Genomic DNA, 144,179 nt, shown 5'->3' on the forward strand with positions numbered 1-144,179 from the left:
GTAAAAACTAACTCATCAAGTTATCAGTAATTCTAATATATATATATACACACACACACACAATGACTCAAAAAGTTTGTCCCTACTTCTCTTTGTCGACATGTCAAATCGTGAACAATTTCTACCAAGATCTAGATAAGTTTGAATTTTTCATGAAGCTGAATTTAGAATTTTGAAATGGTCACTATTGAGTAGTATTTTTTTTTTTTTTTATTAGAAAATTCATTGTATATCAAAAGGAGGAAAAATGGAAATAATAATTTTTTTTCTTTTTCTTTTTTTTTTCAGAAAAGGGAAATAATCGCAGTTATGTCATAAAAGAAAAAAGATGGATTCACATATAGTCATATTTAGTTGATTTACAAGGAAAAGGAAAATTAATGATACTGTGCAAATAATTGAAAAGAAGTTTCTCCAAGACTCATATGGTATTTTAAAGATCTTTTGTTAAATAAGCCTAAAATGTTACGAATGTTCACTTAAACTTATAATTTTTTCAAGGATAAAAAAGAGTAAGTTAGTGCTTATTCACCATATCAATTCATTTCCTTTCTTTTTATTTTTTTAAAAAAATATTTTCATAATCTTATAATAAATACAGTATAATATAAATGCGTGTTTGGTTCAATTTTTTAAGATTAATTTTTTGTTTTCTAATAACAAAAAATTAAAAAATTATACTAAAATTTGGAAATTGTCGTACAAAATTTTAATTAAAAATATATGTATTTAGAGAAAGTCTTTTATGATTTTCTTAAAATAATTTTTTATTTTTTGAATTTTTTTAAAAAAATTGAACTTAAATAATCCAAATTACCCTTTCATTTTTTTATTTTATATATATATATATATATTTTTCCTCATTTCTACTACTTCCACTGCGGCTTTAAGACAAAGGTCAAATATTTGAAGTTTGACTTTGGCATTCATAGTCAGCATCGCCGGCCGTTCAAAAACATTAACTCTGACAATTCGCTAAATCGTTGTCTAAAGTGAAATTGTCGTCACCACAAATATAAACACACATAGTCACACACCCGACACACGCACACCCCTTCCTCTCTCTCTCTATATTATCTTTCTTTCTCTCTCTACAACTGCACACCATCACATTTTTTCATGGCGCCGGATCCAAAAAATGGTTTCTGCTCACAGACCAAGACGTTCCACAGCCTCCGCCCACCTGTCCCTCTCCCTCCACCCACCCAACCCATCTCCATCACCGACTACACACTCTCTCTCCTCGTCTCTCCCACCGTTCCGCCGCCGCAATCTACCGCATTCCTCATCGACGCCGCCACCGGCCGGCGCCTCATCTACGCCGACTTCCTCCACCAAACCCAGACCCTCTCTTCCTCTCTCAAGACCCATTTCCCCTCTCTCTCTAAAGGCCAGGTCGCCTTCATTCTCTCTCCTCCCTCTCTCCACCTTCCGGTTCTCTACTTCTCTCTCCTCTCTCTGGGAGTTGTCATCTCTCCCGCCAATCCACTCGCTACCGAGTCCGAGTTGGCCCACATGGTCGGACTCAGTAAATCAACCATCGCCTTTGCAACTTCGTCTGCTGCACATAAGCTCCCGTCTCTCCCCCTCGGCACCGTCCTGGTCGACTCGGCCGAGTTCCACTCAATGATGACGATTCCAACCAAAGACAGGTATTGTTATTAATTGATACATTAATAGCCTCAGCTATTAATGCAGATGAGCATATAATAAGCAAATTTTTTTTTAGTGCATGTAATATTCTGTAATACATATTTTCTTTTCTTTTCTTTTTTTTTTTTCTTCTTCTAATTTTGGATTGAATAAATATTTTCTTTTTATAAATAGTTTTAAATTTTATTTTCAAATCTTTTTGGGTAGACATGAAAGGTTGATTGTCTAGGATGTTTTAAAAGGCTGAATATCACTGTTTTTATAAATAATAGTAATGATAATAATGATGTCATAAAGTTTATTTTGTCCAATTTTAAAATGGAGGTGATAAATGGCTTCAGTTTTTCATATATTGTGAAATGACATTATTGTTGATTTAATTAATGATAATCAAGTATAAGAACCATTTATGTCATTTATTTTAATACTATTATTATTTGGAGATAAGGGTTATAATTTAAAAATAAAATAGTTTTATTATTTTATTTTAATACTATTATTATTTGGAGAGGGTATAATTTATTTCTGACATGTGGTGTTAGTGTTGTCAGATTTAGAATTATACTTCTGTTGGTAAGGTGTCAAGTTCTAATAATGTTGTAAATTAATCCTATTTATTATATTTCTAACAGATATAATCAAGACCGAGTCAAGGTGAATCAGTCTGATTCAGCGGCGATTCTTTACTCGTCTGGCACAACCGGCCGAGTCAAGGGCGTGGAGTTGACTCACCGGAACTTGATTGCTCTGATCGCCGGTTTTTACCATAACCGAACAGATCGTGATGACAGTGTGCCGGTGTCATTGTTTACGCTGCCATTGTTTCATGTGTTCGGATTCTTTATGATGATCAGGGCAACGGCATTGGGAGAGACACTGGTTCTGATGGAGAGGTTTGATTTCGAAGGGATGTTGAGGGCGGTGGAGAAGTACAAGATCACATACATGCCCGTGTCGCCACCACTTGTGGTGGCAATGGCGAAGTTAGAGGTGGTGAAGAAGTACGACCTCAGCTCGCTTGTGCTGCTTGGGTGCGGTGGTGCACCACTAGGGAAGGAGGTTTCGGAGCGGTTCAATGCTAGATTCCCCAATGTTGAGATATCTCAGGTACTAAAATGGTTGAATTAATTTATATGATACACTGGCATTTCAGTAGATTTGATTTTGAATTAGAAGTACGGGTATGGATGTGTTCGACACTTTTGATTGGACATTGTAACGGGGTAGGCGCTTGTCCATTTATAAAAAAACTCAAGATGTTGGGTACTGCTACATACCAACCCATTTATACCCATTCTCTTTTCTATCGAGATGCAATGTGGGACAAATGACTCTTGTTACAGACATCTACTTAAAAAACACATCTTATCATTCAATTTTATTGTTGCTTCAAAATCAATGAAATATATATATTAGAAGCCATGTTCCATAAAAATAACATTGAATTTACCCTAGAAAATAAAATAAAAATATGAAATAATATGATTACTTAGCAGTGTCCATGTGTCTTTCTATTTGAAAATTTTACACCTCTGACGGGTGGATATATATCGGTCATAGGTGTTATTACCTAATTGATGCTCCAAGCAGATTAAAATAACATTGAAGTTGTCTCTTTGCATTTGAAGCAGACATTTTTTTGTCATCCTCTTTGTGGCGGTATTAATGTTAGTATAAAGTAGAAAATGCTTTTATTCTAAGAAAACATACTAAACTAGAAAATTCTTTTATTCTAAGAAAATCTTTAATCTGATTCCGTTGTCTTATTTTTGGAAAGTGACTTGAATATTATGTTAGGAAGTAATATTATTTTATTAACGTCAATAATGCATAGTGTTGTGAATTAAGTTGGTCAATTGGCATTATCATGTCTTCTTAAGATTTGGAATCACGCACTTTGATGTGGGGATATAAAATTGTTTTAGAGGGTGGATAATTACATCTTGTCTCAATCTATATGTAAGTTCCTATGCTTACACTTTTAAGGGTAGTTGTTATGAGATTCACCACTATTTGGTTGAATCAAATAAAATAATATTATTTCATTAATCAAGTTTCATAGACGAAGGCTTCGGGAGAGTTTTTGTCTGGATAGATGCATAGTGTTCATAATTTCTGTGGTTCTTTATGCTTCTATATTTGTTAACTGAATACCCTAATACCTATATGTTATATTGCAAATGAACTGAAAATATATAAAATGGATATTAAATAATATGACCGAAATTTATTTGCATGGGTGCATAATTGCAGATACAGCATGATATACATATATATATAAATATATTCCGGTAAATAGCATGGTATATGTTCGTGATGCTTTTTTATTTGATAATGTTCATAATAGCAATGGCAGTTGGTTAATACAATGATTCCAAAGTGATGTTAATTTACGTTGTCGTTCTTCGTCTTAGGGATATGGTTTGACTGAGAGCGCGGGAGGGGCAACTAGGATGATAGGGCCTGAAGAGACTAAGAAGCAAGGATCTGTTGGCTGCCTTGCTGAGAACATGGAAGCCAAGATAGTTGATCCTGTAACCAGAGAGGCCTTGTATCCTGGACAGAGAGGGGAACTATGGTTACGAGGGCCTACAATCATGAAAGGTGATGCATATATGAGCATGATTTGATCATTTGAGTTTGTGTTACATTGGCTCGGCTTGTTCTTAGGGTAGATTTTTTTTCTCTGGAATAGAGTCCCACGACTCTTGAAATGCAGATTGCCATTTGTATCATTTCTCATAGTGACAATAGGTAAAAGCATGATTGTTGAAGATTGTAAGAGGGATAATTTTTCACTATTATCTGCTGCATTTCAAGAATAGCACTAGCCTTGAATAGCCTTTTTTCTTGAAGTTTGACATTGTTTTGTACCTTGACTCTCACCCTGACCTTATTCTGCTTATATGGTCCACTATTCAAACGTATAAATTCTTATGTACCTACACAGATATAAATTTCATATCTCATATTACCGACTTTTAGCTTTACCAATAAATGTTGTATTGCTTATTGTGATATCCTGGCATGTTAGAACCGTAGTCAATAAGTAGAAGAATCAAGAATGTTGCTCGGTGGCCAAATTGAAGTTCATTTCTAGCTATTTGATGGAATTTATCTTGGATAGAGTTTTAAATTGAATGAGGGGGGGAGAGAGAGAGAGCCCAAACTGAAAAATTAAGGCATCTAATCTTATGGAAAACATATTTACTTGGTCTTTAGTTCCTAATTATTGCTGCTTCTAATTTATTGAGGTTTTAATTTTGCCTTTGTGATACCGTTGTAACTATTCTTATTTTGACAAACGGAGAACGTGGTGAAAATTACAGGTTATGTTGGAGATGATGAAGCAACTGCTGCAACATTGGATTCGGAAGGCTGGTTAAAGACTGGTGATCTCTGTTATTTCGACTCGGATGGGTTCCTGTACATTGTTGATAGGTTAAAGGAATTGATAAAGTATAAGGCTTATCAGGTGATAAACTATGCCGAACTTTTATGTCGTTTGTCAACTCGCAACAAACATGTGGTTGAAGTTGTCATTTACTTGCCATTTATATATATTTGTCATCTGATAAAATATGAATCAAACTGCAGGTTCCCCCGGTTGAGTTGGAACATTTACTTCTATCGAATCGGGAAATTGCTGATGCAGCTGTGATTCCGTATGTAATGTCAAATTTTATTTATTTATATGTGGAAATTTATATCTAATATGTGCACATGGTAGACTGTTGTGTAACGGTAAGAAAGAGTTTGTAAGAATGCAGGCTCAAGTCTTAGTGCCGTCAGTTTCACTCTAAACCTGCCCGGTTTATTTTTAAAATTAATATACATAGATATTTTATTATTTTTTGTTCTTGTTTTTTCCGTTATTTTTCATGATTTTTTGGTAACTTAATCATTGAGTTAACAAAATTTATGATTATATTTGTTCAATATTTACTATATTTACTATTTTTTTTTAAAAAAAAAAGGTGTCTATATCGAATCGTTGAGGATTGTGTTAGCTATTTGCAATTCTTTCGGTTCGTTTCCCAAAGACTGCCAATAAAGACCGGTAATATTTATATTTTGTTCAATAACATGATCTATGGCTTCAATATTAGCCACAGTTTCTAAGTTTGTGATTGTTTTGGATCCTTGTCATGGATGATGATGATGATGATGATGATGATGATGATAGAAGATTGAATGGTAAAACAAAATTTAGGAATATAACCATTTATGATTTCAGTCAAAAATTAGAAATTCAAGCATATATGATTTGAGTCGAGTGGTTTAGGAGCTTAATTGAGATGGGGAGTATTCATGTCATAGTTTGTCATGTGTAATTAGCCCTGCATCATAAGACAAAGGAAGGAAAATGAAAAACTTGCCTTTGGAATTTAATTTAATTTTCTTTGAAGCTACTTTTGTTCCCTTTGTGTACCTGCTCTCTAATCTCACATTATTTTGTGTCATTTGAAAGCAGATATCCAGATGAGGAAGCAGGGGAGATTCCCATGGCCTTTATAGTGAGAAAACCTGGGAGCAGTATCACTGAGGCTCAAGTTATCGATTACATTGCAAAACAGGCATGTTTACTTCTGAGTATTTACAGTCGCATTTTATTGATTTTGTTAAACTTTAACTAAGTGATACATGAAGTTGGCACTTCATCTATAATGCCTTCAGAATACGTGCACATATCTTAGCTTTAATATCACACAAAAAGGAGGAGATAATACATTTAATGCTCTTACAAATTAGCACTTCTTGATAGAAATATAATTCCCTTCCCAAGATCTCAAACAGCAATAACAACAAAAACAGATGAAAGCACACACACAAACAAGACAAGATTTACGTGGTTCTACGAATTTCTTACCTCCACGGACGAAGAACGAAAAACTTCGTTTCAATAAAGATTACACACACACTCTCTCAACTCTCTCTCTCTCACAACTTTCTCAATTCTCTCTCTCTCTTCACCCCTCTCCAAACAACTCCCTCTCCAATTTATTTTTTTGCTAAGTAACTCCCTCTCCTAGTTATAAAGTCTATATTACAAATACTTCTTGAACAAGGATTCCTATACCTTGTTTAACAAGAAGTACCAAATCGATCACCTCTCTAAAATAGATGCCTACCGAGACACAACTTCCTACACAAGTCTTCAGCCCATAGGAAAGAACATCTTCTAATTAAGTAAGCAAATTCTGCAACTCATCAGGCAAAGTGCAATCGGTCCGACTCAGCAACGTGCTACAATAACCGGTATGGACCTGTCGGACTTCTTCAGCATTCCACAATCTTCAAGAATTTGAGACACAAACCCAACACTTCTCACAAAAACCTTCGAATACACATATTATACACGAGGTCCATGTTGAAAAAAAATATAGATTTCACATGATAAACTGATGTTGTAAAATTTTGGGGCTGCCCATCTTCGTAAACTTTTATTACTTGCCTCAAGTTAGTTAGTTTGCTCTATGTAGATTCTTTTTCTTTGTTTTTTTTTTTTTTCTTTTTTTCTTTGGACAGGTTATCACTGTGGAATTGATTCCACCCTTAAATATCTGATATTCTGATTAGAAAGTGGAACCAATCAAACACTTTGACATTGACATGGATATGTGAATACCAAAATCTATATTCTCTACCAAATCAACCCGTGAAATCATAATTTGACGAAATCAACCCTTATCGGTTGAGACTTAAAGAAAGTGGTTATGGAATTTGAAGTGCCTCTCAAAAGCTGAGGGGATTTGCTTGCCTAGCTTACACATGGCTATAAATAATAGGTGGAACTGCTTTAGAGGCTTCAAAGGAGACACCTTGCACGTTCTGGTGGTGGAGTTCACTGGTCTCTCATTTTCTCGAACATTGTTTGGAACAATGGGGAACACTTCTGTTTCAAGGGCATTAAAGAACCAGAATTTCCGAACGTCTATGTAGGTGCTTTCAAGGTGTAAAGCTCAAAAATCAGATTCAGAACTTCTGCATGATCTCTTAGTCTTTTCCTCCATGATCTTCTAGCTGATTATTGATGATGGACTCATCTCTTGCTCTGCAACCATTTCCTTCTTGGAAAGTGCTTTAAATCCTCCATATTGCCAAGGTGAAAAAGGAAGTCACATTGAGATACGGAATGAGGCTACGATTTGGCCCAACGGAGATACATGGGAACATGCATTGGTAAGTGATAATTGGAGGTATATAGATCTGGAGAACCTCTAAAATAAGAGGGTTAAGATAGGTAGAATAAGAACAAAATATATGGAATACTAATTTAGTAAAACTAGAAATTCTAGTTGAGGGAGAGATTTGGAGATGTTTATATTAGGATATATTAAATGGAGATGTTCTTGGGTTGTAGTGTGTGTCAAAGTGTCATGAGTCATTTGTCTAGAGTCATGGAAGATGGTGGAGATTAAGACATCGAAGAACACGACGCAAAGCTCTCAAGCTCAGTCACATATGTAGACTAAGGTAAGTTGAGACCAATTATGACCTATGTTTGATCTTTAGATGGTTCAAAATATTGTTTTTATCCTGTTTATTAAAATTGATATTTTTGATAAAATTATTTTCAAAACAGAGGATTTTACAAAACAGTAAACCTTGATCAAATGGTTGATTGATTGAGATTGTTTGCATAAGAAATGTTTTGAAATTCAGAATGTCTCGATCGATGTATCGAGCAACTGAAACTTGTCCAGTGGTGCTTCGATTGCGATCGAACCCTGCCGGCACACTTTTATGTAAACTCTCTCAAATCAAAATTCTAAAAGGATTTTCCTTACCATACTACACGTGTCTCCTGTATTGGTTATAAATATGGGATTATTGTCCGTTTAGGGTATCTCTCATGGGAGATTTCAACTCTTTACTTATTATTAAGAGAATTTATAGATTTAGAGAGAGCTTTGAGAATCAATCTAGGGGAAAATCAAAGCAATGGGAAGAATTGAAATGATATGTTAAAGCATCAACCCTGAGTGGTTTGCAAAGAACAAGTTGATTGGACATCACTAGCCATGGAGATTTGAAGTCCATGGAGAAGTAGATTGCATGAGGAGCGAGTCACGTCATGGATCAGCAGCTGCAGGATCTGTGGAGATCGATCTTGAGTAAGTCTAAGTCGGGAGGGACTAGATGATTCTTTTGTTAGAGTCAGTAACCTCTTTCTTGTAGTGGATGTTGATCCTCTTAAACTAGTTCCCGTGATTTTTCCTCGTTTAGGGTTTTCCACCTAAAAGATATATTTTTCTCTGCTTCATTTTATGTATTACTTGTATGTTTATATGACTGCAATTGAAACATGTAGTCACTTAATTAATTGAATTTTAAATAAGATTTGATGGTAATTCAAAAAGCTAGTTGTAAATTAATATCCACAAGACTTATTTACTTTCCCTCAAGGTCCAAGTCATCACTCACTCACTGACAATTAGTATCAAAGCATATTGATCATAGACTTAAAAGAGCTACAAATGATTAAATTTTTTTAAACCGTTTAAAAGATCACTTGAAATGTTGATCATCATATGTCACGTTCAAATTCTGGTGCTAGGAATATAAAATATTCAACCTTTTCAAACAACAATGTTATTCTTATCTTAAAGAGGAAATGAGCTGTTGAATCAGCATTCATATCGACATTGAGAACCTCAGTCACAATCTTGTGGATTGAATACACATTCTATAGCATTCTGTGCCGTCATGTTAAAACATTGCAGACCATGGCATGCATATTCCCGCTTGTATTTTTGGCAGTAGTTTTTATGGTAGCATTGGTACATTACATCTTGCAGGTTGCACCATACAAGAAGATTCGACGCGTTGCATTTATCAACTCTATTCCAAAATCTCCGGCGGGAAAGATCTTGAGAAGGGAGCTGGTCAATCATGCTTCTGGAGCTTCAGCAAGATTATGATCCAAGGTATATCAGCGAAAAAAAACTTGGTAATTGCATAGAATGAGAATTCCATAACGTCCAATGTTAGAAATGCCTTTGTCATCGATGTGTGCAAAAATCATATGAAGTTCAGATCACAAGGTGGCCTAAAAAGTCTTCAAATGAAATTTTAAGACAATGGTTAGGTCTGCGACTGCTGTTCCGAATTCCCTCCCTTCAGATTCTTAGGTACACCCTTCCTGTATTTATAGATCTGTCATATGTTTTGTAAATCATTTATATGATGGCACATTTGTGGACTGATTGTAAATTTTCAACACCCAGCTTGGTTTTTTATTTACCAAGTTAAATGAAGACTTTTGAGTTTTGACTTCTCGTTTCGAATTTTTGCAGTTTGATTGAGTTGTTCTTTTTCTAGGTTTCATTTGCGGTAATTAGGACTTCGACTTTATGGGATATGGTTCCTTTTAATTTGAAGAGAAAATTAGATTTGAGTGACTAGGTTAAACAAAATTGTTTTGAACAATTTTGTTTAGAATTGGCCATTAATAAAAAAACATTTCTAATTTTCTAATGTGCATATAGAACTTCTATTCTACAAAATATCTTCAAGACTTCAAATTGTCTTTAAGTATTTTGATTTCGTTAATTTGAATCTTAGCTACGCAATTACAAATTTGTCGCTTCTGAACTTATTATTTTTTCAATTCCAATTTTAAGTCACTAATTTTGTACTACCAAATAAATACAACTAGAGGATGTGCATTCATGTTGAGATATATTAAACGGGAATGTGACACGGTGATATACTTTGTTCAAATAGGAAAACAAAATATGAGTATATTTTTTGATTCTGCAAGGGTCCAAGATAAGTTTATTTTATTTTATTTCAATTTTTTTCTGCTAGCCAAATTGAACAAAAAAAAAAAACACGGAGTACAACAAAGATCACATCAAAGATTCTTGAAGAAATTAGGATCCGTTTGTTTAGATACAAAATATTTTTTTATTTTTTTGTGTATGATTGTCGTAAAATATTTACGAAGAAAAAAATATTAAAATTTAACAAAAATAATTTATCCGTTAATTTTTGACAAGTTATTTTAGTAATGAATTTAACCTCAACCTTGACGTAAACTTTTACTAAATATTGAAAAAATAAAAATATTTTTTTAAAAATATATTTTACGGGAGCCATAATGTGTAACCACCAATTCCAAACTGTCTAGTCCTTGCACCAACAGTTATTGTTTTGATGTCTTACCAATTATTAGTTCAATTTGTCGTCAAAGTGTGCCTCGTAGTCCATTTGTATATTTTTGACCTTTCAAATAGATGGCGAGATATTGAATCTTCAAATGCTCAATGTGTGAGGTGGTCAGTAAACTTTTTTCTTGCTTTTTTAAGGGGAACAATTCGACATTTTTCAAATTAATTACACAAACAACTTTCATGTTCACAAAATTCTTTTGTTATATATCTCCGTCTCACAACAACTCTCTCTCTTTCTCTAGCTCTGAAACCCAGAGATCCATTCAACAGCGACCAATATTTTGGTGAGAGGAACTCAACCACTCTGGTGAGACCTTGAACTCTCACTCTAGCGGGACCTCCAAACATACCCAATTCGTGAGGATATGTACGATCGGTAGGGGTATAATTTGGGTTGGGTAATCCAAGCTCAGTCTAATTTTTAAAGAGTTTGAACAATTATTTTTATAATTAGAACTGGGATTATGTTGAAAATTTTCAACCCAAATTTAATTAGGGTTAGGCTTGGGTTGAAGTGCTAGTAACTTGAGCTAACTCGAATTTGAATTCCAATATTATTTTCATATATATTTTTACTTTTAAATACATTATATATAATATTTTAAAGTATGATTTTTTTTTTTTTTTCAAATTTCTTTAGTTAAATCTTAACTTATTGTATGTTAATATTTAGGAGAATTAATTTTCTAAAAAATTATTTGTAATTTATTAAAAATTTACAAAAAAAACTTTTTCTTATTTAAGAGTAATTTAATCTAAAATTAATTCAAGATCATATTAAATTTTCGGTGTAAAGATTAGTCATATAAGTAATTCGAATTAATCCGAAAATTTTACCTGAAATCTAAGCCTCTATTGCAAGTCCAAATTTAAAACTAGAAGGATGGATTGGGCTTGACTTGAGTAGTTAAGGTTAAGGGGTTAAGGATAAGGTTAGGGTTAAGATTGGACTTGAGTTTAATATTTCATATGGTAAATTAGACCCAAGTTATACTTCAAACTCGCTCGAATTACAACCCTAATTACCAAGAACAGAACCAACATAGACCCAAAAATATAACAAAGCTAGCATGGACCGGGGGCGATGTGCCCGGGACGGGCCAACATGGGCCTAGGAGGGCAATAGAGCCAGCACCGGGGCGAGGGATATGTAGTGTCATTGCATTGGATTTTATTCTTTCCCTCTCCATGCTGTATAGGAATGTGTTTAATTATGATTATAAATGCTTATTTTATGTATTGGGAAATGAATTCCTATGTTATATTGTATTTAATTACTTCTTTATAGAACACGTTAATAATTGTATTTAAAAGAGATTTATTATCGTAGTAGTCGTATTGTGGGAATCTGGAGTGGTATTCTAATCACCGGCCAGTGAGATTGCCGGCCAGTCACACCAAGTATTGTCGTCACTACAAAGTACAACTACACACATTACCCCTTCCGCTCTCTCTTTACAACCACAACATCACATTTCATGGCGGATCCAAGAAATGGTTTCTGCTCACAGACCAAGACATTCCACAGCCTCCGCCCACCTGCCCCTCTCCCTCCCCCCACCCAACCCCTCTCCATCACCGACTACACTCTCTCTCTCCTCCGCTCCCCCAACGCTCCACCGCTGCAAACCACCGCATTCCTCATCGATGCTTCCACCGGCCACCGCCTCTTTTACGTCGACTTTCTCCATCAAATCCAGACCCTCTCTTCCTCTCTCCAGACCCGTTTCCCCTCTCTCTCTAGAGGACAGGTTGCCTTCATTCTCTCCCCTCCCTCTCTCCACCTTCCAGTCCTCTACTTCTCTCTCCTCTCCCTCGGAGTCACCATCTCTCCCGCCAACCCACTCGCCACCGGGTCCGAGTTAACCCACATGGTCCGACTCAGTAAACCATCCATCGCCTTTGCGACCTCCTCAACTGCTCACAAGCTCCCACCACTCCCACTCGGCAACGTCCTGGTCGACTCGTCCGAGTTCCACTCAATGATTACGATTCCAACAAAAGACAAGTAAGCTATCATTTGCAACATGAGCATATAATAAGTTTTTTATTTTTTATTTTCTTTTATGTTAAAGGTTGTTAAAAGAAACTAATTTCAACGTTAGCAAAAAAGAATCAAGAGGAGGGTTTTAATCACTTATTCTGTTTAGTTGATTAATAAATGATAAAAAAAAATGATATTAATTATGATTTCAAAAATAAAAATGATTTTAATAAAGCAACACTTTTAATAGATTTTATCTTTTATAATAAATAAGGATAAATTTGATATTAACAAAATTTTCTTTAGTTCTTAATTTTTTTTTTATAGGAAAACAAAACCAACTCGTTAATGTAATAATGCATTCTTTAAAAAACCTTCCATTCCTTTTTTTTTTTTTCTTCAAAATTTTATATCAACCAAAAAAACTACATCACTCCAATTTCCTTCATTTTCTTTATTTTTTTCCTTCCATTTCTTTGCAACCAAACCGGACCTAAATGCCATAGTGTCATTCAAGAATTTGCCATAAATATTACCTTTTCATAAAGACTTTGAAATTAATTTTTGAAAAAATAAAAATAAAAAAATTGTACAAAGTTAAAATCTTTGACACTGTGGACTAAAAATGTTGTGTTTGGGATGTTTTAAATGGCATATCACTATCGTTTTTTTATTAAAAAAAAAATAAAAATTGCCATTTTAAAGATAAATTTTGTCATTAAATATAACCTAAAATAGAATTTTTGGAGAGAGGTGACACTTTGTTTTTTAAAAATTGTGAAATATTATTATTATTTTATTTAATTAATGAGAATTAACTCGACATTTATCAGTCAAGTTCTAATATTGCCAAAAAAAAAAAAAAAAAAGTCAAGTTCTAATAGTGGTGTAAATTAATTTATATTTATATATCTAACAGATATAATGAAGACCGAGTCAAGGTGAACCAGTCCGACTCAGTGGCGATTCTTTACTCGTCCGGCACAACCGGCCGAGTCAAGGGCGTAGAGTTGACTCACCGGAACTTGATTGCTGTGATCTCCGGTTCTTACCATAACCGACTAGATAAGAATCCGCCATTTCCGGTGTCGCTGTTTGCGCTGCCATTGTTTCACGTGTTCGGGTTCTTTATGATGATCAGGGCCGCCGCAATCGGAGAGACTCTGGTTCTGATGGAGAGATTCGATTTCGAAGGGATGTTGAGGACGGTGGAGAAGTACAAGATCACTTACATGCCGGTGTCGCCGCCCCTCGTGGTGGCAATGGCGAAGTCGGAGTTGGTGAAGAAGTACAACCTCAGCTCACTTCAGCGGCTTGGCTGCGGTGGTGCGCCGCTCGGGAAGGAGGTTTCCGAGCGGTTCAATGCTCGCTTCCCCAATGTTGAGATTGTTCAGGTAATTTTTTTGAATTAATAATTTAGTAAAGTGACGCTATCATGACAAAAGTATATGATAAATATTTAACCATTTTTTGAGATGTTTGAAAAGTTGAATAAATTATTTAATAATATCTAGAGCAAATTCAAGAGTTGGAGTGTCAAAAAAGTAAATTTAACTCTCACCAAGTGGGAATGGGAGTGAAACTTGCATAGATACTCAGCATTTGATAGTTAGAGCGTCAAAGAAGCAAAATTTAACTTTACACAATGTGGGAATAAGAGCGTAAGCGTGCGGTGATACGCAACAAAAGCCGCAAAATTTAAGTCACGGAAATGGGAGTGACAGTGCGTAGATTGTGAGAGTGGAACGCGCTCGGTGTGTGAGAGCAACATTATTAAGAATAATTGTGTAACTTAGAATAATATCTTTCAATCAGGTGCTTAAATGTGGAGAATTCAGGACTCAAGGGAGGCCCATTCCGAGTGGTAGGTTCAATGCTCGCTTCCCGAAATGTTGGGATAGATTAGGTATTAAAACGGTTCAATTACTCTATGATATAGTGGTATTTGGATTAGTAATTTAGTATTAGCTGATTGATGATGCTGAATGCAGATTAAAATAACATTGAAGTTGTCTCTTTATGTTTGGAGCACTGACATTTTGTTGCCATCCTCTTTGTAGTGGTATTTGTGTTAGTATAAAGTGTAAAATCTATAAGAATTCTAAAAAACTCTTTCAGAATCCTAAAAAAATCTTTAAGTCGTTGTCTTATTTTATTTTCGAGGAGTGACTTGAATTATTTATGTTATGAGGTAATATTATTTTATTAACATCAATAATGCATACTTGTCTTGTGAATTATGTTGGTCAATTGGCATTATCATATATGCCTACTTAAGTTTTGGAATCAGACGCTTTGATGTGGTGATATACAATTGTTTTAGAGGCTGGACAATTACATGTTGGCTTAGGCACGTAGGCCCATTTGGCATGCGATGTGTTTTAAGCGTTATATTTTTGGTCAATATTAGAACAATCCTTTTGTTTTAAGCATTATGTTTTTAGTCAATATTAGAACAATCGTTTTGTTGTAAGAGTGTTTTAGGTAGAAATTGGAACCATGTATGGTAACGAAAATTTGTTTTTAAAAATTCAAAAATTTGTTTTAATTCCCGTATCAAAACACACAATATCACCAATTTTGGTGATATGGGTTTTGGCAAAAAAAAAATCTGATATGTTATGAACTATTTCAAACTAATATCAGCTGTCCCAAATATGATATGGGCCCAATTTTGGATATCAATATCAGAAAAACAATATCATAACACTTCCCAAACATGCCCTTAATCCATATATAATTTAAGTTCCTATTCTTATAATAAGTTTGGTTGTAGATAACATGCCCACTATGTGCTTGAGTTTTTGTTAACTGAATTCCCCTAACACCAGTATGTTATGTTGTAATATAAGTTCCTATGCTTACAACTTTAAGTTTGGTTGTATATCACATGCCCACTGTGTGCTTGAGTTTTTGTTAACTGAATTCCCCTAACACCAGTATGTTATGTTGCAAATGAACTGAAAGTATATGCATATGAATATTAACTAATATGACGGAAACTATTGATTTTCGTGTTAATGAAAGATATATATATATACACACGCATTTTTTTTCCCGAGTGCATAATTGCATGTACAGCATGTTATATGTACGTGATAATGTTCATAACAGCGATGGCAGTTGGTTGATACTATGATGCTAATTTACGTTGTCGTTCTTCATCTTAGGGATATGGTTTGACTGAGAGCGGGGGAGGGGCAACGAGGATGTTGGGGCCAGATGAGACTAAGAAGCAAGGATCTGTTGGCCGGCTTTCTGAGAACTTGGAAGCCAAGATAGTTGATCCTGTAACTGGAGAGCCCTTTGCTCCTGGACAGCGAGGGGAACTATGGATACGAGGGCCTACAATCATGAAAGGTGATGCATATATGGGCATGATTTAACTATTTGAGTTTGTGTGACAGCCGAACTCTACCATTCTCTTCCTTTGGGATAGACAACCCTCAGTCATGAAGCATTGCACGGCTGACATTATAGAACTTTGTGGCATTGCAGAAAATGTGCCTCATTCTTATGACATGTTTGAAGCTTACATTGGCTTGGCTTGTTCTTAGGGTATAACTTTTTCTCTCTAGAATAGAATCCCATCACTCTTGAAATGCAGATTGCCATTTGCCTCATTGCTCGTAGTGACAATAGGTAAAGGGATGATTGTTGAAGATGGTAAGAGAGGGATAACATTTCACTATTTGAGCTTGCTCCACTGAGAGATACCTTTGTGAAATATGATACATTATCTGCTGCATTTCAAGAAGAGCACTAGCCTTGAATAGCACTTTTTCTTGAAGTTTGACTTTGTTTTGTACCGTGACTCTCATGTGGCGACCTTGTGGGAGGTGTGCATGGGCAAGTGCAAAGCACTGGCAGGCTACGGCCCACGGGTACACGATCTCACATTGGCTAGCTAAGGTGAAGGTGAAGTGCTTATATGTGCTAGTGTTGTCTCCAAATGGTACGAGGCCTTTTGGGGTAACCTAAGAACAAAATCGTGCGGCCTTGAGCCCAAAGCGGACTATAGTATGCCATGTGGTAGAGTGGATCGTTATAAATGGTATCAGAGCTGAAACCCAGCTGAAAGGCCCGAAAGTGTGATCAAGGAAGACGTTGGGCCCCTAGGGGGTGATTGTGGCAACCTTGTGGGCCATATCTCATATTACTAACTTTGAGCTTTAGGAATAAATGTTGTATTACTTACTGAATCTGAGAGTCATAGACAATAAGTAGAAGATTCAAGAATGTTGCTCAAATGCTCATCTTTGCCATAAAAGTGGAGACCAAATTGAAGTTCATTTCTATTTGATGAAATTTATCTTTGATAGAGTTGTAAATTGAATGTGTGAGAGAGAGAGCCCAAACTGAAAAATTAAGGCATCTAATCTTATGGAAAAACTCATTTACTTGGTCTTTAGTTCCTAATTATTGCTGCTTCTAATTTCTTGAGGTTTTAATTTTGCCTTTGCGATACCATTGTAACTATTCTTATCTTGACAAATGTAGAACTTGGTGGTATGTTACAGGTTATGTTGGAGATGATGAAGCAACTGCTGCAACATTGGATTCGGAAGGCTGGTTAAAGACTGGTGATCTCTGTTATTTCGACTCGGATGGGTTCCTGTACATTGTTGATAGGTTAAAGGAACTGATAAAGTATAAGGCTTATCAGGTGATAAATTACGCCGAACTTTTACGCCGTTTGTCAACTTGTAACAAACATGTGGTTGATGTTATCATTTACCAGCCATTTATATACCTTTGTCATCTGATAAAATATGGATCAAATTGCAGGTTCCCCCAGCTGAGTTGGAACATTTACTTCTATCGAATCGAGAAATTGCTGATGCAGCTGTGATTCCGTATGTAATGTCAAATTTTATCGATATGCAGAAATTTATATCTAACATGTGCACATGGTAGACTGTTGTGTAGTAGTAAGAATGAGTTCGTCCGAATGCAGCCTCAAGTCTTAGTGCTGTCATTTTGTGCAAATAATGACAAAGGTCAGGTCTACGTAGTCCGTCCATCCAAAAAATCAGGGAACACATTGGTAGGGATGTTAATTTAATCCGTTGTGACGGGGATCCGCCCCACCTCTAATGGATCGGGTTTGGCTTTATTATAATCTGGTTAGGAGTTGGTTTGAAAAGGAGAGTCATAACTTGTTTCACTCTAAACCCACCCGGTATAATTTTTAAGATAAATATAAATGAATTTTTTTTTTTTCTTTTGTTTTTTTCATGATTTTTTGGATTCGTAATCATTGAGTTAAAAATATTTATGATTGTAGTTGTTAAATATTTTACTATATTTAAATTTTTTATTTCAAACAAATTCTATCTTAAATTGTTTGGGACTGCAAACAAAGATTGGTATTATTCATATTTTGTTCAATGACATGATCTATGGCTTCAATATTAGCCACAATTTCCAAGTTTGTGGTTGTTTTGGATCCTCATCATGGACGATGATGATGATAGATAGATAGATTGAATGGTGAAACAAAATTTAGGAATATAACCATTTATGATTTCACTCAAAATTCAGAAATTCAAGCATGTATGATTTGAGTCAACTGGTTGATGAGCTTATAGGATGGGGTGTAATTCATGTCATAGTTCGTCACGTGTGTTAGCTTTTTATCAGAAGACAAAGGAAGGAAAACCAAAAACCTTCATTTGGAATTTTATTCCAAACTACTTTTGTTTCTTTGTTGTACCAGCTCTCTTATTTCTCATTCTTTTGTGTCAATTGAAAGCAGATATCCTGATGAGGAAGCAGGGCAGATTCCCATGGCCTTTATAGTGAGAAAACCTGGAAGCAGTATTACCGGGGCTCAAGTTATGAATTTCATTGCAAAACAGGCATGTTTACTTCTGAATATTTTCGGACATATTTTGTTGATTTTATTAAAGTTAAATTTTACGCAAGTGGTACATGATGTTGGTGCTTCATCTATAATGCCTTCGAATGTTTACACATATCTTCAGTTTAATATCACACAAAAAGGAAGAAATAAGACATTAGATGCTCTTACAAATTAGCACTTTTCACAAAAAACTTTTGTATGCACATAATATACACGTACACCATATGAAAAAATATAGATTTCACGTGATAAACTGAGTTTTGTAAAATTTTGGGGCTGTCCATCTTCTTAAAATTTTATTATTTTGTTGCTGCTCTATGTCGTCTTTTTCTTTTTCTTTTTTTTTTTTCTTTTTTCTTTTCCCTTTTTTTTTCTTTGGACAGGTTATTACGAAGGAATTGATTTCACCATTAAATATCTGATATTCTGATTAGAAAGTGGACCTAATCAAGCACATTAACATTGACATGGATATGTGAATACCGAGGTCTATATTCTCTATCAAATCAACCCGTAAAACCACAATTCAACAAAGTCAACCCTTAACGGTCGAGACTTGAACCAATGGTCATTTGCTTAGATGGTATGAGCTCTCCTCCCCAAAGGAAAGGTTGAGTGTTCAAGCTTGTTAGGGGAAATATTTATGAATTGTGGGTGGGAGGGTGTTTTCTTGAACTTTTGGGAAGAAAAAACAAAACAAAAAAAGGACTTGAAAGAAGTCGTTATGGAATTTGGAGTGCCCCCTCAAAAGCTGGAAGGGGTTTGCTTGGCTAGCTTACTAAATGGCTATCATAACACGACCACTCCAGCAATAACTTGCCTATATGAAAGTAATTTATTTAATAACTTTGTTTTTTAACTTTGACATCGAGGACTAGAACTGAGTTCTATATTTAGAGGCTTCAAAGAAGACACCTTGCACATTCTGATGGAGAACACTGTTTGGATACTTTGAACAACGGGGAACACCTCTGTTTCGAGGGCATTAAAGGATCAGTTCTTCCGCATGTATATGCAGGTGCTTTCAAGGTTTGAATCTCAAGAATCAGAGCCAGGAACTTCTGCATGATCTCTTGGACTTTTCCTCCATGTTCTTCTTACTGATTATTGATGGTAGTCATCTCTTGGTCTGCAACTATTTCGTTCTTAGAACGTGCGTTAAATCCTCCATATTGTCAAGGTGAAAAAGGAAGTCCCATCAATACGGAACGAGGCTACCATTTGGTCTATGGGAGATACATGGGAACATGCATTGGTAGCTGTTAAATTAGAGGCATAGACAGAACCTCTAAAATAAGAGAGTTATAGGTAGAATTAGAACTAAATGTATGGAATACTAATTTAATAAAACTAGAAATTCAAGTTGAGGGAAAGATTTGGAGACTTTGTTGCTTATATTAGGATATTTTAAATGGAGTTCTTGGGTTGTAGTTTGTGTCAAAGTGTCATGAGTCATTCGTCCACAATCATTAAAGATGGTGGAGATAAAGTTCAGCGAAGAACGCACCTCAAATCTCTCAAGCTCAATCACATATCTAGATTAAGGTAAGTTGAGACCATAGAGATCAACTATAACCTAACTTTGGTATTAAGAAGGATCATAATATTGTTTTAATCCTGTATATCAAAACTGGGATTTTTTATAAAATTATTTTCAAAACAGTAAACCTCGATTGAATGGTCGATTGACAGAGATTCTTTGTATAAAAAAAATGTTTTGGAATCCAGAATGCCTCGATCGATGTGTTGATCAAATGAAGCTTGTCTTGTTCGATCTCGATTGAACCCTGTAGATACACTTGTATGTAAACCCTCTCAAATCAGAATCCTAAAAGGATTTTACTTACATACTACATGTGTCTCTTATATTGGCTATAAATATGGGATTATATGTTAGTCTAGGGTATCTCTCATAGCAGCTTTCAACTCTTTACTTATTTGAGAGAAGTTTGTTTTTAGAGAGAGCTTTGAGAAACAATCTAGGGTTCTGATTAAGAGAATCCAAATAAAGGGAGGAATTGAAATGATCAATTACAGCATCAATCCGAGTGGTTCACAAAGAACAAGTTGATTGGACGTCAGTAGAAGCCATGGAGAAGCAGATTGTGTTAGGAGCAACTCCGTCATGGATCAGCTGCTGAAGGATCTGGGAAGATCTTGCGTAAGTTCAAGTCGGGAGGAACTAGGTGATTCTTGGGTTAGACTCTGGTAACCTAGTCTGTAACCTCTTCATTGTAGTGGATTTTGATCTGCCTAAATCAAGTCATGTTGATTTTCCATGTTTGGGGTTTTTCGCGTAAAAGATATATTTTCTCTGCTTCATTTTATTTAGTACTTCAGATTTTTATATGATTGCAACTGAAACATGTAATCAATTAGTTAATTGAATTTCAAACAAGAACTAACTGTAATTCAAAAAGTTAGTTATTAGGTCTAAGTCATCACTCACACCCTGACACATAAGAACGTTGGGTAACAATCTTAAGATTTAACAATTAGTATCAAAGCGTATTGCTCGTAGAATTAACGTAACTAAAAATGATTAATTTTTGTGAAAACAGTCGAAATGATTACTGGAAATGTTGATCACCATATGGCAAGTTCAAATTGTCTAGTGATAGGATTATAAAGTTTATAATATTTTCAAACAACAACGATATTCTTATCTCAAGATTAAATGAGCTGTTGAATCAGCATTTCATGTTGACATTGAGAACCTCAGTCACAATCTTTCCAAGTAAAATCCTTGTATGAAGCGCCATGTAATGGATTTCTGCGTCATAAATTCGTCATTTTAAAACATTGCATACCATGGCATACCTATTCCAGCTAGTATTTTTGCAGTAGTTTTTATGATAGCATCGGAGCGTTTCATCTTGCTTGCAGGTTGCACCATACAAGAAGATTCGACGCGTTGCATTTATCAACTCTATTCCGAAATCTCCGGCAGGAAAGATCTTGAGAAGGGAGCTGGTCAATCATGCTTCTGGAGGAGCTTCAGCAAGATTATGATCCAAGGTATATCAGCGAAAATCTTGGGTAATTTCCTATAGTGAGAACTCCATACCGTCTGATCACAAGGTGTAAAAATTATTCCCCTTTTATTTGTGTGTAAAAATCATATGCCAAGTTCAGATCACAAGTTGGCCTAATAAGTCTTCAAATGAAATTTATACACCCTTCTTGTAATTTATAGATTATGTCATGGAACATTTATGGACTGATTGTAAATTTCCAACACCCAGCTTGCTGATTTATTTGCCAATTTAAATGAATAGACTTGTAAATCTAGAAACGATATTTTTGTGTGTTACTTACGAGTTTTGACCTAAATCACACAATCTTTCTTAACGGGTGTCATTCTCATGTTCTGAGCATCCGTTCTGGCTCAAATTCTTACTATTTATGACTTAATTAGGTCGCTCTCACGCTCCCGTTCTTGAATTTGCTTTAACTCATGCTTTATGTGACTTAGGTTTTAACTTCACTTCTTGAGTTCTGATTTGAATTTTTTGCGATTTGATTCAGTTCCATTTATGGTAATCATGGGGCTTGACTTTGTAGGATCACGTTGCTCTTAAATTGTAAAGTAATTTGATTTCCTTAATTTGAATCTTACCTTGGTCATTACAAACTTGTTACTGCTATCCCACTTGGTATGATCTCTCATCTCTAAAGAGGAGGTAGAGTGTTTTATCAGAGATGAGTTGTTGCGAGTGTTTACTCTTTTGTTTTTTCAACTATTTAAAAAAAATAAAAAAAACCTTAACTTTATTAAAACATTAATATATGAGAATGTATTAACAGAAAAAAGAAAAGAAATCATTGCTTTATTAAGGCTGGGCACTTCATATATAATTTGCCGAAACTAAGGCCAGCTTGGTTTGTAACAAAATAGATCTCAAGAATTAATATAAAATTATTTTTAAATAATTATAAAAAAAACAGTTATATAAAAATAGGTCTTTTTACCGTTGAGTTTTCAAAAATTGAACCAAATTTGTATTGAGAACAGTTTTCTTCTAAAACTTAAAACTATTTAAAAAAATACAAATCGAGACATAAAATTATTTTTAAAGTTACAAACGTTTCTAAGCCAAATTGCCAAAACTAAAAAATAGTCAAAGACATCAATGAGACACGCATTTTGAATGATTGATACGAGTGTTTGGTAGTGAAGAACTTAACGTCGAACCAACCACGTCTCTTTCGAATCTGATTTGTCAGTCCTTGCAACGACAGTCAGTTGATATCTTACCAACCTTCAATGCCCTTCCTTACCACCACAATCCTCATTCATTCTGCTGTCAGAGTGGACGTCACTTTCGGTTCTACATTTCTTTTTTTGCTTTTAAGACTGTGTTTGGAAAGACAAAAAGTAGTTATGAAAAAAATAAGATGACTAGTTGGTGACAATTTTTTCAAACTAAATTAGAAGACAAACAACTATTCTTCATCAAAATTGTCCTTAGTACTTTTTTATTCGATTACCAAATCACCCTCCACCTCACCCAAAACACAAAAATCCATTCTAACCTTACTAACGAAGCTTAAAATAAAAAGGTCCAAAATACAAGGGGTGGATTAGAAAATTATTTGATTGGGAGCGCCTTTAATAATAACAAGATAAAAAATATTTTTTTTTTGGGAGGGTAATAGTGAATCTTTTATAATTCCAGTTGGGACAATTCTATAATTATATAATATAAAAAAGAAAATTTGTATATAATAATGAAATATAAAAATTCAGTGGGAATAATTGCCCACACTGAACTATGTATGGGTTTGTCCAGCAAAATACCCTTACCCACATACTAATCAAACCAAAAGCCTTCCATTCTCTCTTTTTCTTCAAAAATTATTAAATAATTCAAGACGTATCCAATCGTAAGCTATTATATAACCAAACAGTTAAATAATGACACATTTATTAGTTGTTTACTTACTCAAAATCATTTTTGAGTGAACGAAAAATTAGATCAAAAGATAACACATTTAGTTGTTTACTTACCCAAAATTATTTTTAGGTGAACAAGAAATTAGATTCAAAGTATCTCATTTGATCATGGTTTAAAGAGGTAAAAAGGGGTTTGTCGCATATTGAAAGATTGAGAATAACATGCTGACATTATATTTGCCAAGCTTGCACTTGGGTTAGGCCCCAAGGAGCATTCAAGTTTTGTGGAGGTGTAGGACCTTGCTAAAGTTGGGTTTAACCTATCTAACATCGCCGGTCAATTCAGTCTTGGGCTTGGCTTGTTAAACTCGGCTAACACCCAACCGGTGCACCCAACACATGTTCAGGTCAAAAGGGTGCACCGGTTAATAGTTCGGGACAACCAAACTAGCGTAATACTAGCTCGGAGCCAACACCTAAATTTTGTAAATACCTCTAGCTACTATTATCTGGTTTAAAGTGCTACCAGTAAAAAGAAGATTGTTGTATCTAGAGAGACAATCGCTAATTGAATCCGATCAGCACCAAGAAGAGTGAATATTGTCTTTTTAAGGATATAGAACTCAGTTCTAGTCTCGACCTGTATATATGTCTTTACTATTTGGTTCAATAATGTAATTTGCATATGTATACTTATACTAGCTTGATCAAACAAGTTTCCCACATACAAACGACACTGTTGTCCATATATTAATTTGCATCTGAGCAATGAATTTATCAGGGAATGAAAAGGCCAGGAATACACATCAATGTACAAAACTTGCTCCGGCCTTGTAACCGTACTGCCTCACTCTATCCCGTTTATTAAATAATATTAGAGCGAAAATAAGGATACTTATTCTAAACGAAAATGAGAATGATAAAGGCATTCTCGTTCCAAACCGCTTCATTGCCATTCCTATCAATCAGAACTACTACACCATTAAGTCTTTAGATGGGATTCCAACATTTTTTACGACTTGTGCTACAATGATTTGGATGATTCTTTTCTTGAATCAATTTACATAGTTTGTCTTTGAAAAGCAGTATATAGTTGCTTGTTATTGCGCTCATCATTTTGAACTTCAAAAGTTAAAATTTTGCCCTTAAAAATATGTGCAAATTTATCATATATATATATATAGAGAGAGAGAGAGAGATTGGTTAACGGGTTGTTTCTATCCAAATATATCTTTATTGATATGAATTTTAAGCTATAAATAAAATATTTATGAATTTGTCCACCCTATCTTAATGACCTATAAATCAATATAATATTTATGAATTTATCCACCACATCTTAATTATTGGACAGATGTGCCTACTTAATAATTGTTATAATATGTCACCAATAATTATGAATTTGGTGAGATTAATAGTCACCCTTTCTTAATTATAAATTTGTAGCTTAATATAGCAATAAAGAGATGGCATGCCACACAGGCAACGCATGACCTTTGTATCATAAGGTGAATTTGTTGAGAATAATGCATCACCAAATAATTAAGGGTACAAGGACACCTTATGATCCTTCTTAATTATTGGATGGATAATATATCTTCATGGTGGTCGAGATATATATATATATATATATATTTGCAGCCATTATTTACGAATTTGTCCTTAACGATGTATGCCATGTTGTTATGGGCGTGGCATGCCGTTGTTATCCCCTGGAGAGAGATATATATATATATAAATATATATTTGCAAATATGTCTTCATTGATGTGAATTGGTTTCTGGTTCTATCCATATTTATGATCATTGATGTGAATTGGTTTCTGGTTTTATCCATATTTATAACATATATGGCTCATATATTCATTCATATTATATATTTGTTGGTAGTTTTGTTACCTTGAAATGATCACATATAGGAGGAGTATAGATTTTTTAGTTAAAGAAGAAAAAAATTATTGTAAAATAATATGTGTAAGGATATATAAAAAAGATATATACATACATATATATATATATAGTACTGTTTAATTGCTCAATGGGAGCAAGAAATTATACCTTAGGATTGAGCAATTAGTTAATTAATTTTTCTTTTCTTTATTTTAAGTAACTTACATTTTCTTTCCATACCATTAAGATTCGGTTTGTTTCGACCTAAAATATCATTTTTGAAAAATATTTTTATTTTCAGGTGTTTAGTAAAGGTTTACGTCGAGATTGAAGTCAAATCCATCGGACGAGACATGTAAAATAACTTACCGTTATCGCCAAATTCACAAGCAGCCACAAGACGAAGTAAAATTAATCTAAAATTAAAAGTTATCATTTTTAGTTTCTTTCCACAATTTATCAATTCTATTGATTAATTAAATAAATAGAGAACATAATTCTCTATTAGAATACTATAATACATATGGCATGCTTTTACAAGATCAACACTTTGAACATTTAATTTACTCAAAAAAAACAAAGAAACACTGAGAACATTTAGATGGATATATAATAATAATAATATACTAAAAGTTGTTTTTCAGGACCTTTCTAAAAAATTTATGAAGCCAATAGTAGTCTTCTCCTAATTCAAAATTAGTTGCTAAACAAATTCAAAATATTTTATTAAGCTGAGTGTAAAACATGGATCAAATCTTGAAATTTGAGTTTTGATTATAATCAATACTTCTTAAGCAATCTTTATTTATTGTTAATTTTATATATCACTTTTGATTAATTTTATTTGGTTTCGGTGCTACTTGTAAATTTGTTGAATAAATAATCGGTAGTGATAGAGAAGGGTTTTTTTATTGGATAGAGAAACCAAGGAAAAAAATTAGCCAAATTATTTTATTCTTGTTTCCTTTAATAAATTACCTAGTTCTGTCATTTTTCTTTAATGATATTTTATGATATGGAAAAAAAATGTAAGTTTCTTAAAATAAAGAAAAGAAAAGTTAATTAACTTATTGCTGTAGGATTAGATCTTAAGACTGCAATTAAAAATGAGCATATAATTTCTTGCTCACAGGGAGCAATTGAACACTACTATATATATATATATATATGAAAGATAGTAAATAATTGACAAAAATAAGAAAAAGGAGAGAAAAATAAGAAAACTTTGAAAAAAAAAAAAAAAAAAGGAGTTTAACTAAAAAAAATACAAATTTAATTTTTTTAAAGGAAATTAAACAATTTAAAGATTAAAAGAGAAAAGAAATACAAAGTTAAAAGAGATAAAAATTTTAAGGGTGCATTATATAATATATTTTTTCATGTATAAATGTAACAAAACATAAAATTACGTACTCTATATGTGTGTGTGTGTGTGTGTGTGTTATAGGGACGGGCTAGGCCAGGGGGCATGTGCTCCCTCCAGGCAAGAAAGTTTACAATACTTGGGAGTACGTTGATACATGATACCCCTCCCAATGAATGGTATCTATTTATCTTGAAAACTCTCATTTCTCTATTATCAATATTTTTGAGGTACGTTGACACGTGATACATCTCCCAATAAATGCTCTATTTATCTTGAAAACTCTCATCTCTTTATTATCAATGGAAATAGAGAGCATTCATTGGGAAGGGTACAACGTGTCAACATACCCTCAGAAAATTATAGACTTTCTCCTTGAGCATACATTGGCTCCGCCCCTAGTGCCCAGTGTGTTCTGGAGTGAATTTAGATTTACTCTAGAATGATCTTGCACCAGTGCAATTCACTGGATTTGATAATCTGACTAAAATTTCATGGAAATTTTTTTCAAAAAAAACACAATACAAACCCATGCATCGGTTAAGTTTGGAGGTCTTGCCGGAGTGGAGTGTTCCGAGTCTTGCTGGAGTGGTCGTGTTCCGATCAACAAAATATTGGCAGCACGGGAATGAAACTGGGCGGATAAAGTGTATTTTAGACTTATTATGGGTGGTTAAGAAAGAAGGGTTAGAATGAGTTTTCTTGTTTTGGATGGGTTAGGGGTATTTGATGAATTGAGAGGTGGAGAGAGTGGTTGGATAATTTTCTAAAAAAATGGGGAGGGACAATTTTGACTAAGAATTTTTATCCGTTCCTAAATAAGTAATATACTATTTTTATAATATTACCAATTTAACCTTATTGCATTGAGCTTATAAAAAGTAAGCCATCACATTAGTACATCACTGTATATTTATTAGTGATAAATTTGAGAATTCATTAACTACTACAATTAAAAAAGTCATTATCTTAAAAAGTTAGGTAAAAAAAAAAAAAAAAAAATACTTATTCTGAGAAAATTTTGTCAATTAACTTGATTATTTTTTTTTTAGCTTTGCTACATTTGTAGTTTCAAAAATTATGTAGTCATTTTCTAAACTTTTGGCAGTGTTATGTTTGATCGATTGATTGAAAAAAAAAGAAGAGAGTATTATTAATCTTAAATTTTGTTTGAAAACAATGGTAGAGAGAAGAAATGAAAGAATTGTTCTATTTTGTAACCAAATAAGAAAGCGGAATGATCATCAATTCTCATTCATTTTATTTCTCCTATCAAACTAAGGCTAAGTGTGTAACTTTTTAACTAAAAAAAAGAAAGTCTAAGTGTATAACTGCCATTCACTAGTTAGTAGTTATTTGTCCTATCAAACTACGGTCCAAGTGTATAAAGGATCTGGATAAAACGGGTAATAATTTACAGTTTATCATTTCTTTCCCTTTCCGTCCACTCAGGTTTTATTTCCTCCTGCAAATCACCTTAAATAAGCGTGAAAACCATGTTGCGTCCTCCTTTTATAAAGATGAAAGTGAGATTACCAAAAAGGGTATAAAACCAAACAGTCCCACCAAACATTCTATGCACCCAAAAGATTACACCACCATCTTTAGAAGCTCTTTCTACATGTTGCGGTCAACAAGCTTTAGCTCCCTTTGATGCTTCTTTACTTAAAGCCACCTTGTATCAAATTGAGGCTTGTTGTTCCTCTATTAAAGGTAATAAAACCTATTCCGAGCGAGAAAAATTTTACTGCACCCGTTGCACCGTGCAACGGGTGTATTCAGACCATTTGTATAATATATATGTTTATGCGTGTATTACACATACTGTGTATAAACAGTTAAATGCACCTGTTGCACAGTGCAACAGACGCAATGATGTTTTTCTCCAAGTTGTACGTCACCGAAGGACTTTTAATTCAATGACATAATCTTTCCAATTCCAACCTTTAAAGAGAAGAGGGAGGAATAAGTCCAGTGTAGGCAAAATGTGCGTGAGTACTTGATAAAAATTATCATAAATTTTGTAAAAAAAAAAATTCTGTTGTACGGTCAAATATTTGACAATCATAATAACAAAAATGTCATTAAAATTTAAAATTATCGTAAGAAATAAATAAATAAAAAAATTATAAATAATAAAATAATACTTATTTATCTATTAATTATTAATCAAGACTTTACGAATTTTAACCTCTTCCTCCAAACTCTTCCCATGTCCATTAAGTTGATTCCAAACTGTTAAAATATATATATATATTGATTCGCTAGCTAGTCATCGAGTGAATGGGGAGTCGTTGGGCTCCCATTTCAAATGTCCTCTTCTACCTATTATAAAGTGAAAACTACGCTTGATTCGATGTCCTTTTCAATGTTATCAGTCTTTGTGCCCTAAAACCTTGCACGGGTTTAATAATTTAATAACATAGACGTACAATCAAACGGATACAATTAGCAATTATTTATTTATTTTTTGATCAAATTATACAATAAGCATTTTGGTAATAAACAAATTAAACCTGCATGCATGTTTACGTCTTTGCATGAATTATTTTATATTAAGTAGATCAACTAGATCGGATCATATTACATAATATGGGCTTGACTTCACGTATTTAACTTAGTAAATGTGATCTATCCTCAGTTCCTCACATGGTGTAAGATTTCTTATTAATCTACTTTATCTTTTAAGTATCATATAATTAGTTAAATAATATTAATAAACCTTATTTAGATTAATTTGTTTATACTTAATTGGCTTGGATATACCTATAAATTACGCTTACATAAAGAGTTTGAAGATTAAGATGGAAATATATGCAGTTAGCATGAAGTGTTCACAATCTTACACCATAAATCAAAGTATATATAGTTTATTGATCAATACCATATTATTAAGACAATACCAATTACATAAAATAAAAGTAAAAATAAAAGGAAATATACTAACATTTGAACGACCATTCATATTACTTCTTGTCTCAAAATAAATGTCATTTTCTTCTAGTTTAATTTTTTAAGAGAATAATTTTTATTATATTAATAGTGGAATGAATTATCAAATTTATTCTTAGAGGATCCAGTGATGTGAGGTTTAATTTTTATAAATTTAATATAAAAAAAATTAAATTAATAATATTATTAAAAATAATACATTGGAATTTCAAATGAGACAGTAATTTTAGGATGGAGGAATACTTGTCTGGCAATTCATGAACTTCATTGCGAGATTTTATAATGTTTTTGATATGATACCACGTAAATATTTAAAGTTAGAATTGATATCATCGTACCTATCATTAAATGTTTTTGGTCAATTCATAAACTTTATTGCAAGATCCTATAATATTTTTGATAAAATAAATATTTAAAGTTAGAAATGATATCATCGTACCTATCATTTTATGTTTTTGGTCACGTCAAAGGCACTATCATGATCGATCACAATTTACACATACTAAAAAATTAAATAAGATAGACACATTTACCTATATATTGAATTATCTTTGACCGAAGACCATATAATATTTTTCTCAAATATTTTGCTTAGTAAGCCTATAAAGTTGATCTTAAAACGTTTGAACTCATACTGGTCTTTTAACTTGGACGTGAACATTTTAAAAATAATAATAATAATAATAATAAATTCTCTCTGTCCTAAAAAAAATATTTTTATTTTTATTTTATTCATTTCATAATAAGTGTTTGATTTATAATAAGTGTCTCTAGATTTATAGAAAGAGAGATTTATTTTGAACCCGATGGATGAATTAAATTAGAACTAAGAGAGAGTTGCATGTTTTTATTGTGTCTGCAACACATTTGCTTTCCTTACGCTGGAGGCTTTCTTATTCTTTCGGTGGAAAGTGGAAACATGATCTGAATCCGTCCGTTGGATTAACTTTGAAGGATTGCAAGTTTTGCAACTATACAAAATTTCCAAAACAATAAAATAAAATAAAATAATTGAAGGATGGCCCACCTTGGGTCCCTTTTACATCAACACCGTACGATTCGATCATACTTTGAAGTCAAACTTCTACGCTATGTTTTTCTCAATCTCACGTCATATTAATGTACCTTTCCACTTTTTAAACATATCATTCAATGTTTTAAGCTTATATATTACATCAGACGGTTCAGGTTCCGCGATTTTTCTGATCTTTCAACGCGTGTGAAATAACTGTGAATCCAGGTGGGCCAGGTCTAAATGGCAATCCTCTCCTCTTTTCCAAGTCTTCGACAGTGACAAATACGTCTGCAACTTGTGTTGGCCAATCCAATTCAGTTTCAACCAACCTCAACTCAAATCAAATTGGATTGAACCAATCCGAATTGTACTCAATATGAGTTATGATTATAACCCGAATGGAGTATTTCGGACGAATTGAGTCAGATTGGCGGGTTGAATTTTTTTATTTTTATTTTTTTTCCCGAAAATATATATATAATAAATATATTATTTTATATGTATTATATATATTTGATTATATTATTATAAAAAAAAAATATATTTTTAGGGCAAAACATTTCAGCCTCCCCTATCGCCTCATCTCTTTTCTCTCTGAACTTGTCCTCTGACAATTATATTTTTTGTGCTCTAACCTCTCTCTCCATACACAGACACATACATATTTGTATATATATATAATTGTCGATCCACGTTTCTCTCTTTCCCCTTACGAATCTCTGTTTATATAAATATGTATAGATATTTGTATGTGGATTGTCTACAAAATTAGTAATATATTAATTTTTAGATAGATTTTACGAATTGGTAATATATGAATTTTCAGATCTGTATATATATATATATGTATTTGTAAGTATGAGACGAAATTAAGGTTTTCTCAAACACGCAGACGCCCATTCCCACCAGGCCAAGCAGCAGGGGCTTGTGATGATGTCGATACCTTTGGAATCTTTATACGCCCGTATATTTCAGTTTTATCTATCTGTCAGCAAGAATCAAAAGTTCAAAACCCAGATCGGCATATAATTTCAGATTGTTTAAAAAATCAAAACCCAGAACTCTCAGTTTCTCTTCTTCTCTATTATGCCTTTCTCTGTTTCGCCGGCCATTTTTTTTTCCCGAGAAAGTGTAGGAAAATCCGAAATTACATCCTCTGAGCTTCATGGGGATTTTGTTGAATTTTGTTTCAACTCAATGCAACATGGAAAACTCGTAAGTTTTTTGTGTTCTTCATTCAAAATCTACAACTTTACTAGATTTTCCTGAGAAATTATTCTAGAAATTGACTTCCTGACAAAAATCAACCATCTGGGTATTTGAAATTTTGTTTCAACTCAATGCAACGTGTGGAACTCGTAAGATTTTTTGTGTTGATCGTTCAAAATATCCAACTTTACTAGATTTTCATGTAAGAGGGGCGGCGGAGGTCGGGGGACGGCGGAGAGAGAAAGAAAAAGAAGAGAGAGAGAGAGAGAGAGAGAGAAGAGAGGAAAAAAAAAAGGGGGGGGGGGGGAGGGGGGCGTGGTTTTGGGTTAGGTTCGGGTTGAGCCCGAGACCAACCCAAATATATATGGGTTTTGACAAAATCCAACCCAAACATGAACCCGATTTGTGAATTTAAAGTCCAATTTTCAAAACTTCGGGTTGGACTGGGTTAACCTGCCCAAGTTGCAGCCTTAGTGACAAACAAACGGACAGAAAAAGAAAGGGAAACGGAAGACGGAAAGGGAAATAAAAAAGGGATGTTTGTTTCTGCCTCCAACAATTATCCTCGTTTTCAATGCTAAAAGTTATTTTCAGTTGTTAAATTTATATTTTGACAAGTATTACAATGTCAAAATATTACATTTTAGTAATTCTGCTTTAATTAGGGCTGTAACTTGGGCGGGTTAATCTAACCCAACTCAAATTTTTGAAATTTGGGCTTTAGATTCACAAATTGGGTTCATATTCGGGTTGGGTTTTGTTCAAAACTCAGACATATTAGGGTTGGGCTCAGGCTCAACCCGAACCCAACCCGAAACCCTTTTTTTTTTTTTTTTCTCCTTTCTCTCTCCTCTCTCTTCTTTCTCTCTCTCTCTCCGCCGTCCCCTATTGTCGTCGCCGCCGCAACCGCCGCTCATACATACAAGTTAGATAAAGCTGAAATATATGGGTTTGAGAGTTGAGAGACAGTGGCTGAAGCTTGAGAGTTGCACAGAGAGAGAGATAAAATTGGAACAAAACCCATACATACAAGTTAGCAGTTGCATAGAGAGAGGGGGGCAAGCTTGAGAGTTAATAGACAGTGGCTGAAGCTTGCGAACGACGAAACCGAACTGAAACAGCAGGTGATGGAAACTAAAAGACCTGGGTTTTGATTTTTTGAACAATCTGAAATGATATGCTGATATGGGTTTTGAACTTTTGATTCTTGCAGACAGATAGAAAAAACTGAAATATATGGGTTTTGAACTTCTGATTCTTGTAGATTTTGTAGTTTGCAGTTGGAGAGAGAAAGAAAGAAAAGGCAAGCTCAGAGGAGAATGGAGATGGAGGCGATAGGGGAGGCTAAAATGATTTGCCCTAAAACTTTTTATTTTATTTTATAATAATATAATCAAATATATATAATACATATAAAACAATATTTTATATATATATATATATATATATATATATATATATATATATATATATAAATTTCAGGAAAAAAACATTTATTAAAAAAAAAAAAATCAACCCGTCAACCCGACTCAACTCGTCCGAAAATATTCAGTTCGGGTTATAACCATAACCCATTTTGAGTACAATTCGGGTTGGTCTAACTCAACCCGATTCGGTTGAGATTGGGTTGGGACTGGGCTGGGTTGGGCCAGCCCAAGTTGCAGCCCTAACTTCAATAATACATTTCATGCAAAATGCTATTTTTTGACACAATCACCATTCTTTTTTAATTTAGGCACATTCCAAGTCAAGTTGTAGACATTAGAAGGAAACTAAAATTAAACCTAATTAAAAAGAAACAAAAATCTAAAATATCTGGTCAAAAAAGGACCAATATATATATATATATACGTGTGTGTGTGTGTGTGTATAAATTTATATATTTGATTATATTGTTATATAATTTTTTTTATATACTTTTTTTTTTCTTTTTCGAAAATTTATATATATTATATATATATGTATATTATATATATTTGAGTATATTATTATTATAAATATATATTTTTAGGGCAAATCATTCCAGCCTCCCCAATCGCCTTCATCTCTATTCTCGTTCTCAACTCTGAACTCCCCTTCTCTCTCTATCTCTCTTTTTCTGCAACTGCAAACTAGAAAATCTACAAGAATCAGAAGTTGAAAACCCATTTATTTTCAGTTTATTTATCTGTCTGCAAGAATCAAAAGATCAAAACCCATATCGGCATATCATTTCAGATTGTTCAAAAATCCATATCTTTCAGTTTACATCGCCTGCTGTTCCAGTTCGGGTTCGCCGTTCGCAAGCTTCAGCTGCTTTCTCAACTCTCAAGCTTGGCCTCTCTTTCTTTGCAACTGCTAAATTGTATGTATGGGTTTTGTTTTGTTTTTTTTTTTTTTCTTTTTCTTTTTCCTCTAAATCAACTAATCAAGGTTTGTAATTCTTGTTTTGCAAACTAAATCCTATTTGGTGAAATTTTTTATGATCTTTTTTAAATATATATATATAGACGAATTTGGGTTGAAATTATAGTGTGTGGGGGAGGGGAAAGGGGGGTTGAAATTATATATATGTGTGTGTGGGGTCGGTGTTAGAGAGTTGCCAAAAAAATTTGGCAGCTCTTATATTTGAGATAAATTTTGAGATTTTTAAATTTTGAGAGGCCAAATGAAAGGCCATTAGAGTGGGTTTTTTTTACCCATATCTCAAATTATAAGTTTGAGAGCTCAAAATGAAAGAGCATTGGAGATGCTCTATAAGCATCTCTAGACCATTCTCTCCTTTCAATCATCCGGATGGCAATATTTCATGCCACACGTTTGACGTTACTACCATTTAGGCGTGGTGATTCGTGTTCGTGGATCATAATCGTGTCGTGTTGACGTAAGGGTATTATACTAAACAGATAAATTCAAACTCATTCTATTTAATAATCGTGTCAAGAACCTTCAACACTAACCCAATCCGTTTATTAAACGGGTAAACTTATTAACCCGTTTAATGATATGTTTATCAAAACGAGATATTTAATATTTATTCAAATAATAAATAATAATAATAAATTGTCACAATTAACTTAAATATTCAAAACAAGAAGAAAAATAACATTGGCAAGGTTTATATTGAAATGACTTAATAATCCTTAATAATTGGGTTTAAACAAGTAACATATTACTTATGTTATATTCACGATTATAACATGTTTAGTTAAATGAGTCATAAATAGGTTATACGGGTTGAACCCATCAACTCTAACCTGATGCGGTTAAGTAAACGAGTTAATCGTGTCAATCCGTTTATGACCCGAACCCGTTTAAAGTTAACCCAAATTCGCTTATCTCGTGTCGTGTTGACGGGTCGTGTCGTAATTTGCCACCTCTATTACCATTCGATGCAAGTAAATTTAAATTTGATTTAACAGTGTTTGTATCGAGTCGAATTAATTCTTTAATAAATCATATTGTATTTATAATTGATTTATTAATTTGTTTATAATTTAATTAAATATGTTTAACTAAATATATCGTATTTATATTAAAAATAATACGATTTAAATAAACTCCTGTAAGACACAAACACTTAAAACAATACACTAGAACAAATTGTCACCTTCTAGTATTGACCATCAATACGTCAGGTCATCATTTTTACAATTATGTTATAATATATGTTATAATACCGTCATTAGTCCGAATGCCTAATTTGATTCGGTACCAACATATTGGGAAATTTTGAATTCGCCACTAATTCGTGAAATAATGGGCCGAATTCATAAAAATAATGAATTGAAAGACCTATCACTTCTCTTTCTCAAATAGTTCAATATTTTTATTTTTAATCATAACGTAATAAATAAAATTTTAATTCATTAATTAATATATTTTTAGAGACTATTAAATAATTATTAACTAATACATCTTAAAGAATATATCATGGTAAAATTGATAATTCAATCGGATCGAATTGACCGATTAATACACGGCACATGGTTCTCTTATTAAAAACATATTAAAAAGAAAAGTAATTAAAATAACTTACTTTTAGGTGGGTCGAAAATTTCATATCAGCCTGTAATGAAAAATAATTTTTTATTCCCTTCATTTTCTCGATGTCCAAACGCACCGTAAAATCTTTCCTCTCTTTAAACCCTATTGTACCCCAAACTTTACTAACTTTTGTAAAGCTCTCTCGTCCCAGCAATCTCTTCCCCTCTCTCTCTCTACTTTGTTTTCTACTATATATAACCAGAGATTAGACTCGCTCTTAAACTCTCATTCGCAACTCACTGTCTCTATCTTCCAATCACTTTCTGTTGCCTTATAGTGAGAGCTCCATACTTTTTATTCTCTCTCTAGAACTTTCTCTCTCTAGAACCATGGCCTCATTTTTTTATTAGTTTCTCTCTCTAAAACTCAGTCTGTGTCCTGTTGTTGAGCCATAAACAGGGGAGGCTCTGAACTTTTTCCCTCTCTCTCTACAACTTTCTCTCTCTAAAACCATGGCCGCGCCTCAAGCACGAAGAACGGAGGACTCAACGTCGATTCGAGTCGCCCTGATCGACGAAGCGGACACTCAACTCGACAAGTCCTTGCACAGATTGGAATCGTTCCTCCGATTCTTCGGCTTCTGCCAGTACTCTCCGGTGAGCACCATTCTCTCGTGGCTCGCCTACGCCGTCATCGGCGTCGCCCTGCCGGTGATCGCCATCCGGTTCTCCTACTGCTCTAACTGCGAGAAGTATCAGATCAGGGTGTTCGAGCTCGAGATTCTGACCTCCCAATTGATTCTCGCTGCGATTTCGCTTCTCTGCATTTCGCACAATCTTCGCAAGTACGGCTTGAGGAACACCCTCTTCGTGGATCGGTATCACGGTCACACGATCCAGTTTCGCGACGAGTACATCAAGAAGATCAATGTGAGCAATTATCACTAGTCGCTACTCTTTCAATTCTGTTTTTGGTAACTAATTTACTATTTTTGCTTTCAAAAGCAAAAATTCCTTGCATTTCTGTGCTGATAGCTAGTTTAAGTACTTCCAAAAAAGCACTTTACAAATTACACTGTTTTATTAAACAGATTGTATGCTTAGTGTTTGAGTACTATTTTCTTGCATAGTTTGAGCTAAATCAAAGTAAAATATGCTTTCTGAAGCATTCAGGGAACTTCCAATTAATTTATTTGAAATTAATTTATTTTATTTTTTGGCAAGTAAAATTGAAGATCTGCGTTCTTCTTAGTAAAAGGTTGTTCTTTTTCCCTTAGAAATTAGTGCCGAAGAATGAATGAGGATTAATTTATTGATAATATTGTATGATGAAGCAAGCCAATAGATGAAATCCGTAAACTACCACTGAAAATCATAGGGAAATTTTTTTTATAGAAAATAATGTTTTGATCCAAACAGAGGGACATACACCACTTTCTAGCCTGCCAAAAAAGGAACACTTGAATACCCCATATGAATTTTGGAATTCAATTGTCATATCGGGTAAAACAGTATCTGATTGGGTGTTTTTGCATATCTTACGAAAATAGGAGCTGATGATTTATGAAGCTTGTTGAGTTTCTATAATGATGACAGCTCTTTATGAGTTTGCAGCATGAATAAGTTGGCTGTTGCAGCTGTTATACTCAAAAATTTTGTTGAGCAAACTCCATATGGGCTTAATCATATAATTGATATATATACATAAAAGTAATTAATTTTACTTATGTTGTTTAGGGTTTTTTCCGGGTGCTGATTGTGTGGATCCTACCGTGCTTTCTATTGAAGACTGCCCGTGAGGTCGTCCGTGTTATCTACTTGCGTCATGATTTGTGGTGGCATTCCGTCATTCTTGTGTTGGCTTTACTCGTATCATGGACTTATTCGATTATAATCTATCTATCAGGAACTGCTCTGTTCAATTTGGCTTGTAATATGCAAGCGATACACTTTGAAAACTATGGGAAGCTATTAGAGAGGGATTTGGATGTTTCAGTTTACATCGAAGAGCACACTCGTCTAACACATTACTTGTCTAAAATAAGCCACAGATTCCGAATATTTCTTCTTCTGGAGTTCTTGGTTGTAACAGCTAGTCAGTTTATTTCTCTATTGCAGACAACCGGAAATGTTGGAATCCTCAACATCATCAACGCTGGTGATTTCGTTGTAAGTGTGGAATATATGTTGCACTTATCTTGTTGCACTTATCTTGTGTCTATTTGTGTGTTTGTGTTGATTCATAAGTGGTCTCTTCATGAGCCATGAAGAACTTTTGACAGACGGTAATGGGCTGATAACCAGATAGGCTGGTACCATTGGCAAGAATGGTTTTGTAAACTTCATCTATGGAATTCACTTTTTAAAAGTTTTCCTTGTCTGCATTCCACTATTACCTTTAAGCTTATTATATTGTGACTTCTTATTAAATTATCAAAATCCTCCTTGGCAGTTATTAACCCTTGGCAGATGATCTTCTGTAGCAAAGTATAACTATTATTTGAGAGGCCCTCCCTGTAGCAAGGTCTGACCTACCAAACAATAGTCCAATCTAGGAACCTCTTACTCGTTATATCATTCAAGTAAGAATGGTTACTGCAACCATCCAATTTTCAGATTCTTTTGGCACTTAGTATTGTTCTTTCGGTTTTAGTTTGTGTGGAGAAATGGCATATCATTTTGAAACAACAGATTCATTAGGAGCGTATTAAAATCCATATTTTTCTTTTTCCCAGTATTTTACTCCTAAAATTTTATAGAGTTGATTACCTAGGGTTTGACTTGATATCAATGATGGCAGGTCTGCTCAATTGTTGAAGTTGTTGGAATAATTCTTTGTCTGCATGCGGCTGCAAAGATTTCACATAGAGCTCAAGGTGTCGGATCAGTTGCTAGCAGATGGCATGCTTTTGTCACATCCTTTTCTAATGATGCTTCTCAGATGGGAACTCCAACTAATGGTGGAAACTTGGAACCTGCCTATCCAACATGCGCATTACCAATAAGCTACTCAGAAAGTGATTTGGAATCGGTTGATTATGTGCCCATGCCCACAAATACCCAGTTGGCTTCTCATGCGTCTTCGTACCACAAGAGACAAGCCTTTGGTACGTCTGCATTATAATCAACAAAATTTTGCATTGATTTCCTGTTTTCTTCTAAGATTTCTTCTTATTGCTGTTCAAAATAAAGAGATCATTCTCGATATGAAGTGGTTTAAACCTAAGGTCTTATTTATTTACCCTTTTTTTTTTTTTTTTTTCCACATAGAAAATGTTATATAATTTCTGTTTTATATGAAAGAGCAAAGGCTTTGAGGCTAACATAAGGTTTCTTATAACATGCTGATAATTCATCAGCTATAATAGAATTTTATTGAATCTCAAATTAAGGTCCTAGTTAGGAAGTGTTCAACTACCATTTCTTCTAGTAAGACAAGCACAAGCATGAACACTCTTGACAACGGATATAGGTAAAACTCAGCTTAGAAACTGTTTAGGGTTAGGTGCAAAATTCTGTTTTACAATGTTGCTTTAAATCCATATCATCAGCTTGTTCATTTTCCAATTCTTGTACAAATCCCTTTACATCTTTCCGACATCTTCGGTGTACCATGAGTAGCTTTATCGATAATTCAATGGATGCATTCAGCAGCTCTCAGAGTCCATTAATTAGGATGAATCACAGGGAGTGTAATTTTCCCTTTTTTTATTTCTTGATGAATTTTTGCCTTTCGCCCTGCCCCGTGATCATATGTGTGCTGTTAAATGCCTTAACATCATGTATTCTTATATAGTTCTTGGTTGGACAATTGTTCATGTTATCGATGTGGTTAAAATTGACTTATAGTTTTGTATTTACATGTAAAGCATACTCAGGTTTACTTGGTTTTGCAGTTTCCTATGTGCAGTCCAACCTTGGAGGGTTCAGTGTCTTTGGGTGGACCATTGATCGGATGCTTGTTAACACGATCTTCTTCATTGAGCTCTCTCTGGTCTTTTTTGTCCTCGGGAAGACTATAACTATCACTACCAAATGACATCTACAAAAAACCGTCCGGAGGTTTGTCCACAGCAGCAGCTTGCCTCCACCTCGTTTTGTAAGCAGCCCCAACGTTTGCTTGGGTTTTTCTTCTCTTTGGTAATCTACCAGTTAGTCTCCACATTTTGGCGATTTGTCTATTGGACAATTTGTATTCTATTTGCATTAGGATCCCGATTCATGGATATCCATATTTTCATATGATATCTACAAGTAGAAGTGGCAGCCATTTTTATTGTGATGTTGCTAGTAGGAAAGAATCATATGACAGTTTGATTTAATACCAACCAATCAATTACTCGAGCTTCCGACATTCCAGATCATTTCGCTAGTGGACCGAGAAATGTTGGTGGCCTTCGGTTTTGTTCGTCCCACCAAAGGACTTTGAAGTTAATTTTTTTGCATTTTCTGGTTGGTTTTTGTATCCTTATTGTTCTTCATTTTGGTAGTTTAAACTACCAAGTTTATTTCTCCATGCAAGATCATTAATAGAATCATAGGAACATCCAGTGTTTCAACGAGTCTCTTTCGAGTTGGATTGTTGTAATCAGTCGAGATCTTTTATGCTTGTGAAGAAGAAAGTGAGAACATGTATTCTGCGTTTGCAATATTCATGTAATAGATTTACACATTTTGTTGCTTGCAATTGTGGTTCTTTTTTATCTGAAGTATTTTCAGTGATTGATAAATGCAATTGATGTATATGTGTGTGTGTATATATATATATATATATATTTTTTGTGTGGTCGAATTACATTGAAAATGCTAACTTTGGCGGGTATGAAATTGGAGTTTTGGAATTGGAATTAATAGAATTGGAGAAAATCAACTCAGAAAATTCAACTAAAATTTTCTTCAATTTCACAAATTCTAATTCCAATAATCCAAACACAACCTAATATTATTGTCAAATGCCCTATCCGTATGTATTGTGATGACGGAAAGACACAAACTTGTCACGTATGATGACCTGAGGCCAACTCCAATGGGGCTCGCGTAACCCAGTTTCCGTGAGCCCAATCCAACTCTAGCGACCCAATTTGCTCCAATGCAGTTGCCATTTTGTGGGTCCAGTAATTGGGTCGGGGAATGGGTCCGTCTAATCCGACGACCCAATTGGCATTGTGTTAAGGGCCTGTTTGGGTCAGAAAATAGCCAAAAATCGGTTTTTCTGCCTTTATTTATTTATCTATCCCCTGGTGACTTTTGAAAATGCTGACATGAATCTTAGAAAATGCTAACGTGGAAAATTTGGAGAGCCAAATTTGAAAGATGTCATTGAAGTTGCTTCGAATAGTTTGGTAACTATCAGATGGGTAACTGGTTTATTGAAATTTAAAAAACAAGTCATTTTAAAAAAAAGAACACTACTTGGTTCCTGCCCACCAACTTGGGCAGGAAAAATTTGCTTGCGTGTTAACTATTGATTAGCCCGGGACCATATAATAATTTTTTCCATCTTGATCCTGATAGGTGACCCAGCTCAAGAGCATTATGTGTTCAAAATGAAAAAATTGAATCAAATCCATTCTAAACAAGTTAACTAGATTTAAAACTCATATTATATGATCCAAAACTATGTAGTCTTGACCAATCACAAAGTATCACATAATTAAATGTGTCAACTTTATTCAATTTTTTAATTATGTTACAATTTGTAATTAATCTAGATTACATGGTCCCATACCATACCGTAGTACAAATAGGATAAAGGATCAATCAATTATGGCTATGGTTATTTAATTAGTGAAGTTCAAGAGCATCTGGCTTGTTTGAGTAATAACTTATGTTTGACAGCATATAATTGGTGAGCTTTATTTTGAATTAAATTTTTTCGAATTTTAATTCTAAAATGTCCTATGCTACTTTTCTTTATAAAATGTTGGAACTCCTTAAATCGGCTTAGGCTGCCGATTCAGAAATTGGCCCTTAAATCGGTTAAGCCTGTCGATTCAGAAATTGGCCAACACAAGCGTATCAGAACCAATGGGTTTGGTTCAAACCGTAAAGATTTGGTCAAACTCAGTCTTTTTTGTGAAAAATGATGAACAAACGATGTGTGAGAGAAAACATAAACTCTCAGCTGGGTTCCATTTGCCTTGATGAAAAATAGGACTTCAAATAATAACTAACAATTAATAAAAAAAAACCTGTTAATTAGAACTAGAATAATTAACTAATTCAAAGCTGAACTATTCTAAGGAATCAAAGAACTAAGATTTGAAAAGAATGAATCGAATTGACGGGGTTGATTTGTGAGGTGCTGGACCTCTTACATCGATTATTCCTCTACTGTTTAAAGTAAAAATAAAGAGTCCTAATACAACTTTAAAATAATAAGATAAAACTACCCTATTATTAGAAATTATTGACGAATCAATAAAAAGTAAAATCTATGTTTTCAATCCTATGGACACAGTTATCAATTTTGCATAAATAACTATATAGGATGTATTTTTGAATTAGAAAATTCCATTTTTATATTATTATCAAACACAGATTAAAATGAAGTGAGACGAGAACACACACTCCATTAATTCGTAACTCAATCAAGCTTGATTTAATATAAAAAAGGATCATAACCTAATGTGGTTTGGCCAGGCTAGTTGTTTGGTATCAACTATCCAAACAAACACTCAATATTTAGGCATTTCATATAGCAAGAACTTTTGATACAACAATTTAACTACAGATTATTGTACAAAGCTAGGGAGATATGCTGGGCTAACTTAGTTGCGAGCCACGAGTCAACTCCCACAATGCCCTAGAAAAAAATTTAGAATACCCGAGAGTAACGCATCCCTAATTCCCTTAACCATTGAATGTGGTGGTGAAATTCACGTAAGACCCTGAATAGGTATGGGTTAGTCTTTGAAACTGTGGGTGGCTTAAAATATTGGCATTGATCCCATCACCATTCTTGTGAACAATTTGTCATTGCTTTTTTCATTGTTGTTTTAAGTTAAATGATTAAAATATAATTGCTTGACCATGTGGCTCAGTTGGTTAAAGCGTCATGCTAATAACTCGAAGGTCGAGATTTGAAACCTGCATGGGCCAAAAAAAATTAATTTTATTATTCTTTATTTCCATTCCGCTCTATTTTTTTTTTTTTTTTCTCAAGTTTCTTTTCGATTTTTCGTTGTACCAAGCTTTTCCCCATTTTTTTTGTTATCTATTTCCATTCCACTCTACCTTTTTCTTCTTGAGTTTCTTTTCGATTTTTTGTTGTACCAAACTTTTTCCCAATTACAAGAATTCAACAGTAATCTAATAAATAATCCAACGACTGAGAGACACGGATAGCCTTTGATATTGTGGATGCTTAAAATATTGGCATTAATCCATCACCTGATTGCTCTAGCCTGTTTCGTTGTTGTTTTAATTTAAATAATTTAAATACGAACCACCGAAGCATGTGGCCTATTAGCTCAGTTGGTTAGAGCGTCGTGCTAATAACGCGAAGGTCGCAGGTTCGAGACCTGCATGGGCCAAAATGTATATTTTTAAAAAAAAAAAATTTGTTCTCTATTTCCATTCCACTCTACGTTTTTTCCTCCGAGTATTTTTTAGATTTTTTTTTGTTATCTATTTCCATTCCATTCTACCATTTTGTTATCGGGTATCTTTTCAATTTTCTGCTATACCAATTTTTTTTCCAATTATAAGATCTATTTCCATTCTGCTCTACCCTTTTTCTTTTTGATTTTTTATTGTACCAAGCTCTTTGTGAATCATTGTTTATAATTCTGTTCCTTGCAAAAGATAACAAATGCAATAATTGTATTGTTCTTGTCTTACGATAGATTAATTAATTTGAACGATACTGATGAATGCAGAACATGTACATAACCTGTGACTTATTAGGGGTTTGTATGCATGAGAAAACCAACCCCAATTGGCACCATTTTAGACTAACTACTTTTTTTTTTTTTGATAATCGTGGGTGTCCGGGCAGCTTGCGCACACCTCGACTAATCCCACAAAGACATGAAGTTAACTACTGGATAAGCCTCCAGTGGCCCTGCGGAGACTCGAACTGATAATCATTAGGGAACAAACCCAGACCAACTGAGCTATCCCGCAGGTGGGCTATGTTGGGGATTAAACAAACTCCAATCATTTGTCACTGAAAAGTATATATCTGTTTGTTATAGTTCCACAAAAGTTGCCTCATAAAAAATACTAGGAAGAATTTAACACTTATGAAGATGATACATATGTGTCCATTATAGTGTTACATAAACCAAAATTATTAATTATAGAAGAAAAGGAATCCATTGATTTATTATATATAGTTAGTTTACTTTAGTGGATATGAAAGTAACCAGATGGAAGATGATAGAAAATCAGCAAAATGGAAGATGATAGAAAATATTTGGGAAGACGGATGGCTCGGTTTTGTGATAATAATTTTCTATTTTTTGAGAACTGAAAATATAAAAAATTGTACAAAAATTTACTTTATTAATAATTTCAAAATTGTTTTCTGAAAACTCAATTTAAAAAAACTTACTTGGTTTTGTTCTCTCAAAATTGTTTTGAAGAACAATTTTTAGAGAATGAAAACAAAGAACAATTTTCATTTTTTTCAGTTTAAAAATCTACTTGGTTGGTAAAATTACAAAACAATTTTCAGAGAACAAAAATTCAAAAAACTATTTGGTTGTCTAAAAAATAGTTTTATGAATTTAGAAGAATTTTTTTTAAAAAAAATTTGTTATTGTGTCTCATATTTCACACCATTGAATTTTGCACTAGTTTGTATGCTATATACATCCATATATTTTAAATCTTAGCTGATTATGTCATAACTATTAAAAAAAGGAAAAAAAAGAAAAAAAAAAAAAGAGTTAAATAAAGTTATAATATTAAATATAATTCTTTACAAAATATGATGGAATAAAGTTTAAACATGAGAACCTATAATATTACAGCATTAAACCAATAGTCCACTTGGACAAATATTAATTACAAGGGGTTTTTTTTTTTTTTTTTTTTTTTTTCACACAATAAATAAAGATGTTTCTTGTAAATAAAAAATAAAATTAAAATAAAGATGTTTCTGGACAACTGAATTGGGAATTTATTGGGAATATGACTTTAAATCTATTTTAGAGGAAGATGGAAAATTATCATAGAATCTTTTTTTATATATGGAAAGAGAAAGGAGTTATATACAGAGAAAGAAGACCGAAGAGATCTCTTCTTCAAGCGTTGATTTTTCTTATTTTTGTACGAATATTTTAGAGAGAGATTGCGTCTGTAAGAGTTAGAGATAAAACATGGTGGGCAAAGGCATCAGTTTGGAATGAATCGGAAATAAGAACGTCAATCTTATACGATCCACTATCCTTTTTCTTTTAATTCTCTGTTGTTCACTGCAATCTTTGATTATATTTCTTCTCATACCTCAAGCGCACATACTAATATTTGTTTTTAGTTCGATCGATCAACAAGAACAAGCATAAAGGAACCCGATCTGCGATCCGAAGAAACTTATTGAGGAGATTTGCAAAACAGAAGAGAGAGGGAGGGGGAGTGGTGTACGACTGAGAGAAAGAGGAGATAAAAGATAAGGATGACTTATAAACGAGAGAGACGAAAACGACATTTAAGTGAGTGAGAGGGTTCTTCGTGTTTTCACCAAAGTGAGAACAATTTTTCAAAAACCCACAAAACACTTTTTTTTTGAATTATTGTAACTCTCAAACCAGAAAACTGTTTTGAGAGTAGCAATCCAAGCAGAATTTTCGGATAACTTTTTATTTTACTATTTGGTTTGTCACTCAAAAAGCTATTTTCAAAAACTCATAAAACATAAAACTATTTTCAGATAACTTTTTATTTTAATGTTTGATGTCACTCAAAAGGCAGTTTTGAAGAACTCAGAAAACATAAAACTATTTTCAAAAAACTTTTTATTTTACTGTTTGGTTTGTCACTCAAATAACAGTTTTCAAAAACTCATAAATCAGAAAAGGAGAACCATAAAAAAACAGTTTTCCAGAACTTATAAAACAATACTGTTTTCAGATAATTATAAAATACAATTCTCTGAGAACAAACCCTTTTTAATTCTTTCAACCAAGTAGGTTTTTCTACTTTGGCCATTATAGTATTCTGAAAACAGTTTTCAATTTTATGAATTATTGAAAACGATTTTCAGGAAGTCCTTGGAAACTCCTTTTTATATGGTGAATGGATCAATAATCTATCTTCGTCCTAAAATAATCTATCCTCGTCCTGAATCTGCATCCTTCGACGTGAAAGGCAGAGGACCCTATGTAGGTTTTGTAAATTTTTCCTTTACTGCGCTATATAGAGTGATTTTAACACGGAAAAAATATCATCCATATAAGCTTTCTTTCACACGCAATAACGAATATTGATATTAACAACCACCTACTCTAAAAACTTAAACTCTTTATCCCTTTTTATTTTTATTTTTTTTAAATCGATACTAGGCATCACATAAATGCTATGCATTTGGACCATTCTACCTGTTTATTTCCTTTTTAACTCCGTTTCAGGAACAAACAATTGTCAGATGGCCTTTGGCTTCTACACTATATCAGGTGAGCTCTACATTGTTGATGCCTTATTTCGGACTCCTGGTGGTAGGACCTAAAGGAGCTTGCTACCGGGGCAGAAGGCGTGCCTTTCAAATTCGCCGATGGTGTGGATGTTGACCAACGGACCGTGATCGTTTATTTCTCAGATGCTAGTGAAACATTCGAGCTAAGGTACTTATCTCAAATCCAAGAAATAATCGTACACAAATGAGTGGGATCAATAAGGTACTTGAACTAGTAAAATCTATATGTGCAGAAATGTCACTCGAGCCAAATTTAAGAGGTGACTCAACCGGAAGTTAATTGAAATATGATCCGAGGACTAAACAAGTCACGGTGTTGCTAAGAGGGCTTCATATGATCCGAGGACTAAACAAGTCGCGGTGTTGCTAAGAGGGCTTGCCGGGGCAGGAGGACCAGCAGTTAGTGTATATAGCACATTTGTGCTCATCTCAGAGTACATAGCCAAAAGAATTCAGAAGTTCTGGCTTGCAGGTTTGAAAGCTAATACGGCTGAGATTTTCGTAAACCTTACTGGAAATCCGAATAAAATTAGGAGGGGCGGATCGGGAGAGTTTTTGGGTGGCAGTGCAAGTTGTAAATCAACAGCCTGCGCGGCCTACTTTGCCTGAAGGGTTAAGGATCAATGCTTGGCCACAATATAACAATGTGTGAATCAGTGTGGTTCAAGAGCATAACGGGGCATTGTATGTAGGGTATAAAACCACTAGCAGCTACCTACCTCAAAACTAGGAGCCCTTAAATATGAGGAAAAAGTTAAATGCAATGACAGGCCTGACATATATAGTAGCATTCACAGTTGCAGAGCTAAGTGATTAAAATTAGGAGCCAAAAAACAAGATCATAAATCACTTTTCTGAGAACAATCCATTATCCAATGTTATTACCAATGTCCAATGCCGACTTCTGATGCTCTTTTGTTAGTAATATTATAGGGTCAAGTACAGAAAACACCCTTAAAATATGCTTACAATGCATATCATACCTCACGCATAAAAAGACACCCCTAAAATTTCTATTTGGTGCCAATACCCAATAGGTCCCTCTGACAAATTTAAACTCTAAGTGAACTAAATTACTCTTACTTAACTATTTTATTAAATATCTAAAAATAAATAATTTTGTAAAATAACCAAAAATGAAACAATTGGAGGTCACCAGTAATGGACAAGTACAGATAAAAATAAAAAATAAAAATAAAAATAAAAAAAGCATAAAAGAAAAGTAAAGATAAAAAACGAAAATAAAAAATGAAAATGAAGTGCAAGCTAAATAAAACAAATCTGTTCCAAATTCCAAAAACCAGTGCACACTAATATTGGAATTTTATTTCTTTTTCATTTTTTTTTTAAAGTGTTGGTACGAAAAAAATATATATATATAGAAAACAGTAAACTGAAATCTAAAAATATTCAAATCCTTGTTCTACAAAATTTCAAAGTTTTGAAAAAAAAAAATTTAGAGATATATATAGAGAAAAAAGTTTTAAAAATAAAAATAAAAATAAAAATAAGGTAATGTGCACATAATACCCTTATACTATGAGATTGGTAGGCATATATACCCCCTTGGGTATTTTCGGAAGAGTATAAGGGCAAAACGGGTATTACAACACTAATTTATGTCTGATTTTATATTGAGGGGTATTTTTGCACAATGTGAAAAGATTAAGGGTATTTTTTACACATTTTTTCAAATAAGGAATAAAAGTGCTACGCAGAGTATTCTTTAAAAGTGTTTTCTGCACTTGTCCCAATATTATAACTACTTTAGAAGAATAATGCTACTCTAACCGATAAGTTAGACCTAAAACACTAACTGAACGGCTTTTATCCCTTCAATATGTTTTAAGTGATGAACATAGATCCCATTTGAAACATATATAAAGGTACTAGGTAGATAAGCCTTCGCTAATGTTTTAGGTCTAACTTATCGGCTAAAATATCATTCTCCATTTTAGAATGAAGTGGAACAATGCTTTCTATGAAATATTTCTTTCTCTGCTAACTTTTTTATTTTGTAGGGTAAATTCCAGCTAAAATTAGGTGAAGTTTCTTAACCAAGGTGCCGGTATCTAGGGAAGAGAGATTATAAATGGAAAAGAAAAATGAGGCTGAACAAAAGGGTATTTTCAGCGTTAAATAAACACAAAAGATAAAATTACTCCAAAAAAGCCTATAAACCGATAGTAATTAAGTCAACTTCAAGAGAGAGTGGAGAAATTTACCCACAAATCCTTTTGTTGTTCGACCTAATTACTATACACTGTACTTTCTATTCCATAATTAGAAGCCATTCTGGCAACTTTTATTTTTCATAATCGATCCATCAACTATTAATATCTTCATTTTTAAGACTAAACTCCTCTTCTATGCTATCCATTGTCAAATTTTTAATGGTTCAAAGAATTTTATAGGATTTAGCCTGCTTAGAAGAAGAAGAAGCAGAATATATATATATATATATAGATAGATATACCGGTATGCTGCGTTTTAAAATTATATTTTTATTCTTTTTTGCTTTTCTAACTCCTTTGGATCGACAGAAAGCTATGAATTATATACCAACACAATACTAGTCAATAACCTTTACACTTCAATTACTATATTGAAGTATAGAAAACAGTATCTAAAAGAGGCATCATTTAGAAAAACTTTTTTTATTCCCTCACTTTTGGCTTTATACATAATCTGTCAAAAAATACATAAAAGTGAGAGCAATTACACATACCAAAGGCCAACAAGCACCAGCGTATTCCACTTATCCACCACCCACTCAAAGCCAAATAGAACTTGCTTTAGTTACTTCCTGGGTTGCTCATCTCGACTCTTCACTCTTCTACATAGAATACCCAATGCTCAGATTAACAAAATTTTGAACTCAGTCAATGGAGCTTGAATGAATTGAGTGTGAATTTATTTCCAGGTTCTGTGACTCTGTATTCTCGGGTTAAGATACCTGTCCGCAATATGCTGAGGAGGAAATGTAGGCATAAATTCTCTAGATTTGGGAAGAGGGACCTCATGGAACCAGCCGTGCCCTAGAGCAGCTTCTGCTGTTATTCGCTGCATAGGCAATAAAAATCTGTTATAACTATAGCACCATTGAATCTTACACAAGGTAATAAAAAGTTTCTAAGTCGGACCTTTGTACGAAGTGAAATTTACCTTCTCAGGGTCATAAGTTAGAAGCTTGTTCAACAAATCAAGTCCCAGATCCGAGAGAACTGGAGATCCCGTGAAACTTACGGCAGGAAATCTCTTACGCAACAGATTATACCTGAGAGAAACACAGCAATTAGAGACCAAGAGAGCAAAGAAAAGTCTTAGTGAAAGATTGAAAATGCATTAAAATTCTACTTACTGTTGCTTAACAAAATTGGCTTTGGCACCTGGCAGTTCGGAGAACCCTGGCCAAACAGTCTCATTTGGTACGCCAAGAATTCTGAAAATCTGCAATTATTTCAAGTAAATAAAAGCATCAATGAAAAGGCTAACTGTAAAATATAAAAAGGATCTGCAATAATGGTAAACAATATATAGTTACCTTGTCAAGCTGATCCAATTCAGTTTTCCCATTGAATAGTGGTTCCTTGGCTAAGAGTTCAGCCATTATACAACCCACTGACCACATGTCAATAGCAGTTGAATATTCTTTTGTTCCAAGAAGTACTTCGGGTGCCCTGCAAAGTAAACATCACACAAATTCCTGAGTTCACTAAAATAATTTATATCAATCCCAACAATAAAATAAAAAATATATATATATTGAATTAAGAAAAGCACTTATACCTACTTACCAAAAAGAAGAAGAAGAAAAGCACTTATATCAGATTGGTAATACATTACACAAGACTATTAATGCCAACAACAAAACCTATGAATAATTGGTAATAACGTTTATTGATAATAAAGATGATCGTTCTAGCATATGTTGAAAATTTTACCATAGCCAACAACAAACTGTGTCAAAAAATGGATAAGCGAGAGAGTGCAGATAAGGCCTAGGCTGAGGCAGCAATGATAGCTTTGATCATCAAATCTGTGTGATTGAAAGAGGACAAAGTAGTTGGTCATACCCATAGCTAAAACTATGAGCAACACAATGCTACTTTTGTACATTAGAAAGATTATAATGAAAACTCACAGCACCCAATTCAGTATAAACGACAAAGTAAAAGGATTTCGTTAAATTTAAACAATACCATTGCCTACAAGGCTCATACTCAATTGTTTGATACAAAGAGTACTGAACTAACAAGAAGAGCCTAAAATGTGTTTAGCTCAAGCATATTGAAGCCTAACCAACAAAAAATGGTGTCACTACTTCAAAATACTAGTTATCAGAAAATAAAAAGAAAACCACAAAAACAACAACAATAACCATAACAACAACAATAATAAAGGTAAAAACAACAACACAACAGCAGCAGCAACAACAATAGTATTTTAAAAAGTACTGGAAATTAAGGAAGATATAAGCGATTAGCCTTCTGCAAGTGAGGATAAGTTTGCAACCAACCTGTACCAGAGGGTGACAACCAAAGGAGTATACGGTCTCAAAGGGCTCCCATATCGTCGAGCCATTCCAAAGTCACAGATTTTCAACTCACCCCTGTTATTCACAAGAAGATTTGCTGTCTTCAAATCCCTGTGGATGACCCAATTATCATGAAGATGCTTGACACCCTCTAATAGCTGTAGCATCAGGCATTTAACTTCACTCTGACTAAAAGGCTGCTTCATCACCTGCATCAGCTCCTTGAGATCATGGTCCATGTACTCCAAAACCATAAAAACATTGTCAAGGTCACCCATAACAACTTCTTGAACATTTACAATTGATGGGTGCTGGAAAGACGAAAGAATGTTAATTTCCCTCAAAGCTGACAAAGGAAACCCGCCATTTCCTTCCACCCCCATCTTTACCTTCTTTAATGCCACAATGTCCCCAGTCTTCTTATCCTTAGCTCTATACACGATACCATAAGTGCCTTCATTTATTTTGTTAAGTTTCTCGTACTCAAACAAGCTTCTACAACCTTGAAGCATGTTTATGCTTCGATTATTAGGAACTGCATGCCCTTGGATCCTACAGGAAGAACTATCATCCTCAGAGTCTGAGTCCTTAACCCCAGCAGCTTCATCATGCTTCCCATCAACTTCCATAAAATCATGATCGTTCAGATCATTCTCAGTAAATTCATCTCCATTGGCAGGCCCCAAAAAGTGACCTCCTCCAGACTGGGATGATTTTTCACTGCTGCCATCAGAGCCTTCCCTCCAAAACTCCCCACTCTCAGGACTAGACATGTCCCTGGCTGATACTGTTTTTAATGAATTCACATGATGAACTACTTCCCTCCTAGAAGGCATGTCTTCCTCGTTATTGGAACATATATCCCCAGGGGAATTTTCGTCGTATGCCCACCGTGATGCTGAGATGTTCCGTGCCTTGAGGTACTCTTCCTCTTCCGTGAGCCCTGGTTCCAGATCATTGTTCTTACTCTGCTCTGGATGCAACAAATTAGGCGAATCTGCCACAGACTGAGATCCACCCACTGATCCAATTGCCACGGCAGGCTTAACTGGGGAAATCTGCAAGCAAAGAAGCTGAGTAGCAGTGACAGGATACATAGTAACATCCCCATCTGAAGGAACATTTTGCACCTTCTCAAGAGAACTCACCAACGATGGTGGGGAATGAAGGGGAGCACTTGTTGGTACAATTCTGTTCTTCGAAACAATTCTTACTTCCTTACCATCCCTGTCCCACACAATAGGCGAAAACTTTCTCTTCTTCTCCAAATGCATCAGCCTTCCATCTTCAAACTTTGAAAGGTCATTATTCCCAAACCCGGACTGAAAAGAATGGGCATCACTGGACCTGCCTGAGCACGATAATTCACCCCCATCTCGATCTCCCATCCTACCAACATATCCTCTGCCTTGCCTAAGACCACCATCAGTCCGGCCACGCAAACTACTCCTGCTTGTATAAGAACCATACTCAATTTTATGCCCACCATGCCGACCACGACTTCTACTCAATTCTAAGTCACGGTAATCTTTTCTATCGTGATGAATTTCTTTTCTAGAGCAGTGAAAATCTCTATTCCTTGGAATATCGCATCTTCCTGCTGCCATAATGATTATCAACCAACAACTCTTCTTGAGCAACCAATTAAACCCAAAAACAAAGATACAGAATTGAATTTGACCCTAAGTCAAACCTAATCGGACAGCGTATAAACCCTATCCTAGAACCCACAATTCAATTTTTTTTTCTTTATAAAAGGGAAAAAACCCTAGATTTGGGACACAATCTAAAACTCCAGAATATGCATACACAACCACAAATTTAATTGATCATGATATAAGGAAATACATATATGATAGTTATATAGCAGAATTGATCGAAAAAAGAAGCATGAATATGAGAGATGAATAGTGATACGAAGGAACAAAACAATCGTTTGCTGTTGTCTTTCTCTCTCTTCTTCGACAATGATTTGCTGCCGAAAATCACATGTAGTGAAAGGTCTTACCGTAATCGGAGGATTTTTCCGCCGACAACGATCACCGGAGAAGCGATCACCACAGGAGCTTCGTAACTTCTTCAACGCGCTTTCATTGACTTCTTTCTTCTTTCTTAAGTATTATGCACATAGTAGTTATATATATAGGACTTGTGAGTCGGTGTATGTGTGGACGCTCCAAATCATCATTATCTATAAATAATTAATTAAAATTAAATCCCAAAATAAGTAGGAGTATCCTCTGTCCCAAAATAATCATGATTTATACAAATACTGACCATTATTAAAATATAAGTTACTAATTTTTTTTTTTAAAAATATTATTATCTATATTATTATTATATTATTATTACGGTACAAGGGATATCAAATATTTTAAATCATTAATTGATAAATAAAATAATAAAAAAATTGACTTTCTTATTGAGTTTTTTTATACAATTTGAGATTCATACCATAAATAAAATAATAATAAAAGAATTCCTATACCAAATCGGGATTCATATTATAATTCCTATACCAAAGTTTCCTCTAAAAAAATAGAATAATTAAAAATAATTAAAAAAAGAATAATAAAAAAAATGTCTTTCTAATTAGATTCCTATACTATTAGGGGGTTCATATTATAATTCATGTACCAAAAGTTCTCTCTAAAAAAACAGAAAAGACTTTATTATATATATATATATATATATATATATTAAAAATAAGTTTCTACTCCTCTTTCACCCTTTAGATTTCCTTTTCTAAAAAAGGAAATCTAAAGTTTTTTTCCCTGTTTGAATCCTTGTATTGAAACCGAGTATCTCGTTCTCGACACTGAACTTGCCCTCCCTCCCTCTCTATGCAACTACAAACTACAAAATATACAAGAATCAAAAGTTCAAAACCCATATATTTCCGTTTATCTATCGGTCTGCAAGAATCAAAATTTCAAAACCCATATCGGCATATCATTTCAAATTGTTCAAAATATCAAACTCGTATCTTTCAGTTTCCATCGCCCGTTGTTCCAGTTCGGGTTCGCGCGCCGTTCGCAAGCTTCACCCGTTGGCCCGCTGTCTCTCAACTCTCACGCTTGCCCCCTCTCTCTGCAACTGCTAACTTGGTTAGGCACCACCGGAGCGATGGAAGTTTGAGGAGAGAGAGAAGAGAAGAGAGGGAGGAAGAGAAGAGAGAGAAAGGAAAAGGAAAGAAAGCGTGGGCGAGAGGGGAAGAGAAAGCATTGGACAGAAGCAGAAGCAGATAATGATGAGTCTTGCAGGACGATTGGCCCTGAGATGCCATCTGTTGAGTTACTTGCTGCTACAGCCAAATTAACAGAAGCTGAAGCTGATCTTAGGGAGGCTAGTTAGAAGAAGACACTGGAGTATTATTAATTAAAGAGTAATTTAGACTCGTACATAATTGATAATTAATGCACATATACTTTTGAGAATTCTTTATCGCCCTTTGAGAGATCTGAAAATAAAGTGCTGGGGGGACAGCTTCTCTACAAACAAACATACCTAAGTTTCCCTTCTTATCATGGAAACTTATATATTAATGGTTATAATTAAATCACACCAAATAAGTTGGAAAACCATAATCCAATGGTATAAAACTATACTCCCAATTAGATCACCAAATTGGAAAGTACAACCCAATCTATCAAATATCAATAATCACATTGCAATCCTATTTTAGAAAGCGTAGTGCATAGGACCATAAAATAATTTTTATTATTTAAATATATATATATATATATAAATTCCAACAATCTCCCACTTGGTCCATGCACTTTAAGTTTTATAAAATGACACTATGGATTGCAACACACTTTATAAAAGTCGAGTGGCAATTCATTTTTATTTAGAAAACACAATTATCGAAATTGATGGATTGAAACTTTAGAACACTCTCCTCCATAAATTTCCTCAATAGTGGATCATGAATGCGCAGACAAGTAATATATTAGTCTAAACAGTTCCATGGTCTCAAAACTGATTCCATCTAGAATTCAAGCAAATATAGTGGTTTTACTGTATTTCATGAGATGTGCAAACTGCATGGGATCTAAATGCACACCTCACTATCCGTCCTTCTTCATACCATCGCGGTATGTCACCTGAACATATTACAGCAAACCGCCAACCTTCTGTTCAGTGTAAGGATTTACCGATATGGAGCCAATCACATATCTAGCCCAAGCTATCCATCCTACTTCATACCATCGCGGTATGTCACCTGAACATATTACAGCAAACCGCCAACCTTCTGTTCAGTGTGAGGGTTTATTGATATGGAGCCAATCCCATATCTAGCCCAATGTCACACCCCGCTACTAAGAGGCTATGCCACGCAGGCGCCACGCAGACGCCCAGCAGGCGATGACATGGAGCCTGCATGGACTGGAGCTTTCTAGACTTCTCTACACAAGTATGGAACTTTCCGGAATTCTCTAGATTAGTGTGGAGTTGTCTAGCCTTTTCTAGACTTGTCTAGAGTTGTATAAAATTCTCTAGAATTCTCCAGACTTGTCTTGTACATAGTAGATAGTTCTAGAATTGTGTAGATATTTCTGGAGGATTCTAGATACTAAATCTAGGCCACACATTTGTACACATCTAGAATGTTCTTGTAAGGCCAAAGGCCTATAAATAGGAGGTGGGAGTTCATTTGCTCTTCACCAAGCAACCAAGTTGTAATCTCTCCTCTCAAGTAATACAAGTTCTATATATTCCCAAACTCTCTTGCTCATTTGCCTAACCTCTTCCTACACACCCAAGTAAGCAAAACACTTGTCTAGCCTTAGTCTTCACTAAGCTAGCACACTCGGGTAGGCTGACTTAGCGCTTCAAGGGGTCTTGAAAGTGTCTAAGGCCGCACGGGAGCTTGAAAAGGTTTAAGTCCGTGACAGTTGGTATCAGAGCTAAGGTCGTGAGGAGTCACACCTTGTGTGGAGGAAGTTATGGCGGAGCTATCAGACGTGACTGGCACCCAAGAGGAGACTCTACGTGGAAGGGAAACAAATCCCCCTCCAGGCGGAGTGAGGACGAGGGCTAGGTCGAAGGACATTATGGCGGGCTTAGAGGCACGTATGGCAAACATGGAGGGGTCCATAGCCAACGTGTTGGAGCAGCTTGAGGATGCTCACCAGCGCATGGATGGGCTGGAGTCGGAGGATGCTGAGGTCCAAAACGCTGTCAAAGGGTCACTCAATGCCCTAAGTGGTGACTTTCGGCAGGAGCTCCAAGCACTTCGAGAACTTATGTTGGGGGAGTTTGCCACCCTACGTGGTTATGTTGATCAGGAGCTTGGCACTTTCCGCGAGCAAATGGAGGAAATGCGAGCGAACTGGACATTGTGCAAACGGGCGGTGGCGTCCGGCACAGCTATTACGGGGGTAGTAGCACCCCGGGTTGATATTTCCAAGCCTAAGTGCTATGGTGGGAACCGGGTAGCGAGGGAGTTGGAGAACTTCCTCTTCAGCATGGAACAATACTTTGAGGCTACGGGCATGACCGATGAGACCATCAAGATACGCACGGCGACCCACTACCTTACCGACCATGCCATGCTTTGGTAGAGGAAAAAGTATGGTGACATAGGCAAAGGTACGGTCTCTATTGATACTTGGGCTGATTTCACTATGGAAATTAAGAAGCATTTCTATCCTGAGAATGCCGAGGATGAAGCTAGGGGCAGACTCCAAAGGCTAAAACAGGTTGGGTCGATTCGGGACTATGTGAAGGAATTCACTAACTTGACTCTTGAGATCCCGGATCTATCCGACAAGGACTCTCTTTTCTTCTTAATGGATGTATTGCAGTTGTGGGCTAAGACGGAGTTGAGGCGGCGCAACGTGCAAGACCTTGCCACAGCTATTGCAGAGGCGGAGTCCTTTATTGATTTCAGCTCCAAGAAGGAACCCTCGTCCAAGCCAAAAGACAAAGACAAGGATAAGGGGAGGTATGCCGGCAAAGGTGGGGGAGACAAGGGCGCTGCACCCCACAAGGATTGGTCCCGTAAGCCAGGTGGTGGCCATGGAGGCAAAGAGGGAAGGGAGAACAAGGAAGGAGCACCCAAGCCTAAGGGTTCTTGCTTCATATGTGACGGACCACATTGGGTACGAGATTGCCCAAAGCGAAAGACCCTCAATGCCATGACGAGCCGCTATGAAGAGCAACAACAGGAGGAGGCGCAGATGGGTTCACTGCAAATCCTTAATGCCATCAAGGCTAAAACTGAAGTCCCTAAAGCGGCGGCTAAAAGGCTAATGTTCATGGAGGCGAGCATCAATGGGACACCCACACGTGCTTTGGTGGACACGGGTGCATCCCACAACTTTGTGAGCCTTGACGAGGCCAAGAGTTTGGGCCTCAAGTATAGCAAAGAAGGGGGCTCCATGAAGGCAGTTAACTCGGCGGCAAAGGCTATACATGGCATGGCACACGGCGTCCAAGCATGCATTGGCGAATGGGGTGGCCACATAGATCTATCGGTGGTACCCATGGACGACTTCAAACTAGTCCTTAGGTTGGAGTTCTTAGACAAGATGAGAGCCTTCCCCATTCCTTTTGCTAACACTATGTGTATTATGGAAGGCAACACAGCATGCATGGTGTCGGTGGAGCGAGGCGCCAAGTTGGAAGCCCAAGCTTTGTCAGCTATGCAGTTCAAGAAGGGCTTCAAGAAGGGAGAGACTAGCTACCTTGCTACGTTATTGGAGACACCCAAAGATGAGCTAGTCCCTTCCCCACAAGAAGAGGTGCCTAAGGAGATACGAGCCGTGCTAGACGAGTACATAGACGTGATGCCTAAGGAGCTGCCCAAGAAGCTTCCACCTAGGAGGGAGGTGGATCATAAGATTGAGCTGGAACCGGGTTCTAAACCCCCTGCTTTGGTGCCCTACCGGATGGCACCCCCAGAGTTGGAGGAGTTGCGGAGGCAACTTAAGGAACTGTTAGATGCGGGCTATATTCGACCATCAAAGGCCCCATATGGTGCACCGGTGTTGTTCCAGAGGAAGAAGGATGGGTCCTTGCGCATGTGCATCGACTACCGGGCGCTCAACAAGGTGACTATAAAAAATAAGTACCCCATTCCTCTCATTGCCGATCTCTTTGATCAGCTTGGTGGAGCACGCTACTTCACTAAGCTTGACTTACGCTCGGGGTACTACCAGGTGCGGATAGCGGACGGGGATGAGCCTAAGACTACGTGTGTAACGAGGTATGGCTCTTATGAGTTTCTTGTTATGCCGTTTGGCCTCACCAATGCACCTGCTACTCTCTGTACTTTGATGAACAAGCTCTTCCATCCCTACTTGGATCGCTTTGTGGTGGTGTACTTGGATGATATTGTTGTGTATAGCACCACTTTAGAAGAGCACGTGCAGCACTTGAGGGCGGTCTTCCAAGTCCTACAGGAGAACGACCTATATGTGAAGACGGAGAAATGCTCATTTGCCCAAGAGGAGGTGTTATTCCTAGGGCATAAGATACAGGATGGCAAGCTGATGATGGATGAGGCAAAGGTGAGGGCCATTCAAGAGTGGAAGCCGCCCACTAAGGTGACAGAGCTACGCTCATTCCTTGGGCTTGTCAACTACTACCGCTGCTTTATCAAGGGTTACTCGGCGAGAGCAGCCCCATTGACAGACCTTCTCAAGAAGGCGCGTGCTTGGAGTTGGACAGAGTCGTGCCAGGGGACATTTGATGACTTGAAAAGGGCAGTTACGGAAGAGCCGGTACTTAGCTTGCCCGACCACTCCAAGCCATATGAGGTGCACATGGATGCATCAGACTTCGCTATTGGGGGCGTGTTGATGCAGGAAGAACACCCCATAGCTTATGAGAGCCGCAAGCTTAATGACACTGAGCGGCGCTATACTGTCCAAGAGAAAGAAATGACGGCGGTCATCCATTGCCTACGTACTTGGAGGCACTACTTGCTCGGGGCACAATTTGTGATCAAGAAGGATAATTTTGCCAACAGCTACTTCCAGACACAGAAGAAGCTTAGCCCCAAGCAAGCTCATTGGCAGGACTTCCTAGCGGAGTTCACTTACCATTTCGAATATAAGCCGGGCAAGGCCAATGTGGTGGCAGATGCGCTTAGTCGCAAGGCCGAGCTCGCAGCTATAAGTCGGCCCCAGCACCCTCTTATGGAGCGGATCAAGGAGGGGTTACAGCATGACCCTCTAGCCAAAAGCCTTATTCAGCTGGCTAAAGAAGGGAAGACTCGGCGCTTTTGGCTAAGGGATGATTTACTTCTCACTACAGGGGACCGACTATTTGTGACCAGGTGGGGCAACTTGCGAAAGGAGTTGATACGGGAGTGCCATGACACCAAATGGGCTGGTCACCCAGGTATGCGGCGCACACTAGCACTCCTAGAAGATTCTTACTATTGGCCTCGGATGCGTGATGATGTGAAGACATATGTGAGGACTTGCCTTGTGTGCCAACAAGACAAGATTGAGCAACAGCATCCTGCAGGCCTATTGGAGCCATTGCCTATTCCAGAGAGACCATGGGAAAGTGTCTCTATGGATTTCATTACTTGCTTGCCCAAGTCAGAAGGTTGTGGGAGCATTATAGTGGTGGTAGATCGGTTCAGCAAGTATGCCACCTTCATACCCGCACCAGCAGACTGCACAGCAGAGAGGGCAGCAGAGTTATTTGTTGACCATGTGGTCAAGCTTTGGGGAGTTCCGCAGAATATTGTCAGTGATAGAGACCCGCGTTTCACGGGTAGATTTTGGACGGGACTCTTCAAGAAGATGGGGACGGATCTCAACTTCTCTACGAGTTTCCACCCCCAATCAGATGGGCAGACGGAGCAAATCAACGCTCTCCTCGAGCTTTATTTAAGGCACTATGTGAGTGCCAACCAGCGAGATTGGGCCAAATTCCTTGGAGTGGCACAATTTTCTTACAACTTGCAGCGGAGTGAGGCTACCAATCACAGTCCATTTGAGGTTGTTACCGGACAGCAGCCTATGACACCCAACGCCATTGCTTCGACTTGCGATGGTAACAGTCCGGCAGCCTACAAATTTGCCAAGAGGTGGCATGAGCAGTCCGACTTGGCTAGGGCGTACCTTGACAAGGCGGCAAAGAAGATGAAGAAGTGGGCCAACACCAAGCGAAGGCGGGTGGAGTACATAGTGGGAGACCAGGTGATGGTTAAGCTACTACCCCAACAGTTTAAGTCCTTTCGGAGCGTGCATAAGGGGCTAGTAAGGAGGTACGAGGGCCCGTTCCCCATCGTTAAGCGGGTGGGCAAGGTCTCCTACATGGTGGAGCTTCCACCCAAGTTGAAGATACATCCAGTCTTCCATGTCAGCATGTTCAAGCCTTATCATGAAGACACGAAAGACCTTACTTGGGGCATATCGCATAGGGCACCCACGGCCGTTGTCACATCCTTTGACAAGGAAGTTGATTGCATCCTTGTAGATCGTGTGATGAGCAGGAGAGGCGTGCCCAAATATACAGAGTATTTAGTGAAGTGGAAGAACCTGCCAGATAGCGAGGCGAGCTGGGAGCATGATGATACACTATGGCAGTTCGTGGAGCATATCCAGCGGTTCAAGCAAGAAGACGCGACGAGGGCGTCGCGAGCTTAGGTGGGGGAGAATGTCACACCCCGCTACCAAGAGGCTATGCCACGCAGGCGCCACGCAGACGCCCAGCAGACGATGACATGGAGCCTGCATGGACTGGAGCTTTCTAGACTTCTCTACACAAGTATGGAACTTTCCGAAATTCTCTAGATTAGTGTGGAGTTGTCTAGCCTTTTCTAGACTTGTCTAGAGTTGTATAGAATTCTCTAGAATTCTCTAGACTTGTCTTGTACATAATAGATAGTTCTAGAGTTGTGTAGATATTTCTGGAGGATTCTAGATACTAAATCTAAGCCACACATTTGTACACATCTAGAATGTTCTTGTAAGGCCAAAGGCCTATAAATAGGAGGTGGGAGTTCATTTGCTCCTCACCAAGCAACCAAGTTGTAATCTCTCCTCTCAAGTAATACAAGTTCTATATATTCCCAAACTCTCTTGCTCACTTGCCTAACCTCTTCCTACACACCCAAGTAAGCAGAACACTTGTCTAGCCTTAGTCTTCACTAAGCTAGCACACTCGGGTAGGCTGACTTGGCGCTTCAAGGGGGCTTGAAAGTGTCTAAGGCCGCACGGGAGCTTGAAAAGGTTCAAGTCCATGACACCAAGCTATCCTCATGGAATGTGAAAAAATTCCCACAGGCAAAATTTAATATTTATGTTTGGATTTACCAATGTGGTATCAATCTCACATCTAATCCAAACAACCTCATGAGTAAAATACCACTCCCAGACAAATCTTATATTTGGATTTACCGATATGGCGTCAATCTCATATCTAACCCAAACAACCGTATGAGTGAATTATCACTCTCAGACAACCTTTAATAATTATTTTAGTTTTATCGATGTAGTGTCAATCTCAAATCTAACCCAAACAACCTCATGAGTGAAATATCACTCCAGGTAAACATAATAGCACGGGCATAAACCATATATATCAAGATAATAATAATTATGCATCATAACTTTATTTTGGATGCAAATAACTGTCACCATAAAGCGTAAACTGGAGGAAAAATAACTGTCACCACAAGGTGTAAAGAAACTAACTGCAATGTAGCATATATAAAAGAAATACCGAACATCATAACATAATGACTCTCGAACACCTATCCGAATCATGTGCTTTATAAATACTTTATTATCTTTGGCTGAAGACCTTTAGTGAGAGGACATGTAACAATCTTTCTGTAACCATATAGAGAAATCTTAAAGGCACTTAAACCTTAACTTTCTCATGCTTGAAATGAACTTTATGTTAATGGGCTTACTACGCTTAGTCAACGTTAAAATTTTTCATATACTTAATTAATATGAGCCTTTTGAGAAAGTCCAAATATTTCAGTAGCATGATCTATGTGGATTCTAAAGCTAAGGACATACTTTGCATACTCATGTCCTTCATGTCAAAACTTTACATAAAATTCTTAATATCATGTATCACATGAATGTCATTGCTACCTTACAAAATATCATCAACATATAGGACAAGGAAAATAAAATGACTCCCACTGAACTTGAGGTATATACATTTATTCATAACATTCTCTTTGAACTTACAATTAGTAACCACTGTATCAAAATTTTAGATACTACTGCTTTAAAACTTACTTAATTCATAAATGAGTGATAATGAAAGAATGACTCTTAAAAAGTTATTCAATTAAGCTGGAGAAAATCTCAAAAAAATCAAAACTTAACTTTTGCTTAAGCACTTGGCCATCAATTTTTGTCTTATATCCACCAGACATCTCAAAATTACCAACTATAGCATACTTCCAAGCTATAGAAAATCTCCTAAGCTAAACTGGCTTAGGAATTAGATTGGAAACTAAAAGAAAAGTCTGTAAAGGAGAAATAACTGAAAGAGTAGGAATATGAGTTTTAACTGAAACCACTAAAGAAAGTGAAATGAAGCCTGGAATAAATAGAATAGATGCTGAAAATACCCTTCTACAAAAAGAAACTACAATATCTTAAACTCCCACTAGATTCGCCACTCTCATTAAATATGCATGACATATTCCAATAATCTCCATAAGTCTACAGGACAGTAAAATCTCGAATTCTTTAATCTTTCAAGATGTCTAATAAAATAATCATTGGTAATATGAGTATTAAGCTCCTTCATATCTGCATTATATAACTATGTCTCTATAAGATATCCCTACACTTTCTATTTTCTGCAACTTTATTCTGTTTAGGAAAACTAAGAGTGGTGTGTTGAGGCACAATGCACTACTCTTTAAGCATGTACTGAAAGTACTACGATTTACACCCTCTTTACCATTCTCCCATTAAACTCACCACCTTAGTCTGATTTTAAAACCATAATCTTTATACCAATTACTTTCGACTTTAGTCTAGTAAATTTTACACACATCAAGTGTTTCAGACTTCTGGTAGATTAAGTACACAATCATACCTTGAGAACCCATCAATGAAGATAATGAAATACCTTTATTGCAAACAAGCTACAATAAGAAATGGACCACAAAATCGGTATAAATATAGTCTAAAAGACCAAATGACCGACTAACCTCAAAATTGTGTTTCTCTGCATCTATCCTTTGATACAACCAACACATAAAATTCGTGGCCCAATAATCTCATCATTGACCAAGCGTTCAAATTTCTTTTAAGAGACATTCCCCAATATACTATGCATAACATAGATGAATCCTCTCTAACAAAAACACTATTTTATTCGGACGGTATCGAGTCTATTGAAAAACAAGAAACATGTAGAATCACATCCGGATCCATCTACCATGTCTATACCTATACTTTTACCAAGTTTGGCTTAAATATTAACATGGCAATTTTCTTTCATGCTTTGTTTTTTTTTTTTTTTTTCACCACAATAACCTGTTCTTTTGATGTCCTTTTATTTCTACAGAACAAACATTTATCATTCCATGATCAATGTCTTTTCATGTATTGTTCTGTCTTTCTTTATTCTGTTTAGCCTTATACACTTTCTTGCCGCCTAGTTTATTCATGAAATGATTCTTGCTGTCACGGCAAGATGAGCTGACTCAGTTTTAACATCCTTGAGTCACTCCTCTTCAATCACACAAAATGTTAACAACTGGTTAATTCCACATTTAACTTCTTGTGAATTATAATTCACCTTGAAAAGCTGAAAAAACCTAAGCAGAGAATAGATCACCATGTGGACTAATAACTTATAATCAAATATGATTCCCTACTACCTCAGATTATTAACCAACTTGCACATCTTATAGATGCACTTCCTCACTGAACCTTTACCATCATATCTGACTAACAAAACCATGTCAGATAATAGTATTGTAGTTGCTTCTTAATACCTATTAACTCTTTCTTAATAAAATCAAAAAGTTCATTGGCAGTATCAAAACCAGAATACCACCCTGATTAGTATCACCAATAGAAACATAAATTAACCTAATGGCATGGTAGTTCCTTTAGTCTACCTAAAAATGCAACAATTTGTCTACCTAAGAAGACTCCGCACTGGGTATATGGGTTTCTTCCTAAAAAAAAAAAAATAGACTTGTGATCTAAGAAACTCAATATAATATCAAAACATGTCTTCTAGGTAATAAAATTTTAACCATTCAATGGTTCAATCTCTATCTTTAAAATTGCGGAAGCGTCTGTAACCTGAATAAATATTATATTGAATAACATCATAAAACCAATATATAAAATAATATGTCACAACTTTAGGGATTATTACTTTAATTCGCGCTTGAGGTTTTTAAGCCGAATTTCTCAGGGTATTTTACTATGTGCAAAAACCATCCACCCTGCAGGAACAAATAAAATACCATCTAAAATCACCTTTTGGCAGAATTTTAGATTTTACTTTATCTCCCAAACCTGCGATAAAATCTCACATAGACCTATTTGATTATACTTGAATTATTGCCAAACACTTCCACTACCTTTTGGCAAGAGAATTATTTAGTTATAATCCAAACACTCTCAAATATTCTACTCACTTATCCCACACTAAGACATTGATCACCTTTTAGCAGAACAAACGCCCTCATGTAGGTAAGTGCACTGTGAGACCTCAATAAGACCAATGTCTTAAAATTTAATAAAATAATAACCTCCATGAGGGTGTCACCTTTTGGCAGGCAGTACCCACTTTAGCTATTACCTTCGAAACGATCGTTTTACCGGTTTTCCTAAACCCTAAGGAAAAACCTAAACTGTAGATGTTCCATTTTATTTATGTTCATATTTATTTAGTGCACATAAGTCAAACCTAAAATTATGGAACATTTAATTTCACTGTAATATAAATGACTTTAATACAAATAAAATAAAGCCTCCTCATACATCTTAAGAAAGTATAGTAAACAATATAATAATAACATGCACTTCAATCGAGATTTAAAATTTCAATTCTTTATATACTTTAATTAAAATAAAATAACAAAACTTGATGCATGTATATTATATATCCAATATATAATTTAAAGTACTTTGAATCTTTAAATCAATTAGGTTAATACTGCTTGCTTATGACACGCAAGCCCCATAGGTTTTCAACCTAAAATTAAACAATTAAAACTTGAATATTTAAATAAATCAAATTAATAATACTCGCTTATGGAACACAAGCCCCATAAGTCATTCAATTTAAAATTGAACAAGTATGGCTAAACCACCACGTAACTTCAAATTAAAATAAAAATCACTTGAGCATGTAATTTAAGATATATACCTCATATTGATACACAAAAAACATTAAATTTTAATAAATAATACTAAAAATATTAATCAATCAATTCTCCTCCTCCTCCAAACCGTAGGAGTACAATCTCAAATATATTACATGTATCACAACATACTTTAGATTGAATATTATATTAATTAAAAATCAATCAAACTTAACACTTGTAATCTTCTCAAATAAGTCATTAATGAACATATGTAATCCTCTCTATATATAAATAGACATGCTGGAAAAAGTAATGCTCCAAAGTATATGTATACTATGCTCGTGAATCGAGAATTACAATTTAATGAAATTTGATTTGCAAAAACTCATATCATATTTAATATGTGCATGAACTTGGAAAGTTGGTTGACCATGATGCTATTACTCAGAATGTCCAAGGTTTGAATTTATGCTACACCAACAAAACTTTAAAATATATATATATATATATATATATATATATATATATATATATATATCTCGTTCGGCGTGCATGCACATAATATGTAAGAGATACCAATTGCTTTTGCTTAAAACATACCAATTGCTTTTGCTTAAAACAAGGGTTCTCGTTCCACGTGCAAAATATATTATAGCAATTTAAAACAGAACCTTGCACACACACACACACACACACACACACACACACATATATATATATATATATGAGTCAATTATATATCCATGTATCAGTACAAACACACAATTTTCAGACTTTATATGTAATTAATCACTCATGAAAATTTAGGACACAAAGGTAATCAGTGCGATTTCAAATACATCGGTTCAAATATACTAGATCATAAATTAATCTTTACTACTTTGATTTCTACAAATCCTAACCTGGCTCTGATACCAATTGTTGGGTCTTATTTAAATAATTCGTATAGAAATCAAATATACAGTAATTAATTAAAGAGTAATTTAGACTCGTACCTGATTGATGATTAATGCACATATACTTTTGAGAATTCCTTATCACCCTTTGAGAGATCTGAAAATAGAGCGCTTTACCCCTTTCTGAAAGTTGTCGATACGATAGGTCTGAATAAGGGTTTTAAAACCCTTATATATTGTTGGTAAATATATATGTTTCACGTGACATTTAAGATATAACTAACCCTATACTAATATAATATGAGATATTTGTAATATGCTAAAAATAATTAATTAAATATTTAACTAGATATTTAATTGAACATGCAAATTAAAACAATAAAATAATAATAATAAATAAAGAACCTGAACCGAGGCTAGTATTGGATACTATGTCCTTAAGACAGATTCGCCCCGCGATGGTGCTAACGGACTCAGTGGCGTCTATCTCCCAGGATACAACGGTCTACATCCACCAGTAGCAGCACTACAAACTCGTGGATACGGCAAACCTCCTCTGTGTAATACTCTCTCTGACTCAAAAATGCATCTATACAATATAAAAGTGAAATTGGGTACAATCCGAACCAAAATGGTTTGAACCAATCTTAATATGGCTCGATGAAATTGGATTATGATCTAAGTGGCTCGGACCACTTAGCCTATGGTTTGAACCCATATGGGTTGGGTTCAAGTCTAGAGAGGGAGATAGAAGAAAATGAAAATGAACAACTTGCAAATGATTCAAAGGGGGGTATTTATAGAAACAGAAATGCCTTTTCGGATTGGGTGCGTCTCTTCATCATTAGACACAACCATTGCAATAGGTTGCAATGGTTCACATGGTGTCTATTCACCACTAGACACATCCATTCCAATAGGTTGCAATGGTTCACATGGTGTCTGTTCACCAATAGACACATCCATTCCAATAGGTTGCAATGGTTCACATTATATATGTTCACCAATAGACACATTCATTCCAATAGGTTGCAATGGTTCACATGAATAGTTATGTCTATTGGTTTTGAGTTGCAACCCTTTAGAAACAGATGCAACTCTTTGAAAAATAGATACAACCCTTTAGAAATAGATGCAACCCTTTGGAAAAAAACTAACTTTTAATTTAAATTCAAAAACCAACCACCCATTTAAATAAGCCCAGCCCAAAATTAAAGGCCCAATCTAAGATTCCTTTTAGTAAAAAGAATAATTGGACTTTACAATTAGACGCAAGCCCAAGCCTAAGCCCAAGCCCAAGCCCAAGTTTGGCTTATTTAAATTTCAATTGGTTTCAACATTTTTTTTTTTCATGTGGGACAAACACTTCCTACATTTTGCATACCCATTTAGGCTTATCAAAACATCACACTTTGGAGCTAATTTCTCATTCACCCGGAAATGAATTTGAGAAAGTAAATATACCATGTTCATCTCCTTATGGAGAGAAACGCACTCGTCTAGAGATCCACAAAAAATTCTTAGCAGAATTTATTCCAAATCTCATCCAAAATTTATGCTTTTAATGCCTCTGTTTCCAACAATCCCCCACATGAATGGAAATTTGCATAAAATGCAAAAGATGATCATGCAGACACTAGAGAGAGTATAGTCGGAAAGTTACTGCATCAGGATAGGTGGCTTTTGGCTTTGAACCTTCCCTAGTGTATTGCTATCGGATTTACTAGCTAACCAGTGAACGCGATGTCTTGAACTGTTCAGCCGTTTGTGTAAACCAAGACAATAACAAACACACAGTAGCTTTCCTCACAAAGTTGGTTCTCATTGTTGTGTTCATTTTGGCCCTGAACAAGTCCTGGTATTCAATGAGTGCTCTAGAAAATTTAGCCTTTATAGTTCTCATAGAAGCGGCCCCACTTCACACTCATATAGGTGACTTCTTATTAAGAGTATCCTACCAAACCCCACTTGAATTTTCAAGGTATAAGAGTCATTAAAAGCGTAGCTTATCCTGATCATCGCTGTAGGTAGCACTGTCTCATCATAGAAATGGGTAGAAGATTTATATATTCCCAGTGCTTCTGGTGAGTCACTTAGAATTTCTGTTGTCCCTTTGAACCTAGATCTTGGGATCTCCAGTCAGCTAGGTTGGGTTTCCATTAAGGTGACTCGTTAGCTTTCGGCTTTAAATCCCATTCCCCTCGATGAACTGTACAATTGCTCTCTAGTACAACCTTCAATTTTATATGTGGCCACAAAGTTGTGTTTAGAAATATTACACTCTGCAGAGATTTCTCCAGGTGAGAGCAACTGTATATTTTGTGCCCTAAAATTGCTTATTGTTAGCAATATCATTTTCTTTAGTGGCACAGGTGTAGACTTACTTTGAATTTTCCTCTAGGTGAAGTCTATTGACTTCCCTATTTGATTTATTCAAAGTTTCTAACTTTGAGTTATATTAAAAACATAGAACTACACTTTTAATATAAAAGACATATCCACTATTGGATTTGAAGTCTTTAATATCCCATATCCAGATTGCATCACTGTTACACCTCCAATTTAGTTAGATACCTCGATCTATGCAATATTGGATTTAGGGTGTATCTCAACTACCCAATTTATTGTTTTTTAGTGATCCGATCCTGGATTGAAAATGTGCAATTAAACACAGTTATTAAGATGCCTTGCAATCTCAACCAATGATATACTTTGGCTAGTATTTATATTTGAGATTTACATCTACAAAAGTTAGTTAGGCTTTTGTTATCATAACTAGTATTATCTCAATCTCACTCTATTGAGAATATACTATATTATTAAATGTTAAATCTTTCATATCAAATATACTAATTAGTATATCATTAATTTTTTTTTAAGGCATACAATGACTTATACATCACATTTATGTCATTATCTTGGTACTAGCTTTAATCCACTCAAGGACTTATAAGCTTACACACTTTACTCTTCAACTAAAACAAATAACTCAGCTCTTCCGCTGGAAAAAGAACTTTTCTAGTTGTTTCATAATATTTTCCTCATAGGAAACAACATGCACTATTGTTATAATACTATAAATGATTTTTGGTTCTATTCAAAATTTCTTAGGATTAAGAACCCTACATTTATAAGTATTTCTTATTTGGTGAGGCAACTCATAGCAAATTTTATCTATGGACAATATCCCCCCACAACTTTGAGATAATCCTGAAATTTTATATATGATATATTTCTTATGATTTTATAACTCTTGAAATACCATATATTAAATATTTCACCTCATCTACCTTTCTAAGGTTCTATATTCATTTTTCAACAAGCATGTCTAAGAGTCTCTAGTGCATATGTATTCACTTTATCTCTAACTTGTTTTTATAATATGTCACTGACTTGACTGTGAATTAATGCTAGAGATATGGACTTTAATTAATATTTGCTTCTACATCTCTTGTATTTATGAATTGAGTTATTCATGTTAAGTTAGTCATATTAACATGTCATAACCTTTCATGTGTCACACATCACATAACTCAATCATTTAAGCAAATAATTATCTTATTATTTAAGTTTTGGATACAATCACCACAGAGTGAATACTCACTTCTCAAGTATTATTACACACTCTTCTCATATCTCACTACTAAGTTATGATGAGCACCCACTTTTCAGTTATTATCGCTAGCTTGAAATTAAGTTTGTTTAGCTAGCAATTCTAGTAGCTCATAGCTTTAGTACACACTTATCTAAGTGGTCTATCTGGGTAGTAGAGTAATTTGTTTTGAAGAATATTCTTCAAAAACTACTACTTTACAAGTAGTATTATTCCCTCATATATGAGCAGATATGATGTATAACTCAAATAGCTTATGGCTAAAATGGCTACTCATCACCCTCATGTTTTTTTTTTTTTTCTATCAAGTTAAGAGTTAGAACCAACTGACAGTTTTTCATCTTCCTCTTAGGTTCTGTGTACCTTATTAATCATTTTAGCTTATACCTAAGCTAACCAGTTTGCAACTCAATAACATTTTAGCTTTTAGCTAAATTGTATATTAGAGCTAACTAGCTTGATTTAGCTTGTCTTGGTGTACTTGCTTAGTGTATCCATAACATTTTCTATTAAATTCTTTCGAGTTATTGAAAAATTTTCTCTGATTCAGCCCATTTACAGCTATACGTGTCTTAAACACTAGTATAGATCGTTTTCCTTTGACTATCAGAAGAGTTGACATAGTTGGACTAGTCCATTCATATAAAATTCAATAATATCACATATTAAATAAATTATGTTGTAAATTTGAATTACAATACACATTAAGTAATTCAACTATATAGTTCAATATTATAGTATCAAATGATAGTAAACATTTATAAAAATAATATTAAACTTGCATAACAATATAGTTTCATATTATATCACATGATTAATTATATCACATAATTAATATAAGAAATAATAATAATCAAGAGAAGAATTTGCTTCCTTAAAGCTTTGTGGCTTATTCTCTAATAAACATGCTAGAAAATAAGGAATAAAAGATTTAGACGTTCTAGCCTTTTTATTACCTCTAAGCTCATCTTTATTTTCATTGTATGATTTATGCACAAGGAAATGATATGCAATATTATTATGAGCATAACCTATCAAAGGTTTTATGTGTGGGGACTGTGCACTTGTAGCTCGCCTAGTGTGGTAGCCTGTCAGTGCCTCTTGCACCCGTCCACAACACACTCACCTACAAGGTTGTCACATTTTAGGTCCACTCTAACCTTTCATAGGAGTAGGATCTGCAACCTTAAATAGACACCCCCACACTTTTAAGAATTTATAGAAAGGTTTTCAACCTTTCCATAATTCATATGATGTCACATTTCTAAGGTTTCATCTTTACTTCGTGGCAAATATACATATCGGTATCTTGTGCAACCATTGATAAAAGTAATGAAGTACCTTTTTCCACCTCTAGTTGGTACATGTTTAAGGTAATGTCATATACTTCATAATATCATATTACAAAATTAAATAATTCAACCAATATTGAATAATTCAATAATCTACTTATATAACATGCTTCAATTCCACATAATATTGAATGCATTAATATTTAACATATTATCATATAATAATGTATATAACATTATTTTATCATATCTCAACTATTAGTATAATATCTACTTGTTTATATCTTAAATAGAAACATATAATAAAATCTATGCAAGGAATGAGTCTGTCTTAAGATTATTGGTAAATATATATGTTTCACGTGACATTTAAGATATAACTAACCCTATACTAATATAATATGAGATATTTGTAATATGCTAAAAATAATTAATTAAATATTTAACTAGATATTTAATTAAACATGCAAATTAAAACAATAAAATAATAATAATAAATAAAGAACCTGAACCGAGGCTAGTATTGGATACTATGTCCTTAAGACAGATTCGCCCCGCGATGGTGCTAACGGACTCAGTGGCGTCTATCTCCCAGGATACAACGGTCTACATCCACCAGTAGCAGCACTACAAACTCGTGGATACGGCAAACCTCCTCTGTGTAATACTCTCTCTGACTCAAAAATGCATCTATACAATATAAAAGTGAAATTGGGTACAATCCGAACCAAAATGGTTTGAACCAATCTTAATATGGCTCGATGAAATTGGATTATGATCTAAGTGGCTCGGACCACTTAGCCTATGGTTTGAACCCATATGGGTTGGGTTCAAGTCTAGAGAGGGAGATAGAAGAAAATGAAAATGAACAACTTGCAAATGATTCAAAGGGGGGTATTTATAGAAACAGAAATGCCTTTTCGGATTGGGTGCGTCTCTTCATCATTGGACACAACCATTGCAATAGGTTGCAATGGTTCACATGGTGTCTATTCACCACTAGACACATCCATTCCAATAGGTTGCAATGGTTCACATGGTGTCTGTTCACCAATAGACACATCCATTCCAATAGGTTGCAATGGTTCACATTATATATGTTCACCAATAGACACATTCATTCCAATAGGTTGCAATGGTTCACATGAATAGTTATGTCTATTGGTTTTGAGTTGCAACCCTTTAGAAACAGATGCAACTCTTTGAAAAATAGATACAACCCTTTAGAAATAGATGCAACCCTTTGGAAATAGATGCAACCCTTTGGAAAAAAACTAACTTTTAATTTAAATTCAAAAACCAACCACCCATTTAAATAAGCCCAGCCCAAAATTAAAGGCCCAATCTAAGATTCCTTTTAGTAAAAAGAATAATTGGACTTTACAATTAGACGCAAGCCCAAGCCTAAGCCCAAGCCCAAGCCCAAGTTTGGCTTATTTAAATTTCAATTGGTTTCAACATTTTTTTTTTTCATGTGGGACAAACACTTCCTACATTTTGCATACCCATTTAGGCTTATCAAAACATCACACTTTGGAGCTAATTTCTCATTCACCCGGAAATGAATTTGAGAAAGTAAATATACCATGTTCATCTCCTTATGGAGAGAAACGTACTCGTCTAGAGATCCACAAAAAATTCTTAGCAGAATTTATTCCAAATCTCATCCAAAATTTATGCTTTTAATGCCTCTGTTTCTGATAAGCGCCGAATATTACATATTCAAGCGCCCTTATTTGCATTAGTTAAGTCCATTAGTTGTTTATTTTATTTAGATTGCCTTCATTTGCATGTTCATATTTATTTTCAGGTTCATTGGCCAAAAAGGAGCAAGAATGAGTTTTTGTTGAAGCCTTAAATGTCATGGTGCTCATTAAGGAAGTTCTGGCAGCAGTGGAAAGTGAGTTTGATCGCCATTTTTGACCTAGCAAACTCGAGAACTGGACTTTCATCAAAACATATAACATGAAGAGCTATGAATCAGCTTTCCAAAGACATAAAGTTTGCTTCATTTGGAGTTCAGAGCAAAGAGTTATGCTATTTTCACCAAAGGTGCGCAGAACAGCCTGGCAGCAATGGATTTCGACCTTGCTCCTCATTTTTGACCCTCCAACCTTCAGAACTGGACTTTCATTATAACATGGTTTATGTAGAACTTTGAATTAGCTTTCCAAATCTTCAAACGGTTCGTCATTTGGAGTTCGGAGCGGGAAGTTATGGTCATTTTGCCAAAGTGGCTCAAGCTGGAAAGTAGCTTCGAGCGCTCGAAGAGCCACCTTCGAGCGCTCGAAAATTGGGCAGAATGCCCTCCGGAAGTCCTCATTTTCAGCCCACTTGTGCCTTGTCACCCTCATCTCTTATTTCCTCTTTTTGGAGTTGGTAGAAGATGTGTGGAGGGCCTTGTTTTGAGGGGTTTTGGTTGGTTTTCTTGCCTACAAAAGCTAAAGGAGCATTTCATTATCAAATATCTTGGAAGGGCAGAATTTCTAGAGAGAGGGAGGAGAGCAAGAGAAGGTTTTCTTGAAGCCACAAGAAGGGAGCTCGAAAATGGAGGGAAAAGGCATGGTTTTTCCTTCATCTAAAGCTTCTATGGGTAACTAACTCACCCTCTAGGGAGGTGATGAAGTCCCTCCCTTGTAAGCATGATCTAGTTTAGCTTTATTTTGGGGATTACAATGTATATGCTATGGTCTTTTCATAACCAAGAGCACTTCATTTGTTGTAATGAATGTTAATATTGCTATGAATGATTTATTTGAGTTGTTTATCTTGTTTTAGATGACCTCTTACATTAATCATGTTGCTTGAGTTTTCATGGTGAGAATGGAAACTAGGTTATGGAATGGTTTAATGACATGTTGATAGGTGACTTTGATAGATCATTGCTTAGGGAAGCCCTTTGATGGTGTATGCTTAATCCCTACCTTCATGTGCTTCATCATTGTGTCAAGGGCTTGATAGTCTTTCATTTAAGTATATGTGTTTAAGCTACACTCTAGTTTAGGTAGTCTAAACATATTCACCTTTGATGGATTATTCTTGTTTGTGATTCAATGTACTTCTTGTTAATTATATGGCAACCATGAGTTGCTATATAATTCTTGGCCATTATATATTGTTTTTCCCCAATTTAGCTCTAATCTAGCATGTGTATAGGGATGGAGACGGATTCACTCCCCTAGTTGTCTTTAATCGAATTTCATCTCATTTAAATTCTTGCAAGTTTTTAGTTCATGCATCTTAATTTCATAACTTAAGTGACAACCAACAAATCCTCTATGAACACTCCATATCACTCTAAAATGATTCTAGATACTTAGGTTGCCGTAGATTAGCGCAGTCCCAGTGGTTCGACTTACCCGACCAATAGCCCTATTTTACAATGATTCGTGCTATTGCGAAGGTTGATTAAATTTAGGTCATATTATCAACCGATCAAAATTTTGGCGCCGTTCCCGGGGACTTGCAAACGGTTTAGCAACCAAAGTTCTAGGGTTAATTTTAGTTTGATTGTTAATATTGTGAATTGTGCATATTTCTTGTGTGGTTTTGACCATCTTTATGTTTTAAGTGATCTTGTGAGATTCTAGGAATTCGGGGCTCACTGAGGAAATGCTAGCAAATTTGTAAGTCTAGAGGACTCCAGGTAAGTCTCTTGACCTCCTAGTTTCAAACTTGTTAATATTTTGCATGTGTTTAATCTAGAGATTTTTAGCTTGTGAAGCCCTTGTCGAGGCTATTTCTGTTTTTCTGTTTTACAAAGCATCGGTCCTTGTCGAGGCCAATTTTTATATGTCTTGTGATAATTGAGGAGAAAGGGAACATCGTATGTGAAGTTGATGATAAAAATTTTTGTTATGATGATTGTGTTGTGAGTGTTGATGTTTGGCCGTAGATCGCTTTCCTTCCCAACTCTTGACTCGCCAGTTGACATAAATTCACTTGAAAGAACTCTTAGACGGAACCTTAGGGAATCTTCTAGCATAAGAGAACTTGAAACTGAATTTAACACAATGGCTGAAAATGTAGGAAATGTCGGAAATGAGGGAATTAATGGTGATAGGGCTGGAATTCCAAATGTAGAGCCAATGACCCTCAGAGACCATTTCATCCCTACCACCTATGCTTCACCTTCATGCATAGTGATGCCAAACATTGATGCAGCTCAATATGAGATCAAATCTAGTACCATTCAAATGCTTCCATCTTTCCATGGCCTTGATAATGAAGATCCATATAAGCATCTTGATGAGTTCCTTGAGATTTGTTCAACCATCAGGTTGCGAGGTTTCCCTGAAAATGCCCTCCATTTGCATCTTTTTCCATTCTCCTTAAAAGATCGCGCAAAATATTGGTTGAGCTCCCTAGTGGCAAATTCCATCAATTCTTGGGCTCAATTGCAACAAGAATTTCTTAAGAAATATTATCCGGTGAGCAAAACCAACCAAATGAGGCGTTCCATTCTTAGCTTTTCTCAAATCGATGGAGAACAACTCCATGAGACTTGGGAAAGGTTGCAAGATCTTCTTAGGAAATGTCCGCATCATTTGATTCCAAAATAGCAATTGGTGCAAGCCTTCTATGATGGTTTAACTGAACCACATAGACTCATGGTTGACTCCTCTTGTGGAGGGATGTTCATGTCCAAGAGTGCGGATGAGGCTTGGACTATACTTGAGAATTTAAGTGAAAATTCACTTCAACATACTTCTCGTAGGGCTCCAACCTCAATCGCTGCAAAGAACACCAATCCTTGTCAACCAAAGACGATGAGGGAAGAATCCTCTCAAGTGGATGCCATAGCTCACAAATTCTATCAATTGATGGCACCACATCTTTCTACCTCTTTGTCTCAAAATTCGGCAAGTACGGTATGTGCATCATGTACTAGTCCATTCCATCTCTCAGAAGATTGCCCCACACCGGAGCAATTTCCCAATCTAAATCAAGAGCAAGCAAATGCCATGTTCTCAAGGCCTGGGAATAATCCATATTCCAATACTTATAATCCAGGTTGGAGAGATCATCCAAATTTTTCGTGGAGGCAACAAGCCCCATAAAATTCTCAATTTCAAAGCCAAGGGCATCAAAATCCTCCCTCCTCTCAATTTCAAAATAGGCAATTTCCAGCCTCTTCAAGCTACCGTCCTCCGTATAATCCAAATGTCTCTAATCAACCTCCGGTGTACCCAACTGATGAAATTGTGGCTGCAAACAAGCAAATGATGGAATCCTTAAACAAGCAAATTATGGATTCTAACAAGCAACTCTTGACATCTCTGCAGCCTACCCTTCAAATGGTTCACTCTCATACTCAGTCCATAGCTAAGCTCGAAAATCAAGTGGGCCAAATAGCTAACTCTGTGAACCAATTGCTTCAAAAGGACAAGGGCAAGCTTCCCGCTCAACCCTTTGAAAATCCTACAGGAATGCATGCGATTGATGAAACCCCTCCATCGAGTGGGCCGAGTCATGAGCATGTTCAAGCAATCACCACCCTTAGGAGTGGTAGAGTGGTTGACAACAAGGTTGATGGAGACAAAAATGAAAAAGAACCTCCCTTGAAAAATCCAAATCCAAGCTCTTCTCGTCCAAATACCATTTCTGGAAATCCCGCACATGTAAACCCAAATGTGGAAACTACTTATGAGCCAAAAGCTCCGTTTCCTCAACGTCTTCAAGAGTCGACACATATTGGGAACAAGAATTGTAAAATTCAAGACATGTGGGAAGTTTTCAAGCAAGTGAAGATCAACTTGCCCCTCTTGGATGCTATCAAGCAAATCCCTCCCTATGCAAAATTTCTCAAAGACTTGTGCACTCAAAAGCGCACTTCTAAAAATCATTTGCCAAAGAAAGTAATGTTAACTGAAAATGTGAGTGCAATCATTCAACATAGTGCTCCTCCAAAGTATAAGGATCCTGGCGCCCCCACAATCTCTTGTGTCATTGGTGACAACAAAATCGAGAGGGCCCTCATTGACTTAGGAGCTAGTGTGAATTTAATTCCATATTCAGTTTACTTGCAGCTTGGTTTGGGAGATCTAAAGCCGACTTCCGTGGTTTTGCAACTTACCGATAGATCGGTCAAGCATCCACGAGGCATTCTTGAGGATGTTATTATCAAAGTGGACAAATTCTACTTCCCGATAGACTTTGTGGTTCTTGACACGGAACCGGTCCATGACCCAAAGAAGCATATCCCCGTGATCCTCGGTAGGCCATTCTTAGCTACGGCTAATGCATCAATTAATTGTCGGACCGGGGTGATGGACATTGCTTTTGGAAACATGCAAGTCAAACTCCACATCTTTCATGCAACTCAACATCCTTCCAATGAGGATGATTGTTTCCTTGTTGATGTCATTGATGACGTGGTTGAGGAATCTCTTCCCTTCGTTCTAAGCAAGGACCCCCTTGAAACTTGCATGTCTCATTTCAACTTCTCAAACTTTGATATTGACAAATCAATCTAAGAAGTTAATTCATTGCTCGACATTAATGCTATCATGGACACTCCTCCATGGAAAGTTCCAAAAGAACCACTTCCTCAACTCTCTTCTTCTCCTCCGGTCCCTTCTTTGGAGTCTCCACCGCAACTTGAGCTTAAGCCGCTCCCGGCCCATCTCAAGTATGTATTCCTTGGTTCGAATCAAACTCTCCCGGTCATCATTGCATCAGACCTTCTAAAGGACCAAGAAACCAACCTTTTAGCAGTGCTACAAGAGCACAAAGAAGCTATTGGTTGGGCAGTGGCTGACTTGAAAGGAATTGACCTCTCTATTTGTATGCACCGCATTCATATGGAGGATGACGCAAAGCCTACTAGAGAGGCTCAGCGCCGGTTAAATCCTAACATGAAGGAAGTGGTAATGAAGGAAGTGATAAAATTGCTAGATGCGGGAATCATCTACCCCATCTCTGATAGCAAGTGGGTAAGCCCCACACAAGTTGTCCCCAAGAAATCCGGTCTCACCGTTGTTGAAAATTCAGCGGGTGAGCTCGTGCCGCAACGAATCACCACCGGGTGGCGTGTGTGCATTGACTACCGGAAGCTCAATTCATCAACTAGGAAAGATCATTTCCCACTCCCATTTATTGATCAAATCCTAGAAAGGCTAGCCGGCGAAAGCTACTATTGTTTTCTTGACGGTTATTCCGGCTATAACCAAGTGGCAATCGCCCCTCAAGATCAAGAAAAAACAACATTCACGTGTCCCTTTGGAACCTTTGCATACCGACGCATGCCTTTTGGGCTATGCAACGCTCCGGCAACGTTTCAAAGGTGTATGATGTCCATATTTTCCGATATGGTTGAAAAATTCTTGGAAGTTTTCATGGACGATTTTTCCGTCTTTGGCTCCTCCTTTGATTCTTGTCTCAAAAATTTATCTCTTGTGCTCCAAAGATGCAAAGAGACAAATCTAATCTTAAGCTGGGAGAAAAGCCACTTCATGGTCCAAGAAGGCATTGTGTTGGGACATGTCATCTCTCAACAAGGAATCGAGGTAGACAAGGCAAAAGTTGAATTAATCTCTAATCTTCCTCCTCCGAATTCCGTCCGTCAAATCCGTTCTTTTCTTGGCCATGCCGGATTCTATCGTCGCTTCATCAAAGATTTTAGCAAAATCTCGCGACCCTTGTGTAATCTCTTAGCCAAGGATGTTCCATTCAAATTTGATGAGGCATGCATGGAAGCTTTCATTAAACTTCGCACTCTCCTCTCATCTGCCCCAATAATGAAACCACCTAATTGGTCTCTTCCTTTTGAGATCATGTGTGATACATCCGATTATGCATTAGGTGCAGTTTTGGGCCAACGTGTGGACAAGCTCCCATACGTCATTTATTATGCTAGTCGAACTCTTTCTGATGCTCAATTAAATTACACCACTACTGAAAAAGAGCTGCTAGCCGTAGTCTTTGCCTTGGAAAAATTCCGCTCCTATCTTCTAGGTTCCAAGGTTGTAGTTTTCTCGGATCATGCCGCTCTTCGGCACCTGTTAGCAAAGAAAGAGACCAAACCCCGTTTGATTCGATGGATACTCTTGCTTCAAGAGTTCGACATTGAAATCCGAGACAAAAAAGGGGCAGACAATGTTGTCGCTGATCATCTCTCTCGCTTACTCATTGAAAAATCTTCAGATTTCGCTGCCGTCCGTGATTCCTTTCCGGATGAGCAACTCTTCCAGACTTCTCATACAAATCTTCCATGGTTTGCAGATATTGTCAACTTCCTCGCGGTCGGTAAAATCCCAACTCATTGGTCCAAACAAGAGAAGGACCGGTTCTTCTCCTAAGTCAAGCATTTCTTTTGGGAAGATCCGGAACTATTCAAATATTGCCCAGACCAAATTATCCGGCGATGCATTCCTGAAACTGAGACCACAAGCATCCTCAATTTCTGCCATACTCTTGCTTGTGGAGGCCATTTCAGTGCCAAAAAGACCGCTCACAAAGTTCTTCAAAGCGGATTCTTCTGGCCCTCCTTGTTTCGAGATGCATATAATTTCTGTAAATTATGTGAAAGATGCCAAAGGCTCAGATCCATGTCCCGAAGAGACATGATGCCCCTCACTCCCATCTTAATAATTGAAATCTTTGATGTATGGGGAATTGACTTCATGGGACCATTTCCACCTTCTTTTGGCTATGAGTACATCCTTGTAGCGGTGGATTATGTTTCCAAATGGGTAGAAGCCGTGGCTACCAGAACAAATGATCATAAAGTCGTGATCGCGTTCATTCAATCTCACATCTTTAGTCGTTTTGGTACGCCCCGAGCAATCATCAGTGATGGCGGATCACATTTCAGAAATCGTTATCTTAAATCAGTCCTTTCTAAATATTCCGTCATTCATAAGGTTGCCACACCTTACCATCCTCAAACGAGTGGTCAAGTAGAGGTCTCTAACCGGGAGATTAAGCACATTCTGGAAAAAACGGTTCGGCCGGACCGCAAAGATTGGTCGCTAAGACTAAACGATGCACTTTGGGCTTACCGGACAGCTTACAAGACACCCATTGGCATGTCGCCATACCGACTTGTCTTTGGCAAAGCATGTCATCTCCCGGTAGAATTAGAGCACCGTGCTTTTTGGGCCATAAAAAGGCTCAATTTTGATCTCAAACAGGCCTGCTCTACTCGTGCATTACACCTAAATGAACTTGAGGAAATCCGAAATGCTGCATATGAAAGTGCAAAAATCTACAAGGCGAAGACTAAAGCCTTCCATGACAAACACATTGTCAACAAGTCTTTCGCCCCGGGACAAAAGGTCTGGCTTTTCAATTCCCGCTTGAAACTCTTTCCCGGTAAACTCCGGTCAAGATGGGATGGTCCTTACCTCATCAATACTGTTTTCCCTCATGGTGCAATCAAAATTCAGAATCCGACTGATGGATCCCTATTCAAGGTCAATGGCCACCGGCTTAAGCCTTGCATTGACGGCATAGTCCCAACTCGAAAAATTGAGAAAGTCCTCTTGACGGACCCAATTTACAAGGATTAATGCCTGCTCTAGCTTCGTCTAGCTATCGACTTTAAATTTAGCAAAGTAAGAGAAGCAATTCTTTCTATTGCCCAGCTTTTCTTCTTCTCAAATTGCTCGTGCCTTGCAATTTTCTGGAAAACGGTTGAGAAAGCCAAAAATTTAATTTTTCTTTGGGGACTAACTTGAATTGTGCTCCTGCAATTCCAAGTGGTTGTCTTAGTCATTTTAAGCCTTTGCTTTGATTCTCGGAGATTTTCAGCTCTATCCGGCAAATTCATCGGTCCTTCAACATGGTACTCTTGCGCATAACCTCCTTCTTTCAATACACCAAATGTTCAAGGTTTTCCAAGTCCATCCGAGTGTTTTAATCCCTACATTGACTCACCCGGGGACTTTGTTGTCACTACCATGTAGCAAAAAGTTCATTCCAAGCTTTTAGGGGACCTAGGAACATCAATGCCCTGAAGTTCAAGCCTTAAGGAGCCTACTGCCAGAAGTTCGAGCGCTCGAAAAAGGGCTTTCGAGCGCTCGAAGCTTTCAAGGAGCACACTGCCCAGATTTCGAGCGCTCGAGGAGCCTCCTTCGAGCGCTCGAAGCTTCCCCTCGCAGCCACGCCACCCCACTGCCCAAATCTCGAGCGCTCGACGCCACCCTCGAGCGCTCGAGGCAACCTGCACCCCTCACTGCCCGAATCTCGAGCGCTCGAAGCGCCTCCTTCGAGCGCTCGAAGCGCCCTCTCTCGACCACATTGCCAGAAGCTCGAGCGCTCGACGCCACCTTCGAGCGCTCGAGCAGCTTCAGTTTTTTTTAAAAACCCACCCTTTCCCTCTCCCAACTGCCTAACCTCTCCACTACCCCACCACCTCTCCCACTCCCTCCATGAACTTCCTCCATAACTCCCCACCACCTCTCCACTTCCCCCATTCCAGCACCCCCATTCATGTCTTCCACCCCTTTAAATACCCCTCTTCACCACCCTCCTCCCTCAACCCATCCATCATCTTGCTCCCAAGCTTCCTCTCACTGTAAGTATCCTCTTCTTTTTCTTTTTCAGTTCATTTCTATTGTGTCATTTTGAGGAGTGTGGGGATGATAATTTTGGAGGAGTGTTGGGTTTGTTGATGTTGCTTTAGGATAGAGAGCATAGGTTGTTAAAATTTTTTTGGGTTTTTCATCCATTGCCATCTCTTACACCTTCTTCTTCTTGTAGTGCACGCTAGGTGTTCGCTGAAATTCCCCATCCACGTCCGCCTCTCCAAATGTCTCGTGCCGGCCCTTCTCGTCATTCTAGACCATCTGTGGATGCCCCAATTGCTGCTCGTGAGCAGCCCCAGCCCCCTTGGCTCGACAGAAAGCTCAATTATGAGCTTCTCTTTCCGCTCACGGATGTCTTTGCCGCTCTTCCCACCACCTCTTGGGCAGTGTCCGACCTAGCCAACCGGCGCATTCAGCACATTTGCCGGCCCTTCGCTAGGACCACCTATCCTCGAGTGGTGCAACTCTTCTACCAGAATCTCACTTGTCCTGAAGAGTCGCCCATCATCTCTCTCGCCACATCTATTGATGGTGTTCCTTTTTCGTTCACTTTGGCCGACATTGTTGACATTTCCGGTTGTCCTCTGGAATGTCCCGATGACCTCTTAGACCCCACAGGCCGGCCATTGTATGAGCAAGTCGATGATTTAACTGTCGAGCAAGTGGTGGCTGCCATTTGCAGTATTGATGACCCTCATCGACCCCGGAGCTTTACACTCAAATCCACTCTTCCGGAGCGCGTGTGGTTCCTTGACTCGGTTCTCAAGCACAATGTTTGCCCCTTGGTGCACAGCACCGAGCGTCGAGGCTTAATGTTGCAAGCTTTGTATGCCATGGACCAAGGCCAATGGTTCTCTATCCCGGAGCTCATTTGGGACACATTTATGCGGTTTTGGGACGAATGTATCAATGCGCGGCATCAGCGCGTTCAAAATCGGCCATTGCCATTGCCTTTCTTCATCATCCGGCTCTTGAAGCGTAAAGGTTTCATTGTTCCCCCTCATGAACCTAAAGGCAAAAAGATTCAGACTTTTTCTCTCCGCCGGTGGACCAATGTTCTTAGCCATTCTCGGCCACTTCAGCTTGCTGACCTTCCAGTCCCCCGCTCTCCATCTCCTCCTCTTTCCGGGGATGATCCCATGGCTGAGGCTGCTGGCATGGAGGTGCCCCCTGTTGACCCTCCACCTGACTATGCTTTTCTACAAGCCAGCATTGCCGGCATCCACACCCGCCTGGACCATTTTGAGGCCACCCTTGCTGACTACAATCGGACCATGCGTGAGGACTACCACCGTGCAGAAGAAGACCGCCGTATTGCTACTGAAGAGCGTCGCATAGCTCAAGAAGAAAGGCGTGAAACCAACTCTCTCCTCAATGCTATCCTTGCCCGTCTTCCCCCTAGCTCGTAGTTTATTTATTTTTTTTTTTTCAATTGTGTATGTTCGTTTTTATTTTGAACTTGGCAAGTTGTTTTTGTCTTTCTAGATCTGGTTTGGCATGCCCCCTTTTTAGTTCTTTTTGTTCTTTTGTCCACCTGCTTTTCAATACATATTTTCTTTTACTGTTTCATTATTTTTGTCATGTTTATTCCCATCTATCTTTCTAACTGTTTCTTGCAGCTTGCACAATTCACGTTTGGGGGCTTGTTTTTGTGAGACGTCGCATGGGAGCTTTTTGTCATCCCGTCATGCTCTCTCCTCATTCTCATGGTATTGTTGTTCCTGTTTTTGTTTTTCACTTTTTGTTGACGTCACTTGTCTTCACACATTGAGGACAATGTGTCATTCAAGTTTGGGGGTGCAATTGCATTTTTGGTATTTCATTTTTGCCTGCATAATGTATTTTGATCCATGTAAAGCAATAAAGTCAACTTTTGTAAAACAATGATATGACAATTTGAAACTTGTCGGAGATGATGCTCATGTTTAATACCTTGTGTATAAAAGCAATTGTTAAGTCTGGAAAATAAAGAAAAAATTTTGAATTTGAAATGATCATGCGGATGCAATTCAATCTGTATAAATGCTTCAATTAGATTCTCGTTGGATCTTATACTCTTGTATGCTTCACAATGCACAGATGCACACCGGAAACTTGACTGTGAGGCATGTAACTGGATTGACCTTGTTCTTGACCTAGTTAATCTGAATTGATGAACCTAATGGATGGATACCTTTGGCATGTTAAAAAAAAAAAAAAAAAAAAAAAAAAAAAAAAAAAAAAAAAAAAAAAAAGGAAAATAGAAAGATAATGACTAGCTTAAGTTCGTAGCCTTGCTGACTCGAGTTATTAAGCCCTAGGAGTGTTCTCTCACTTAGCACCCTAAAACCGTCCGGTTTGGGAGTTGCTGGCCTAACGCTTGCTACATGGGTTGGTTAGAAAGCTTAAGGGACTTAGGCATTGCACGGTCATTCACAAAAATAAGAATAAATAACTGTGGTTCGTTGGAGTTCGTAGCCTTGCCAATTCGAGTTATTAAGCCCTAGGAGTGTCTTTTCACTTAGCACCCTAAAGCCGTCCGGTTTGGGAGTTGCTGGCCTAACGCTTGCTACATGGGTTGGTTAGAAAGCTTAAGGGACTTCAACATTGCACAACCATATTATGTATCGTTTTTTTTGTTTTAATAAATTGTCAACAAGCAACAAAAGTTGTTTTGTGAATAAATTCGTGCCTTAGGGACTTCAAAAGTAAGGGAATTCAATGATTTGAAGACTTGTGTCTTGGAATTGGAAAAGAAAAGGTTAAAGCCACATGTTAGGAAATCCGGTTCACTTTCACTGAAGTTAGAGTTGATTTCCATTCAAGAGATGACAATTGAATTATTTATATTGACCACGATGTTGATGCATGTATTTGAAAATGTGTTTAGCAAATTTTTGTATCAATGCTTCGTATATGCAAGGTAGTCTACCTAATGATAGCATCTCTGACCTTTTGTCTGTTTCAAGTTGTAATTGAGCTATGCATGTTTCCTTTTCACCATGGTTGATGTCTATGGGAAGCATTTCGTTGGTTGTCATTTCATTAAGTTTTTTTTTTCATTCTAGTTTTGCTAAGGGACTAGCAAAATGTAAGTTTGGGGGTGTGATAAGCGCCGAATATTACATATTCAAGCGCCCTTATTTGCATTAGTTAAGTCCATTAGTTGTTTATTTTATTTAGATTGCCTTCATTTGCATGTTCATATTTATTTTCAGGTTCATTGGCCAAAAAGGAGCAAGAATGAGTTTTTGTTGAAGCCTTAAATGTCATGGTGCTCATTAAGGAAGTTCTGGCAGCAGTGGAAAGTGAGTTTGATTGCCATTTTTGACCTAGCAAACTCGAGAACTGGACTTTCATCAAAACATATAACATGAAGAGCTATGAATCAGCTTTCCAAAGACATAAAGTTTTCTTCATTTGGAGTTCAGAGCAAAGAGTTATGCTATTTTCACCAAAGGTGCGCAGAACAGCCTGGCAGCAATGGATTTCGACCTTGCTCCTCATTTTTGACCCTCCAACCTTCAGAACTGGACTTTCATTATAACATGGTTTATGTAGAGCTTTGAATTAGCTTTCCAAATCTTCAAACGGTTCGTCATTTGGAGTTCGGAGCGGGAAGTTATGGTCATTTTGCCAAAGTGGCTCAAGCTGGAAAGTAGCTTCGAGCGCTCGAAGAGCCACCTTCGAGCGCTCGAAAATTGGGCAGAATGCCCTCCGGAAGTCCTCATTTTCAGCCCACTTGTGCCTTGTCACCCTCATCTCTTATTTCCTCTTTTTGGAGTTGGTAGAAGATGTGTGGAGGGCCTTGTTTTGAGGGGTTTTGGTTGGTTTTCTTGCCTACAAAAGCTAAAGGAGCATTTCATTATCAAATATCTTGGAAGGGCAGAATTTCTAGAGAGAGGGAGGAGAGCAAGAGAAGGTTTTCTTGAAGCCACAAGAAGGGAGCTCGAAAATGGAGGGAAAAGGCATGGTTTTTCCTTCATCTAAAGCTTCTATGGGTAACTAACTCACCCTCTAGGGAGGTGATGAAGTCCCTCCCTTGTAAGCATGATCTAGTTTAGCTTTATTTTGGGGATTACAATGTATATGCTATGGTCTTTTCATAACCAAGAGCACTTCATTTGTTGTAATGAATGTTAATATTGCTATGAATGATTTATTTGAGTTGTTTATCTTGTTTTAGATGACCTCTTACATTAATCATGTTGCTTGAGTTTTCATGGTGAGAATGGAAACTAGGTTATGGAATGGTTTAATGACATGTTGATAGGTGACTTTGATAGATCATTGCTTAGGGAAGCCCTTTGATGGTGTATGCTTAATCCCTACCTTCATGTGCTTCATCATTGTGTCAAGGGCTTGATAGTCTTTCATTTAAGTATATGTGTTTAAGCTACACTCTAGTTTAGGTAGTCTAAACATATTCACCTTTGATGGATTATTCTTGTTTGTGATTCAATGTACTTCTTGTTAATTATATGGCAACCATGAGTTGCTATATAATTCTTGGCCATTATATATTGTTTTTCCCCAATTTAGCTCTAATCTAGCATGTGTATAGGGATGGAGACGGATTCACTCCCCTAGTTGTCTTTAATCGAATTTCATCTCATTTAAATTCTTGCAAGTTTTTAGTTCATGCATCTTAATTTCATAACTTAAGTGACAACCAACAAATCCTCTATGAACACTCCATATCACTCTAAAATGATTCTAGATACTTAGGTTGCCGTAGATTAGCGCAGTCCCAGTGGTTCGACTTACCCGACCAATAGCCCTATTTTACAATGATTCGTGCTATTGCGAAGGTTGATTAAATTTAGGTCATATTATCAACCGATCAGTTTCCAACATATATAACAACAACAGGGGAGGGGGGGGACGGCTTCTCTACAAACAAGCATACCTAAATTTCCCTTCCTATCATGGAAACTTAGATATTAATGGTTAGAATTAAATCACACCAAATAAGTTAGAAAACCACAATCCAACGTTATAAAATTATACTCCCAATTAGACCACCAAATTGGAAAGTACAACCCAATCCATCAAGTATCAATAATCACATTGCAATCCTATTTTAGAAAGCGTAGTGCATAGAACCATAAAATAATTTTTATTATTTAAATATATATATATATATATATATATATATATATATATATTCCAACACCTCCACCACCACCTGCTTTGGTCATTGAAGCTGAATTAGCGAATGAGGTGGAGCGTTTTGAAGAGGTTACACGAATAATGGGATTATTAGTTGAGGTTGACAGTCCATATGATGTTGTAGGAGTGAACAGAAATATGTGAGCAGCTGACAATATGAAGAAAAGGTACTGGAAGCTGTCTCTTATGGTGCACCCAGACAAATGCCTTCATCCTCAAGCTAATGAAGCATTTATCAAATTGAATAAAGCTTTTAAAGATTTACAAGATCCAGATAAGCGAAAAGCACTGGATGATAAAATCAGACTCAAGGAGGAACATGAGGCATTTAAGAAAGAGTTGAAAGTGCATGTTACTTGAGGTTGCACAATGGAGACGCTTGCAAGGTATATCCATGGAGGGTGATGATGAGCTGTTACTGGCAGAATTAGACGTGAAAGTGGAACCAAAGATAGATGAATGGATGACAACATTACCTCCGGAAAGAAAACCAGTTGGTGTGACTACGCAAACCACTAAATTTAGCAGGACCTCTAAAGGGCGAGGTACTGATACAAGTGTTTGGAGTCTTTGGACGGATATCCCAACAAACAAAGCAAAGATGAATTATTTAGAAGCTTATAATGAGGCTGCAGACAATAAAAGGGCAAATTCAGATGCACAACTAATAGATGAATACAATAAAGCGAAACGATCAGAGTTATTGGTAGAAAACACCAAGAGGATACTAGGAGCTGGCGGTCAAAAAGAAAATCCAAGCTGCAGGAGCCAACAAAAGAGGAGTGGGAAGGGCAGCATCCATGGAAGCCTTGGGATCGCGAGGAGGACTAGACCGGGGGACGGCAAAGCGTAAAATTGGACGCTGATAACACGTCTCAGGGTCTGACTTTCAGGTTTTCTTCTGGATCCTTTCAACGGAACTTCCTTTAGGGCAAAGATGAATGGCTTATATCGTATTCATGCCACACTTCCCTCTTTTGCCTCTTCATTTAGATCGTCCTTTGAGGTTCTTGGTTTATTATGCTGCTCACAAAAGAAGTTCAAATATATAAAACAACATAGGCAAAGCTTTACTTTTGATGTCTCTTGTATTCCTTTCTCTGAATTGTATCTATTGCTTTAAAAAAAAAAAAAATTGTACTCCCTTCGTCCCACTTTAATTGTCGCCTTCGAAAAATGTGACTCATAAAGCCCTTCGGGAAATGTGACTCATATATTCAGAGATGTTCAATAATATTTAGTGATGTTGGAAGCTAGTCTATATTCATCCTTGACCCAAAAGAAAATTGTTTTCCTTGTTTAGACGGTCCCAAACACAATTTCTTCTGATATTTGGTTTTAGACGACTTGGCCCGGTTCAGCTTTGGCCTAGTTTCGGTGTTGCCGGCTCTCGTTCCACCAGAGTTTTCAGGCCTGTTGTTGATTATCGGCTTTGTTCCGGCCACTTCCCCGGCTTTGTTGCGACTATTCCCCGCCTTTGTTTCAGATCCTTTTCATTTCTAAGATGAATTATCCAGATGTCTCCCAGTATTGCTCCAGCCCATTTTTCGGCCATTCTAAATTTAACACTTTGTGCATGTCAATTTTTTACAATTTAATAAATCTTATCATTAGCTATTTATAATTGTTTGTTATGTTTGAAAATACTTAATAGCAATTACAATTATTATGTATAATGTAGGATGACCTTTGTCCATGTCAATATTTTTTTACCAATTCTCTAAGTTGTTTTATTTTATTTAGAGTAGGTTTGGTAATGTTTCTATTTCATGTTTCCAAAACCCGTTAGAAAATAGAAATAAGTCTAATAACCATGTTTGGTAATTTTATTTTTATTTTTAATTTTTGGAAGCATGGGCCTTGTTTGGGGGAGCTTCTAGTTTTTAAAATTCCTTCCATTGAATTGGCTTTGGAGAATGCATTTTGATGAAAGAAATTTAAAACAAAAAAGTTGTTTGGTAGATGAATTTTTTTAAGTTCTTTTAATTATGATCATAATTTAACTTGACAATTATACCTTTAATAATTCATGAATAATAGCATAGAGTTCACTTGAGATGTACAAATAGGGGAAGGAAAAAAAAAAAGATTAAAGTGATGGAGTGAAATTGCCTTGTGATGCATCAATGATTAATTGACATAGTGATGATCAAGGTATACAGATTTACCCAATCTACATGATAGAATTTTTTTTTTTTTTTCCTTAATAAAAGTTAAAAGAGATAGTGGAAAAAGAAAAGGAAAGAAAAATAAAATGAAAGAGAGAGAGAGATGGCAAAAAAAACATCCTATTTTTGTTCTTATTTATAGTTATAAATAACTTTAACAATGGAACGGTAGCCTTAAAAAAAAAAATTATATATACATATATATATTGTGTATATATATATATTGCGAGAAAGAAAAGTTATTTAGAATTCTACATAGGGTCGAATTTTAGACGAGAGTTCATTAATCCTGAAACTCTTTAGGCTTTGAAGTTAAATGGGAGTCGATAGTAATTTTTCTTGCAACTCCTCGATGTCATTATTTTTCCTTTGTTGAATCGTTTTTCAAAAATATTTTTTTTAGTAAAGATCTGTGAAATTTTGCTCAACATTTTAAAATTTATTTTTTATTTTTTATTTTTGGGTAGAGAGCGAATGAAGAAGATGATACAGAAAGAGAAAGAGAAAGAGAAAAGTTTGCAATGGAATTTAGAAATAGAAATAGAAATAGGTTAAATAATGGACAATATATGAATTTTCTATTTATTACTTAAAAAAAGTGTGTAACTTGCGGGAAGTCGATCAGGAAGTATATTTTATTGGCTTTGGTCAATCGAGCTTCTAAACCACTGAGACTTTTTAAAAGTCTGTTTTTAAAATTTTTACCAAACGCTCTTTATTATTGGCAAAGGACTTTCTGGGCTTAGAAGCCCGTTTTGAGGCTACAGAAAGCTCAACCAAACAAACCCATGGTCTCAAAAGCCCTCATTTGTTTCAGACTAAAGGGAATATATTCCATCTTATTCCAAAATTATTAGTAACACGTTTTTTATATCTCTTCTAGACCTTTTAAACTTGCTCCTTATTCTCTCTTCATATTCACGCCATGTTCTCTCCAAGTTCTTGCTTCACTCTCGTCGGCAACAAACACTTCACTCTCGCAGTGGCAGCGCTAATTTTTTTTTCTCAATCTTTTTTTTTTTTCGCTCTTTTCAGAAAGTTAACCTCTATCATTCTCACCGAGTTGAATGTTTACTTTCTCATCCAGGACCGGCCCTGAGATTGACAAAATCTTGAGAGGCCCTAGGCGAACTTAAATTTGAGACCCTTTAATTATTGAAATACACAATAACAGACACATAAAGTAATATAAGGTCAAATTCAATTTCGAATTTAATCACCAAGTTTTTAAGGATCCTAATTTTAAATGGGCAGTGAATTCATATAATCGAAGGGCCCTAAGTTTTTTTTATTTGGGCTTATCACTTATGGAAAGGGGCCTAAGGTTTTTTCTTTTTATTTGGAACTATCACTCATGGTAAGGGGCCTAAGTTGTTGTTGTTGTTGTTTTTATTTATTTATTTTAAATGTATCACTAATGGGCCCGAAAATTTTGTTGAGGCCCTAGGCGACCGCCTTGGTCCAGGGCTAGCCCTGCTCTCATCATCAAAACCCTAGATATTTGGCCAGTTACTCACTCCCACCTTCCATCTCTTAATCATGCCTGATTCTCTCTTCCTTGTTATGATTGAAACCTTAGAGATTGGCTAAATCAAAAACCAGAGATATATGTTGTTGGAATGGGGAAAAAAAAAAAAAGATATATGAATGATTTATAGCTTAGAAATTGTGCAATAAATATAATATATATTTTTAAAATTTGCTATTTTTTTTTTTTTTCTGAATAGTGGATTGGATCTTGATTATTTTGTGCAAACCAAACATGTTTCTTGTTTATTGTTTACATAATTTAAGAAATAAATGAACATTACCAAACGATGATTTTATTTAGAAAGAAATATAAATAAGAAATGAGGAACACATACCACAATGAACTGATACAATGAAAACATCTATCAAAAAAAAAAAAAAAGTTAAAAGAAAAAAGAAAAGGATGGGGAAAGACACAAATGTTCATACTCCACAAACACTCGCAATAAACTTTTGAGCTATATTTTTAATACCTTTAATAACCAGACTAAGCATCAGTCATTGTTAAGCTATATTTTAAGCTATTGTTATGACTGTTTCAATTTCATGTTACAAAATAGGTAAACAGGGATCAACATGTGCGCCCACGCGCTTTTCACGCACTTGCACGCAACAAATCCAAGTCTCCATGTGTATTGGTGTGTTCTGACTGGCTGGAGTCTCTGCTGCTGTGAGCTCAACCGCACATGATTATTTCTCCTCCGTCAATGGTCCATATCTATGGGCGCACCAATTCTCCATGGTCTGAGCTACACTATATCAAACCACCCTTGACCAAACAACCCTTTAATAAATCTTGTTTTTTTTGCATGTTTGAAAATTCTTAGTGGGAATTACAATTATTGTGTATATTTGAGGATGACTTTGACAATGGATAGTAACCAATGTGTTTTATTCCATGTTTAGATGTAGGAATGACTATGATTTTAATGATGAAAATAACTTTAATATTTATTAACAAAAAAAGTCTTTTAGTCTATTTACCTATTGTTACTTCCTCTATTAAGGATAAGAGAAAGAAAACAAATGGAAATTTTGTGGGTAGAATAGAATTGGTATTTTAAAATTAAAATTGCATAAAAATTAGTTTAAAGTAAACTCCTAGAGAGAAAAAAAAAAAAAAGAAGGGTTTTTGAACTGATTTTTCTTCCATTTTAATTCCAAGGCACCAATTCTTTGTTACCCGACATACCATCAAAAATTTGTGACGATCTGAATTTTCATAAACCCGGATATGTCAATGTGATCCGAAAGTTGACTCGATAATGGATCCAAAATGCGGAATCGAAAACAAAGAAAATAAGGTTCTTAGGGATAAACGGCATCCCAAGAATGCTAGAGTGACTTTTCATGAAGTCATGGAGTTTAAAAGAAAACAAGATGTGGAAGTGAAAAGGTGAAAATAGACCAAGTATGTCTCTAAGGGCAAAATAGTCATTTCACATGAAAACAAAGTCTCGTGAGATGTATGTCATCCCTAAGACACAAACATGACTTCTAATGAAACTACAGAACTTAAAAATAAAACAAAATGCGGAAGCGACGTTTTAAAAACGAACAATTTTAGCCTTAGGGGCAAAACAATAATTTTTAGAAAGTCATGGGTGCTACTGAGCACACCATTGGATAGACAACGAAAAATTAACGAAGTTAAACTCAAAAATCACTTTATTCGGAGATCAAATGGAAAAGAACAGCAAAAACAAAAATGGACTCACCGCACGCACGTCCCCATGCGCGCGCGGTATAAAATGAAAATTCTTGCATTTAAATTTGCATATAGAAGAATGGTAATGACTGTACACTTTTCTGAAATTAGATAATTTTTTTAACTCTATTTAAAACTGTTTTTAAAAATTAACTTTTGAAATGCTTTATGTTTTATAATTTATTAAAATTAGTATTTTATTATTGTTGATTTTACCTTTGTCCTTATTTCTTGATTTTTTTTTTTCTTGCAAAATTTGATAGGATTAGGCTCGTCCAGTTTAGCGTAATCCTCGTGCATGCCAATTTTTTTTTTTTACAATTTCTCTAAGTTATTTGGTTTTACTTAGTAAATCTTGTAGTTAGTTATTTATAGTTTTTTTTTTGCCTGTTTGAAAAATTTTAATGGGAATTACAACTATTGTGTATCTTGTACAATTTTATTAATTTTACATTCATCCTTATTTTTTGTTTTTTTTTTATGTAGAATTTGATGGATTAGGTTTGTCCAATTTAGGACTTTTGATTAAGTTCTTTTTTTTTTTTCTTTTTTTTTCTTTTTCATTCTTTCTTTTATTCCATTTGATTATGGTTCTATTGATTTGAGTTTTATTATTATTTTTCAAGGTTGTAATTTTTTTTTTAAAATTTAATTATTTCTTCTATTCTATTTGAGTATGAATATACAATTTCTCTAAGTTGTTTAGTCTTCTTTAATAAACCTTATTGTTAGGTTTTTATTTTTTATTTTTGCATGTTTGAAAATTCTTAATGGAAATTGCAATTATTACGTATATTGTACTATTTTACCTTTGTCCTTATTCTTTAATTCTTAGACTTTTTTTTTCTTCTTGTAGAATTCAATGGATTAGGTTCGTCCAATTTAGGGTTTTTGATTAAGTTCTCCATTTTTTTGTCATTAATTCTTCTATTCTATTTTATTATGATTTATTAATTTTACTTTTGCCGTTATTTTTTGAGGTTTCAATTTAAAAAGAATTTTAGTTCTTTCATCTATTCTGTTTGATTGTGATTATATTGATTTTATCTTATCCGTTGTTTTTTAATTTTTTTCTTTTGGAATTTGATGAAGGTTTTTAAGCAACTCAGAGATTAATATAATTGATATTCAAGAATTCACTATTAATTTTTATTTTTTTTGTTCTTTTTCTTATAGGTATATTCATATTTGTGATTCAACCCAACCCACAAGTTCTCAAGCATTGTCCTTTTTCAATCACCCACGTGACAAAAAAATATTACCGTTTTATGTCTCAAAATGTCTTAAACACTCTTTCTGAACATCTTATTACTTCTATATGTTGTAATACTACCTATTTAAGCTCCTAGAGTAATATGTAACATTGTTGCTTTAAACACCAAATTCAAACTGTCCAAATAAAAGGGTTGTGTGTGGGCACAGTGGTCCATAATTTATTCATGAATATCTTTCTCAATTCCGTAAGAAACTCGATTAATTTAGATTTTACTTTTTATCTTTTAAAATTTTATGCTGTTGACCTGTTTAATTTACAATTATGTCTAATTGCTTAAAATGTGGATTTTAATATTTATTTCTTTTTAGTAAGAATTATTTAAATGAGAAAAACCTCTTAAACTTTAATCTTTACTCTTAAAATTTTGTTTGTTATCAATAAATGTGTAAAAAGACAATACACCTAACTTCATAAATATATAAAATTTCAATTACTCAAAAGAAGTTGCTAATTAATTATTTGTAAAAGGAATTTTTTTTTTTTTTTTTTTTTTTAAGTCGGCGTGTGCACACAATAAGGGCCCATTCTTGGGCCAATAGTGGAACCCTAAATGGGCCGTAACAGACACCTTTATTGGGTAAATTTTGAGCTTCCATAGGTCTATTTGGTCTCGGTCTTTCTTGAACCCCTATCTATATGTAGTGTGTACTGAAAATGGACTGAACTTTGTACTGTTGGAGTGGATTTAATTGAGTGTTTGACAGAAGCTGGGACCAATATATTTTGCATAAATGTTCATCACCGATGTAGGATACTTTTAATATTTTTCTCCACCCAATTCTGGTTGCGGTCGAATTACCTTACCTACCCATGGTGCTTGGCATGACAAGATCAAGGACACCTCTAACATTTTAGCACTAGGTAATCCTTTAAGTTATATTATTAGGTATGTTATTATGGAGAATTTAGGCTCCCTTTAGTTTGCGGATTTATTGCGGAAAGAAGAAGCTATTGCTAAGAATCCTTTCCTCTTATTCCATTATCATGTAGAAAAAAAGAAAAAGAAAAAAAATGTAGAGATTCATTAATTAATTTTATAAAAATAGTTTTCTGTTTTCCCGTTACTAAAATTTAAAGGACAAATTTTGACAAAATTCGAATGATTGACATTGTTACAAAAATTATTTTTTAGTTAAAAAAGCATGAATTCATAAAATTGTATTTGTTATTTCTCTTTTATCATTTCCCTCCTCCATAATTGTTACACCACAAACTTCAGCTTCATCTTCATTACATAACCATCCATGATAAGTATGACATGAATGGCACCGATGGACCGTCATATCCCAACAGATTCTACCTCCCGAGGTTGGCTCAAATACCAAAACCTATCCTCACACTTATCAATAACATGCCACATTTTCATCATATGACGCACATAATTCCATACACCCTCTAAATTTAGCACATTATCATAACACTTCCCATATCTATCCACTACCCCACCCCTGCCCTTTATAAACAAACAATACAACAGTAGTAGTAGTATTATCACAAGACCAACAACAACAAGAAGAAGAATAAGCAAGAAGATGATGGGGCTTGGAATCTACGGTTACACTGCTCCGGCTAAAAACTCCGGCGGCAGCGCGGCGGTTTATGATGTACCCCAAGGTGTAGACATTAGGGGTCGATACGATGCGGAGTTTGCGAAGATTCTTACTAAGGATGCTCTGCAGTTTGTTGCTGAACTGCAGAGGGAGTTCAGGAACCATGTTAAGCATGCAATGGAGTGTAGAATGGAGGCTAAGGCGAGGTATAATGGTGGGGCGGTGCCGGGGTTTGATCCGGCCACGAGGTTTGTGAGGGAGGGAGAGTGGACGTGTGCGGCAGTCCCGCAGGCTGTGGCTGATCGGAGGGTGGAGATCACGGGACCGGTGGAGAGGAAGATGATTATCAATGCACTCAATTCTGGAGCTAAAGTATTCATGGTATGTGGTGTTGTTGATTTTTTTATTTATTTCATGTTCATTTATTCATCATGCTCTCTGCATAACTTTAATTTCCTCATCTCTTAAGACACAAATATGAGAAGCAATTGAAATGACAACTTATCAGAACATGTTAAATCTGATAATTTGAAAATAAACAATACTAAATATTTATATTATTTAATCATGTCCAACTGAAAGACCCAATATATATCCACTTGCGAAGCTACACAGGGACAAGTAAGGGCAATTTAAATTTTCTAAATTTTATATGAAAAGATTTTTATTTTTATATAATTGTTTCTTCTAAAATTTGACAACAAAAGAATATAATCATCACATAATTGTAAATATTCTATCAATTTATTACTTTCCATAAAATATGATATTTTTTTCTACTTTCGCAAAATATTATATTCTTTCCTAATATTCTATCACACTTTTGACTTTACCACAAACAAATGGATTGTTTCTATCATATCTTCAATCTTTAACATTAGACTGAATGACTAAGAGTCTATTGTAGTGTGACAGTAATCTGATTTTTTTTTTAAAATTTTTTTTTATCATATAAATTTACGATTATTATTTCATATTATAATTTTAATTAGAAATTTTATTACTTATTATTATCAAAATTATTTTAGGGCTTGTTTGTTCTTTCAAAATTTAGTTTGTGTAATCGTGCTACTAATTATTATTCTCTAAATAATACTTAGAATTTGTTTTTATTTGCAGTCCAAATCAATGAAATCACATATTAACTTATCATGGATTTTTTTTTTAAAACATATGTTATATATTAGAACCGGTAACTGTGTTATTTTCTTTTTTATATTTTATTCTTGATTCATTGAATATGATTTTTTTTTTTATATATTGAATTAAATGAACTTAATTTTGAAACAGTAATGAATAATCTAGAAAAATAATAGAAATACAATGAATCAACGTTTTAATTTTTACATATATTGTTTTGGTTCATATATATATATATATATATGTGTATTATTGCTATTAAAGATTACCCCACAGAAGAAAATTCTTGGCTAAGCCACTGTTTATATCCATAGTCATGTCCGTGAAATGTGTGTTCAATTGGTACCAAACTGACTTTGTAAGAAGCTTAGTGTTTTATTTCCTCTCCCCTTAAATAAAAGCAAATTTCATTGCTTCAGCTCGGACCTGTCATTAAGAGAGAGAGACAAAAAGAGAAGTTAATCACATCCAATATATAACAAATAGGATATTCATTAAGAAACTTGAAAATTCTGGGCAGAATTTAACTTCAAATATATAATTAACAACCAGTTGAAAAGCATGAAATATTAATCATTAATACAGTTATCTAAAGAATGATCTCCACACTACAACGAATGCATAGCATTCATAAAGAAATAAAAATAAATAAATAAAATATCTTCTTCATTATTCAAATTTCAATGATCCAAGACACATAAAATTGTTTTGTTCTTCATAGGCTGACTTCGAAGATGCTCTGTCGCCACACTGGGAGAACCTGATGAGAGGGCAAGTGAATTTAAAGGATGCTGTTGATGGGACTATAAGCTTCCATGACCAGGCCAGGAATAGGGTTTACAAGCTCAATGAACAGACAGCCAAGCTTTTTGTCCGCCCGCGAGGTTGGCATCTACCTGAGTCCCACGTCTTCATTGACGGTGAACCCGCAATCGGTTGCCTTGTGGATTTCGGCCTTTATTTTTACCACAACTATGCAACATTCCGCCGGAACCAAGGCGCAGGATTTGGGCCTTTCTTCTACCTCCCTAAAATGGAGCACTCAAGGTATAAGTAGTCATGTTGCTGCTGTTCAAGGTCAAAACAATGGCAACGAGTGATTCTCCTATTTTGTAGATACATTTGGTCTGATAGAATTTTGGTATGAATCTATATGTTTCTGCAGGGAAGCTAGAATATGGAATAGCGTATTCGAGAGGGCAGAGAAAATGGCTGGGATAGAAAAAGGAAGCATCAGAGCCACTGTTCTAATTGAAACACTTCCGGCAGTCTTTCAAATGGATGAAATCCTTTATGAGCTAAGGGACCACTCTGTCGGCTTGAACTGCGGCAGATGGGATTACATATTCAGCTATGTCAAGACTTTCCAGGCTCACCCTGATCGCCTGTTACCGGACAGGGTTCAGGTCGGAATGACACAGCACTTCATGAGGAGTTACTCCGATCTCCTCATCAGGACCTGCCACAGGCGCGGTGTGCATGCTATGGGAGGCATGGTATGTAGCTCTTCTCTGTTCAATGCATCCCTCGTACTAATAATATATACCATTCATTGGTTGGATTTGTCTCTTTTTTATCGACGGGTCAGTAGTCTAGCCGTATCAGTTTCTTACCTCCCAAAGAGAAGTCAGGATTCAAGTCTCTTTTAGCATGATCTCAATTTAGAAGTTCAAACACTCCGTGATTATGTTGTGAATACTGAATTCCTCAACTCTTAACAGGCAGCACAGATCCCGATTAGAGATGATCCGGTGGCAAATGAGGCAGCACTGGAGCTGGTGAGGAAGGACAAGCTGAGAGAAGTAAGGGCAGGGCATGATGGAACTTGGGCAGCCCACCCTGGTCTGATCCCAGCCATCATGGAAGTCTTTACCAATAACATGGGCAATGCTCCTAACCAAATCCAGACCGTGAAGCGAGAAGATGCAGCAAACTTGACCGAAGAAGACCTCTTACAAAGGCCTAGAGGGGTTAGAACCATGGAAGGCCTCCGGCTCAACACCAGGGTCGGAATCCAGTACTTGGAAGCATGGCTCACCGGAACTGGATCGGTTCCTCTCTACAACCTCATGGAGGATGCTGCTACGGCAGAGATTAGCAGAGTTCAGAACTGGCAGTGGTTGAAGTATGGAGTGGAACTGGTCGGAGATGGACTTGGGGTGAAGGTGAACTTGGACCTCTTCGGTAGAGTGGTGGAAGAAGAAATGGCTAGGATTGAAAGGGAGGTTGGTAAGGAAAAATTCAAGAAGGGTATGTACAAGGAGGCTTGCAAGATTTTCACTAGGCAGTGCATATCCCCGGCACTCGATGATTTTCTGACCTTAAATGCCTACAACCATATTGTCACCCATTATCCCAAGGGATCATCCAGGCTCTGAATGATTTCATAATTCAAGACCTTGTGTAAAAATAATCTGTTTTCAGGGCTGTTGTTACTATCAGTTGTTTCCGTTGCCTGCTTCGTGTCTGTTTTGTGAGTACTACTGCTTCTACCAATAAAGTGATACTGCTTGTTCTTTTCGCAGCTGGTACTTATTAAGTTCTAACTACCAAATAAGCTACACACGAAAAATACGAACCTTTGATTCGACGCAGACTTATATTATGTTATATTATGACATTGTATGGCATGCATTTCCAATCAATTTGTCTGTCTGACTGGAAAAACACAATCTCAATGCTTTCTGGATGCAAGTAGATCACATACAATGCGTCCGAGTTTATTTTTTACAAAGAAAGAACAGGATGACCAATGTAATAGCAGGTAAGGTAAATTCTGGTACTTGCTTTAGAATTTATTAAAACAAAGGAAGATTGTAATAACCATAGAGGTTTAATTTCAAACTTTGCTGAGCTTATGTGAATTTTCAACAGTTTATCGCCAATAACCATAATTGTTTTTAATAACTGAACTATAAAATACAAATGGAGAAAGAATAATTGTACAATTTTCTAGTCCTCTCCCTCCACAAAGACCACCATAGAACTTAAGCACCCCTATAGAAGCCTCCTCTCCCTCAAAGGATCTTCTAGTCCTCTCCCTCCACAAAGACCACCATAGGCACAATGTCATAACACTTTAAGCATCTCAATCCTGAGACCCCACTACACAAGACAACTATAACTTGAACACCAAACTCCTCCACAAATTTTCCCATCTCAGCATGGCACAGGGCTGGCCTGAAACCTTAACATTTACACTCAAGTAGCTAGAATTCCCGTATAATGTCACTAAGCACACCAACTTCTTGGGTCTTTTTGTTTCTCTAAAGATGATAACCATATCAAATGTGTTGTAACTTGTAAAGCTAAGATCTTAAAAATAATCGTACTCTTTTATTCATGCATCAGTAGGTGGTTATCATATTAGAGACACTTTATGAGGTCCATGAATCATCATTACCTCGAAGAGGCTGAATAACTTAGCACATAATATATGTCCAATGACATCAAAACATTTTCTTCAGATGGAAATGCTAAGACTTCCAGAAGACCCTTTAGGACGATACCCCCTAACAAGTAGGAATCCATGTACATGCATTCAGCAGCTTACACGGTGTTGAAAATAAAATTCAGAACACTTTTGACAGAGCAAGAAAATATGTTGACTGATCAAGATTTTCATTAGCTACCCCGTATTTAATATTGACTTGTTAAGAAGGTTCAATCCTATGGCAGCTAGTTGGAAAAAATTGAAGTCAGTCTCTTTGTAAGTTCTTTGAAGCTGGGGGATGGACTTAACAAGCATTAAACAAGGATGCTTTGAGAAATTATTACATTGTCCAGGACCATTGGTCCCGACTAATCACTAGCTAACACGCAAGCAAAAAGTTGAATAAAGCTGACACAATACTGACACACTTGTGTGTCAGCTAATGATAGCTAGTGATTGGTCGGTAATAATTTCTCTTCTAAATTATTGCGAATGCTGAAAATGTAGTAATGGAAGTTATCTAGGGGGTATAATCCAATACCAAAAGGGTCAAATTTCGCACTTAACTATAAAAGTAGAACCAAACAGAAAAAGAACAACCAAACAGAAAAAGAACAAAATCATGTAAAAATCTATCCAAGGTTCAAAGCATGGATTGCTAACCACCATTTTTGGTTAGAGAAAATGAGAGAAAGGGCAGCATTTTATTAAACCAAAAGCAACTGAACTCAAGGAGCACCTCTGAGAGTGAGACATTGTATTGTGTCTATGTAGCGGTTGGGCAGAAACCGCTCAACTGAGAAGAATAGAACAACAGGTGTACGTTGTTGAGGGAAGAGGGAAGGCCTATTTAGGAGAATATTGCTATGTTTGAGTGCAATTTGGTAATTTGGCCTCTCTAAGTGAGGGCTAAAAAGTGGGAAAAAAAATCACATCGTCCATTGGGCTTGTGCTAGTTTTTGGCTGGGCCTGGTCATGGTTGTGGTGGGCTTGTACACCCCTCAGCTTTTGTCGGACCGAGAAAGACCCAAATATATAGTACTAGATCTTAATATTTAACGCGAATAAACACATGATTTTGTATTGAAAATTTTAAGTGATAATCGCAAATTGAGAATTTTTAGATACTTGAATTTTGAGTGTTCATCATTTAGTGACAAATTATGTCATTGTCATTTATTGTATTTTATGTGATACTTAGTTTTAAAGTGATATTCAATTTCTATTATCAAAAAACTGAACTGATCTAATTCCGTACTCCAACCAATTCGATTTAGATATTATAGGCATGTGCACCTCTACTCGTGCTTAAATAATGTCAAAGTGCCTTCTAAATGAAGTGATTCTTCTTCTAATAATTACTAGTCGGTATTCTAATCTTCTTGTTATTGAAAAAGAATGTCTTGTGTGAAAATTTCTCAATATAAGAATTGAGGATGCAAGTTAAAGCGGAAGCACTCTAACAAGGACCGAATCCTTTCCATACAACTGTCAAATGAATTTTAAATCAATAGTGCAATATATTACATTACAGTTGCAACACATTGCATGTTATACACACATACATTGAAGATTTAACACTCATAATATGCAGCAGTACTTATGTAACACTCTCTGTATTACATTGTGTAGCAACACAACATCACTATTCAATTGATAATTCAACATTTTTTTATTAATTATTGTGTTACGAATTTAAAATTATTTCATTATCAATTTAAGTTGTGTTATAAAATAAAACTTCCAAATTTCTAAAATTAGACGTGTCCGTACCAAGTAACTTGATAAGGGTTGCATTCTTAGAGGTCTTGCAAACGTAACTCTTTCTGATTTTAGGTCGAAAAACAGATATGGTGGGCCCCACAAAAACAAAAACAAATGATTTTTACTTGCCTTTGTGGGATTTGGAAAAAGTAGGGAAACCTAACCTCGGATTCTATCTATTATAGTATAGACCTAGCTTTAGATTTGCCTTGCACTGTAGGTTGGTACTACGTGGACACGTGGAAGAAACCCAATACTTTGTTTCCAACCTAAGTTAAACTCAATTATTTAAAGCATTGAGAAGAGTATTTTTAATTTTTAATTGCTTCGTTGTGTTCAAATCTTATTGGATGGTAATGACCAAATTATGGAGGGAGGGCCCACTTCTATCCGAAATTAGCAAGCAAACGCCACACTAATCAAGATAAAACTGTCTGCTACTGTGTTTTTTTTCCCTTATTTAAATACAGCAGAAGATTTAGGGGCCATAATCAATGTGATTCAGCATATTGACAGTATGCAACTTTTGGACGAGTATAGAGTCTCATCACTTCTAGACAGGGATGTAGAGTTATTTTTTATTAATAAAGTTTTTTTTTTTTTTTTTAAATAAAAAAATTATTTTGTATCAGAGTTTAGGCGGGTTCCAAACACTCTGATATACATATTTTTTGAAGTAAAGATAATTCAAATTGAACCAATCTAAAATAAATTTTGTAAAACAAATTAAGTTAAGACAAAAATTTAACAATCATGGTAGCAAAAAACAAGTTGCTAAAATTTAAATTATTATAAAAATGAAGGAACAATGATAAGGTCAATTTATAGGAAGACTATATTTGCACTTTACATTTTTCTAATTGTATTCTACTTATCTATTTTTTTTAAAATGTAAATGACAATGTTTTTGAATTTATTAATGCCTCATCTCTTATTCTCTAATTCCATAATTACCTTTTATACAACTTTAACCTTTTTCTTTTTTTTTTTTTTTTTTTTTTTACCTTATTTACTTTTTTTTTACTATTTTTTTATGGTATACATTTTTTTTTATAGGTCCTCTCAAAGAAGACAATTTATTCCATACTGATAATTTTATTTTTGGCTGTCAAAAGTGATACTTTTTTTTTGTCCTGTCAAATGGTCAAAAGTGTTAATTTTTTTAATGATTAATTTTTTTTTTTATTTGGAAAAAAGACGCAATTTATTCAACATAAATTTATTTATTTTTGGTAGTGTAAAAAAAAAATTCATATATATATATATATATATATATATATATATATATATATATATATATATATTGTGAGACCTAGAGATAAGGAGAGGATATTTAGAAGGTAGTTGTGTCATTTAAAAAATAATAATAATTATCAACGGGTCAGTGGAGACATATGTGTGTTACTAACGAGAAAAAAAATAATAATAATAATTTACTTGTAAAGGGTTAGAATTATCATTTCATCTAAAATTACAGTACAAACATTAAAATAAAAAAAAAAAAAAATAAAAAAAAAAAATGTAGAGAGAGAGAGAGAGAGAGAGAGAGTATATTAATCAGAAGCTTGATGGATTTTAAACTTTTTTTTCAAACTTGCCCCTATGTGAATTTTTATTTTTAAAAAAAAGGGGGCGTGGAGAAATAAAACCACTGTTTCAATTTGCTTACTATTAATTTACATGCTATTAATCATTCCGTGTCATGAAAGCAAGATCAATGTTGATAAATATCATCCGCCGAGAACTGCTAACGTGCTCCAATGACTGGCCCCCCACATGAGTATACAATATACATGTACCTACATAAATGAAGTCAAATACGTAGTGTGTATATACACACACACACACACATACATATATGTCAACATTTAACATGTCTTCCTTGGAAGACAGGATATTATTCAGCACATATATATAGAGAATCATTATAAATCATAGATTAGCTGATGCTGACTCTGTTAAATCACACCTAAGGTGAATGCTTCAATCCAAAAGGTTGAATATTGATGATTGAATATTTTGAATTTGCCTGTAGAAAGCCATGTGGATGGTTGAAAATCGAGGAAAACGATCTATTACTATTGTAAACTTTCTATATTAAACACCTTAATTGGCTCATTCTAAAATTCAATCTTATTCTAGAATCTAGATATCTTAGATATGGTAGTTATTAAAACGACCTATATCTATAATATTGTAGATTATACATGCATAAAATTACTTATCTATTAGCGTTCCTTCGATTGATATCAATGCTGAAAAATGAACCTGAAAATAAGTGAAGTGAAAATAAGAAAAATCAATTTTTTAGGATTTATAAAAAAATTTCAAAAAATTTATGGAAAAATCTTGTTTTATAGTTTGGATATAGTATGAAAGTTAATAGAAAATATTATTTTGCAAAGTGCAACGTAAGACACATTTTGCAATAGTGCCAGTAATTGTGCCATGTCAGTTGTTCCGCAGCCAAGGTGCCAGCAATAGTGCCAAGTCACCTGGCACTTCAGTTGCCACTTGTCATGTCATCAATCACATTCGTCAGCTACTTCAGAGTAAAAGGATTATCTTCAAACTCAAAATGGCTTAATATAACCCACCTTCACTTTGGGAGGGACTATTAGAATATATTATTACTATGTATTGTTATAATATATTTATAACATATTGTTAGTTTATCATATAAGGTATAGGTTTACTTTCTTTCCACACACGGGTAGTCTCTTATATAAACCCTTTTTATATTCATTAATCACACATCAATACAATGTTAAAATATATTATTACCATGTATTGTTATAATATATTTTTATAATATATTGTTAGTTTACCATATAAGGTATAGGTTTACTTACTTTCCACAGAGGTCGTCTTTTATATTCATTAATCACACATCAATACAATATCATATTTATTTTCTCACTTATTTCTAACAATTACAAGCACATTTCACTTTTTATAAACTTCATAGTACTCATTAAAAAAATCTTACCTGTTGAGGGAGGAAATTTTATTTTTGATTTGAAACCATTAAGAGTTCAAAGCTTTTGATATATACATATAAGAAAATGGAGAATAATTAGATCAATGAAAATGTACACCATACTCTACCAATAAAAAATGAATAATGATACTCTGTCCGATCAAATTGGACTACTCCTAATCCGAATCTTACGTGTAAGTGCCACGTAATTACCTAAATAGTTGATATTTTATTTGGGCACTAAAGATACCAAAAATAAATATGGAAATAATTTCTCTATTCAATTTCTTCATTCGGTTGCTCCTTTGATTCTTTCTCTCTCTAACTCACGATTCATATTATTGTTCTTAATGAACCTTTTTTTTTTTTTTTTTTTTTTTTTTAATCAAATCCTCAAAACTGATACAATATTCAAAAGCCAAAATATATATTGAAAATGAAAAAAAAAAAAAAAAAACATGAAAAAATACCTTCAATCTTATTAGGGTTCATTTTTTCCTCTTCAAGTAAACATATATATGTATTTTCCCTTTTGATTTTATGAACCAATAGAGATTTCTCAATGCTTTATTTTCATGTAAATTTTGCCAATTAGAAAAGAGAGACTCATGAGTTAGAGAGAGAAAAAAATCAAGGAAGCAGCAGAACGAAATCAGAGAGATAAAGAAGGGTCGTCAACACATTTTCAAGCTTCTTTCCATATTTATTTTTGGTATCTTTAGCGTGCAAATAAAATATCAACTATTTAGATAATTAGTGGCAATTACACGTAGAATTCGGACTAGGACAAATTGATCGGATAGAGTATCATTACTCATAAAAAATATATACTGAGTATCAAAATTAATGTACATATGACATATGTGTGAGGTTATGTAGCAGATGATATTTGTGAAAAGTTTAAGTTTTTAAGGAAAAAATTAAAATATGTGTCTTTCTATTTTAATTAGCTTTATTTAATTTAACAATTAATCAATTAATCACATGCAAAATAAAAGTAAAGTAAAACAAATAAAGTTTGAGAGATGACACTAGGATTTTTTAGTGAGCAAACCCCAATTGGTAAAATAGACCAATTGTTGTGGGAAAAACCTTGTGGACTGTGCAGTCCAAGGTAAACCGATCCACTATGTTTGAAACAAAGTACAATGAATTTTGACTCAGGCTCACACCCTATTCTTCTACCAAACAACAATTGCTGACAATTCTCTGGCTTTACGACATCCCGTCTAACAGCTCTTGACTTCAGGCTTACTCTTAATCTTTGTAGAAAGATTGCAAACAACACTCTTCAAATGCTTTGACCCTTTCAAAGTGTGATCGCTTCACCCCTATTCTTCAAGATCTGAATTTGAAGTAGAAGAAATAGATCTGCTTTCTCTTATCGTTGTAGATGCAATATTCAATAAATTTTGAACACGATCTAGAATTAAATAACACCCTAAGATCACTCTTGTGTTTATGTGTGTGTTCTAGAAATAAAGATAGAAAAATCAGATTTGATTTTCTACAAAATATCTTTCAAATAGGCTTTTTAAGAATCAGAAGATGTAATGCAAAAGCCGTACTAACCTAGATGTAAATCAAGGTTTATATAGACTTTCAAAGACTTAGATATGCATAGGTAAAGGTAAATTCCGTGCATAAGGCTTTTGGAAATAAATGTATACCAAATAGAAAGTTTAGACATAAAATAAAATAATTACCTAAACTGTATCAGCATGTGGAACCGGTAGCCAACTTTGGAACCTATTCCCAAAAGACATAATGCAATTCTTCGAAGCACAGGTTCTTGAACTGGTAGCCAAGTTTGGTACCGGTTTTCAAAAGGCAGATTTCCGAGGGAAGGTTTAAAACTTGAAAAAAATCATGTTTTGGTAACTTCGAAAAACATACCATGTATGTATAGTGTCCCAAGTGGGAAACAACTTTTCAATTCCGTAACCGATCTCGATCTTGATTTGGTAACTTAAAAATTAGAACTCGATCAGACTTATTTTGACACCGAAATTAGTGAATTACAATAAATTATATCTCACAATATGTTATAATAATAATTGTTTCTCAATGATATAACATATTTGTCATAATGAACTCAAAAAGGTTGGTCTAGTTGGAAAAGACTTGGACAATGTGCCTCATGAAATACCAAGTCTCATAATTGATTCTTACTAGGTGCAAACAATTTCTTAGAGGAAGTGTGTGAGTACCACCTAGGAAAAAAAAAATGTCATATTGACTTTTTTAAAATCTAATTAACAAAGAGGAATTATCATTTATGGATCATGACCTAAAACTAACATATTGATCGAATGGAATGAAATACATATTCCAATCATTCCTCTGTTTGGTTTGCAATTTAAAGTAAGAATGGTCATTCTATTAGAAAGAAAATTCATTCTAACACTAAACCTATGGAATGGTCATTCCATTCCATGTAAATTTAAAAAAAAAAATTAAATTCCCAAAAAAATCCTCGTATTCTAAGCCCAAACCTATCACCACCACTACTTTCCACCACAACCATCGTTGCCTTTCACCACCGCCACCTCCATTACCTTCCACCACCGTCACTGCCACCGTCACCATTGTTGTCACCATCAACCACCACACCGCCGCCACCTACACTGCCTCCCATCGTTGCCACCACCACCACCGACTTCCGCCACTGCCACCGCCACCGCCACCGCCTTCCGTGTATAACTACCACATTCGACTGTCGCCACTACCACCTCTATTGTCTTCGACCACCATCATTGCTACCATCATCGTTACCATTATCGCCACCATTGCCCTTATCGTCACTACCAACGTGTTACACCATCGCCACCTTTCACCACCACCACCATTGATGCATTCCATCATTACCACTACCACCGCCACCACTATCGCCACCTTCCACCACAGCCACTTCCACTGCCTTCCACCGCCATTACCAACTCCACCATTAGCGTCACCTCGATCAACCATCACCTCCTTCCACCACCGCCACCTCCGCTGCCTTTCGCCACCACCACCACTTTTCACTACCACAACTGCTGCCTTCCACCTCCACTACCACTTCCCACCTCCACCGCCATCCACCACTGGCGCCATTTATTTATTTATTTTTAAAATAGAAAAATGTTATTTTGTTAATTTAATTTTTTGTCACTAAGTGGGTATTTTGAAGAATTCAATTTAAAATTCATTTTATTCTAAGTTTTTAATTGGTCCAACCAAACAATAGAATCGTTATTATCATTTCATTACGACACATTTTATATTTGCAACCAAATAATAAATTGAGAATGATCAATTTATTTAATTCATATTTTCATTCCATTTCCACTTGCATACTATTTTATTTTTGCATATCAAAAGCAGTATTAGTGATATATTTAGTGTGTGACAATAATTTTTAAAACATGAAAATTAATTGGTTAAGAACAATCACAAATACATTCAACGAAAATATTATTAATTATAATTTAAGTTAAATATTGTTTTGATTAGATATTTTTACCTCATTATGGTATAAAGTCGTCCCATTGAAACAAATTTCTGCGTCAAAAGAATAACTTTAGTTGGTACGATTGGCCCTAAGATTGATGGATGGAAAAGAGAGAAAGAGACAACATAACACTTGAGCCAATAAATGATACCTTAAGTGGAATAGTATTAATTTCTCTTTGCTTTAGTCAGAGCTGATAGTCCTCAATTAGAGTTGATGGAAAACCTAACTGTGTCGCATCAAATTTCTAAAGGAGCAGACATACAGATGTGCTTGTCTGCTTCAAAACTAAATAAAAGTCACACTACTTAATTAGTTACTTTAACTGATCGACATATAATCACTTTAATTCCAATAATTTTCCCCATTTACTTAATTAATACAATGGCATATTCGACAAAAGACTAACAAAATACGTCATCAATTCCATACGAGAAAGACTTATAAGTATTTGCAAGTTTACATCCCTGTTCTATAAATAGCTTTCGTGATAGAGTTGTACTACTTTGGTCAAACACTCTAGTTGAAATGTTGAACTTAAAACTGTTGGGATTTATATGTTCTGGCATAACAAATTCGTTTGGATTAATTAACATATGTTTCTGACGTTTCTGAAATATTTATGTTTTATATAATTGGTGAATTCAATGTATTATATTTCGATTCATTATGAAATTGATAGTGTCCATGTAATTACAAGAAATATTTATATATATGTATGTGATGGCAATCAATGCATGATATATAAATAGTAATTATAAATTGTTCATAGTCGGTAATTATGGATAGACTCATAATTAATTAAGACTTAAACTGGATCCGCGTTAGGTTGAGATAGATTGCGAGAGCCGTCGTATGCAATTACTCCCTATCACCGTCATGGCATTTGACTCTTAAGCATGAGAAAAGTATAGACTCTTTTATTAATTAATAATTACTTTGATTTGTTCGGCGGATTCTTCGGGATCCTTAGACCGACACTTCGGGTAGTTATGTAATTAATAATTAGAGGGTTATATTTTCAATATTTGCATCATTGCTACTTGTATTTATTTTGTATTGATTATGATTGATCACAAAGTAAATTCGAAGGCCTTCGTATGATTTTAGACAAAATGATTTATTATATATTTATTTATTAAATTATTATTTTTGTCGAACAAATGTTTTATTGTGATCGAGCCAGAAATAATCAAAGGTAGCAAAATAAATATATTAATTAAGTAGTCGGATTGATGGCATTATTTATCCGATAACTAATTATGCATAGAGGGGTCAAAGTGCAACATTGACTTAGAGGTTATTTATTATTTAATTGGAGTTCAATTAATTTCTTTTAGTGGAGTAGAAATTAATTTATGAATTAATTTAATTGGGTCTATGGACCGGGCCAATCATTAATTCATTGTAGCCAATAAAATAATAGGCCCAATGGATTCTCACTCATAGCCCAACTTGATATTGGAATCATATTAAATTTGAGACATGTGAATTAGAGATTGAGAAGGATTAGTTGTTTCATTTTCTTTACCTTTATGTTGCCTATAAATATACATGATCTATGCATATTTTAGGGGTGATTTTGATGAGAAGAAAAGAGGAATAACTTTTCTTTCTCTAGAAAATTAGGGTTTATGTTCTCATCTAATGGAGGCTCCCACAAGCCTAGTTTTCCAAGGTCATTCATGGAGGCTTATGAGTGATTCCTAAAGGCAAGACCATTACCAAGAAGATGGAGATCCATGGAAAAGATGTCTAGCAAAAGGGATCTACAATAAGTGAGAACATTCACTTTAGAGGAGAGATCTGAGGTTTACTCAAACCTTGATGTAAGTATTCAATCTTTTAATTGAATGGTACATCATGTTTTATTTTTGCATAAAACTTGTCTCTATATAATGAATCAAGATCTATGATTTAAAATCCCTCGAAAAGTTTTTAAAACTAGCACGTTTCCCGACAAAAACAACTCAGTTGTGGGATGCAACAAAGTAAGACCAACATAAATTCCTCTATGATGCATCTCACGGTAAATAATAGCCAAAAAGATGAGCCTAAGCATCATTTTTCCTCTTGATAATATAAGTTCGTCTATTCATCATTTGTATAAAAATGTAAACCATCACAATCTCTTGATAATTATCCTTCTAAGAAATAAGTATTGGATATTATTCAATGACCTAATTCGTAGAGTGGCTAACTCTCCAAACGAATATACGCATATTTAAGTTCCCCCCTTCCCTAAATTACCAAAAAATTGGCTAGGGCCAAGCAAAAACACCTGAACTTGGAGCTTTGCACAGGGTTTTTTTTTTTTTTTTTTTTTTTTATACTTTGATACTTACGTGAATTAATAAGAGTCCTAAATTGTGTTTAGCATTTCTATTTTAATTTTTAACACACCAAACAATGTCGACGTGGCATATAGAATTAAAAACACCTGGACTTGGAGCTTTGCACAGGTTTTTTTTTTTATACTTTGATACTTACATGAATTAATAGGAGTCCTAAATTGTGTTTAGCATTAATTTTTAACACACCAAACAATGTCAACGTGGCACATAGAATTAAAAGCTTTTAATTTTTAATTAGTAATTATTTAAGGAATCCTACTTTTGGCTAAGGAAATCTATTGGAGGAGTCAAAAGTTGGAATGCTATATATATATATATACTCGCAAAATAGGAAAGTGGAAATCACTTCCCCATGTGTTTGGAAGTGCATGATTCCCAACAAAACTAGGATGGAATCCTATTTAGTTTGGTTATGAAAAGCTCTGTAAAATAAATAAAGGGTTTGGAGTTTGAAAGTTTATGCAAGTAAAGTAGGGTTGATGTCTTTTTGACATTAAGATAATATCAATTCATACCCAATAAAATTAGTCAAATTAATTTATTGTACTATCATATATTACTCTTAAATAAATTTTGTTTATGACAATACTGTTGAGAGAGAGTCAACATAATAGAGTCTATAGGGATGGTAATTTGTACCACCCTGTCGAAGCCTCGTCCTGTATGACATAAGTATGGGAACTATTTATGTACCGTAGAAGTGGGTATGAATTTAAATTTAAAATTCGTCATGGGTTACGGGGCGAGTTCGAGTTTTGATAAACATCGGCCCTGCCCTATTCTTTATACTTTATTTTTAAATTATATGTGTGTGTGTGTTATATAAATATATACTCATTATTGTGTTCATATATATATCATTATTTATATTGTATAGAATTTATAGATTTTATCAATTTATTTATATAGATAAAAAAAAAAAAAAAACAATAACGTAAATGGTACGGGTCGGGTATGAGTACATCCATCTCTTATCGGGAAGGGTATGGATTGTGAAATTAAAACTCGTCGCGAGTATGAGATGAGTATGAATTTATCTATAATTAAATAGGGGTACAAATATAGACAAATCCGCTCCATAACTGCTCGTTACCATTCCCATGTAGAGACAAATATAATCTTTTAACACTATGCTTAAACTTGAAGCTGTCTCTTTTTGTCGAGCCAAGTTTTACAATTGCAAATGATTGTGATCCTTTATGCACTAGCTGTGAAACAAAATATGATCCTTTAAACTATGAAAATCTGTCAACCCTTCTCCACCTGGTGCATTTATTCATCTCATGATTTTTTTTCACCTCATGTATAATGGGCTCTTTACTCACGTTAGTGAAGGATTAAGTTACTAAAAGGATTAGGTTATATGTACAATTATTTTGACTTTCTATATATACATTTGAAAAATGATATGTATCATTAGATTATTTTCCATGGTTGAAAAACTCACCACCTAAAACAAATGTCAACCCTAGATCTTTCGTCAATGAATAATTCATTTTCATGTGATTAACACTTAAAAGTATGTTCGGCTACATAGAATTGAAGTTTTGAAATTGAAATTGGTGGAATTTGAAAAAATTAACTAAAAAAATTGAATCAAAATTTTTAAAAATTCCATCAATTCTAGGGTTTTAATTCTATGCAACTGAACACATCTTAAATATTACTCCCTCTGTTCTAAATTAAACGTCGCCTTAAAAGATCGACAATAACAGTTAACGCTAATGGACTTGAGAATGTTGATCGGTGTTTTAGTGATGCCGGTTCGACCTCACACAAAGAGAATTTTGGTGCTTTATTTTTGTTGTATTGGTCATTTAAATAAATAATTCTTCTGAGAATTCAATTATAAATTTTTATATATTTATATTTAATTTTTTAAACTTTCAAAATTAGGCATAACCTAACTTGAATCTAAGATGTTAAATTCCATATCAATTTTATTTATAATTTGATATTAGAAATGTAAACTCAACCCAAGTCAAATTCTATTTTTAATTTGATTTTAAGTGATCTACAGATCTACCCCATACTTCCATTTTAAATTCAGACATCTATCCATTCCGTCCGTGGTCTGATACCTTCCATTATTGGAAGGTACAACTTGACAACCGCAATCATGTGAATTGTGGAGGCCCAGCTTGTACCTTCCACGACAACCGCATTAGATTTGATGCTTAAATAAACTTGGAATTAAATTTTCGTAGTGTAACTTCAATTAAGCAAAAGACGTGAAGTCACTTATTTATTAAAAGAATAATAATAGGGAGGTTTAGGAATTAATTTCGAATAAATATCGAATTTTATATATTTCTGTTCTCCTCATTTATTTAAATAATTTTTAAAAAATAATTATTTAACAAGTGATAAGAATAGCTAATTACGTCAAATTCGATGTTAATTCAAGAATTTTTTTTCGGTTCCCTTATCATTCATCTTATTAAAATAATATTTCATCCGTTTTATAAAAAGTGTTATATTTCCCATAAAAGATGTCATATTTGGAGAGAGTTACGATTCCCCAAACATAATACTTTTTATTAAACAAAAAGAGTACCATTTTACTTTGAATTCCGTTGTGAAATACTTAAAATAAAATTCTCAAAACACATAAACAACAACAATAAGTCTTGTTTCCATTCTCGGTTAAGAATTCGGATCCACTCCTAGCCAAGGAATCTTGTGCATTGGTATATTATAAATTCATCATACAACACAGTTACATCATAAACTACAATACTCATGCAACTGCGGTGTAATAATTATGCAACATATTTATATCAAAAAGATAACACCGTGCAACATATTAGTGTTGTAATGTTATAAGATAATTAAATAAAAAATTTAACATATTTATATAATTTTCCATTCTCCATTTAAAGTTATTGCGTTCACGATATAAAATTATTGTGTTAAGCACAACACATACACAAGATCAAAATGACATTGTGATGGAATTCTTATTCTTCGATTAAGTTACACATTACCGTATCATTCCTAATTAACTTTACCGTCATTAATTTTGATCTCCTGTTTCACTAATATTAGTTCTCAAGTTATTATAAGATGAGACCACGATTGATTGATGTAAGCTTCGCTCATAATGAACAGGATTACCTAGTTTTAATCTACAAGGAAATGTATTTTGAATTCACAAACTAAAAGAAAATTGATAAAGAACTCTATAATATTATTGATAAAAGATTAAATTATGCTCTCACAATACATGTATATTTATAATAGAGAAAACCCAACATTAGAAGGAAACTAAAAATATAAGGAAACTAATCTTAGAAATAAGTCTAAAAATAAAATATTTTTAAAAATTCTAAAAAATTAGAAAACAAAACCTAATAAATAAAAACTAAAATCTTAAAGCATTCTGATTTTGTCAAGCCCTTGATAAAAAATCTGGAAACAATCAACAGGCCTCCTAAAACACAATAAAATGCAATTTCGAAGTCTTTAAAGAAAATTTTCAGCCGAAAATCAACATGACCCACAAGTTAAAGCTAATGGGGTTTTCTCAATAGAATATTTCTATCCAAAAAAAATACTTCTTTCAAGTCAAAAATAGACTTGTCGAACTATTCAAAATTTTCATGTATTATAGGAGGGCATCTGCTCAAAATTCTGTCATGCATTATAGGAAGGGATTTGAAAGAAATAGACTAAAATTCATTAGTAGATTGTGTCCCTCTAACATAACTTCAAGTCACACAGAGATTGATAAGGAGTGCGAAATAAGAAGTGCGTAAAAATAGTAAAATAGTATTTTTTTTGTTTCATTTTAAATGTCGGCTGTGAGTTACAGATCCCAATTGTGAGTCATAAATTTCAAAATCGACGTTTAAAATTAAAATTATAAATCACATGTTCTGAAATTGACATATACATTAGAACGGAGGTAGTAAAATTTAAGTTGCGAGAGCAAAGATACGGGCATAAAGTAATAATAACGTGAGAGCATCAAGAAATTGTATGCCCTGCTATATGATTCTCAATAGGGAGCATCTTCCAATGTGCATCACACAATACTAATAAAGGAATTGTACTGATTTGACCTTTTAGGAAAATATCCATATCTGTTCACAAATCGTATGACATGCTATTTGAGACCAAGCAATTTCTTTGCTTTTTGGTGGCAACTGGCAAGTCAGGCAAAATGTCAGTGTCACGCATGTCTTGAACACATTAAGGGTAATCTCGTAACCTCACTACTATAAATCAAAGACGTCCATTTTCATTCCCCAAACACGGACACGAGAGAAAAAATATCGTTCCTCTTCTGTTGACCTCACCAATCTCGACCTAGAACGTGTCATTATCCATCGTCCACGTCATACTATCTTGTCCTCTAATTTTCGCAACAACAATATTTGTCGGTTAAAAAACAAGTAAACCTAGTTCTCATTAAATACTAGAATTAGTGTTATATCGAACACTTGTCAAATTTACTTGAAAGTATTTTAAAAATTAGTATAAATTACACTCATACCCTTCTAGGTCAAATTGCACTGACATCCTTCCAAACCAAATTTAATTTAAATGAACATTTCAATTTTAACTTGCACTCAAAAGTTAATCCATATTTCATTCACACTTGAAAAGTCATTTTTTTTTAGTGATGTCAGGCTCCTTTTATATGTAAAATGATAATATTACTCTTTTAAATTTGTTTTGACTTTGTTTGATGTATAAAATGACTTAAATACTTCAAAAATTCATTTCTAATAATTAAAATGTCCTAAAATTTAACCCCTCCATTATGCTTCTCAAAATTCATTTTTAATAATTAAAATGTCCTAAAATTTAACCCCTCCATTCTTCTTCTCAAAATTCATTTTTAATAATTAAAATTCATTGTGTGTGCGTGCGCGTGCGTGCTCGCTTATGAAAATTTCTTTTAACTCTTTTTATTGTAATTGGCTTGAATATATATAAGAAGTTGCTACAATTAAAGTATATATATCATAAATCACTAGTAACAAATAATTAAGGAAGTTAATTTGTGTAGTTAATGACTTAAATGTAACATTGTGTATATATATATATATTATAAATCAAAATAACTGAGTCGGACAGTGAACCAAGCACAACACCATATAAGCCCTAACCCCAAACCACGCCGCCGCCGTCGTTCCCTAATCTCAGGTCCTTCGATGGTGGGTTTTTCTCTGCACATGCACTCTCTCTCCACCCATCAACGACATCGCTGCCCTATCTCTCTTCCGATCCCAAATCGATGCCCACGACATCCTCCTCTTCAACTGGACTCTCCCTGCCACCGGCGGCCGCAAGAATGTTGGCACGGTGGTGGTGGTACGTTCTCCAGGATAGCCGTCGCCGTGCCAAGATCGAGGCCGCCTTTGCCGAATCGAACTTTAGCAATGGAGATTTCATTGGCAGGAAGAAACATAGTGGTGGTGGTTGGGGTGAGGATGGTGGTGGTTGTGGGGTGGGATGTTGGTGATGGCGCCACTAGCCGCTGGTGGTTATGGGTTGGAATGGTGGTGACTGTTCATGGTCCGGTTACTACATATGTAAAGGAGATGGATAAAAGAAAAAATATACTAGTAAAATATATAAATGGGTTACTTAGAATATCAGTATACATATATATATATATAGGGGTATATTTGTCATTTAAGTTTATAAAATATTTGGTATTAAATTATATTTAAAAAATAAGGATAAATGAGTCAATTCATATGTGTTAAAAATAAAAAATAATTTGAAATGTAATTAAGAATTAAAATCAAAATATTCATCTGAAAAAATTTGACATAACCTGAAAGATGTTTGGTAATTTTAAAATATAACAGGTGAGTTTTTAAAAAAAGAATGAAGTTTAGTACAACTTAAAATATGTTATAAGTTAATTAAAAAAATAAAACTAACAAACACCTAACTCTAAACATTATATAATAGTATTAATTTTATTCTTGATTATATAGATAAAATGACATAAAGCATATTGTTTATACATCTAATAATATAATATATATTAACATTTTTTTTTTTTTTTTGGACATAATCATGCCTTACTTATATTTTATTTTTTTATATTACTGTATTATAGTGGATTCATGTTCATTACTACACTCAATTTTTTATTTTTATTTATTTATTTTTTTTTTGTTATTCAAAGGCACAAAGACTTAAAGTCAAGATGCAGTGCAGATGTATAAAGTCAAGTCAGAAAATACATACAAATCTTGAAACAAAACAAAAAAATGAAGAACATGCTCCAAATTTGTGGAGGAAATATAGTCCAACACTCTGTAAACGAAACCATCATAGGAGAACGCTGTAAACAGGATAGATCGAAAAGCCTGACCATAATCACGGCAATCGCTCTAAAATTACAACCACAAGGCGCTCCAACACCTAAGAAACCTCCCACAAAATCAAATTAAGGAGAAAAAAATTAAATCGAGACGGGAAAAATCAAAACCGACCTAGACCAGAGATCTAGTCGGAGAAAATAACAGATCAACCCAAATCTGAAAACGAACTGAACATAAATAGATCTAGTAAAGAAAATAAAAAAATGACGTAAAAAAATACTCACAGAACATATTTATTGAAACATGTCGAGTTTATTGTAATCGTGAGAGACGACTTTCATCTCTCTACTTTTATAGAAGGGGAGTAAGGAGGCAGCGTGAAGAAGATGAGACTGCCTGTTAGAAAGAGAAAGTTAGAGGGAGGGGGAAGAGAAAGTTGGGGCGGCTTAATTACTATAAAAGATGTTGGATACTAATATAACTACACAGTTTATCTTACAATTTTCTTTCATACATTAAAAATAAAAATAATCATATCATCAGCAAAATAGAGAAGTCTATTCTGTCACAAGTGAAGAGACAAAAATTGTTGTTGTCCTAACACAAAGACAAGAACATATTGGCCCTGGTTAAAATTGAATTAGCATTAGACCACGTGTCCAACTTCTGGAACTCCAATATTTCTCTCTCCACAGTCCCACAACGCCAAGGGCAGAGCCCCAATGTGGGCCCACTTTTTGCTAAAGTAATTAGTAACACTCATCGACATCTTATTGGCTGATCAGTAAGGCCGAATTACCATCCTCATCCGGTGGGCCCACTTCAATACTGTTCAGTGGTCCCAGAGCCACGTTTTCACTTTCAACCAATCAACGCTGTTTGTTTCCCACTGTTCTCACACGTGTTAGTTCTCATACGTGTCTTGGTACACGTCTTATAAATATACCACCCTATCTTCAGTTATTCTATACATTACACACTATCAGTGTGTTCACTTGTGAAATCTATATCTATATACATATACACATAGAGAGAGAGTGTAGAGAGAGACAGATGGACGGTAGGGGATCGTGCTGTATTGCACGGTACACTGGCGGTGCGTACGATTTGTCGAAAGTAAACCGTATAATGCTCAGATTCCGGCCTATCGCGCCGAAGCCAGCCACCAGTGGGTCAGTTTCCGGCGGTTCCACGCCGGAGAAAAACGAAGTGTACGTCAAGAATGGTCGACCTAAAAGAAGGTACGTTAGACACACCAACAACAACAACAACAAAAGCAAAAGACGTTACAACAGAAAAAGAAATAGCTCGCCGAAGGAACCTGACACACCCAGTGACAAAATCAGTGGTGGGTCAGATTCCGGCCGCGAGACTATCGTGACACTGCCCTTGTTGCCGGAGACACCCGACCCGAAAGAGATTTCCGGTATTGGGCCTCCGAGTAATACACCGATCTGGTTGAACTTGAACGGAAACGATAGTCACGTGACGCTTGGGGTTGGTCACGTGACCGTGGGTTTGGATCGGACGGTGTGGATGTCGACGGTGACGGTGGAAAGGGTGACGGACACGTGGGTGGGCGGCGGCGATGTGCTGGGGAACTGTACGGACGAGGAGAGGAGGATGAATCTGGAGAGGGACACGTGTCCGGGGTTCATATCGGACGGCTTGGATGGGGTGGTGTGGACGAACGGTGCGTACAGGGAGATGGTTGGCCAGGGCGGGATCGTGCGGTTGGTGATGGAGGAGAGGGTGGCTGTGATATGGAGGGCGTTTACGTGCAGGGTGAGGGTAGAGTATTGCGACAACATGACCATGGAGGAGAAGGTGAGGGTGTTGAGGATGCCTTGTGATGCGTGGAGGATGGAGGGTGGAGGATTTGCATGGAGGTTGGATGTCAAGGCTGCTCTCAGTTTGGGTTGGTGAAACCGATCTCACCTGATCAAAACTCACCGAGTGTGTATATATATCTATATAATATCTATATATGTGCGTACGTGTAATAACATGGATGATGAAGTGCTTTAATTGTTAATATTTTTGGAGACCCATGGATGGGTCCATTTTGTTTTTGAATTTATATCACCAACTCTTTGCTCTCGTTTGGGTATTTAATTGTTTAATTGAATGCTTGTTTTGGAGTTTTGATGGTGAATACTAAGTATAGGTTATGGTGCATATATATATATATATATTATATTTATGGTTAGGTGTTTTATTTTTTCTTTGCTCAGAGTTTTGGGATTGAGAGAGAGATCTAGACTGTGTACTTGTGGAATGAAAATGAAAATGATGTCATTGAAAGAGAGAATATATATATATATATATATATATATATAATTTGGTGGAATAAAAGCTGCTTGTGATGGTTGAAAAGAAAGAGAGGAGGTGGTGGCGTACGTTGGGACAGGTGGACTACTAGTAGTGTTGATGGATGCATATTGAAGACTTTTTGTTATTGTTCGTGGTTTGATATTTGATCATCCAATAGGTTGTTCCTTCATTTTCCTCTAATTTTATCACAACCAACTGCTTTCTTTTAATTTGTCTTCCGGTTTGCCGTCACTTACTTTAAATGGATAAATTACATATACATGCATTTTTGGACTATATATAGGTATATATATTTTTTATTTTATTTTTTTTACAATTATATTCATCTGTACCAATTATGCCTAGGTAGGTTGTAGTTTATGATGTATCACTTTATATGCACTCAGGTGTCATTATTTGTGCATATATTCGTGAGCTAGGTCCACGGTCAGTCTTGAAATTGACAAAATCTTTAAACGTTCTAGGCAAATTTAAATGTGAAGTTCTTTAATTATTAAAATACACATAAAATAATAAATTATCATATTCAATTTCGAATTTAATCACTAAGTTTTTAAGGGTCCTAATTTTAAATGGACTATGAATTCCTTAAGGCTAAAATTTGAAAACTACTCTATTGTTTAGAAAAACTATCAACTAACCTCCTTAAGTACGAAAACTATCATAAAACTCCTTAATGTTTTAAAAAGTCTATCATAATAATTCCTCCCGTTAATTTTCTGTCAAAAACTAACCGATCAGATCACATGATTATCACGTGCATAATATTTCATTTAAATATGACCATATTACCCTTTTAACCATTTAATGACTAAACTGCCCCTACACTCCATATTTTTCGGCACTACATGTGTTTTCGGCGTGTTTCAGCAGTGGCCAACGTGAGTCCAAAACAAACAACCTCAACCAAACTTCAGAGATTGCTTTAGTCCGATGCACTCCGTTTCCAGATGAAACAAAGACCCAACATATTGCTTTATTCCGGCGACGCCTCGGGTCGTCCTTGGCAAAACCTAGTTCAGTCCGGCAACATCTCAATCAACCTCAACCCACCCTGACGAAACCCAGTTCTATTCCGTAAGCCTTAAGGTTCTTTCTGCATGAAACCACAACGATGACGATGACCAAACCAAGTAGTACCGTGACCTGCATGCTTTATCCGACAATAAATCGGCGAGCTCCGGTGAATAACCAAACTAGATCCACTATTGGCAAGCTTTACTAGTGAGCTCTCCTTGGCGAAACCTAACAAATTGCTCAGTCCAGCGAGGCCTCAAGCTTCCTTGCTGAAATCCATCAATTCGGGCGACGTCTCAAGCAACCTTGATCCACCCCGACGAAACACAGTTCAATCCCAATGACCTATTCCGTCCAAGAAATATACTCAAGTATTATAATTATAATTATAGAAATCCTAAGGCAATTATCCTCTATTATGCCGTTGATGTTGCTATTTATTGTCAATTGGCTAGTTTTTTCGTTTGCAGGTAATGGTGGATATGTGTGTGTATATATAATTCCTATCTACTAGTAATTACTATAATTATAGTAATTATAAATATTATAATTACTATAATTATATTTAAATAAATATTAATATACTATCAAGGGTACTCTTGTCATTTTGCATGTACTTAAAGGTTCTGTGACAAAATGAGAATAATGTGATAATTTATGTTATATCAAGGAGTTTTTTTAATACTCAAAGGAATTAGTAAATAATTTTGATAAACAACATGGAGTTTTCAGATTTTAGCCCATTCCTTTAATCAAAGGCCCTAAGTTTTTGTTTTTTATTTTTTATCTGGGCCTACAAGAGTGAGCTTGTTGATGGGATTTTGATTGAATATAGAGTGGTAGGAGAAACAACTAATCAAGGTATTCCAACGAAGAAGAGTCATCGTGAAGTCCAATGAAGAAGAGTCATGTTATGTGGTCTAATAGTCTAGTCTATGTTCGAAGTCGAAGCGATCAACGTCTGAAGTGGGACCCAAACATAGGTCCCATTTCAAGCCATTAAAGACCTTATTGCTTCGGCTGCATGAATAGGCTAGAATATTCAGCACTTTGCTAAAAACGAATCATGAGTGGAGAGAAATTGAATACGTCTCAAGTACAGTATTAACCTACTAACTAAAACATTCACACCTAGTAATAGAATTAAAAAATAGATTCATTCTTAGTTATATGACAGTATATATAATTGGTTGATGAATGGATTAAGGAGGGAGTGAATTATTTGAATATAAAGATTCTTCTTCTTTTTTTTATTTTTTATTTTTTATTCAACTTGATATTCTCGATAATGGTGTTGCATATTAGTTTGCATAAACTTTTCAACATCATCAACATAGTTTATCAATATCTCATATCATGTAACTAATATATATATATATATATATGTGTGTGTGTGTGTTTCATTTTCCGTATAAAAGTTTTAAATATAACGAATTAATACTCATATTTTTTGTTGAGTCATATAATTCATCAAACGAAATACATAATAATCATTTTATTAGAAAAAAAAAGCAAATTTTTAATAAATGGACAATAGTAACATATTGGTAGCTAACCGAAGCAACAAAGTCAATAGTTTTATATATCGTCAGCCATAACTAGTGTATAAAATACTATGTATCTAGGTATTTTGTTAAATGTTATGATGAATTAGTTCTTCTGTCTAGAAACTGAGATAAAAATTGAAGATCTATTCATTTGTAATTAAAAATAAAATATTTAAATAAGATATATATGCAATTTTATAAATATTTACAACCATGAATTTATTTCATCACTCTTGTATATATAATACTTATATGTTATGGTAATTTTTATCACCAATTTATACTTTTATACATAGGAGTAATCGATTTCAAATGAAGTCTCGGACCGAAGCACTTTAAATTAAAATGAAAAATGAGACTTCAACTTTATTCTTGACTTATGTATTTATTTATTTTTGTTCCATCCAGATACTCTCTTTCTTTAAACACAAACACATGCACACACTGAAACATAAATCACATAATTGCAATTGTTGGTCAAAATTCTTTTGTAATCTTACTCTTAATTCAGAATTATGGTACTCACAAATGACATATCAACAGCAAAAATGTTTCGCCGCATATTTTCTTCTCACCGACTATTATACATTACTGTACAAAAAACATTACAGCTGCTGCTATGCTTTTGCTACACAACTAATTTTCAAACATACCTTCATCTGACATTCTGGAGGATTCAGTCCCATTAACGACAGGTTGGTTCGAAAAATCCACATTAGGGTCGCCCAGAATACTGTAATCAAAGTCGTCGTCGTCATCATCCTCATCATCTAGGTCTCTACCAGTGCCATCTTCTTCGTCAACCTCTATCTGCATTACTCCTTTCGACTGGGCTTCCTTTTGCATCCGCTGATTGATAGCATCTTCATAAGACATCTCATACCAAACGGTTCCCTTGCCCACAATAGATTTATTGTGGGCATCTGTCATCCTCTCTTGCTTGCTCTTTTCTGAATTCTTGGGTTCTCCCCAGTAGTCGTACCGGTATAAAGGGTTTGCAGGATCATATTCATCTCCAAAATAACTGGCATCTACATACCTTCCCGGTTCTTCTAATGGGAGGCCAAGGGCTTGCCGGCTGAAAGAAAAAAGAGTTCAATCAGGAAGTAACTTAACTGATTTTAAGACGACCTACAATTTACAGTGAGTAAGCCAATCATGAAGGATTTGGTCCGTCCAAGTATTGAGACAAATTTTCAAGTTTCAAAACCAAGCCCAAATTGTATTATGATTTATAGGTGTAGTACTGATCAAATAGCATGTTTGAAGGCAGAATACTTAACAGGGAATGTTGGTTATTAAACAGAAACCTCAGTGGAGGCTCCTTCTTCTATGAAATATATTAAAATGAAAAAGAATAAGACTATTGACAATACCAGCTGATATCTCTGATCAGAGCCTCCCTTTCCTCTAATGACCGACGCCAATGGATCAAGTCATATTCGTCCATTTCAATATTTCGTCTCATCTTGGTATCTTTATATTCTTCTCCTCTTTCTTTCGCTTCCTTTCTTAGTTTATTGTGTAGCTGCAATAAAAGAGAACAGTATTCAGGTGCAAAGGTAAAAGCTTTTTGCCAACTTGAACAATAAAGAGAGCAATTTTAAATTACATCCATCAGCATGCGAAATATATCAATAAAATAATTTTTGTATATAATTTTCAAAATTACCAAAGATTGGCTTCATGAAACTGCTTAGAAATGTACAAATTGTCTATTACATATGAACTCAGATACAAGATGGTATATAGAAATTCCCGACCATGTGAACATGATATCAGCAAAGAGAAATGCACATGTTCATCCAGCTTGGTGTGTGTTTGTAAGAGGTTCAAACAAACAAGCAGGAGGAAATGAGCCATATATATATATATTTTTCTCAATGCTTTTCTTGTTGCCTCAAGTAGGTCTATACGCAGCCTACTCACAACTCTTGATTAATGAGAATCATGCGGGTAATGACCCCCATTTTTCATAATAGATATATAGAAACTAAAGTAACTCCATTGGTTATCCAAACCATTGAAGCTCTCAGATGTGAACTATCAATGTTTTCTCAAGTTGTGGCCTAAGAAATACACATTCTTGTGCTAGCCCCATAAATGACCTACAAAACCAAGAGAAATGATGTAGAACCTAACTACGGAACAAATTAAAAATAAGAAAAAAGCAGCAGATGATCCCAACTTGATATCAAACTAACCATTATTGGAGAAAGAAAAGCTGTAGCATTCAAGTACTTGAGAACACAAACAATAAAAGTCTCAACAGAATAACTAACCTGACGCTCAGCAAGTGCAGCTTCCAAGTCAAGTTCCTTAACACTGGTTTTCTGGCAACATGTACGAACAGTGTAAGGTAAATTCATTAATAGATAAATGCAATGTCACAAGAAAATTGCTCACCAAAATTGTTTTTGGTATTAAGGCTTTCTTATAGTAAGCTTTGGTATATTCTACACTGTTTTCTTCATCAAAATCATCATCATCAGTTAATTCTGACAAAATTTTGTCTTTATATTTATCAGGATTGTCCTCCATATCATCCAAAATCATTTGCTCAGCCACATGAAGTTGCCATAACTGCAAGGCAAACAAAATACACAAGAGAGACTGACCATGAGAAACTCAAATACCATAGAGATGCATGATTAAAACTGTTCAAGGTAAATGCTCATTATGCGATCACGATCCAGATAATCCAAATGATATTCTTCAAGAACATTCTTTTTCTAGGAGTATATGAGAACCCAATTCAATTCTTGTGAGTTCTTACACACTGAAAAAATAAAAAGTTAAATTCTTCTGAGGATTTTCTAGAACAAACAGAAAATTTCAATAAATCAAATAAGAAGATTTGAGGATCCTTTATGGTCCATTTGGATAACTAATAGGGAAAAGAAAAGAAATGATAGCATAGAAGAAAGGAAATGGGAGGATAGAGGAAGCTCTTTATGTGTCTGGGTAAACTAAGAAGGAAGAAGAGAAATAACAATAGCAACTCTTCATTATGTTACAAAAAGATAGTGGAGAGAAGAAAGGAAATGACTTTTTTATCTCATAAGTGGTAAGGGCCAAACAATAATTCACTAGTTATAGTAAAAAGGAAATAATAAAAGAACATTGTTTAAGGGGCTCAGCCACCCTTCCCTTTCCCTCCTTTGCCTTCCCTTTCCTTCCTTGTTTTTAAACCAAACGTAATTCAAGTTGTTCCTTTCTTTATCTTTCCTTTCAGCTCCTTTACCCCCAGTTGCACTCTTAGGGGCCCCAGAGAAATATTAAAAGCTCGGGCTTTCAAGCATGAGCGAACTTGATTATGAAGGCAGTCATTTCTTGTAAAAGTTTGGCAGGACTAACATAGCTAATGGCCTTTTTTTTCTTTTCTTTTTTCCTCCCGTCTCAAGTAATGCTTGCACCCAAGAGGACTTGAACCTTAGACCTGATGCTTCATGAAGCAACAGGGCCAAATAACTTATCCACTTGAGCCAACCCCTTGGGGTATTTATGCCCTCTTTTTATTTTCTTTCAATTCTTCTTTCTTGCAAGTTTTATAACTTTTCTTATAATATAATTGTCCTAATCCCTGTTTCAAATTTTGAGAAGTATAAAAAAAAAAAAACAAGTAATGAATTTTTTCAAGTTTGTACATAACTATGTAGATAGAATCCAAAAGCAATCTCACGCCTTCTCCAAATAATTATAAGAAAATTGATTATTCATAACAATCAATAATCATTGGTAAAGGAGTTAATAGATAATTCTTAGTACATGATTCCTATGCACACATGCCCTAGTAAGGGATCTCACCTTGACACATATAGCTGATGTGGCAACTGAAGTTGCATCTCTCATCTCACCTACTATTGTGCACAACTTGACAATGAGAAAAGGTGACTGTATTGTAGGAGGCTTACCTCGATGCCTCCTGACCTCAGCCTCTCAATCTTTACATAATTTATTTGTTATTTATAGCAAAATGAAGGACACTTGGATTGCAGAATTAGCCTGATGGCCTTCTTGACAAGGCTATTTCTTTATAACATTGGATTTGAAGCTATTTCTTTGAAGTAGAAGCTACTCATGGTACATTCAAGGTGAGAAGCATATGAATAGGCATTTACACCGCAAAGATCTCTCTCCATGACAAGTCTTGCCTTAAGAACCTCTTCTCTTCAGTTTAACCTCATTACCTTCTTTGTAGTTTACAGGCATATTAAAAACCATTACGAAGTGATAGTGGAAAAGTTGACAGATAAGTCGCCCTTACTGCCACTCGATATAACCGTACATGAAATTTATACCTCATACGGCTCCTCGATTTTACAATGTCTAAGGAGCAATGCTCGAAATGCTTCTACAAGTGTGGTGCACGCTAAGCTACCGGACCGTGGAGGCCATGAATAATTTTTCTAGAAACCTGAGAGTACTTGGTTTTGTGACTTAAAATGAGGGTTCATTTAGGTAGCTTCTCCTCGAGGCTCACACATACCTCGACTTGTTTGGAAGAGAGGCCATTTAACTCTCAAATGAAAAAATGAGGGTTTGTCTAGTTTGCATGATTAAAGTTATTTTAATTGTTTCATGTTACTGCATATACATATGAAAATATTTATGAGCATTAATTTATCTGATCATCTTAGTTGATATAATAGGAATCCCATTATTATTTGAGTGGCGTAACTTGAATTGTTCCGATTGTACATTAATTTTATTGAATACATTTGCAAATAGAAAAGATATATGTATATTGATTTAGCTAATCCATTGAATTGATATGTTAGAAACAATTCTTTATTTTGATATTGACAATTTTGTGTTGCATAGTTCAATTATTCTTTATATACTTATAAGTAATGTGCAGAATTACACACCCACCTTTCTTCAATCAGGCTCACACCTTAGTACCTTTCGCTTAGGCTCCAGGAGACCTTTGGAGCCTTAGTGCGCCTTGAGCCATTAACAACTTTTGGTACAAAACATTGTTAATCCATTAAATTTTCTGGAGAGAGGGTTAACGTCTTGTTGCATTAAATGGCCACTCCAGAGGGTAAGCAGCTACTCTACTATATTAAATGGCTTCCCTACCCATCACCATAGCCCCTGTTACACTCCTAGGGTTGTCCCTGTCATGTCTCTACCAAATAACCTCATTACAAGTGGAATCGTCTCAATGAGTTGCAATGGGAAAAAATTGTCATCCTTGGCAAATCCCAAGTTGACATGACTCTTGCCTTGCCTCTGTCCATTGATCATTGATAGGTCTCAACCATGCATTTAAAACCATAAGAGAACTCCAACAAACACTTACTTCTTTAATAGAATCTTAAGAACCTCAAGACACATGCAGTGTTGTCTAACCCTGCACTGCACCTCGTTCTGGCTTCAAGGAGTTAGTGGCCGCCTTCAGACTATTTAATCTATTATATTACTTGTGATATCTCCATCACCTCAATCATGAGCTCAAATCCAAACTTGTCAATAGGCAACTTGGCTAGAGAAAGAGAAAATAGTAATACCATATAGAAGAGAAAATTGTCAATGGGCTACTTTGTTAATATCGTTCCATTTAATGATATTAGAGAGATTACCTTCAACTGTGAGCAAAACCAATTTAAGGCTATTTTGAGGGAAGCTAGTGGTCGGGCAGAAGTTATAGCTAACATAGATCATAACTGTTATCAACATAGTTATGAAATTCATTTTGGCAAGCGTTTTGTTCTTCTCATTTGAAAAGAACACACTGAGAAGAACATAGAAATACTGCTACCACTAGAAAAGTAAGAAAACTAATACAATTCTTCCTTTTTAAAAAAAAATAAAAAAAATTGTACTAGTAAGGTTTCCTCTGAAGACAAGATAGATGACAAGTTTCTAGCATGTTGATAGCATGCACATGTATAGAAATCTAATTTAGATACAGGTTATCCTTGCCTGTGTAAAATACAGCACATGTGCTTCAAAGTATATTTGTACAATATCAGAGGAGGTATATGCACAACATGTAATTTGCAATAATCATGTTAGAAACGTTCCAACTATTTTCAAGAAAGAACTATGGGAATACCTTATTAACATAAGGATGATTTGACAACAAAGGTTCCTCTTCCACTTTGATTCCTGGATCTTTTCTAGGAATAGGAGATCTTCCACTCTCACGCTGAAAAGCAAACACGCACAAATGAAAGGCATAAATTCATGGAAACTTTAAGTTTAACATGCAAGACTTTAGAACCTTTAGGTAACTATATTCTTTGCGCCTTTTAAAATTCAACCACACGTGCTACGAAATGAACAATAACACCAAAGAGGCAAAGGTTATCTGACAAGCAAACTACCCTTATTGGAATTTGAGTCTGGTGACCATTTCACCGCTATAGATACTACTAGCCAACTCTATTATTGTAGAAAGAGAAACAGGCGACGATTTGGCACCAGATATCCAGAGGTGTGGAAAGAGAAGCTGGGAGAAGTGGAAAAACCATAAAAAAATGACAATTGTTCGTGGAGGTTTCCAAAAGGGGCTGTCTGTTCGTGAGATTATAGATAGAATTTTCTTATTATTTTAAATGCGCGCTCCCCTGTGGTTGCCTAGGGCCGAAATATTCACTTTTCAGAATAGGTGGCCAAACTTTCATCCCCTAATCGAATCAAGGATTCTCTCCCTAATTCTAGAACCTGGACCTCAAGCACTACATATTGGTTTCGATAAGCTCACTGGTATGCTACATACTTTCTATGTAACTCATTTAAACAACCAAAATTGTACTTTTTATGCTAACACTTTCTATATAAGTTATATAACTTAGTTAAATAACCAAGAACATGAAAGTTCAAACTTTAATATGTATGCATATATATAATTGGTGTCCAAAATCATAGTTACTATTTTTTTGACAAACCAAATCACATATTCGTCTTTAATGGTCCATTCATGAAATCTACACAATGGCGGATAACAGTGCTAGCCTATTGGCCCATCTAAGTGCATGCATAATCATGCCTGCACAACCAAACATCACCTAAGGTATAATTGGTACAATGCAATACATATAAGTCCATCACATCAGGGAAAGAGAAGGGAGGAATTAGAAACGACTCTCTGAAGGACAAATTAAGGTTGATCAAGTACCATCTACATCGGTCATCAATGCTAGTTGCATTGTGCTCTTTTAGAATATTGATAACTTTATATGGGCTAATGCAAGATTATCAAGGAGATGGGGGAGAATGTAATAAATTCAAAAGAAATGGTACTCACACGTAATTCGTCTGGATTTGAATCCTCTTCACGATGAAAAATTGGTGGGGATTCAAATCTGTGAAAGCTGCAAGCATTGAAACAAATTTATAAGACCAAGGAGTAAATTAGTAGTAATAATCTGAAAATGGCAAAGATAAACTATACAGCTAATTAGAAAGTAAGCATAAAATTTAATAAGAAAGATAAGTAGAAATCTACATACATCAGGTGATCTATATTGGGATCAACAAAACGCATCTCAATAGGAAACCTAAACCGGAAAGGATCACGCTTAGCCTGCAAGGTGGAAGAAAGCAATAAAAAATTATATTTCTTACGAAGATACAATGTTTACATTTGGCAAATTACAAGAAGAGCTTACCAGAAAGGAAAAAAGAAGCACAAAGTTAAACCTTAAACTTTGAACAAAGAAAGATTGTCTGGTACTTTAAGACACATTAATCCTGGACATGGTTCACATTTTTTTACACTAATATATACTTTATATATGTGGCAGCTTGAACTCTGGAAGTAGCTTAGTTTTTTTTTTTGAGCAGCTGCTATCCAGGTGAAGATAGTCCGTATCTTCACAGACGTGTCTATTTCACCGAGCCTCTCTTCGAGACAGTGCCTAGATCGTTACGCCTTTCGTACGGGTCAGAACTTACCCAACAAGGAATTTCGCTACCCTAGGACCGTTATAGTTATGGCCGCCGTTCACCGGGGATTCGGTCACCTACTCCCCTGTCATCAAGTCACCAACTTCGTTGACCTTCCGGCACTAGGCAGGCGTCAGCCCCCACATGGTCTTATGACTTTGCGGAGACCTGTGTTTTTGGTAAACAGTTGACCAGTTTATTTGGCTGTCTATATTTCCTTCATTCATCTCTTACATTGTATTCAACCAAAAAATAGCACGAATAGGAAAGAAAACAATTGGAGTCATTGATTGGACTTGCTATTTCTAAAAGCTCTAAAATCCTATATAAAAAAATAAAAAAATAATTAAAAAAAAGGCCTCCAGCTAATATGCTTGATTTATTGCTAGTTTCAAAAAAAAAAATTGTCTAGTACCAATGGCTTTTGTACACATAAAAATGAACGCATCTTATCTCCCGCATTCTTAATTTCTTATACTTGTTATTTATTATTATTATTAGTTTTATTTTTATTTTTATGTGTCCTGGAAAATAAAACACACACCAACATTGTCCCTACGGAACTTGAACCCTCAACTTTCCACTTTGGAAGGTAGACGAAATACCACTGAATTACACCCTTTGTGATTAGTTGCTGGAGTTTCTGTTACCTAAAAATTAGTTCTTTTATTTTATTTTATTTTTCAGTTTAACATATAAAAAATTTAAAAACCAAAGAACACTGCAGTGAAGAGGCTAACAATTACACAGTCAGAAAGTCATATTTCCATCTAATTATGTCCTGGAGTTTGTAATATATAACCTCCCAACTTTAATCTTCTATTAAAAAAAAATGACCATCTGAAGTTCTAAACAGTATTATTGTTTATGAACTGAAAGAAAAATAATGTAGATTGAACCTAAGAGAACAGCTCTAGTTTTATGCAAAACATCAAAAGAAGTTGAATGAAACAAGGGATTGCCAAGATGAAGAAAGAAAATGGATCTCAAGTCATCAATGAGTTATAACTAAGCTAAATTTCAAGGGGTGGATTTCTATTGTAACATACGAAATGTAGAGGAATAGCTGAACAAAGAAAATTGCATACACACACACACACATATAACACAAGTCCCACAATGTAATAACACAAGATACCTGATTTAGCGCAAACCCCAAACCAAAAGTGAGAGGTTTAGAGAGGAAGAGGGAGAGAGTGAGAGAAAGGAACTCTGGTGTACTTGATTATCGTTTATATGCCATCAATCATAATTTGTATCCATGAAACACAACATCCATTCATGAAAATAAAGAGAGCAAACAAAATAAATGCATGAACCGCCCAAGAAAGCAATATACAAACTTGAAATTTATATAAGATCTAGTCTGCTAAGAAGGGTTTTGGTGCCAAACAGGTTTTTATGCAAGCAAAACAAAACAATATATCTAATGTTTGACTTCAATCAAAGCAGCTCCAAAAGAGAAATCTTTAAATGCAAAAATAAACAGTGCGCATAGAAACATAGATAAACATTAAGTGGCACTACCTACCAGAATTTCAACAATGACATGCATACCAACTTTAATGTGATGGCGAATCCAATACCAGTCGTTACGTCTTATAGGGACCCACCTGAAAAATGCATCCAGATACATGAAACTAACAGGGAAACTAAAATTAAAATATCATCTGTATCATATATAATTCATAATTTAAGCTAGAACTGAAAAATATTGAGTTGGCTAGTGTAGAATGCAAGTCGAACCATACAACCAGAGCTTCCTTAATTATTCTAAATAGGATATTTAGATAATCTCACAGTGAAGATGAGAATTTCTTTTTACAACTAACAACAATCAACTGACATGTTCCAACCCCATATTGCATTTAAAAGGATCAAAAACTCCTATATCGTAGGGTAATTCATTATTTGTATAAGTTTGTAAGGCTTGAAAAGACACTGAACAAAATTGCTGCAGTCAAGACAAAGGGGATCCTTCCTGAGATTTGTTAAAACAACATCCATGTCACGGGTACAGGTACTTAAGAAGGATACCTTAGTCTGCACCTTAGATCTAGATACATAGATCAAGGTATATTTTTAAGGGAACTTCTCTACTTCACACATTTCCAAACTAAAACTGTGTTTTTGTTTTCAAATGTTCAAGCAAACGCATACACACTCAGTGACTCACACTATTGCCCTAATAGGGCTTGAACACTCAACCTCCCCTTTGGGGAGGAGAGATCATACCATCTAGACTAATGCCCATTGGTCAAACTAAAACTCTGTTTCCATTGTGATAAATCCTGGTAATTCAATCCAAAAGAACCAAAACATATATGAGAAGCATGAAAGAGGAAACAATTTTTTGTTTAAAAAGAGACATGAACCAAAAAATATATAATATTCAAAGGGAAAACATAAAAAATAAAATATCAAAAATAAAAAATAAAAAAGTAATAATAACTCGAAACATAAAACTATTCTAAAAAGTTCCTATAACAAAGTAAAATGGAAACTTAATGGAAAGAAAAAAACTTGTGGGAATTGTTAATCAATGATCATTCAAATGCCTTAAACAGAGCGCTCCTAGGCAAATGGTTATGAAGATTCGGCAGTGAAAGACATAGGTTATGAAGGAAGGTTGTTTCATGTCATTTTGGGGAGGAGAGAGGGGGATGGTCATCTAGGCCAGTCAAATCTGCTCTCGGTGTGGGGGTGTGGAAATCCATTGGGAAGGGTTGGGATGAGTTCTCTAAGCATATTAGATTCAGATTGTGAAGGAAGGGACGTCCGGTTTTGGGAGGATACTTGGTGCGAGGATCGCCCATTGTCTTGTTTATTCCCAAGGTTGTTCAGGATTGCTGTTGATAGACATGCTTTGGTAGTTGACTGCTATCGACTCGATAGCGGTAGGTTGTCTTGGGATGTGCGGTTCCGGCAATCATTTCAGGATTAGGAGTTGGATGACGTCACTGGCTTGCCGGACCTTTTGTATAGACAGGAGGTGGATGGTACTGGTTTGGATTCTTTGTCTTGGGTGCCTTCTTCGCAGCGGACTTTTTAGGTCCGGTCCTTCTTTCTCTGCCTCTCCGGGTTCCACGGTTCCAATTTCTGGTGGAAAACGGTTTGGCATTTGAAGGCTCCTCTTAGAGTGGCCTTTTTTGCTTGGACTGCAGCTTGGGGTCGGATCTTGACTTTGGACAATTTGAGAAAGAGAAGACAAATCATACTCAACCGGTGTTGTCTATGCAAGAATGATGGAGAGTCTGTGGATGACCTTCTTTTGCATTGTCCTATGGCTCATGACGACTGGAGTCTTATTTTGGGTCTTTTTAGCGTCCAATGGGTTATGCCCCGGACCTCAAGAGATTTGATTGATATTTGGAGAGGCCAAAGGGTGGGGGCTTATGCTCACAATTTTTTGAGGGTGACCCCCCTTTGTGTTTGGTGGAGCTTTGGAAAGAGCGGAATAGAAGATATTTTGATGGGGAGGAATTCTCGATTGGGGAGTCGAAGTTTTCTATCATTTCTTCTCTTTTTAGTTGGGTTATGGGGAGAAATTGTATATCTTTAATTGAAATCGACTTTTTGGGTTCTTTGGCATAAGACTCCCCCTTTCTCTTTTTTCGGTTTTTGTACAACTCTTGGGACGCGTTCCCCTTTTGAACGCTTTCTAATACATTTTTACTTATAAAAAAAAAAAAAATCATTTAAATGCCTTAAAATCTCATCTTCATACATGCATTTGTCAATTTTCCTAAGTTTCAAACATGTTTTCTAGAGTTTCTATTAGGTTTCCTAAAGTATATTAAATTATTTTTCAGACGTCCCATAACCTCAAAACTTCCTAGAACTTTCAGTAGGAATTGTTTTGTGTCCAACTTCCCCTTGGGACCAGGTTTCTTCTTCAGTTACAAATATATAAAACCCAGTTCAATTCCTCTCTCGTAAATCATAGTTATTCCCTCAGTCATTATTTATTCAATCTCAGGGGTCATTCTTATGGTAGTTTTTTACATTAATACTCTTGTAATAGAAATTTACTCGGTAAAACTACATATAATCAGAGCACAGAAAGATAGTTACCCATCATAGACACCTCCAATGTCAACAAATGCTCCTTGATAAAGGTGTAAAGTGGTAACTTTACCTGCACAAATCTGAAAAGATATTTCCATAGAGTTACATTTTGTATTGTCAAATTGAAGCTCATGCTGTGAAATCTTTGTACAGATTCAGAGCATGTAGTTTAATCCTAGACACTTTGCATATTCAAATAATCTCTTTGGCATATATGTGCAGCAATAACTATGGATCCTAAATAGCCGGGATGGGGCTTAGTTTGGTTGAATTGAGTTCACATATGTACGTATACAAGTTGAGCAAACAATACTGGTTCCTTTAAAGGCTTATCCAATAGCTATAAAGCCCATAATCCCACCTATACAACACACTCAGACCCAAAGAAAAACAAAAACGAAAAACAAAAAAAAAAAACATTGGTTGAACCAACATTGGGTAATGGCACACTCAAAAACTTTATTATTCAATGGGACTATTGAAACATACAAGTAGAACACAGTCAAATCAAACACATAGCCATTCAGTTTCAACAATCACTGATAACAAGGATTTTAGAGAAGTTGTTCAATGAATTCAACGAATTTGAAAAATGACCTAATTGGCTAATTGTATGAAGAAAATTCAGTAGTCATAATTATTTGTCAGAACCACCTTTAGAATTATGACCTTATCAGAAGAGCCTACCAACTGTAACCTGTTCATGTATATTGGTATATGGGAGCACAACACATTCTAACAGTGACATACCATTTTAATTTTATGGATCCCTCAGCTACGTAAGCATTTATGCATCAATAACACGTTGAGACAAGACTAAGGTACAACCGCAAATTCAGAAGCAAACCAGAAAATAAATTTCGGGAGGGCTGAAAAACTTACTTGTCCTGGATAATAAAATGGAAGCTCATACTGCAATAAATGAAAAAGACTAGTAAGATTGTCTTTCCTGATCAAAATCAACCACATAGTTCATACATACAAATTAAAGAGAGGGAACAAATCCATCCTACCATTCCCTCTTTGTAGTCCTTGCCTCTTTTCCTCCTTCCAGGATAGTAATCTTGGTCATACTGTATGGACATAACCAAATTGCACATTAGTCTCCTATACTGAGGCTTTCAAGCATGCATATGCAATTTTTGAGAAGACAGTCATCCCAGTTGCATGCATTGCTTTTTAATTTGTGATTAAGTGGCCCCAAGCATTTCAGTCAAAACCCATATTCTTGTGTCCCACTTTGAACCGTCCAGATTTTCAGAGTTCCATATTCTGGTTTATTACGCACAATTTCTAGCTCATTGATGCATTACATTAAATCCACCCCGCCTTTAGCTCAAGTGGTATCTCCTCCTCCAAAAATGTTACTAACATATCCAAAAATGTATATTCCTTTCATTTAAATACTTTCTATGCCAACTTATTCACAATTATCCAACCCTTTAAAATTTCAGTTCAACTTCAAAATATATGGACCATTTATGATCAATTAGAGGGCTGGCCTTACCCTCTCTAGGCCCACAATGGCGGGAGCCTAGTGCACTGGGATTGCCCTTTATTTATGATCAATTGTGAAATTATAGTAGCATGCTATCATAAATACTAAACATATTCAATCAATAAATTATACCTGCAATATACATGTAAAAGACAAGTTTCACAGAAAAATAATGTTCAAAACAAACCTTATAAGATTCTTCCTCCAATCTATCCTTATTTGCCGCGACCCACTCATTATACTGCTTCAGAAACACCTTGTATCGATCCAAACACAAGCTCTCAGTGTCCATCCTCGACTCCCTCTCCACTTCTTCCAAATCAACCCTCACCGCCTGTAACTTATGCGCTTCGCGAATAAACTCCAGCTCCTCCCTGTCCACCTCCCACCCTGGCGGCGGCCAATCCCTTGGCGGTACGTGCCGGAGCACCAAAGGCCCCGCCCACACCGTCTTCAGTGGCTCCGGAATTTCCCCTTTAATTTCAAACTGTTTCGCGTAGTACTCCTCCTCCGTCAACCCCAAGTCCTCCATTTTCTTCTTTCTGTACTTGGGGTTTAGCATCTTGAAAGCTTCGATGGCTTCGGGGGTTTTGAGTTGCACTTCTTCGCCTTCGTTGAGGGCTGCTCGTGCGAACTCGGCTTCCGGGGTGAGGATTTCCTCCCAAGGAGCCCATCCTCGCTCTACCCAATTGCGGCGTCGAGCTTCCTCCTCGGGTTCTTTCTCTCTGGGTTTGAAGGATTCGAGGAAGGTCTCGTCGACCGGGAATTCGTCGGAGCTGAAGGAGTTGACGGCGAATTTGGTGGAGAGATGATGGGTTTTGAGGAAGAATTGGAAGGGGTTGGATTTAGGGATTTGGGGAGTGTGGGGTTTTGGTAGGGTTTTAGGAGGTTTGTGTGGAGGGATGGTGAAGAGATGATGAGTTTGGAGTGTTTGCATTTTGGGTTAGTGTGAGAGAGAAAGAGACGCTCGGTGGAGAGCGGAGTGAGAGAGTATAGTTTCAAGTGAGGTGTGTTTTCAAATGGATAAAATCGGTTTGATTGGTTTGCACAATGGTGGTATGCTGGTCCGACCCTAACCTTTATTGTCCAAAAACCTCTCTCTTTTTCCGCCAAATTAGGGTAGGGGACTCAAACTCGACTACACTTTAGCAAATTTGATGCTCTACCAACTAAGTTTCTAATGCTTATTCAAAAATCTTTTCTTCTTTTTTCCTGATGCTTTTGTGCATGGTTGATGAAATTCATTACAAAGATGGTATGCTAATTCATTGTACATGTTGAACTCTTAAAATTTTGATCGAATCAAAATTATTTTTAATAACAATTTTTCGTTATTCCATTTAATTGGTGAAATTCACCACTATAATGTTAAAAATTCACCTATTTGTATACATTTATTTGTGATTAGTAAAAGTGGAGTACTTCATCAATTTCTCGAAATAATAAAAAATTGTTATGAAAGAAATTCGGTTTATTAACTCTAAAGAGACGAAAATATATTAGTTGAGTCGAAAATACCATTTTATTGGTATGCTATACTAATACGTGGTAAAATATTACCCAACAATTAACGTGGTCAACATACTTAAAAAATTGTCCTTAACAATCTCTTGGTTGGACATACCATTAACATTACTCACATAATATCTATTTCCAAAAAAATTTTTGCTCCATAAAAGTTTGATTTGTACTTGTTTGTTAAAAAAATAGAAGTTAGAGCATGCGCAAAACGTAAGAGTAAGTGCGTGCTCGAAACATGAAAGCGGTACTCATTGAGAATGATTATGTGATTTAGATTAAGTCTATAAATCTGACCAATTTGTTACTGAATATTTAATTTGAACTAGTCCCCAATTATTTTTTTTATTTTTTAGCCCAAACCCAATTGAACTGCTTGCAAAACTAAGTGATCCAACCCAACCGTCCAACCACCCCACAGTACAATTTGCCCAAGCCCAAAATCTTGTGAGTATTATGTCCCAATCCAAATGAACTCAAATAATGGTCAGAGATCCAACCCTGAAACAGACCCAATTAAGCCTCAGAGTAGCCCAAATTAAGAAATTCTCTTACCCAAGGAAAAAAAACCCAAATTCAAGTTAAGATTGTATTTTAAGCCCAAACCCAAACTTACTGAGAAGTATAGATATAACATGTTGACACTTAGACAGAGACTTTATTATGCACAAATGAAGCGAAAGGAAAATGCTGAAGAAGGGACCATCAGTTGGAGGGTTCAAAACACTAATTTGTTTTCATTTAATGGTCACAGTCCCTCTGAGACATCCATGTGGACTGAGAAAGAAAATCTAGACCATATGGATGCATGTAATTCCTACCATAGGCTCTTGTCTAAAACACATTCACATGTTTTGTCGGTCCATATTTTGTCAATACATTGTATTTGGATAACATCTTAAAGACATGAATACCTCTCCTGCCCTAAAAGAGAAGAAGGTGAAGTGTTCGACCGTGAGTAATTCCGTAATACAACAATAAAAAGAAGAAAAAAAATTAGACCATGACATCTTATGAAGTATTAGGTTTCCGGATCGATTCTTCTTAGTTATAAATAATTCTTTAGGTCACACCCATAGATAGAGTCTAAGCTTTAACTACTCCGTGTAGGGACGCTTTAAATAGGTCTGGTAAATTAGTCGGACAAGGACTCGGACAACTTGATTATAATAAATAAATAAAATGGTACAAGTATGTACTCACTTTTTTCTTTTTCTTTCTTTTTTTTTAAAAAAAAAAGTATGTACTCACTTTGTCAAAGGATTATGTTAAAAGTTATTCTCTTTAATCGTACAAGCCGATCCAATCTTTGTATATTAGCATGGCTTTCGTGCTCAAGAAATTTGACATCCCCATGAATTCAGATCCAAGTAAACAGTAGTTGTCCTAATTAAATACGAGTTGATGGTTATTCAACCCTTTTGATTTTTTTAACCAAAAAAAAAAAAAAACCCTTTTGATTTTTACAACAAAGTCTGAATGATAAAAGTTCAAAAAACCCCAAATTCATTGAACTTTGGGAACTTCAACCAAGTTCACTGAATTTAGAAGCCAACCCTACATGGGAAGCAAACTCAATAAAGTTGCAGCAGATCGAGATGCATGAATGAGGCTGATCATTTGTTTGGGATGATCAAGGGGAAGGTTTCTTAACCTCTATTGTTCATCCACAAATGCAAACATCATTTCAATGGGCGATTTCATAATGTATTTAGCGAAGTAAATTAGATCGTTAATATTGCTTCATCAGGGTTCGAATAACTAATCTCACAATCTTTTAAAAAGGAGAGATCATATCAGCTGAGATAATGATCATTGACAGGCATCGACCCCCAACATAGGACCAGTGGGGGCGCTCCCACTGGATTTTTAATATTTTTATTTTATATCTTAAATTTTTTTAAATTTATGAAGATAACCCTACTAAAATTACAATTCACCCCACTAATTTTTCTTTTTGCAATTTTTAATTTACATTTTTGAAAATTTATGAAGAAAATCCTATTGAAATTACAAAAATAAACCCACTATATAAGTTTGCCCCCACAAATTAAAAGACCACCCCTCTTATAAAATTTTCTGGTGCAGTCACTAATCATCAATAATCACACCAATATTTGAGTGAGAACCCATGTTCAATAATAGAGCCAGCATGACAATTGAACAAGATTTTAAATAAAAAATAATCCTAGGTATATAGGAGAACAAAGATCCAGTTAATGCCCCAGTGTATCTGGTTGTCCCTGGAAGAAAAAGAATAGATTAGCACCTAATTAAGAAAAATTATCACATAGTAGTAAGCTAATTAATTTATGGAATCAAATGATGATAGATATTGTCAAGTGGGAGAAGTTCTCTATCAAAGTCTTATTTAAGGGTCAAACTCAAACCTACCAGAATGTCATGTTCTGGGAATGGCCAACACCCCCACCTTCTAAGACCATGGCCACTGCATGTTAAGAATAATGAGCTCATGTCCTCTCTCACCCCTATTGTTGTCTCTTTCACTTACAACAAACCGAAGCTATTAAAGATTGGACCCTCGATGTTTCATGGATAAAATTTACATTGTACATCAGTTATATAATTTGGACCCTTCATGTTCCATATATGGATAAGCATGAGTACCCCCCGCCCACGTCATCTCTCTCCATCTTTCTACCTAAAATATCCCTAATATGGGTTATAGTCTAGTGGCATCTCTTTTATCTTTTAATGGGAAAGATTAGAATTCAAGGAGTAGATATTCAGTGCGTCTGGTGAACTGTACACCAGGCTAATCAGAGTCGTGCATGCAAAACACGAACAGTGCTAATTAGTCAATTTCACGATGCACCGGACGTACTGAATATCTATTCGGGTTCGAGTCCATATAAGAATAAATGAGTGTGTGAATTTCCTGTCAATAAAAAAAAAAAAAAAAAAAAAAAAAAAAAAAAAAAAAAAACTCCCTAATTCTCTTCTTAGCTGTAGTATCATCTACGTCACTGTACTACTATGTATTCAACAATGTGATGTAAAAGTGCTACAAATGTCCTTATTATCAATTGTTGAAACTGTTTCTAATTCAAAGTTAATCAACATCATGAGTAGTGATCACACCCTAATTAAGATATAGGTGGGGGAAAAAATTTGCATGACAAAATTAAGTTGAAGGATCCAAAAGAGATGAATTAGGGAATGGTTGTGCAATCAGGTAGAACTTTAGTATACTATTCAGTTACATGATTAGTTGAATATTAGAAAACTAACACCTTCAATTATTGTAAACATTTAAAATATATGTGCAAATTAATTATTCAATTTTATATGGCAAATACTACTAATAATTAAGACTTTTTTTTTCTTTTCTTTTTTTTTTCAAAACATTTTTTTTGAAGACTTAGGCAACAACACATGCACTATCTCAACGCAGGTGAAGGATAAAAATAATTCAAATCAGAAGCTTATCTTCTCAGTTAAGATGGTTGGCACCAATTCTTGATATATACATATGCCATTAAGATAATATATATATAGATACATTGAAAACCCTCCTACTCTCATTGTCATAGTTTTATTAACCCTAATCTAGCTGCATAGCAGCTTTGGTAGGTGGCTTGCTCGAGAAAATGATTCTAAGATAGAAATATTATATTAAACTTTCTCGGTTCACGCAATATGCACATGATTATCGATATTCATATACTAATATTAATTCAAATAGAATGAAGGTTTTACTTTTGTTAATTATTAGAGAGATTTCGATAGAAAGTGGAGTGTATAATAAAGTTTTTTATTTTTTGAAGGATGAATCTTAATAAGTATAGCTATTATCGTTATCATTCTTACTTTGTCTTAATTTTGAATGAACGGTGGTGGTCACATAAATTCTAATAAAAATAATATATACCATGTTATAAATAAACCATTTAATACGAATGCTAAGTAGGATTGAGTTGATTGAATCCTAACATACATGGACACAAGTGTAATGAAAATGGGCAAAATGTGTAGAAGAAAAATAAAAATGGGAAGGAAAAATAAAAGCATATAAAGGCTACATTAATGATAAACAAATGAACAAAGCATAGAGCCTGTGGAAGATATTGAGCTTAGAAAGAGGACAAGATGATGAACACATGCTCACATGGCATTGCACATGAATGTTCGGTTCTGACAAGGAAGACTTCTCGTAAAGCAGAGGGGGACCCTTCAGTTGCAAACCTAGAGTTAAATAATACCAGTTTTTCATTTGGGCATGTGATCTCATATATATATATATATACACACTTCTTATGTATGAATATTTTCTTCTTTCTCATATAAAAATCCAATCACTCAATCATTATCTAGCGCTATACTGATACTTTCTACGATGGGTTATTTCCTATATCACAGGAAGTGTGAGTGAAAGCAACTGCAAGAGCAGCATAATTGAGTCAGAGTGTGAGAGTACTCGGAACAAAGTTATTTCTGCAATTGTTTTCAGATCTTTCTTTTTATCTAAAATGGAAATGATATTTTGTTGTAAAATGTGTTAGAAGATTTTTGAAAGCAAAACATGAAAAGATGTAAAGTAAAAAAGCGTCCCAAGTTTTAAAAATAAAATTACTAGTTAAAAAGATTATTTAGAGTTTTTTGTTTCTTCTTATTTATTTGAGGTATTGTTCGTATTTACAATGTTATTGCTGCAGTGCGGAAACATTATGAAGCATCGATTTGGTGTTTCTAATTTTAACATCGTTTTCGAAAACAAACACTATACTATTCAAATCGCAATAAAAGTTACTAAACGTGTTTCAATGTTTTGTTTTGTTATGGTACACCTATCCGTAATTAAAAAAAATATGAAACAAAAACGGTTACCAAACAAATCCTTAATTATTATTTTTTTTCTTTCATTATTTGCCCCTCTATATATACATATTTATGTGCATAGATAATTATTGTGTTCTCACTTGGGAGGCAGCATATACTATATCTTATATCAAATGTAATATATATTTTTATTTAGTACAGCTAATTAAGAAGCTTAATTATTATTATCAGCTGATACTACCTATGATTGGCTAACAAGCTGAGAGAATCCAATTAATTAGCATATTGACAAAACCTTCCAGCTGAGAATTATCAAAAGAATGCTTGGCAATATTTGAATTTCAACTTAAACCAATTCTTTATCGTTAGTTCCCTCCTTTTTCATTTTGAACTTCAACAAACCTACAGTTAGAAATTACCGTTATAACTAGAATTTAAAAAACTGGCATTCAAGGACTTTTTTGCCTTTTCAACTGTTCTTTCCTCCTTTTTTTCCTTTCCCTCTACTTCTTTTACTTTGTGTTGGGGGGAGAAGGTTTCAAATGAGGACTGTTTGGTAAGTTTTCTTATCATTATTGCCAGTGGGAAATTAGAATTTTGAATGCAGTAAAGTAATTTCTGTAACTGGTAAGTAAAAATCTTTTAAATTACAAAAATACCCTTTAATTATCTTTTCCACCCCCCTGTCAAACTCACCCCTCTAAATTATTTTTGTAATTTTTTAAAAAATAATTTTTAGTTTTAAATGTAACATTAAATAGTAGGGTTAAATTTGTCATTTCACAACCGAGTTAACGAGTCGGACACGAATATTGAAACAATTTAATCACTTTTTAAAGTGTAGGGAATTTTCTGAAATAGAATATTTGAGATTTATGATCAAAATTTAAAAATAATAGAAATTTTATGAAATTAACCCTATAAAAAATTATGAATGGAGTCATTCAATAATTAAATTGATCCTCGTAAAAAGGGGTGGGTGGTCCTAAAGTCCAAAACTATTATAGTGGCATTGGGCATAAAGCAAGGGCATTTATGGTCACCAATATGGTCTATAAATAGAAGATGAATGTATGGTTGTTCCCATGACCTCTCCCCTCTCTCTCACACACACACAACACACTCTCAATTGTGTGAGTTCCCTAAAAAATGGTGTCCAAGGTGGAAGAAGCCATGAAGAAGAGGCAACAACAAAAAGTAGTTAAAGAGAGTCAACAACAACATCACCAGCAATACTTGCAGAAGCAGATATCATACAATAAAGGAAGCACAATCAAGTTCAAGAGGAGCACCTCCAATGTCGAAGAAGATGGTGCTTCTTCTGCTATTCTTCTCCTTGCCTGCATTGCCTTGCTCCCGCCTCGTACCTATAGCTTCGTTGGGTAGTCGACTGAATGACTTTTCGTGTTAGGAAGCTCCTCCAAACACTACCTTAATTTGTTTCACTGTCTCTCTGTATGTCTATCTGATTTTCGAGTAATTATAATTACTTTTTTTTCTTGTATGAGTTCGAATTTCTGTTTTATTGCTCTAATTACTAATTAAAATTTGTAAAATTTCTACTGTTTCTCCATTAATTACTCTGGTTGTTGTTGTATGCATGTTTAGAGACTCTGTAGTCATTATGGAAATATTTCTTGGCACAAAAATACAAAATTTGATACAAATGAAAAATGAAAATCAAAATGAAACTATTGCCACATATGACTTCAGTCTTGCGGCTCTTGCCATGGCTAAGAGTTCTTTCGGACCTCGCAATTTCATGATGGGTTCGGGCGGGTTCAAATTGGAGGGTCAAAGTGGGTTGAAAGCCCAACATAAACCCGCAAGACCATACTACCTACGTAACCTACCCCCTAATTTTTACCTTTATTTTTGGATTTTTTTTTTTATTTTTATTTTTATACCGATTACCTTATAATTTCTTATCCTAGTTAATAACTAGTGAAATAAAACCTTTAATATTTTTTTTTATTTTTTATTTTTTTTATTCTTATTTTTTTTTAACTAAAAACAGAATCAACTCAAAGGACAAAAAAAAAAAAAAAAACCTGTGGTATGTTATGTATGAATGAATGCAGAATATAACTTTATACATCAAACGGACAATTAGGCTAATGTGATGTATTGAGAGAGATCCATGGAAAATTAAGTGTACGAGCCATTTTGAGCAATTTATCGGTGTGTGGAGAAATTTTTATTTCTTTATTTGTCATTTAAAGTATTGTTGGGATTGGATGGACGGTAAAGTGCCCATGGGATCCCTTTACTTCTGAAATGCAATGGAGGCACGTCTATTAACCATCTACTTTTTTTTAAGAGTTAATTACAATGACACCTTCTGAGATTTGTTATATTGACAACCAAATATAACTTAGTCATTTTTTAAACAAAGACACCTCCTTAGGTTTGATAAAGCTAACAAAGACACCCTAATGTTGGTGAATTGTCATTATTGTCCCTTGATACATTTAATTATCAATTTATTCAATACAATTATTTCTTATTGACCAAAATACCCTACTAATAAACCAAACCAACAGCCACCACCATCCACTCCTAAATGAACCCACCACCACCCTATTAAACCCACAATGCACAGAACCTACTGCCAATGTTCAAGGATTCTTGCCGTCTTTGCTCACTGGACATAACATCCTCAGTTGAGCCCATCTTCTTCCTCATCGGACTTTTCTCTGCATCGCTGTTCCGCCGCCGCCAGATCTTCCTCTCTGGCCGTCTTAATTTGCTTGCCAGAATCCGAGCTCTTTGTCATCGCCCGTCACGGCTAAGCCCTCCACCGTCAAGCCCACCGCCATCATCTGAAGCCATAAGCTCGCTATCAGCTGCCGCATCACAGCTGAGTCCTCCGTTCTGAGCTTTCCGCCGCTTTGGTCAAAACCGGTGA

General features: G+C 35.3%; 7 protein-coding genes, 1 non-coding gene and 1 pseudogene across 13 annotated transcripts; 7 read left to right on the top strand and 2 right to left on the bottom strand.

The window, feature by feature from the left end:
- The first annotated feature begins 1,029 nt into the window (after positions 1-1,029).
- Positions 1,030-9,935, top strand: LOC132283610 (4-coumarate--CoA ligase-like 9). The gene is made up of 7 exons (XM_059785596.1): positions 1,030-1,652; positions 2,286-2,760; positions 4,068-4,257; positions 4,983-5,128; positions 5,251-5,318; positions 6,128-6,230; positions 9,456-9,935. The coding sequence occupies exons 1-7, from the start codon at positions 1,120-1,122 to the stop codon at positions 9,576-9,578; spliced, it is 1,638 nt and encodes a 545-aa protein (XP_059641579.1). The 5' UTR covers positions 1,030-1,119; the 3' UTR covers positions 9,579-9,935.
- LOC132281163 (4-coumarate--CoA ligase-like 9) lies at positions 9,844-21,706 on the top strand. The gene is made up of 9 exons (XM_059782893.1): positions 9,844-9,865; positions 9,979-9,990; positions 12,225-12,840; positions 13,736-14,210; positions 15,987-16,176; positions 17,337-17,482; positions 17,605-17,672; positions 18,575-18,677; positions 21,569-21,706. Exons 1-9 carry the CDS (start codon positions 9,844-9,846, stop codon positions 21,692-21,694), a joined length of 1,758 nt encoding a protein of 585 aa, XP_059638876.1. The 3' UTR covers positions 21,695-21,706.
- A 14,458-nt stretch (positions 21,707-36,164) lies between these two features.
- On the top strand, positions 36,165-40,681 carry LOC132285229 (uncharacterized). Its single transcript, XM_059787398.1, has 4 exons — positions 36,165-36,902; positions 37,710-38,141; positions 38,773-39,079; positions 39,869-40,681. Exons 1-4 carry the CDS (start codon positions 36,486-36,488, stop codon positions 40,009-40,011), a joined length of 1,299 nt encoding a protein of 432 aa, XP_059643381.1. The 5' UTR covers positions 36,165-36,485; the 3' UTR covers positions 40,012-40,681.
- A 2,752-nt stretch (positions 40,682-43,433) lies between these two features.
- Positions 43,434-43,507, top strand: TRNAI-AAU (transfer RNA isoleucine (anticodon AAU)). The gene has a single exon. It is a non-coding gene; the product is annotated as a tRNA-Ile (tRNA).
- A 5,745-nt stretch (positions 43,508-49,252) lies between these two features.
- LOC132282915 (cyclin-dependent kinase G-2-like) lies at positions 49,253-53,256 on the bottom strand. 6 transcript variants are annotated; one of them, XM_059784746.1, is made up of 6 exons: positions 53,157-53,256; positions 51,131-52,745; positions 50,156-50,291; positions 49,973-50,061; positions 49,777-49,888; positions 49,253-49,674 (listed from the first exon to the last, which is right to left on the bottom strand). In XM_059784746.1, the coding sequence occupies exons 2-6, from the start codon at positions 52,534-52,536 to the stop codon at positions 49,525-49,527; spliced, it is 1,893 nt and encodes a 630-aa protein (XP_059640729.1). In that variant the 5' UTR covers positions 52,537-52,745; positions 53,157-53,256; the 3' UTR covers positions 49,253-49,524. The 6 variants fall into 6 exon arrangements, 5 of the variants coding, with proteins under 5 accessions (XP_059640729.1, XP_059640728.1, XP_059640727.1 ...); XM_059784745.1 differs by having other exon boundaries at positions 51,131-52,748; XM_059784744.1 differs by having other exon boundaries at positions 49,253-49,444; positions 49,568-49,674; positions 51,131-53,256.
- A 33,642-nt stretch (positions 53,257-86,898) lies between these two features.
- On the top strand, positions 86,899-87,853 carry LOC132281165 (uncharacterized; annotated as a pseudogene).
- Positions 87,854-95,118: 7,265 nt separating this feature from the next.
- Positions 95,119-98,654, top strand: LOC132286467 (malate synthase, glyoxysomal). The gene is made up of 4 exons (XM_059788810.1): positions 95,119-95,517; positions 96,998-97,323; positions 97,442-97,772; positions 97,998-98,654. The coding sequence occupies exons 1-4, from the start codon at positions 95,119-95,121 to the stop codon at positions 98,652-98,654; spliced, it is 1,713 nt and encodes a 570-aa protein (XP_059644793.1).
- Positions 98,655-117,573: 18,919 nt separating this feature from the next.
- LOC132283905 (uncharacterized) lies at positions 117,574-118,690 on the top strand. Its single transcript, XM_059785941.1, has one exon. It carries the CDS (start codon positions 117,644-117,646, stop codon positions 118,514-118,516), a length of 873 nt encoding a protein of 290 aa, XP_059641924.1. The 5' UTR covers positions 117,574-117,643; the 3' UTR covers positions 118,517-118,690.
- A 3,259-nt stretch (positions 118,691-121,949) lies between these two features.
- LOC132283215 (protein PLASTID TRANSCRIPTIONALLY ACTIVE 10) lies at positions 121,950-135,998 on the bottom strand. Its single transcript, XM_059785142.1, has 12 exons — positions 135,141-135,998; positions 134,469-134,528; positions 134,338-134,367; positions 133,462-133,535; positions 130,919-131,000; positions 128,952-129,025; positions 128,747-128,813; positions 127,553-127,645; positions 123,895-124,071; positions 123,771-123,821; positions 122,865-123,016; positions 121,950-122,566 (listed from the first exon to the last, which is right to left on the bottom strand). Exons 1-12 carry the CDS (start codon positions 135,888-135,890, stop codon positions 122,125-122,127), a joined length of 2,052 nt encoding a protein of 683 aa, XP_059641125.1. The 5' UTR covers positions 135,891-135,998; the 3' UTR covers positions 121,950-122,124.
- Positions 135,999-144,179: the final 8,181 nt, after the last annotated feature.

Source organism: Cornus florida, unplaced genomic scaffold, assembly GCF_030987335.1.
Source record: "Cornus florida cultivar Cherokee Brave unplaced genomic scaffold, ASM3098733v1 CherokeeBrave_3.0.0_Hap2_Chr11, whole genome shotgun sequence".
In the NCBI taxonomy this organism is placed as follows: Eukaryota; Viridiplantae; Streptophyta; class Magnoliopsida; order Cornales; family Cornaceae; genus Cornus; species Cornus florida.

Excerpts from the sequence above, each read along its gene's own strand:
- LOC132283610 (XM_059785596.1), top strand. The coding sequence starts at position 1,120 with ATGGCGCCGGATCCAAAAAATGGTTTCTGCTCACAGACCAAGACGTTC. Across the intron at positions 1,653-2,285 it reads ACGATTCCAACCAAAGACAG|ATATAATCAAGACCGAGTCA; the intron begins GTATTGTTATTA and ends TATTTCTAACAG. Across the intron at positions 2,761-4,067 it reads CCAATGTTGAGATATCTCAG|GGATATGGTTTGACTGAGAG; the intron begins GTACTAAAATGG and ends TCTTCGTCTTAG.
- LOC132281163 (XM_059782893.1), top strand. The coding sequence starts at position 9,844 with ATGGCACATTTGTGGACTGATT. Across the intron at positions 16,177-17,336 it reads AGGGCCTACAATCATGAAAG|GTTATGTTGGAGATGATGAA; the intron begins GTGATGCATATA and ends GGTATGTTACAG. Across the intron at positions 17,483-17,604 it reads TAAAGTATAAGGCTTATCAG|GTTCCCCCAGCTGAGTTGGA; the intron begins GTGATAAATTAC and ends ATCAAATTGCAG.
- LOC132285229 (XM_059787398.1), top strand. The coding sequence starts at position 36,486 with ATGGCCGCGCCTCAAGCACGAAGAACGGAGGACTCAACGTCGATTCGA. Across the intron at positions 38,142-38,772 it reads TCAACGCTGGTGATTTCGTT|GTCTGCTCAATTGTTGAAGT; the intron begins GTAAGTGTGGAA and ends CAATGATGGCAG. Across the intron at positions 39,080-39,868 it reads CCACAAGAGACAAGCCTTTG|TTTCCTATGTGCAGTCCAAC; the intron begins GTACGTCTGCAT and ends TTGGTTTTGCAG.
- LOC132282915 (XM_059784742.1), bottom strand. The coding sequence starts at position 52,755 with ATGGCAGCAGGAAGATGCGATATTCCAAGGAATAGAGATTTTCACTGC. Across the intron at positions 50,292-51,130 it reads GTTGTCACCCTCTGGTACAG|GGCACCCGAAGTACTTCTTG; the intron begins GTTGGTTGCAAA and ends TTTACTTTGCAG. Across the intron at positions 49,889-49,972 it reads GCCAATTTTGTTAAGCAACA|GTATAATCTGTTGCGTAAGA; the intron begins GTAAGTAGAATT and ends TGTTTCTCTCAG.
- LOC132286467 (XM_059788810.1), top strand. The coding sequence starts at position 95,119 with ATGATGGGGCTTGGAATCTACGGTTACACTGCTCCGGCTAAAAACTCC. Across the intron at positions 97,324-97,441 it reads CCTAAAATGGAGCACTCAAG|GGAAGCTAGAATATGGAATA; the intron begins GTATAAGTAGTC and ends ATGTTTCTGCAG. Across the intron at positions 97,773-97,997 it reads TGCATGCTATGGGAGGCATG|GCAGCACAGATCCCGATTAG; the intron begins GTATGTAGCTCT and ends AACTCTTAACAG.
- LOC132283905 (XM_059785941.1), top strand. The coding sequence starts at position 117,644 with ATGGACGGTAGGGGATCGTGCTGTATTGCACGGTACACTGGCGGTGCG.
- LOC132283215 (XM_059785142.1), bottom strand. The coding sequence starts at position 135,890 with ATGCAAACACTCCAAACTCATCATCTCTTCACCATCCCTCCACACAAA. Across the intron at positions 134,529-135,140 it reads TGGAGGAAGAATCTTATAAG|TATGACCAAGATTACTATCC; the intron begins GTTTGTTTTGAA and ends ATGTCCATACAG. Across the intron at positions 133,536-134,337 it reads CATTTTATTATCCAGGACAA|ATTTGTGCAGGTAAAGTTAC; the intron begins GTAAGTTTTTCA and ends ATATCTTTTCAG.